This window comes from Populus euphratica, unplaced genomic scaffold, assembly GCF_000495115.2.
Source record: "Populus euphratica unplaced genomic scaffold, PopEup_1.0 scaffold31.1, whole genome shotgun sequence".
Classification (NCBI taxonomy): Eukaryota; Viridiplantae; Streptophyta; class Magnoliopsida; order Malpighiales; family Salicaceae; genus Populus; species Populus euphratica.
In genome coordinates, this window is record NW_011499850.1 from 1,825,550 (window position 1) to 1,939,148 (window position 113,599).

Below are 113,599 nucleotides of genomic sequence, written 5' to 3' on the forward strand. Positions count from 1 at the left end.
AAAAAAAAAAATTAATTTTTTTTTTTGCAAACAAACAAAACCTAAATGTATCACTAACTATGAGAAGTCAAAATTAAAAATGTGATCAAACTGGTTTGCTTGGCAGGATTTTGAATGAAACCTAGAAAACAGACCAACATGACGATCCAATGAACTTCAATTTGAAGACAATTGCCTCTTCTTTCCAAGGCTTTATAGAATTGATCATTGTGTTAATGTACTGTATAGACTTGGACCGAATCAATCCAACGACCGGAACAATCCAAGTTAAAAATAAAAATAAATGAGTAAAACGAATTAGCTAGTTAAAAACCCTCGTTATTCTATAATCTAAATAGACAAATCTGATCAATTTACTTGTTGATTTTTTTATAAAAAAAATATTTTACCAAACCACATCTTTTTTATCTATTTATTTTTAATAATTTAAACTATATTGACATTCTTAATTTGTGCTCCGGATCTTACTCCTACATATTCTAAATGGGATTTTATAATTTTGAATTTTAATAATAGAGTTGCACAAAAATTAGTCTCGGTCTGTCGAGCAATTTTCAATTAGATCCCTTAACTATAACGTTTTTCAATTGGATTTCTAAACTATAAAAGAAATTCCCCGATCATGTTCTTCCACGGTTATTTTATGTAATAAACGGTGACATTTTGAAGAAAATCCAATGCTTTCAATCTAAAATTGTGATGAGTTTAGATGGACGTATTTGCTTGAAAACAATCATTTATGCTAAACTTGAAAATAAAATACTTTGGATGCATCGAGCATCCACAAATTTCTCAAAGAGTCTTTTTGTTTATAAAAGCGAAAATTTCTCAAAGAGTCTTTTTGTTTATAAAAGCGAGTAGAAACATGGGATGTATCGAGCATCCACAGGATAAAATGCATGTGTGCTCGTGGATGGAAATCTTCTATCCTCGTATGAAATTTGGATGCCTACGTCTCTGATTAACATTTCTCCATTGTATTAAGAAAAGAAAGTGTTCTCTCTTAGAGTTACAAGATTGTTAGAAAGAATCTTTCATCAAAGTAATGACTGATCCCAAGTCCTAACCTTAATTAGTTGGATTCAAAAGAGTGGCAATAAGAAAAGGGGGAAATCCACTTGTGGAAAGGCCTACCTTTCCTTAAACAAGGAAGTCCTAAATTCACACGTACCAATTCAAGATACGGTGGGCTGAGACCTTAACAAGTCCTCAAAATCAATGTAAAACCATCGATTAATTCGGGGGTTTTCTTCTGTTTTGATTTGTAACTTTCGTCCGTAATATTCAACCCAGGTTTAGCATGGTGATCGACCCTTCTTTGACGGAGAAGCAAGACATTATGAAGCTTGTTGAAGGCATGTCTGGAAAGCTTAGGTTATGTGTTTATAGCAGGACACTTCCTCGATGATAATTAAAAGCCACAGGAAAGATTCTCGATGATGTGAAGGAACCATATCCTGATTCGGATACAGCTAGCAGCCATGTTGCTCGTTTCCTATCTGATTGGAGTTTGGAGGGCAAGCTAATTTCTGTCACGAATCAACCATCCAGTGAGTGAACTTGGGCGTGAAAACCTTGGGTAACTTCTGTGTCAAGAATCAGCTTATCATCAATGGTAAGTTACTGCTTGAGAACAGCTGTGCAGCAGATGTGTTTTCGGCAGGGCAAGAGATTATTGAGAAAATCCGCAAGAGGGTGAAGAATTCTGAATCACATAATCAAAAGTTTCTTCAAGCAGCCAGTGAAAACAGCCTGTCTCTCGACAAACAAGCTCAATGGATCACGACATGTGAGATGCCGGTTGCTGCTTCAGGGTTGAAAGAAGCATTTTCTTGCTTAAATATTTCTGATCCTGATGACAAAGAGGTTCCTTCCATGGAGACAGGAAGCGAGTTGACATTATATGCTCAGTATTGAAACCTCTCGTTGATGCAGCAAACTTCCCTGCTTCTTGAACTGACCCGACCCAAAAGGATATTGTTTCACGAAATCTGGAGGATGCATGTGCTGTATCATTCTATTACAAGTCATTAGGGATCCCTTCTATCATCTAACGACTGCTATCCCCAGGTCCTAAGCCTAATAGGACTAAAATGATAAGTAAAAAACAATTAGAAAAGGGAAAGACATCCTTAAAGTGGGCTATATATCCCTCAACTACTCTCTTTCCCAATTCAGGAGACGGTGGGCCGAGTCCGTGTTCCCATAGGTCACTAAAACTAGTTGTATTTAACAAAGCTAGACGTGGACCCGAAAGTCCAAATCATAAGAGCTAGGGGTTTGGGTTTCTTTCAAGCCCAAAATCTGTGTTTGCAAAATCTAGGGTTTCGCCGGAGCTTCTTGCATGATCAAAGATCAAATCTTTCTCTCTTTAAGAAGGGTAAAAACCCTAGCCCTTATCCTAATTTCTTTTACTTGTGTTTAGTTGTTGTGGTTTTTCGAATTTTACTCCTTTTTTGTTCTTGGTTCTCTGTCTTGTTTTCTAGCTTTTTGTTTGATTGTGTTAAATCAAGATTTTCTTGATTCTTGATTGATTACCCAGTCAAGAAGTTAATCGTTAATTTCTTTATTGGTTAATTACATTATCATTATTATGGGTCATTTTTTTATTATTGACTACACGCTAAATATGTCTCCTTTTCAATGATTAATCGATGGGTTTTTTCTATTTTGATCTGGGCTTGTCTTGAATTGTTATTATTTTTTAGTAAAGAGGAGGAGTTGTGTTCTTGGGCATGTTTTCCTTTCTGTCTCCTGCTTTGATCAGATTACTTTTTTTGAAACCATGCCAACAATGTTCTTGCTCCTTAGCCTGTTTATAAGGGGGTTGAAATACCCGTTTTTGACCCTGAGACCATGTGGTTCCCTTTAAACAAAAGTCTTTATATTGGACCCACCTTATTCCATATAGAGCCCATATAGTGTTGAAGGCAGTTAACATGATACTGGAAGCTAGTTTATTGGGCCATTGTCCTTCAGCTAACTTGCAGGTCTTCTTACAATCTGTTTTAGGCAAACAGGGAAGTCAGGCCCTTGTATTTATACAGGATTTATATGATGTAACAAGGAAGGCCTTGCTTCTGTTTGAGAGAGTTGGTTTGTCACATAAGGTACTGATGATGGTGAAAATTTACCATGGATTTGTTTCTGCACAATCAAGTGGTCTTCTCAGGGACAGACAAAAATTTCCTGTCGCATAAGGATCAACGGAACTTGAAGTTTGCATCTGCTGCCTGCACAATAATAGGAACCCAAGAATTCTGTAATGCAGGCAAGTACCTGCTGGACTTGTGTTAATTTATGCATGGTATTGCAATGACAAAACAATGATCCAGGCCCTCTCAAATGGCTTGAGCTAGTGTGTGCAAAACTTGGTATTACATTGACTGGTACAAGATAACGATGTTGTGTTTAGTTTGTTTGCTTTCGTTCATGTGTATCATTTGTTGTCTCCATCGCATGTTGAACATGTTCTATATCAATGGTTTTCATGAAATTCATTAGTGATTATTATCACTACAGGGAAGTCAGTTTTCAAAGCCGTCGTCAAATCCTGTACTGGATGTTCTGTCATTTCTTATTTGCTGCATAAAGTGGGAACTCATTTTTTGAGTTAAGATGGCACCCCTTGAAGAGAAGAACCAGCTCATTAGTACTCCAGAAAACCAGATGGCAACACTTGAAGAAAAGAATCAGTTGATTGCTCCTCCAGAATATCAGATGGTGACTCTTGAAGAGAAGAATCAGCTAGTTGCTGCTCTAGAATACCAGATGACAACCTTTGAAGAGAATAGTCGCTCCACGCCTGGTCCTGAAACACAGCCTAGCAAGCGGAGGAAAAGGAAGTCCATGGTTTGGGAGCACTTCACCATAGAAACTGTAAGCTCCGACTGTAGAAGGGCATCCTGTAAGCAGTGCAGGAAAAGCTTTGCTTACAGCATGGGTTCAAAAGTATCTGGTACCAGCCATCTAAAACGTCACATTGCCAAGGGAACTTGTCTAGCATTACTAAACAATCAGGGGAATCGACAAACACCAGGTACACCAACGATGAATGGAAATAGCAATTTGTCTGATCCACCAAGACGTCGTTACAGATCCCGAAACTCAGCCAGCATTTCATTTGATTTTGACCGTTTCAGCCAAAAAATTGCCAGAATGATGATCATGCATGATTACCCTCTTCACATGGTCGAACATCCTGGATTTGTAAATTTTGTCAAAAGTCTTGAACCGAGATTTGACATGGTGAGCTTTAATACAGTCCAAGGAGATTGTATCTCAGGTTACTTGAGGGAAAAGCAAAAGGTTATGAAGTTTATCGAGTGTTTGCCTGGACGTGTTTGCCTTACATTGAACGTGTGGACATCTAGCCAAAGCTTAAGTTATGTGTTTATAACAGGACACTTCATTGATGGTGACTGGAAGCCACAGAGGCGGATTCTCAATGTGGCGACGGAACCATACCCTAACTCGGATGCAGCTCTTAGCCATGCCGTTGCTAGTTGCCTATCTGATTGGAATTTGGAAGGCAAGCTATTTTCTATCACTTTCAATCATCCAGTGTGTGAATCTGGGCGTGAAAACCTCAGATCTCTACTCTGTATCAAAAATCCCCTTATCATCAACGGTCAGTTACTGTTTGGGAACTGCAGTGCTCATGCATTAAGCAGCTTTGCAAAAGACGTGCTGTGGGAAGGGCGAGAGATCATTAAGAAAGTCCGTTACAGTGTAAAGTATGTGAAGACCACAGAATCCCATGAGCAAAAGTTCCGTGAGCTCAAGCAACAGCTTCAGGTCCCCAGTGAAAAAGGCCTGTCTCTTGATAACCAAGCTCAATGGAACACGACATATCAGATGCTGGTTGCGGCTTCAGAGTTAAAGGAAGTGTTTTCTTGCTTGGATACTTTCGATCCTAATTACAAAGAGGCTCCATCCATGAAAGACTGGAAGCGAGTGGACATTATGTGCACATACTTAAAACCTCTTTTTGATGCAGCCAACTTCCTTGCCTCTAGAACAGGCGCAGCACAAAATACATTCTTTCACGAAGTCTGGAAGATGCATGATCTGTATCATTCTATTACAAGCCATGGGGATCCCTTTGTCATAAGTCTTGCTAAAATAATGCAAGAAAAGATGGACAAATATTTGAAGGAGTGCATCCTGGCTTTGGCAATTGTTGTAGTCATGGATCCTCGATTTAAGATGAAGTTGATTGAGTTCAGTTTTCTGAGATTCTACGGTGAAGAAGCTGGCAAACATGTAAAGATCATTGACGGTGGGCTCCACGAACTGTTTCTTGAATATGTGAGACTTCCTCACCCTCTTAATTCAGCTTATGCTGAAGATGGAAATTTTGAGAACAACACGAAGACAGAAGAAATTTCAGACAACGGGCTTGCAGATTGTGATGTGTATGTGAAGACTACTAGCCAAGATACGAAGTCGGAGCTGGAGCAGTATTTAGAAGATTCTTTGTCGCCTCGCCACCAAGAGATGGATGTGTTGAAATGGTGGGAAGAGAACAAGCTCAAATATCCAACTCTTTCAAAAATGGCTCGCGATATTTTGACCATCCAGGTATCTACTGCTGAACCTAACACTGTATTTGATACCGAGATCAAAGAACTGGATTCGTACCGGAGTTCTTTGAGACCTGAAACAGTGGAAGCCCTTGTGTGTGCTAAAGACTGGCTTCGGTACGGACCTGAAGCGTCCACAGAAGTTTCTAATGCGCTTGCGGAAGTAAAGGGTCTTGGATCTTAGTGTTTACATGTCTCTTAACAGTAGGATTTTTATTAGACTCGATTAGTCTTCTATTTCTTCATATCAGGCTAGATTCTGCCTCAACTGCAAAGAATATATAGATTGCTTTAACACAAGATGTCAAAAATCTATAATATCTTTTCTGATTTCACGAGTCCCTTTATTTTTGTTTGTTGTTGCTTTAATTGACTAGAAAATTTGGACAAGCTCATAGCACACTAGCAGCAGTGATCTATTATCAGCGCTAAACATATACAGGTGCTTGGGCTAGTTGTTGATGTCTAGCTAACCACACAACACCATTGAGAAGCTAATGCGATACCAAACCGGCAACAGCAGAAACAAAGGCTCTGAAGATGGTGAATTCGATAATTAGCTTCTAACATGATGGTGGGATGTACATCATACCATAGTTCATACTTGTATATCCCAAATCTTCGTTACTGATGCTTGATTTTTATTTTATTTTCACATTTTTCTTTGCTTTTTGGTTGAGGGAACTGAGCATATGTAGTTGGGCCTCAAATGAAATGGATCGCTTGACTTCACCCCGAACACAAATATCCACAGCTGATTCTATATTTTTTGTTTTCTGGTTTCTAGCAGTTGCTTAAGTTGGATTACCGAAACGAGGAAGTGGTAGTCGTTTGTTAATCATCGACATTTTCAATTATTCAGGCTGTATCTAATGATGTGGAGATAGATTTTTGCAAGAGCCAAGGTACATGAGCTTAGTCCAGAACAGAGTATTGATCAACCAAGTAGATGGCAGAGATCTTATTTAATCCTTCCCCCTTCAATTCCTTGCATGATTACATTAACTAGCAAACCACAAAGGGAACAAAGTAGAGGGGATCCATGGCACGCACGTACAATAAGTACACCAGTACCCAAACCAACACCAGTCCAGCCCGACTCTATTCTAACAAAAATTCTTCTATAACTCAATCTCAACTACATGAAGCTTGCCCTCCTCAGGCAAGCTATCCAAGCTAAGACTAACCAAACCAGAATCTGAATCATACACAAATTCGACCACATTTACGTCCACAATGCACTTCCTTGGCTTAGCAGATGAGTAGGCACCAAACTTGCCGCATCCTTTAACCTCCATGCTAACTTTCCCTACCAATTCATCACTATAGTTCTCCACCCTCTGTTCATTCACACAACTACTTTCACCCTTGTATCCATCATCAAGATTTGATAATTCAGCGCCACCTTTCACTTCATACTTCAGCCCCTCAATGGCTCCACCAGCATTGAACATGTTGATTAGCCCCAGGGGTGCAAAGGTGAACCCCGGTGCCAAGTCCTTGATGGGTGTGACTGTAAATATGTCATACTCAAGGACTTTGAGTGACATTGGCAATGCTGCATTGTATGGGAGGTTGATAAGTTCTCCAGTCCGATGACAATAAACAGCACAGTTACCATCCCAGTTGGGGTCCATGGCAGCTTCAGAGATGAGGTGCACATCACGACCCCTTATAGCGCCTGTCAGTACCTCGTTTTTGGTTTGGTGGAACGTGTTCTTTCTTTCAGTGTTGTTCCATGCTGCTCCTTGGCAATTGTAGACTCCTAGGACCCCTGTGAACTTGTTCATGTTCCATATTTTCAATAAGCTGCCATCAGAGAGATTTTGGTTAAGAAAAATGCCCAATAATTCAACATTCCAAGGATGCAAAATATAGCTAAAATTCAGATTTTGTTTTATCCATGTTGTGCTAGTTATCTTAGTTGATAAAATTATTTCGGAATAAAGATAAGGTTACCTAACACCGTCGCGGGCTGGGTCGCAGAACAAGCAGTCACGGGTGGGCCTGCCAGGCAAACAGGCTCGAAGAATTGACCCATCAGGAAGGACCAATTTCTTTAGTAGCTCAAAGTTGTGCTTCCCAGGTGCATCACTGTTCATAAAAAATGTACCACCACCCACCAATTACCAAATTATAGAACACAAGAACTTGATCATTAGTGACTTTCATATCTTAATTTTACATGGTAAAATTGAATGATGATGATGAAGGGCTATGATTTATTACCTAACATAGATGGGTCCACCACTAATAGCCCTAGCAGAAGCATGATATTCAGCAGCTGGATGAAGAGAATGGAACATGTCCCAATCAGGCTGCATGAACTCTCCCAAGAAAACACTGTTATACGCCACCGCTGCTATATGGATGGTGTGTGATACTGGATCACGCGGGTAGAAATCATCCGATGCTCTCACCACTGCCGTTTGTTTGGAGCTGCACCACAACATTTCAAAGCACCACATCACATCAGATTAAAGCCCCAAACTCAGAAACAGAACAAAAATGGTCGTTTTTAACAAATTACCAGTACAAAGCATCAGTATTATGGCTCATGCAAGCAATGCAGCCATTGTCAGGGAAGTTCCTTGCGATAGAAGCATCAAGGGCTTGATGGTATTGCCTGGTCAATTGAACCCTACCGCCCAAACCAGCACCAAGTGTCTCCAATATACATTGAACATCCACCTTAACCCCATCAATGCCAGCAGATGCCAGATAACCATGCAACTCGTTATAAAACTTGTACACATTTTTTGGATTCACCAGCCCTAATCCCTGCAACGCCAAGGCATCGTTTTTCCATGTAGGATCGTTCTCCACCACCCCCTTTGACACCATCGGATACTTCAGCGTTGAACCATACTCCTCCATCTCTTTAACTTCTGGGCGAACCCCGCCCCAATATCCAGTAATAGCATGCCACACATACACATATTTTAGCCCATGTTTTTCCTTTGCTACATTCACTATGCTCTTAATCCCCGCTGTTGGATCATCTTTCTTTTGGAACTTTGCATTTTCTTTAATCCCAGTCAACCTAAGCAACGGTTGCTGATTTTCTTTCTTCTCATCTTGATCATTGCTTTCCTCTTGTGGGTCACCACCGACCGATTGCCATCCATCATCAATGATCACAAACTTCGGTGGGGTACCACCAGAAGCCAGACTTTCTAGCCCGGCTTCCACCCCTTCTTGTGTAACTTCTTGATAGAAGGCATCCCAGGTACACCAACCAAAATAATCAACAATTCCAGGCAATTTTTTCTCATGCCGTTGACGGAAAGTCTTCAGATGCAACTTGACGGCTCTAACAGCCTCCGTTATAGTCCTAAACGGATCCGTCCCAGCATGGATGAACACGGAATGAGAAAACGATGTCCTTTTAGTCTCTGCATCACCGCTTTCCAAACAGAGTTCAAGCTCATCGTCAGCATTCCCTTGCAAACAGGCCCTGAATGATCCTTCAATCAACGGCAGGAAAACAGTGTATACAATCTGATTCTCTTCATCTCCACCGTCTGATTCAAGGTGGGAACCGTCTTTAGTTTCCACCAATAAAAACTGTGTCTCTAGAGGAATATCTCTCCCTCGAGCTCCCATCTTTTGAGCCATCCACCATAGCTTAAACCGGAAACAAGCCATGAACCGGACATCACGTAGAGCACCCAAAGAAACCACATGTCTACTATTTTCTTGATCGAAAACCACACCTAGAAACACTCCATCGACGGGACCTGAACTTGAACCGGATGTTGCCATAACATTGTCTGGTACACCAGTCAATATCGTCCGGTCTTTAACGACCAATTTGCTTTCCGAAATTCGAACCGCCGGTTTGATCGTCATTGCTTCCTTTTCCTCTTCCTTTCTTAGGGTTGATGGGATTTCGCTCCTCTACAATTATAAATACAAACAGTATTAATGCACAAAAAAAGCTTCACAAAAATCATCAAAATCAAAATCTGTATAGATAAAGGACAGCTAACTAGCTAGAAAGAAGATGAAGAACTTACATGAAATGCTAACAAAGAGATTGATTTATATTTCGAAGAATACCTGCAAACTCCAAGAGACGGGAAAGGGTGTCGGATTTTGTTCAAATTTTCTCAGAAACCCAAAAGAAAAATAAAAATAGCAACAAAAAGAACGGATGGTGAATACCAGAAAGAGAAGGCTTTTTGGTTTTTGCTTTAAAGAAGTTTGAAGAGAACACAGTAGAAGATGAAGGCAGGTGAAAACAAGGTCTGCTATTTATAGTGCAAGATCGTACATTAATATTTGACAACATTTTTTTTTTTCCCTACTCTCTACGATGATCCTTGTCGCTGTCAGTTTCCCGTCCCTGTAGGAAATACGGAATCCTTCTTTCATGAATTAAAAAAAAAGAAAGCTGCTTTTATTATTAATTACCACGTAGGATCCACGATGTACCAATCCATTAACTCGGTTTTGAGAACACAAATTATCATTCTTTCACATTATAGTTCACGGTTTTTCTATGGGTTTGCGGCTTATAAATTGCCAAATGTAAGTGTGTTAATGTTTTAGGTTTGAAAATGGATGTAGGAACACTCGTAAAAGATATTTAATCATTAGAATATTATATTAATTATAAATTATTTTTATTAAAATAATATTATTTTATTATATTTTTCAAAAATTATTTTTTAATTTAATTGAGCTAGAATAGATCAATAATAATCTAGTCAATTGAATTTTTGATTTTTTTTCCAAATTAAAACATGATAGAGATAAGTTTTAGATTATAAACTAAATTATTTTTCTATGCCACGTTGCTGCTATGTCAAATTAAATTTTTTAAAAAAATTATGTATTAATAATATGTTTTCTAATAAAAACAATCATAATTATACGAGTACTAATAAACTTAATCGATTTAATAAGTTTAAAAATAAATTAGATTATTGATAATAATTTATTTTGATTAAAAAAATTAAGATAATATATATTTTTAAAATATTAAAATAACAATATATTACATTGATTAAGATTTATTATTTTTTTAATCTGTTAAATTTATTATTTAAATCATGAATTTATTATAAATTTATAAAAAATAAATAAAATTTTTTTTATAAAAAATAAAATGAAACAGATAATGAATTCTAATATTTAATAAATTTAATATTAAAAAATAATTTAAAAAAATCCTCGAAATTTTTTTAAATCAAAATGAAAAAGGGCTTAGAAATTTTAGCGTCCATTGCTCTGAAATGGGAATTTTAGTGCACGTTGATAATAATAATTTATGATGCTGAGTGTTTTGACCTGTTTTGTATCGGGTATGGGTCGAGTTTTGTTTCTTTTTAGAGTGCTTATCTGTGTCCACGTACTCGGTTTTTGGCGTTTTGTTCTTCAAAGGAAGTTAAGTTGTGGCTACCACCGAGATCATACCACGTGGATGGGAGGAGTCCGAGATCATCAGACGGTTGGAACAAATTGCTTGTTTTAGTTAGCGTCCTAATAATCTCCAACTCAATTGCCACGTTAGTGTTAAAAAAAAAATGTCAATTTGACTAAGCATTTGACGGTTGTGTGTGCAGGTAGCATTTGACTAGTCGTTGATGCGTGTGAAGATTTGAGTACTTCCGATTTATTGAATTTTACCATGTGTGTAAATATAAGAATTATCAACTTATAATATTTATAAGGTTAGCGTGTTTTGTACTAGGATGTAAAATGTTTTTTAAAATATTTTTTAATTACAAATATTAAAATATTAATTTTAGATTTTTATTTTATTTTTATATTAAAATTATTAAAAAATATTTAAAAATCAATTTAATATTTTTAAAAACAAGCAAACAAAATTATAAAATTCACAATCATGTTATTAGCTGAGCAATAAATGGATGTGATTATTACGAGGAAATAAATAAAAAAGATAAAAAAAAAAATCAGTGAATGCCCAAATTTAGGAATAAATAACTCATTGAAAATTTAATTGATCTCCATTTCGTCATGAGAAAAACGTTTTTTATTACCAGCATGAAGAATAAGATTTTTTGGCCAAATCTTATTGAAATTACTTTTTTTTTTATTACTGTAAAATTTGTCGAATTTACGTTTTAAAAAGTAGCCATCCCCTGAAACGAGACCCGCCGAGAACCCATGATCAATCCCTTGATTACCCCCTCAGGAAAGGGACCCACGGTCTAGTTGGAACATGGGACCCAAACCGGTGTGCCGCGTCTGCTGCCAGATGGATAATCTAGCCAGTGGAATGTGTTCTTCGACATAAAAATTATCATGTCACACGCAGCAATTGTTTTGTGGGCAATTCTTGTCTTGAGACTTGCTAAATTGTTGTTGTGCAAATCAATTACTGGGATTCAATGATTCATGCATATAATTGGATAATATATTATATATCCACTGATGAGGTAGGATTTTACCTAGATATTTAGTTAATTTTTTTTATTTTAATAATATCATTCATCTATTATTGAAAAAGTGATTTGTGAATTATATTATAAAATAATATAAATTATATATTAAAATCTTATCTAATAATTTAAAATTTTAAATTGAGATGGTTATTTAATATGGTATCAAAGTTTTAATGACCAAGCAATCATGAGTTTAAATTTTATAATCTCTATCCAAGTAATCATGAGTTTAAATTTTATAATCTCTATTTATTTGATAAAAATTAAATATAATATAATATGTGTACGTGCAATATTCAAGTCCAAAGAATTTTCACTTTAAATATAAATCATATCTTGAAATTTTATTTAATAACTTAAGCTCTTTGGTTAAAATGATTATTTAACAAATTATACTCGATATTTGTAAAAAAAAATCTTCTCTTATATATTTAAGGAATATTCAATAACTAGATGAGTATTATTTTAGAGAAAAAAATAATTATAATTTGAAATAAAACCATGAAATAAATATATCATTTGTTTACAAAGAAAAAATAAACTTTTTTTAAAGGATATTATCTTTTTTTTTTAAACCTCAAACACTCTTTATTAAAGAAAAAAAAGTTAAAATATCAACAAAATATCTTTGATTTCTCATAATAAATATATTTGAATAGTTAAAATAGAATATATATAACGTGAAAGAGGCACAGACTCAACACTTGATTAAGATACAAAATAATAAATTATTACCCTCTCATTGATAGTTTTTTAAAATAGCAAATCCAAACAAAAACAATAAATGCCGTTACCTTAAATCAAAAGTTTCACTCACTGAAGCAATACATGTCAAGGACACCTTGGATCAATTATTGATTAATTAATTGATTAATGCTCGGGGTTAGATGTGTTAATCAACTCAAACAATCGAGAAATCTAGCTGATTAAGAGGTTGTCAGTGATCAGTGATTGAATTAAAGAGTTGATAGAAAAATTGAAATTAATCACATCACCACTACATCAATACCGTCTCGCAATTAGCATTGCCTGATAATCACCATGGAAATCAGCACTGAGCTGTTTATCCTCGTAATTATATACTAAATTGTGCATGGCGCGACAGCAAATCGGTTCAAGGTCGAAGTACTATTACATGCGTCAATGTTATTGCACCATTATCTGAGATGTAACAATTAGTCGTGGTAAGTACATGGAGTCCCACAAATTACAACACTGTCTCAACTTCGAGTTCAGAAGTAGATTGGAAATTCATCAATACTCAAATCTAAAACGAATAATATTTTTTTTAAAAGTCAATTCAAGTATTTAAGTTCAAGGTCTATCTATTTTTTATTTTATAAAAAATAAATAAATGATATTATTTAAAAAAATCAACAAATTTTGATTGAATTAATCATGTCACAAATCAATTTATTTATCTTTATAATGTTACAACAGGTTAACTTTTTTTTTTTTTTTTGTGTGTGTGTTGGAACCTGGTTTGATCTAGATTTATATCAATTTATTCCGTCAGCTCAGATTTTTCATATGACTGTGAATAACTTATTTGGTATTTTATAGAAAATTTTACTTTTAGTATGTAAAAACTATCTGGGATTTATTCCGGCAATAAATAAATGATAATTCCGGGTCGGATCTACTACATAAATGGCCTTAAAATATATTATCCCACGCATAGACTCATAGCCTCGTATTTTTTTTTTCTCTCAAGGAAAAAAAAATCTTTTAAAAACAGTAGACAAAACTTATAATCTATTTTTAAATCTTGTTTATTTTTATATTTTAAAAGTATTTTTAAAAATATTTAATTTTTTATTTTTTATTTTAAATTAATATTTTTATGTTTTCAAATTATTTTAGTATACTAATATTAAAAATAATTTTTAAAAAATAAAAACCATTACTTTAATATATTTTTAAATAAAAATATTTTAAAAAATAATTATAACCATATTTTTAAACAAATCCCGCCGCTAATTCCTAGCTGATATAATATACTGACATTATCAAAATCCTGAATACTAAGAATGCAAAATTGATATCAAAGTTATTAAATCAGTTTTTATCGAGTCCAAAACTGGTTCCAAACTCAAGTTATAGAATAGTTTAGATTGATTATGTTTAATTAAAATAATTTTATTTTTAACAAAATACACATCAGTTTATTTTAAAAAATTTAAACGCAGCTTGATCTATTTAGTTAATTAGATCAAAATTCATTTAAGTCCATCCTGATTTTGATGAAAATTCACGTGGTAGCTGCTACTTCCCCTTGTATAAAGTTACAGCATATGCGTCATTAACTTGTCTCACTCCATTACGAAACACGGTTGCTTTTTTAATTAAAAAAAGGGTTAAAAATGGAGATTTCTAATTTCTCCCGCTTTTTGTGGATACTTACGCCAAGACAAGATCCACGTCTTATCAAAAGCTTACCATGCTGTCTTCTTCCCAATTACTCGCTTCGCGCCATCGTTTTGCTGGCTTAACCTCACCCACTCCTTTATTTTTCCCCTCGACAACCATACCGTCACTGCCTTGCAGTCCAAATCATGTTGCTCGCGATACGAGAATCAATGTTCGTGTTATTTTATACTAGAAATATTATATGGTCCCGAGAGATAACAATGTAGAAGTTTTGAATCTTAATAACAAATAATTTGAACATATTTTTTTAATTTTTTTTTTGTAGACATCAATTAAATCTTACCTGATAAATTCTAAATAGTCATTAATGTTATCATTTTTTTAGAAAAAAACATGAATGATTAATTAATTAAAAAAATTTCTATAAAAAATTAAATTGTTCTCATTTTTGTTTTTAAAAGGCACCCTACATCATGGGTTTTCTTTGTATTCATTTTACTATTCAAAATATCATATAACATGGTTCCGAAATCAATACATGATAATCACGGGTTGTAAATTAATTTTCAATAATCAAAGGACTTAAGCGAAAATTAATAGACACGTATAGGGTTAGAAAAGTCACAGACAAAGATATCTTTCAGACACGAGCTCCATGATGCAAGGCATTAGTTACGAGAGTGGTTCCCACACAAGAAGTCGTACAGGAGACAAGATCTTGTCACTTTCGTCGACGGAATAATTCTACCCTCACGTGCTTGCAGCCGTAGGATGCGCTTGGCATATACTTGCAAGTAATCTAGCAGCGTATAAATTGACACCTGGTGTCTTTGATGTGACTTTCAGTAAAAGAAAGTAGTAGATTGTCGTGTTTGGTGTTTTGAGCCCGGAACAATTACTGGGTGCTTCGCGAAACTTGAACGGGCAATGGTGTGGACTTCTGATGAAGGGTGTGGATCAGTCTAGAAGTGTAAGGATGGTGATTTTGCAAATTCCGATCATTTTTGTCTTGGGAGGGGTGGCCTAGAAAGTTCTGGTATTTTTTTTGTTGTGTGATGATTGGTGGATGCGGGAATTGTCAATGCACAAACCTTTATTATCCATAAACTTGGACCCTTTTGGCAGAACCTCGGAAAATATCTTACCATCGCTCGCTGTTCTTGCAAGCGTGCAGGTAACCATGCAGTGTTTTAAAACTCAACCCGGCGAACCCGGGGTTGAAACCGGGCTGAATTAATAAAAAAATAAGATAAGTTATTTAGTAGATCTGACAAAACCCGATTAAAAATCTGATTATAAGAAAAAATAAGATGAATTATAATCCGGTGTGACCTGGTAATCTAGTAAATCCGACAAAACCCGATTAAAAATCTGATTATAACCTGTTAATTTTTATTTATTTTTTTTATTAAAATGATGCCTTTTTGAAATTTTTTTAAAATAGAAATTGACTTGGCCGACCCAGCTGACCCGGTCAAAACCTGAAATCCGGACCTTAGCCCGGGCCGGCCACTAGACTGAATTTAAAAATTATATAACTATGCCAATTAAACTTAACTCGTTTATTTGAATTGAATTTAAAATCTTGAAAAAATTGAGATTGAAACTTGATTCACGTCAAATCTCTAAGTTAAGCTAAATAAAATATTAATTTGATAAAATTTGTTTTATTTGACTAGGTTTTTAGTTATTCGATTATATTATCTGAAATGAAATAAATATGATAGAATTAACATTAAAAAAATAAAATGTAAAATATAATAGAATTAACATTAAAAAAATAAAATGTATTTTAATAAAAAAATCAATTGAATAATTTAATAAATTTGGTATTCTAAGCTTCTTTTTATGTTAATAACAGTATTGAATTAGATAACTATATAATAAATTTATATAAAAAAATAAAGTTATATCATCACAATTGTTATTTAATTTGTGGTTCCTCTTGTTCAAGTCAGAGCAGCAATTATACGTGCACGTATACAGGGTTAGACCTTGCAAACCTCAATTTACAAACAACACAGTAGAAAGTAGAAATGTGAAGTGTGAGCCTAAATCAACTAGCCTGATAATATCTAATACTAGCCATTTGAAATTATTTTTGTATTTTAAAAAAACTGCTAAAAAAATTGAAATTTTTTTAATTTTTTTCTTCAAATTAACTATTTTTTGATTTTTTTATTGTTTTAATGTATTAATATTAAAAATAAATTTTAATTAATAAAAAATATTATTTTAATATTTTTAAATAAAAAATATTTTTTAAAAATAATAATGATGTCAAACAAGGTTCATAAGCTCCCTTATCAGCCCAGGTGAATTCCTCGCCCATTACCAATGAAGCTGGATGTGCTAGTGATAAGACCTACAGCAGTTGGAGCAATGAAGCTGAATGACTAGTCCTGAGAGAGAGAGAGGATAGTCGAGCAAGAAAGAGAGCACTAAAAGAGTGGATTTCCTTATCAGGAAAAGAAAATAGAAAAAAGAAAAATCATAAAGTATTTCCCGGCCCATGGACAGAAATATCAAGCTAGCAAAACAGGCCCAATATTAAAATACCCGCCACGGTACCTGCGTATTCACTACGCTCCCAATTCTTGGCGCGAAAATTGCACCCATCTTCACAGGAGCTCAAAATATGTTGTTGTTTTTTTAATTTTAATTTTATTTTACCCCATTTCTCCCTTCACTATCCTATCAATCCTTCTTAACAATGTCAAGTTTCTGTAATCAAATAGAAGAAATAAAATCCCTAATTTGTTCTAACAAATCACTCGCTTACTCTACTCTTTCACACTTACAAGAACAATCAGTAAATGATCCTTCATTACTACAAACCCTAGCTGACAATTCTCAAGATTTAGTCTCTTTGATCACAGTTGACATCTCAATTGATGATGAAGAAGTGTAAGTGCTGAAAAGTTTAAAGCTTTACTTGAGAATTTACATGGGTCTTCGATTTAACGTGAGGGTTCGTTTTGTTTCCATTTATCAGTGCTGCACAGGCTTTAAAGTGTTCGGGATTCATGATTTACCATCCTTCTCTTGTTTCTACTATTCCAGGTTAGTGAATTTTGTAGTTTTGATTATTTAATCATGTCATTGAAGCGTTCTTTCTTAGTTTTTTTTTTGAATTGTAGTTGATGATGCTAATTTGGTTTTGGAGGCATTGGCTAATGTAATTATGAGCACAAAGATAAAGGTAAATGTGGAAAAAATGAGCAATGATGGTCTTTTTGGGGTAATCTGTTGTCTATATGTGATTTAACTTGCTTGCATTTTTTATTGCAGTCGGTTTGTAATTTAGGAGTTTGGTGTATATCTATGCAACAATTTGAAGCATCAATTCTAGTTGGCTGTTTCAATTCAGTGTTGCAGGCGGTTGTTCATGCTCTTGATAATCCGATTGGTTCTTTGTCTACGACATTTGAGGCCATGCAGGTAGAGTTACTTCTTAGGATGATAGGACCCTTTACTTGTTATCTTGGGCTTCACAGCTGAAAGCTTTCTTTAAACCTGAGGGCTTATAAGTTTGTTGTTTTGAGTTCAATGCGTTGTGAATATGACTAACGTTGTGTTTTGCGTTATCTCTTCTGGTCCTGATGGTGTAGGCTGTAATGAAGTTATCAGCTCAGTTAAGTGAGAGGATGAGAGAATCTTCACACATATGGGCTCCTCCAATATGTAGGAGACTTCTCAGCACTGATAAGAGAGAAAGGGATATTTCAGAAAGGTGTTTACTGAAGATTAGACCGACAATAATTCCTCCTCCCCCTGCTCTTTCCAAGGTTTAATTTGTGAATAATTTACTTTTTCTTCCTTGCTTTCCAGGGCCAACCTTTATTTACATGTAGTTTAGTAAATATTGTAGTGAACAATGCTTTCAAATATGATGATGAGACTCTTCATTATCTATTTCAATCTTTATTGCTTGTTTTGATTGCATGCCAGTCGTAATTTTTTATGCAATGAGTGGGCAAGCCTTGATGTAGACTTGAAAGCAAAAGACTTGTGGTACTTATACAATATAAGTGTAATGCTTCCATATTTCTTCAACAGGCACTTGCTGAAGATATGAAATTGAAATTGCTTACTGTAATGAAGGATCTTCTGAATCAGGGCTTGAAAATTCAAACGTTGCAAGCATGGGGATGGTTTATCCGCTTACAAGGATCTCATGCCATGAAGTGTAGGCATTTAACTAATGACATGCTGAAAGTTCCAGAGAAAACATTCTCGGATCACAATCCACAAGTCCAGATTGCTTCGCTGGTATTTTATATAGAATTGCTTATATTGGAATCAGGTTTTGCTGTTGTGGCTTCTAGTCACCTTTTATACTCATTTACCCAGTTGCATTTGGAAACATTGCGAGCATATGGATGGTTTTTCACATGGCTTGCTCCTTTATTCCTTCATAATTTCACCATACCAGCTGTTAATTTTTTCAAGGGGACCTTGGACCTGCTAGCAATAGCAGAAGGATTAAAGCTCATTCAGAGATCTGTTTATGGTTGAAAAAACTAGAAAAAGAACAGCAGTTTGATAACTTTGAGTTTTCACCAGACAATAATAATTTTCGTGATTCCAGTGACTGAAAACATCCTAAATTGCTAGTTACTTCGTGTTCACTGCACTGCATGCTGGTATTTGTTAATTTAGTTTTTAACAAAATGAAAAGAAGACATGCTTAGTGATAAAAGGTTCTTGTGCCTTGATTTTGCAGGTTGCCTGGGAAGGTCTTGTTGATGCTTTCATTCACCCTGCACTGTTAACTTCTGAGACTAATGAACCCATTAAGAATGGTATTCAACAAGTGCGAACTTCTGGTGGGAGTAGTTGTCAAATTCAAGCAAGTGGTTTTTCAAAAAGCATAAAGCTCATAATGACACCTCTAATTGGTATCATCTCGAGTAAATGTGATGTATCTGTTTACTCTTCATGCTTGAATACATGGTGTTATCTGCTGTATAAGCTTGATATTTCTGTCAACCATCCATGGGTGATAGAACTGGTGTTGGATCCCATTTCTGGAGCTGTTTTTCGGTTTGGGCCTGATGTTAAGACTTTCTGGTTGTGGAACCTGTGCCTAGATCTGCTTGACGATTTTATATTAGCAAAATGCAGGAACCTAGACCATGAAACCAGTAGCCAGGTAAGCCATCATTCAACATCCAGCAAATGGTCATGGAAACTGCAACCCATTAAATGGTTGCCCTGGACTATTGGTCAGCTGGATTTCCTTGTAAAGATGATGGATATTATCATCAGCCATGCATCAACTGCAACAATCGCCCCTGAAAATAGAAGATCAGCATGTGATGCTGCCTTAAGGATATTTAGATCTTTTTTAAAAGGGGTCCAAATGGATTTTAGAAGTTCCTCCACTAAATACAATGACATTATGTTGTGTTTGAACACATTATTAAGGTTCATAAAGAAGATATGTGAAGATGTAACTTCAGAAGGTGGCAGGAGTAGTGAATTGCATCATACTTCCCTCCAATTTCTAGAGGCTGTTGTTCAGGACTTAGAACCTTCTATATTGGGATCCCCTCTTTACAAGGTGTCTTTAAACTTCACATGCATAGAGAACCTGCAAATGGTTGACAACATTAGAAATGTAAAATATCTGGGTATCAGCTCTGTTGCTTACATGGATATGGTTTCGCCATTGGTTTATCTAAGTGTACTCTATATCTGTATGGTGATCCCATCAACTCCTGCCACTCGAGGGATGGAGCTACTTCTTCAGGGGCTTCGCGGATTTTTCAAAACCATACTTTTATTGTATGATCCTGTGGAAAATCTGTCTGTTGCTGTTGGTTTATTGTATAAACACATGGAGTTTAGGCATCTAGATATTTGGACAGCAATAGCAAAAGGTTTGGAAGATTTCTTCAATGGTCTAACTGTAAAGGATCTTTCACTTTTGAAAATGGACTCCAACAGGGATTTTCCTCATGCTGTATGCCACCTCTTATCCTACCCTTTTGTGGTTTGTTCCTGCTCTTGGCCAACCCAAAAGAAAGATAGTGGTTCCTTGAAAGAATCTCTTGTTTCACCAGAAAGAAAGCTTAAACTTCATCAAGTAGCTGAAGTGTGGAAAGCACTGTATGGAGCTCTTTGTGCTTCGAGGTTTAATAAGTTTTCTGAAACAAGCAGTTTAACTGAAGAGCTTTGTTCAATGTTAAATGGTTGTGTTGATCAAAACATCAGCATGCTTGACCATGATACTGAGCAATTTTTTCATCGTGATGATATTGACCTCACTTATTTATCTGGCACTGCTGTGACATGTGTCATGGAACAACAGATCCTGACTTTGGCAGCAAGTTCAGTTGGGAACAATTTGGAACATGCTCGTGACCCTAAGACATTTAGTGGCATAAAAAATAGCTTGGAATTTTCTTCCAGGTAAGTGAAAATACCATTTGCTAAATGTCTAATGAAATTCCTCATGTACATAGTAAGGTACAAGAGTTCATCTCTTTGAAAGTGAAGCACATGGAATTTTCTTAACCAAAATATTAATGTGGTCTGCATGAGACGTGATTTTATTTCTTTAATGTTCTTGTTTCACCAACCACAGTCCCTTATTTTTCATTTGGCATTGTACAGATTCTTGAAGCTGTCATGGTCAATTATGGAAGCAGATCCTTCCATTATTCTCTTTGTAACTTCAAGGTCTGTTTATACTTCTATTTTTCTCTCCTTGTGCTCACTTTTCCCTGTTATTTATAATGACTGCATATCTCATGTCTTTGAGAACTTCAGGGTCTTTTCTGTGCTAGTATGTTTTGTTAGATGCCTTCACACCAAGCCATCTATTCTTTTATTTATTGAGGTATGTATCTCTCTTTTTTAATTTACTGTGCATACCTTGTTTCTGAAATTTATGTGTCTGGAGATGGGGAAAATCTAACATCTTTTTCACAAATGCTTTAAACCAAGTATACAATGGCTTTTAGTTTGTCACCAGAGTACATAGCTGCTTTAACTGTAGCAGTTTGCATATACGTAATTAAAAATAAGCAGCATCCAGTTCTTTTCTTTTTGTTTCTCCAAGAACAAGCTCGTTAGGAAATATAAAAACTCTCACTTGTTTCAAAGAGAGAATAAACAAAGATAGACATTAGTCTTTTTGTAGTAAGAGAAAGAGTTGCTCTTGAAGTCCCCTTCCATCCTTAAACACTAGAAAGTGGAGGACCATTTTGACGACTTTGATTTGAAACATTTTCCATGGGTTGGTGATAAAGAATTTGATTTTTTTTCTCCTGACCTTCCATTGTTAGAATACCGTGGTCCTGTCTAGTACTTAGTGATCTGCTTATACTTTATTGCAGACAATAAGTTGTCCACTACTTCAGTGGTTGTCACATAGAGAAATACAGGAGGCAAGCACCAATGAACAACTTCACCACTTGTGGTCCGAAATCCTTAATTGCTTAAGGAGCTGCCAACCACCAATAGTCTTTGATTCCTCTCTCCTAAAACTTCAGGCACCACTTCTTGAAAAAACACTTGATCACCCAAAATCCACCATTTCAGAGCTTACCGTCACCTTTTGGAATTCAACATATGGTAAGCAGATCAAGTTAGATTACCCCGAGAGTTTACTTGACATCTTAGACAAGCTTTCAAGAAATAAAAGAATAAACCTCCAAACAAAAAGTCTGCCATTCCTGGTAAAATGCCATTCAATATCAGAAGTAACTGCTCAGAGATCCAGGGTGACTGCAACAAACAGCAGGAACTCTAAAAGAGTAGAGTTAGTGGAGGATACCGCTAATCAATTTGAGCCAGAAAATAGGCCGGGTTCAAGTTCAAAAAGAAAAAGGCCGGGACTAACCGAACACCAGAAGGAAGTGAGACGTGCACAGCAAGGAAGGGGAATGGATTGCGGTGGTCATGGTCCAGGGATCCGGACATACACTAGTGTTGATTTTTCACAAGGTAATGAAGATTCACAAGAGAGTCAGAAAATCCGGGATCCTGAATCTATCTTGGAGATGCTAAGAAGAACTGCTTAATTTGGATTTATATTGTTCTTGGTGTCTGGGACTTGGGAGCACCCATCAGATTGGAAGATGCATCCTGGAAGTTATTTAATAGTGAGTTAATATTGGCAGTGGCAGTGCCCTATGATAATGTTGCACTGTTGAATATTAGTGTCAGTGTATCTTGATTGTCTGTATAAATTATACAACAGAACTACAAGAAGTCTACCACCATAGCGACATAAAATGCCCAGTACTTTCTCTGTAGATGTTTCAGCAGCTTCCTTTCCAGTCAGATAGCCTTGCCATTGCCATTTACGCTGACAATCAAAAATGGTTCAGACCTAGCCCAACTATAGCTTTGTGGTTCAGAATACTTCAGATACTATTACCAAATCATTGCTCTCCATCCCTATTTGTGATCCATGTCCAGGAGATTATTTGTGGGACCTCAAAAGATAGAAAGCATGCCTATAACCAGCCAGGTCGGCTACTCGGGAGATTAAAATCTGTTTATTTTTGTATTTTAAAAATATTATTTTTTATTTTTTATTTATTTAAAATTAATATTTTTTGAATATACCAATATAAAAAATAATTTTTAAAAAATAAAAAAATATTATTTTAATATATTTTTTTAGTAAAAAACAATCCAACATGCTTCTAAATACTTGGAAAGCTAGTTTTAAAATATTTTAAAAAAAAATTAAAAAAAAAATTATTTTAAATAAAATAACTGTTCTAATATTTTAACCAGGATATATATATAATTAGGCCATCTAACACCTGTACTGATACATGCTATAAAAAAGATTAGCAGACATGGCAACCTTCTCTCAACATGTGCTGAAAAAAAGCCTTTTGCTTCTGACAATAGTTTCATAATAACAGGTAACTGAAAAAAAGCCTTTTGCTTCTTCTGACAATAGTTTCATAATAACAGGTACACACTAGAATAAAGTTGGAGGAGCATGCCCTGCCAAGATCATCACCCATTATTCTCCCTTCCCCGTGCATCCATCAAAAGTCCTTGGAAGCTGGAACCATCCCTCTAAAAGTAGTCCAATCCAACCCAAAAATAGCCCATACCATAAACCAAACCTGCCCCTGTGGCCATTTGGTACTGCGGGCCATAAATATTGTTGTTTTATATTGCAAAAAAACATAATTTTTTACTAATAGAATCCACCATAAACTGTGGTTATGCCACAGGTTTACCAAAATTACAAGAATCAGCAGCCACAGATTTACTAAAATCACGAGAATCAGCTTTTCGTGGAAAAATTCCATAAACAGTATAGCCATGCTTTTCTGTTTACACAAACAATAGAGCGTAATTTTATTATTTTGGTCAAATTAAGTTCGATTTAAAGTTAAAAATATATTAAGGTAAATAAAAAAATAAAAATTATTTTTAATTATATTTTATTTAAAAAATTAGTGTTAAATATTATTCAATTATACTATATAAATTAGATGGAGATCGCTTGATAACATAACATTTGCATAATTTGATCACAATTCTAATTTTGTTTCTGATTATATATTACGTGATGTTATTTTGCTCTTAAAAAAATTGTAAAAGCTATAATCCTTGTAGGATGTATTTCATATGATGAAATTATAGATAGTTTAATAGAATAATAATAAAATATTTTATATAAAGTATTATTTATTTCATAATGTAATAATAACAATTAAAATTATCATATTTAAATGAAAAACTATCAATATTAATATATATATATTAAAATTATTTTATAACCTCGATTTTAAAAGCATTTTTAACCAAACACACTAAACTATTTTTTGTTTAACCTCAATTTTAATCATAATTTTAACCAAGCATATATTTTTTCAAATCAACCTCAATTAAAAATAATTTTTATAAAATAATTTTTTTCAAATCATAATCATAATAGCTATCGTAATACCAAACACATTTTTAGTGTGAGAATGATTGGTTGAATTGTTTTTTGATTTTAAGTTTTTATGTGTTGATTGAATTTTTTAGGATAAATTGTATTTTAATCCTTATTAATATAACAATGTTTCATTTTAGCTCTTATAAAATTTGAGTTCTAGATAATAATTCAATAATGTAATTGTTTCTAAATAGATAAAAACACATAAATATATTTGTAAAATCTTGCCTAGCAAATTAGTTCGTGATACAAAACTTGATTAAGATCAAGTTTGTAGTTGAATAACATGATTGAATTACTCTGACAAAACTTAATTAACTTAATTGAGCTGTTAATAGCCCGATTAAGTAAGTTTAACTTTAATTAAAAAATTATATTATTTTAATAAAAATAATTATCCTAGATCAACCTAATGACCAAACATTTTTTTTAACCAATCCTTGATTTAGATTTGACATCCACGCTTCCAAGTATTGATTTGTATACAGTAAAATGTTCATGGCTTCCTCAAGCATGTTGGTGTATATCTTTATACATGTGTTTTTGTTTGGATTAAAAAAAAACAATGAACTTTTTCGCCTATCCTTATTTTTTTTTCTATATTTTCCCATAGGTCCTTTCCATGAAATTTTATATATAATATTATCATTCAAGAAATTATCAAGAGTGAGGGGAAAAAATGATGAACAAGAAAATTCAAAAAATGGTTTTTCTAGTTACTTGCTCATTTAACAACAGAGGTCAAATTGAGACTCTTTGAAAACTATGAGATAGATATTAAGAAGTTTTAAGCCATATGGATTAAATTGAACATTTTAGAATATACAGGGAGTGGAATGAAGTTTACCCTTTTCTTAAATTAGTGTTTGAACTTCGAAGTGCCTAGAAAGGAACGAGGTGACACTCCTGCATACCTAATTAAAATTCCTTTACTCAATAAAGTAACTAAAAAACCCAGCTTTTACCCAATCACATTCATCATCTCCTCTCTCCCTCTTCGCAAACTGTCCTTGTTTGCAAAATCCCCAAACCCCCAGGGCTCTTTCCGTACTTTCACAACTCCAAAAAACTAAAAAAAATTCAAGCTTTGTTTCATTTTTTTTTTTAAATCTCAATTTCCATAAAGTTAGGGTTTTTACATTTCCATACAGTTCTGTCATAATTATACATAGATTGATTAGATTCGATAGCAAGAGTTCTCAAAAAACCGGAAAAAAGAAGAAACAAATCGTGACCATTTGATTTTTTTGGATCTGATCATGGACGCACGAGATTCCACATCGAACCGAGACGTCTCATCGAGCCCCGGCGGCAGCGGCACCACCACCGGCGGTGGAGGAGGAGAAGACGATCCTATCCTTTCCGTCACCGCCGCTCTCGCCAAAGACGCGTGGTTTCACTTCAACTCTCGCCGGTTCAATGAGTGCCTCGAGGTTCTGTATCAGCTAAAGCAGAAAAAAGAAAACGATCCGAAGGTGATGATTGAGCAAATAACATTAACTCACTTAATTTCTTTTTTTGAATCTATTCATTTTCTTGGATTTTACTTGATCAGAGATTAGGTTATTTTCGAGTAAAATGCAGTGATGAACTGCTATTTTATTTATTTATTTAAATCACTTAATTTAGTTGTAGTTTTTTTTTTTTTAATTTTAACAGTTTTTTTTTAGATTAAGTTTGTTAATTAACAAAATTTTAACAGTTTTTTTAGATTAAGTTTGTTAATTAACATGAAAAACATAATTTTGCACTTGATTTTGTTAGTTCAAATTTAAGGACGATATCGGTCCGGGCATGTGAATGTTGAAGTTATGCAATGTGTTAGGGTATTCGGAATATGTAATTGATGTGGAAGTTTTCTTTACCTTTTCTTTTTTGTGTTTTTGAAAGTTTTTAATGTGCGGGTATTGTTTCATTAGGTACTACATAATATTGCAATTGCGGAGTATTGTCGAGATGGTTATCCAGATCCGAAGAAGTTGCTTGAAATACTTAATAGCATTGAGGTATGCTGTTTTTGCTATGTTTTTTGGAGTGTTATTAGTAATTTTTTTAACCTTGAATTTTAAATGTTAGATTTTGAGAGTAAGAGATCGGGAATGAAATTATTGATCTGTCTAGATGTTGCTGCGGTTTATACGTTTAGTTCATTGTCAAAGGAAGCTATGCACAATCATAGGAATTAGTTCCTTCCTTCACAGTTTTGTCACTGCATTTTTATACACCCAACCATCTTCATCCAAGTTTTGTCACCACATTTTTATACATCCAACCATCTTCATTCACGTGGTACTTATCTTCAGTGAATAACGCCAAGCTGGTTGTTCTCTTCTCAATCCTGCTGTCTGGTGCATGGTTGTCGTCCTCGTTTGTAATTTTTCCATCATAATGCTCACACCCAAAAGACTGGTCTGCATTGTGTGGTTTGCCCCTTGGTATAACATCACAATCATTGCATGAGGCCCCACATTCTCTTTCTCATGAGAGGCTTATTACTTTTGTTTCATTCACTTTGAAAGATAATCATATAGATTATTTTTTGTAAGATGGTATTATTAAAGAGTACCAAGTCCCAAGTGAAAGAAATTCTATATTCAAAATTACATCCTGCTCTTGCTTACACATTCTCTTTTCAAAATCACTCGCTATTGCTTTCTAAATGCTTACTAAAAGTTCTCCAATAAACATTTTTTTCTTCACAAGGCTTCCCCTGATTGGCCGGTGTATTCTTGTCCGATGTTGTAGTCCAGAACAACATTTCCAGTGACCGTCCTATGGGATTGCACAACATAATTAAATCTTACACACGATTGCATTTTGATGAATTCTCTACATGTAAGTCTTGTACACAGTTTCTTCAGAGACTTCATGCCAATCCTGTTGCTTGCATCCATCAATAGGATTTGCAGGGGAATTCTATCTTATTGATGTAATGATTATTTCTGACATTGCTATGGTGAACACTAACTGAATTGGCGTGTTATGACTATTTAAGAAGTCCCTATGTGGTTATGTCCTTTGGCGGATCATAAATGATGAGCCAATGTAGCGACAAAGTACATGATGGTCAAAATGTGGATGATAAAGATAATGCTGAATGGTGTAAATGGTTTTCTAGCAGGGGCCACACAAAAAATTTGTTGTTATAGTTTGTACATCTCGTTTCTGAGGTTGTAGTTGTATCTTTATTTTTTGATTTACTATCATGTAACAACTGAGTGGAGTATGGACATTCTGTAAGAAATTTGTTCACTATGTGAAAGGTTTGCTGCATCATGTTTTAGTTCCATTTTTGGGGTTTGAATTCTTTCATAGTGTGACATTTTCTCGTCTCATTTGTTGGTGTTGGTTTAGAGGAAAAGCGAAGAGCTTGCTCACGCCTCAGGAGAGCAGGTAGACACTGTTAGCAATCCTGGGAACAAAGTTGTGTCAGGGACTCAAGGAAGTGGTGCAACAGTGCACCAAGCATCTGCCACGAACAGCTTGTCTGTTGCTTACATGGATGAATTTGACCCAGCTGTAGCAAGGCTAAACATTGTAGGTTCTCTTGATATATTTGTAGTTGCTTTATGAATTGCTCTTGATTTTTGTTTGCAATCTTGAGTGACATGATAAATGTGGCCTCTTATAGGCAATCATTTGGTACCATCTTCATGAATATTCAAAGGCATTATCGGTTCTAGAACCTTTGTATCACAATATCGAACCTATAGAGGAGGTATGATTTGCTAATCAACAGTCATTTCTCTCCATCGTTGTTTTCTTGTGTTCTGACACTCTACCTTTTATGTGCAGAGAACTGCTCTTCATGTCTGCCTTTTGTTGCTAGATGTTGCACTTGCCTGCCAGGATGCATCTAAATCTGCTGTAAGTGCTGAGTAAATTAGTGTTTGAATATGTTTATTAACATGTTGCAATACCCATCAAAGCTGCTTTATAGATGACATTGTGATCCTCATATCATGTTTGTTGCTTCTATTTCTAAAACAACCTTGTTGATTGTATGTTGACAACAGAATGCTGCCACATGGTAGAGATTTTCAATTAAAGAACTGTATATTCCATAGTGACAATATGGACTAAATATTTTGAAAAAAGAAAGAAAGATATATAAGCAGTTCTTAAAAATGGAAAACATAGGAGTGCCATGCCGCTGGCTATGTGCTTGGAGAGAAGACCACAAATGTTCCTATAACAAAAAAACATAAAAGAAAACAAAAATCACAGAATTGTAGCTACTGAAATTTGACTGTAGAAATTCAAGTGAGAACAGATAATTAACTGAGAAAAACCATCTTTTTCTTGACTTGTTGCTTGACCTCTGTTGGAGAAGTTTCTCCTCTTCAAAGTTGTGTATATGCCTTTCAAATGAAACTCCTTGTTAAACACAATCACTTTCCATGTGCTTTTTCTGTGTTTTCTGAAGCCAAAGATTCCTTTTGATGCGAGCTTGAGCACATTGTCAGCATGACCGCATTTTGAAATGCTGTGTGTTTGGTTTCAAAAAATAAATTAGACACATGGACTGGTCCCGTGAACTAGGTTGTGACAATCTACAAGTGCAGGAGAATTAATTACTTTCCCTCTGGCTGCACTTTTTATTTATCCATTGGTGACAATTTCATTCTCTGCATTATGTACCTCCTTGAACTAAACTCGGGATCCTCAACAAGCAATTGACACTTACTGCTGGTCATCAAAATTCTCAGTGCAAGCTATATCTTGATTCTTTAAATTTGGCAGTTTGTACAAATTTTCCATATGATATCCTTTTCTTTAGTTTAAAAGAAACTTTGTCATATTACCATCTCAATTTTTCACCCTCAATTTGATGCATTTTGGACCAAACTTCTGAGCAGGCAACTTATGGTATTAGGAAACAAGTTTTTGGGCTCTTTTATTGGAGTTCCATCTGATATTTATGTTAAAAGAAACGCCAACAAGCAAAGTGACTACTACAAGATGGACCTATTTAGCCAATGTTGAGGTCAGGGGTTTAGAAGAGACACAATTGTCTCGGACTTCGATGTTCATTCAGTTTCTTTTCAATCAAAATCTAACCCTGCTTGTGTGTCTTCTTAACCCCTCACCTCAGACAGCAGACCTCAGCATTGGCTAAATAGGTCTTGCTCGTGATATGCTTCAAATAAAATCTGTTTCAATGGTTGGCCTATCTATAAGGAAGGGCTAAATCCCCTTTACCTTAAGCCTGCTCATCCTGGCGTGGTAGGAGCTGAATAATTGATTTAGCTTGTGCCCTCTTGAAAATCTGGCTTTGAGGCTTCTAGAGGAGGTTCAAAAGCCTATGATTTAGTAGAGAATGAGATCTTAATCGAACTGGTGAAAAGGATCATATAAAGATTGGATGAAGTAACCATAAATAAAGAAAAGGAGCCACCTGATGAAGGATGTCAATGAAAGGAATGAAGGATGATGACATGTTATAATCAATTTGGTTTTCATCAGTCATAATCGTGAATTGCAACTATTAGGTAAAGCATTCTTTGATTTTCTTTCATTGGTGACCGATTGAATATCATGATTAAGTGAAGCCCCTGGGCATGGGCTCAGGTGGTAGAAAGATTTGGGTTTTATCAATCAGAAACTGGAAGAGAAGGCTTGGGTTGGATTTCTCTTCCCAATTATCTCTGCTACTTTCTGGTGGCTGGATTTTCACACGAGATGATCTTAGATTTTCTAGCACTTGTGATTGGAAACCCTAAACCTTGAATTCTGTTGAAATTTGATAATTAAGTCTGTGTTAGGTAATTTCAATGAAGACTATTGAAGCCATGCATTACAGGTAGTCCAGAATGTAGCTGTTCTGCCTTCACAACAAAATGACCTTTGTTGTCTGTACTGCAATGTGTTGTTTGATTTACTGGAAGTGGAAAAAGAAAAAGCTCTTAAACTGGGCATTCTTTATTGACTTGTAACGTCTTCCCCATTTTCAGGATGTATTACTATATCTAGAAAAAGCGTTTGGCTTTGGTTCTGTGGGTCAAGGTGATAATGGGAGCGCAGCACAGCAACAATCGACAAATCTAGTTGCAAAATCTTTGTCTGTTCCTAGTAGTTCATCAGGGATGGATGCTAATTCAGATTTAGCTCCTAGTGAGAATGCTTTGGAAAATTCTTTATCAAGAACTCTATCAGACGAGACACTTGAGTATGAATCAATGTTCTCACTCGACATAAGTGGGCAAAACTTAGCAAGGCCTGTGGGTCTTTCATCTTCAAATGACCTTTCAAGGACCCCAATCGATAGGTCCTTTTCTCCTTCTGAAATGAAGCTTAAGTTGCACATTTACAAGGTTCAATTTCTACTACTCACCAGGAATTTGAAACAAGCAAAGCGGGAAGTCAAGCTTGCTATCAACATTGCACGTGTGAGGGACTCGCCCATGGCTCTCCTCTTGAAATCTCAGCTTGAATATGCTCGTGGTAACTACCGTAAGGCCATCAAGCTGTTAATGGCATCAAGTAATCGGGCAGAGATGGGGATTTCAAGCTTGTTCAACAACCTTGGGTGCATCTACTATCAGCTTGGGAAATACCATTCAGCATCGGTGCTCTTTTCCAAGGCACTGGCCAGTAGTTCATCTCTTTGGAAGGACAAGCCACGTAAGTTGTTAACTTTTTCACAGGATAAATCTCTCCTCATTGTATATAACTGTGGAGTGCAGCACTTGGCTTGTGGGAAACCCTTACTGGCTGCTCGCTGTTTCGAAAAAGCAAGTTTAGTTTTCTACAACCAGCCATTATTGTGGCTCCGGCTTGCTGAATGCTGCTTGATGGCTTTGGAGAAGGGACTTCTAAAAGCTGGTCGGGTTCCTTCAGACAAGTCAGATGTTACCGTTCATGTTTTCGGCAAGGGAAAATGGAGGCATCTTGCAATTGAAAATGGTATTTCAAGAAACGGATATGTGGATTCTGTTGAAAAGGAAGATTTGTTTTTGGGTAGTGATGGCCAACCAAAGCTCTCCATGTCCCTAGCTCGGCAGTGTCTCCGCAATGCTCTGCATTTGCTGGATTACTCGGAATTAAATCATTTGAAACCTGGTTTGCCTTCTAATATATCCTTGGATGAAAATGAACTGAGTGAAGAAGGATCTATGAAGAGTTCAAACCACAAGAATTTAACTGGCCTTGATTCCAGAGCATCTACTGTAGGCTTAGGTCAAGTTAATGCTAACGGGGATGCAAAAGAACAGAAGGGAGGGACAAGTCAGGAGATCATGCAGAACTCTATCTCTTTCCATGAAGATATTCGCAGGAGAGAAAATCAGATGATCAAGCAAGCGCTGCTCGCTAACTTAGCATATGTAGAGTTGGAATTGGAAAATCCTGAGAAGGCCTTGTCAAATGCAAGGTCGCTCTTGGAACTTCCAGTATGTTCGAGAATTTATATTTTTCTGGGTCATGTGTATGCAGCTGAGGCTCTCTGCTTGCTGAACAAGCCCAAGGAAGCTGCTGAGCATTTGTCAGTTTATTTGTCCGGAGGAAATAATGTGGAGTTGCCCTTCAGCCAGGATGACTATGAGCAATGGCGAGTGGAAAAAGCTTTTGATTACGACGAGTTAAATGGAGGATCAATCAGTGCAAAGAATTCCTCCCCTGATGAATCACAAGGTATCGTGTTCCTCAATCCTGAAGAGGCACGCGGAACCCTTTACGCAAATTTTGCAGCCATGTATGCAGCACAGGGTGATCTTGAGCGAGCCCAGCATTTCGCGACACAAGCCTTATCCCTCATACCTAATCGTCCAGAAGCTACTCTGACAGCAGTTTACGTTGATCTTATGCTCGGTAACTCACAGGCAGTGGTTGCCAAGTTAAAACAATGTAGTCGGCTCAGATTTCTCCCAAGTGATGTACAATTGAATAAGTGTTGATGGTTGTATCATTGGCTTTTCATTCTTGTATGGCCCACATCTCAGTTCTAGTTAGCAGGTAGATCAGCAATCCTTCAATAGGATCTGTAACATATATATAGCCCGATTCAGAGAATAAGTTTTTCAGTTCATTTTGCCTTAATTTTTGATACTTAGGGTTCACTAATTGGTGCGGCTGAGTGTTTTGGATAGAGTCGGATGCCCACGTTTGGAATTAATGTCGTGCTCATCCAGACCAAAAACAGAAGAAAAGGAATTGATTCATCGATTTCTTTCATGTTTCCTTGCTCCATGGGTGCTTTTCATTCTTGCAATGCAAAATGATTTCGTCTGCCATCTGTTTGTATCTTTGCTACAAAGTACAGTGGAAAATGAAAAGGTTTTATCATCTCTCAAGGCTACCATCTCAAGCGTCTTGCCACTACTGCAAGAATTTATAATTGCTTCTCCTTATCTCACTGCAACTCTCTTAACACCACTAACCGCCACTTCATCTCCTTCCTTTATTGTTCATGGATGTGTTATTATTAAAACAATTATTATTTCATCACTTCACCATCAAGATAGCATCAGAAGTTCTAAAACCATAACCGTCATTCATCATTAATCACCGTGTCCGCCGCTACCACTATGGAGAAATGTTTTCTTTCCTTGTACATTCAAATGCGATAGTTAACTTATTCTATAGAAATATATTTTCTTAGAAGAATAATTTTTGCAAAATAAAAGTAACCTTAATCTCTAATCAACTTCAACGTTTAAGGTGGTATGGTGTAGTTGGCGTTCAAGGAGGCTGTTGCCATCCATTCCCCTCAAGTTTGTTCTGTCCATTTGTGCCTCAAACATGTGGATTGCTTTCTTATCAGTATCATGTGGTTATATGCGAAATAAAGCATGCTTGAACCCTGGATCTTAGGTTTTGGAACAACACCACCAAACCACCAAGATCCAAAGAGCATATTGGATGTTCTAAACAGGTGTTCATCCAGAATAACCGAAATATTTCATACTAATTCAAAAAACATAACAAAATAGAATAATTTTCATCTCATTTTAAATCCCGGTTCGTTCCGGATGTTTCAGCTAAATTTTGGCCGGAATGTTTTGGTTTCATTTCACATGTTCCGTTTCGCTCTTAAAAAGCCATTGAATCAAATTGAATCTTATTCAATTTTATTAATTAAATCATCTAAGTATAAAAAGTTTTTTTTCTTTGCTATTTTTAATAACAATGATATTGATAATAATATTAAAAATTATTATTATTATTTTCATTAACAATAATATTAATTTTTTAAAATTAGATTTATCACTAATATATATGGTTTATATTCATGTTTTTTTTTTTTTCATATTTATACTTTGTAGGAATTTGAGCAAAATAAGGGATGATTTAGATTCCATTAGCCTTGATAACAATAACCTAACTTTTATATTTAAAATATTTGTATTAAAATATTTTATTTTCATAATATTTTGATATTTTATTTAAGTTAAATTACTTCAAGTTAAACATCTATTTAATCTTAACTATTTAGAAATTTTTAAATTTTTAAAATTATTTTTGTTTGGCATTGTGCTTGTACTACATAATTTATAATTAATTTATCTTAAATTTAAATTATGTTTGTTGAATACACACACAAACAATACAATCTCAAAATAACACATCAAAATATTCCAAAACTAAAACATTTTATTCTAATTAAAAAAATACCTATCAAAACAGAATTCACAACCTTAGTTGATATACAGCATACCCGCACAAAAAAGCACATATAGCAGCCAAATCTGTTTGTTCGAAAGACAGGATCCATGTTCCTTGCACGTTGGCCATTCGAAAGGCTGAAACCTGATCCAGGAACGAGCTTACATGTATATACTTGTAGGGATGAAGCTTTTTATTTACCACCCAACAAAAACAAACCATTGAACATAGTTATTAGACAAGGCACTAATCTAACCCAATTTAGAGCCTGAATAATCGTGTTATTGAGTTAATTTGTGGGTTATTGATTTATTTTTAGTTTAGTTTTTTATTTAAGTTCTTTGATTTTAACTCGTTCAGTTAATCCACTGAGTTAATCCAGTTGTAAATTAATTTGTTGGGCATCTACTAAATTCAGCAAGAACAATGTAAAAAACAGATTAAAATAAAATACAACACGAATTAGTCTCCAAATTATCAGAACACAGGGCCAACTGGTCAGGCAGATTGTCTAGGTTTAACAACAACCATGCCATAAACTTGTCTTGGTTGAAAATATTGTGGTGGATAGGTGGTTAAGCACGCAGATACAGAGTTCAGAAAAGAATCCAAATAATAATTTCAATATGCATGTGAACCTATCCTATCTTGATTTCATAGTATTGAACTCCTCCGATTCTAAGTCACAGACATAATTTCTAAGATAAATATTTACGGAATCTTATTGGAAGAAAGCCTGTCTCCCGACGTGGCCCATATTGTTTGCATAATTGAGCTGTGAGGCAGACGAGGCTGTCAAATAGGTTGACTTAGTTAAGAGAATTGTGATATAGTCTTGGAATTCAAAGAGAAAAAAGATTACTCCAATTGTGTTTGTTTAACTTAATAACAACAACGACAACAATAAAAGATAATAACCCTCCTATCATAAGCACGATTTTAGTTCAGTCTTGGAGGAATTGTTTATAATTAGGGTTTCATTCTATAAAAAATCTTCAATCTGAGTCTTTTCATCTAATTAAAATTAATATATTAATTTTTTACAAAAAAATAGTTGAGATATCTAAAAAAAAAACAATTCACGCAATTTGATTACATATATAGAATTAGATACACACGCACACACAAATATATAATTTGGTTATCTCTGTAAAGAAGAAAGACTAGATACACCAAGGAATCTCCTAGTTTCCGGATAGGAGCCCCCATCAACAGATGCCATACATTTATCTGGAGAAGAGAAGACAAAGTAAGTTCATGTGCATTGCTTAAGGTGGTCCCTGGGTAGCTAATAATGATCATATGTGAGAATTTTATACAATTTTCATGCCTACATGGAGATCTCAGAATAGCTAGGCAAGAGATAAGAAGAATTTCACTCTTATATCTACGGCATCTAAAACCAGTTCATAACAAAAAAAAAAAAAAACAGCTTGTTTGCGATTTGCTTTTCCCACAGGGTGATTCCTTGTCCTTGATGGACCCCTCATCAACGTAGCTAGTTTTTCATATAATAGGTTCGTGCCACACCAACTCTTTAGGATATTTGACTGATTATCTATCTGCTTTACATCATGTCATGTGGTATCAGATCAATGAGCTGACGGCAACTATACCAATGATTAATTAGCCTTAATCGTTTTTAATGCATGATTACTGTTCTGCGGCAGAAAAAACGAAGATAATCAGAACTAAAAAGACTTCTTTTTTTTTTGGGGGGTTTTAAAAAGAGAGAAATTCATTTCAAAACTATTTTAAAAACATATTAATTTATTTATATTCCTATTTTTATTTCTCTAACTAAACACACGATTTTATCTTTTGAAACACTAACCAAACATGATCTCATTTCTTTCTTTGTGGGGTTAGAAGGGAACCTTTTAACGGGTTTCCTCTCTCTTGATCGAGATTAATTATTATAACGCCGACATGATCAATAAGCATCCATGTCCTTTTGTAATCTCTATATTTAAATTTAATACTACTTTCATCTATATTCTAGAATTATCCTTCAATCATATATTCATAAGATATGTTGCTTTCAAGTCTATCAAAAACAGAAGAAGAAAAAGGGTAAAAGAAACCATTCATTCACGTTCAAGAGTATGTTTAGAAAGCAGTCTCCCATAATTACCTAAAGTTTAGTTGTGAGAGGAAATTGAATAGACTAGCCCATTGGAATTCTGAAAAACCAGCACCTTTCCCCTTCCCATCTCTATCTATTGGCAAAAGAAAGTATAACACTATCATCTTCTCCTTTGATTATCCCTCTCCCTATTAATGGCTTCTAACGCACGGTTGGATTTGAAGTAGTGGAGACTTTCAAGTTGAAATTCTTAAATTATTAATTAATTAAAATGGAAAAAATATTAATTGTTTAAAATACTAAGAATAAAGAAATTATATTGTGAATTCATATCTTTTAATATGAAAAATAAAATTCTTAAGCAATTTATTAATTATAAGTAAGTCGGATTACTGGAAAATTAATTATTTGGAATTTCCATGTGTCATGGAATATGTGCAATTAATAACTCGCATTGGCTACCTAAATGTACTAATGAAAGAGAAGAGATGCACAAAACAAATGGCTATCTAACAAATTGAGAACCCAATAAGATCTTAAATTGAGAGAGAAACATAGTTGATAGCTTCTTGTCTAATAGACAAACCATACATAAAGCATTAATCTTAAAGAAGGAAAAAAAATAAATGGTGTCCAATATTGACCAAGAGAGAAAGGAAGAGGGCTCGACATCCTCTCATGTCGAATCTTTCATCCATGGATGATCAGCTAGCTAGTCTGCACATACACACATATATAGATATATCATGAGCCAATTCTTGTCATTATTCACAACTTAGATATGTAAAAACATTATAAAGCAGAAGAATCCAGAAAAAAAGAAAAAAAAACTTTTTTTTTTTAATATTTAGGTGTCTCCACTAATTGAAATTGACCATCAAGTTACAGTCACGACAATATTACGAGGATACATGAGAGCCCATCTTGTTAATTCTTTGTTAATTTGATAATTAGCAACTAAGTTTATTCATCCGATTGATTTTTTGGGGCATGCAAATAATATGAAGATTGTTTGCACTTCGCAATGTAGAATGATGTTTTTCTTAATAATATTTTAAAAAATATTAGTTTTTTTATTAAGAGAAATTAAATATGATGTTTTGGTTTTAAATCTTCCAATTATCCTTGCGGTGCATGTTCTATGGATTACTTTTGCGACATGCATATAAACATTTAAAATGATATTGTTTTGAGATTTTTTTTTAAATTAAAATAATATTATTTTAAATTAAAAAATTAAAATTAAGTTTGATTAGGTTAAATCACTCGGGCTTAATCATGTCAACTTTTATTTGATTTGTATAAACTAAACCCAACTTAAGTCCTGGATTATTTCCCGGGATTAATATCCTGATTTCAAAATTAAGAAATTAAAATGCATTAACATGCAAACACTAGTAGCTAACTCAAGGTATTGAGTTTACCTATATATCAACTTAATCAAATTATAAAACAATTTAATCAGGATATATATGATTGAGTTTTTTAGGTACGTAAGGTGTGTTACGTACTTAGCTTGGATCTAGAGAGAGCAAGTATAACCAGGAGGCGGTGTCTTCCCACAAGTAACAAGGAGCTGAAGAGCAAGCGGGACGTAGATGTTGAGGTTAAGAGCTTTGATTTTGAGAGTGGTGCACAAGCAGACTGCAGCTTCAAGTTCAACAAGTCCTTTAAGAACTGGGCAGCACTGGTTCACAACTGGATCACCAAGGCCAACGTGCACTAACCCACCAAGAAGATCCACACAAGCACCAAGTTTTAGTGTATCGATAGGGCATGTGTCCTTGGATGAAGGAGGCGGTGGGCATGGCTTTCCCTTTGGTGGATTTGTAATCACTGGAGGAACTGTCACAGGAGGAACTGGCAGCACTGGAGGAATTGGCAGAGGAGGGAGTGTCACAGGAGGAACTGGCAGCACTGGAGGAATTGGCAGAGGAGGGAGTGTCACTGGTGGCTTAACAATCGGAGGAACTGGCAGTGGAGGGAGAGTGACAGGTGGTTTCACAATAGGATGAAGAGTGACTGGTGGCTTAACAGTAGGAGGGAGTGTAACTGAACCTTTAGTAGGCTTACGGTGTTTGTTCTTTGGTTTGCCACAAGAATGACATCCAAGAATTGAGGTGGCTGAAGAAATAAAGATCATGCAAATGAAGAGGAGAGCTGAAATTTTGGTAGAATCCATGTTTACTCTCTTAATTCGAGTTAGAAAGAAGAGAGAAACGCAATCAGAGTGGTAGAGTTTGTGAAGAGAAGTGTTGTTATATAGGATCGAATAGTGATGGATGCAAGAAAACAATAACCCTAGAAGCAGAATCACGTGAACATGGGGCTTATGGCTCGAAAGGCAGCTGCCAAATTTTGCTAGTTGGCAGCTACCTTACAAATGCATGGAACCATTATGAATTTATATTCCTGCTGTAATTACTGCTCACTTGTCTTTCACCTGTGTGATTGTGGTAGTCAATTCCACATGGGAATAGATGAAAGAAAATTACTTCCTATTCCTAGCTAGTAGCTACTTGTGGTGCTTTTTTAAAAATAAACTAATTGAAAATATATTAATTAAAATAGTTTCTTCCAGATTTTTTTTATTTTTGACATTAATATATTAAAAATATATTAAAAAAACCCTAAAAAACAAACACTCTACCTCCAATCAAGATTCTTAATTAAAAAAATTATTTTCAAAATAAAAAACTAACAAGATAGTGAACTAGATCATTACTTGGATCATGTTGCATGTTGGATTAAATTCTTTAATAAAAAAATACTCAAATTTTGTTAACATGTTTTCTAGCAAAAAAAAAAAAAAAACTAGATAGGAAATTGATTTGATGTGACTTGATTGATTTGATAAATTCAAAGACAACCTCAAAGGCCAATAAAAATGTAATTTGACAACATCTTTGTTTAAATATTAAAACAAAAATATATTAAATCAATTCAAATCAACTTGAGTTAACTTGTCAAATTCGGAACCCTGGTCATAAGATATTGATAACCTCATAGAAAGAAAATATTTTTTTAAAACTCAATTCTCAACCAGCCTAATATTAAATAATAAAATTGAAAACAAAATTCAACTAAAAAAATAAGTTGAGTCAACTCGGGTTAACTTATTAAATAGGAGTCATAAAACCAGGATAACCCTTTAGAAAGTAAATTAAAATAAATTATGAAACTCAATTTCCAATCAACTTAATATTAAATAGTAAAATTAAAAAAGGATACAAAAAACCACATAAATCAACTAACTAAACTCGTGACCCGGATCATGAGAATGCAATAACATCATAGAATACAAACTTAAACAAATTATAAAGTTTAATTTCAAATTAATTTAATATTGAATGATAAAATTAAAAATAATCAACTAAAAAAAGATAGAAAGAACCCAAGTCAACCAGCCTAATTCGCAATTCGAGTAATAAAATCATAATAACCTTATAGAAAAAAAAATATAAATCCCAATTTCTAGTCAATCTAATTTTAAAGGATTAGATTGAAGAAAAAAAGAACAGAAAATGACAAAAGTCAACCGCAGGTTAATCTACTAAACCCAGGTCAGAATATCAGAATAATTTTATAAAAAGTGAATCCAAAAAAATTACAAAGTTCGATTTTCAATCAATCAAATATTAAAGAATGAAATTTTAAAATAAATTAAAAAGAAGTCAACATGAGTACTAACTCGTAAAACTTATAACCTGAATTATGATATTAAAATAATTTTATAAAAATAAAATTAAAATAAATTATAAATCTCTAGACTCAGCAAACCCAATATTAGATGATGAAATTAAAAAAAATTAACTTTAAAATTAAAAACAATTCTAAATTTTTGTTAGTACGACCAAAGTAAAAGTAAAAAGGGATTTTAGTAAATGTTAATGATCAGATTTGGAGACAAATGCCTTTCCAATGACACAATGGCCATGTAAATCAGGCCTTCTAAGATTAATCATTGCATCACACTCAAGAATTTCTAATTCCATCCTCTGATTTTGAGGATCAAGAGCTATAATTTACCCTTAAAGTTTCGAGTGATAGGTAATTAATGAAATGGACCTAGGTCCTACCATGAAGCTTCATATATATATATATATATCAGAGGACCAAATTAGCTAATATACAAGATACAGTTGTGATCTTGATTGAGAAAATTCATCTCCCCAGCCCCAATTATCACTATAAATATTTTAAAAGATTAATCATCTTGCTCATTCCTTTAGCACACAATCCAAACGCTTTGATAGAGTTGCATACCCTCGATTATTTCTCAATTTTATTACCAGAACTGGAAAAGAGACCTATCAATCTAATGGATTTTGTAAGAAAATGACTACTCGTCATTCTGTGAAAAGAAAAGTACGTAGGTAGAAATTAACCATTGTAATGGCTTTCAAATGGGGGCTACTTACATGTGCTTGCAAAATCACCAGACCCTACATGACGCTGAAAGCATTACAAAAGCAACAAATTTCTTTCATGCTCTTAGGTTTTAATTTCCTTTTCTCTTTGTAACATTGAGTGAGGCGAGGGAGTACTGGTGGCATATGAAGACAGATTTTGATGCACTGAAGACATCTGTACGTAGTAGTCATATGCGAGTTTACTTCGAGGTGATTCCAGGCAATCACATGCTATAAATAAATGCGTATATTTATATTATATTAATTAGGCATCTGATTTATTGTAGCAAAGTTTTTGCACGTGCGAGGAGATTATATGGATTCAAATATTTTTTATAGAATAATAAACTTAAAAAAATACTCTATTATAAAAGAAATCACTTTCGCTTCTCCCTTGATAAAAAAAAAAGGGGGAGAAAATCACTTCTTCTTTTATCTCTCTTTCACACACACTTGTTACTCTTAAAAGCACTGTTTTCCTGTTAATTTTAGAGCATTAATTTCGGAGTGTGTGTGTGTGTGTGTGTTGAGAATAGGTTCTCCTACCCTTATACATATGATCAATTACTCAAAATACATTTTTTTATTCCTTAATTTTAGAATTTTAATATTGCATGCCGAATCTTTAAGCATGCGTGTGGATGTGTTTGATCATATAGATTATTTTTAGTCATTTTGGGTTTTCTTTTATTTTTTTTCCTTTTTGGGATACAATTATTAGCAAAAGAATTGTGTTTTTTTTTTAAGAAAAATAAAGAAAATCCTAAACCCAAGCTATAATTTTTTTTGGGTTTTTTCTAAAAAAAATAAATAACCATCAAGATTTTCAAGAACTAAAAACATGCAACAATTTAGTTGAGGTTCTGCAGAGTAATTTAGGTGAAGATCGAGTTTGATTTTGGGTTTCGGATAATTCAATTAAACACAAGAAAAAAAGATTAAAAAAATTGGAACTAATTAAATACATATTCTTACTTTAATTAGCATCACATTCATGCTAAATCGATGCTTCACTAAACTTTCCATTACATTCACGAGAAACATCTGGCTTTCCCCATGATCTCCTGGGCAATAGCTTGAAACTTAAATGGAAAGTCTACAGCTTCTTTTGTCCATTATATATCTGAAATCGATGTATATATGATGAAACCAATTATTGATTCAGTCCAAAATCCTACGGCAGCATATATTTCTATTTTTTTGACACAAATCAATCAAGATGCGTGCCCCAGAATGAATTGCTAGATAGACAGATGCATGAGAAAGCCACAGCAAGGCAAGCATGTCTTCCTCGGTTAAAATCAGTTTGGTCACAAACAGAAAGGAAAAGAGAGAACATTGACACACAAATTCAAGAGAGAGAGAGGGACATGGGGTGTCATATGAACTATTGCCTCCTGTATCCTTTTGTGAATGCTTGGCCATGGTTGTCTTTTGAGAGGCTGGAATCTTTTGTAATCTTGTGGATCCGTGACTCTACTTTACTCACTTTTATATGTGATTGGTCTTTTCTCTGCAATTTCTCTTGTTATTACCATATAATTGTACTTCTCTTTGAAGGGCTAAATTAAATTAATAATAAGAAATGGAGAGGGGAAAAGGAGAAAAAGAAGAAACCCTACTTGAAGCTGTTGCCAGTGATGTAAATACGGCACATATGATGCTTAATCTACTGTCTCAACTGTAGACGTCTATATATCTAAAGATGTTTTTAGTCATTAAGAGTCTGTTTAATATGATTTTTTTTAAATTGATTTGAGTTGTGTTTTTAAACTGTAATTCAAGGAAAAAAAATCATAAATATGTATAATTAAAAATAAATTTTAACTTGGATATAAAAACTATGTACTTCTCAATTTGACTAAAAACATTTTGGGGTTTTGACTTTCGTGTCCTAACCGCTTTCTTTTTTAAATTCTGATATTATTTTATTCTCTCCCTATTTTGCGTTCACTTATATTTGAACCACATATATATATATATATATATATATATATAATTCATATTTAATTTATTCATAATATTTCCAAATATTCTTACCAAACATAATCAACACTTCATTCCTTAATATTATTTGTACCCATAACGCTTTACTTTTACATTTTAGTTATTCCCTTAACATGTCTTCTATGAAATCCTAACAATGCATCAAATGCAATCTTATGTTTTAATTAAACACATATTTTTAGCAATTTATAACTTAAAGAATATTTTACACCCTTAACACTTCGTCTTGAAGTCTTGCTCCTCTTAATATATCTTCTTAAAATCAAATTTGACGTTGTAAGAGTAAAAAAATTAAAAGAGTTTTGATTAATCAAAATATTTATTAGTGGCTCCGGGGCCAAAATGAAGGACTGCTGGCCTGACCGGAGAAAAGAGGGGGAGGCAGGGAATTTTTCAAGATAAAATCTTTCACAGAACAGTGAACACATGCAGATATCACCTATGAAATCTTCTTAACCACACCAAATTTCTAGATTTCCAGTACAAAAATCAGACAAAGGAACCTATTTATTAGACATTGTCTTGTGTGATGTCTCTCCATGCAACGACTAACGATGGCTACAAAACCCAACCCAAAGGCTCAGATCTTCTCCTGGAAACGAATGGTTCGCAGTGTATAGACAGTTCTCTGTGCCTATATGAGATTTGTCTGGTTGCTGTGGTTTAAGTATTGTTCAGGATCATATGGAATATAAAGCCACGGCCATGGCTTGTTTGAGGTCAAGAAAAGAATCTAACCAGGATAAAAACAATCAATTCATGAACATATGAACCATTCGGTTGACGGTGGATAAGGGGATTTTATTTTTATCCTCATCCCTGACTTTTCTTTTATTTTTTAGAAGTAAAAGCCTAAATAGATGTTTGTCAAGTAAAATAAATACTTTTGTATGGTTAAATCCAGAGAATTTCTATAATCTCCTGACCAGGTTAACCTTAACTTGAGTTTCAAATTAAATTATATAAAAATTGTTATTATATGACCCGATAAATTTGATGGGTTAAAAAAACTCGAATAACTGATAAAAACTTAATTTGAATCTTTTTAACTTAATTATATGATAAAAATAGACTCTCGCAAAGCCAAACATCAACTTATTACTAGGAATTTGTTTTAGATAACAATAAACTCGTAAAAATTAAAATAAATTATCAAGTCTAATTTCTAATAATTATATTTTTTTGGAATAATTTTTAATTTAATAATATAATAAAAAATAGATACTAAAAAATTTGAGCATCAACTTAATGTTGATATATTTTTCTAAAATTGTGATAACTTCATAAAAAGTAAATCAAAATAAATCATGAAGATAAATTCATGATAAATAAAAAATTTAAATTTAAAACAAACCTAATATTAAAAAATATAAAAAAACACATTACTATTCTAATGAAAAATAATGTGCGGGGAGGCCTCCTTTTTCGGTATATGTTAATAAAAAAAGGTGATGAATTTTTATTATATTTTTTAATTAATTTGTACATATTTAATTAAAATAAAGATGATAGTATATTAGAATTATTTTGTATGTATTTAATTAAAAAAAATCTTCAATTAGTTAAAAAATAAGATAAAATTCAGTTTTATATCAAAACTATATAGTTTATAATTAAAACAAAAAAAAATTTCCTTGACTAGAGGCAGCAATTGAGCCTAACCTAATGACCAGCAAACACAATTTCTTAATCGAGATATCGATAGGAATACTTAATACAAGGTTTATTATTAACTTGTTCATCTATTTTAATTAAATGATATATTTTAAGTTGTGAATATTTACCTACATAAATACTTACAAACACACACATATTTATTATTAACTTGTAATATTTCTTGAAGCATGATTTTTTCTTTCATATATAAAACTTATTTATCAAATATATTTTGAATTAAGAAATCATTAGGCAATACTTTGGGCTTAATTGTCACATCCACCCATTAATGGGCCAGACCTCTTTCATGCCCACCAAACCCAGTCCAACCAAATTCAGCCCAACATCATGTCGTTTATTTAAAGCCTAAAATTCTCTCCATTTCATATTTCGACTCCACCCTGTCTCTTCATGCCACAAAAGGACCTGCGCAACTAAATTTATCCCATTGAAAACGCCAATAAAAATTCCAAATCCCATCTCCATTACCACCCTTTAGAACCTTGTAGCCATTAACACAAAAAAAAAAAAAAAAATCTCTCTTGCCCTTCTCTTTCGGGGTTGGGCAAGAGATCATAAGGAATAATATCACAATGGGAATATTGTATGGCATGGTGGCTAGAGGTCTTGTGGTCTTGGCAGAATTTAGCAGCGTTGCACAAACAAATGCAAACACCGTAGCAAGGCAGATTCTTGATAAAATCCCTCGCGGAAATGAAGATAGTAATTCGTCGTATTCTCATGATCGTTACATTTTTCACGTTAAAAAAACCGATGACCTTACCGTTCTTTGCATGGCTGATGATGCCACCGGACGTAAGTAAGCTTTGTCAGGATTTAATTGATTTAGATGAATGCCTTAATCAATCCATTCGTGTTTAATACATGTTAAGTTGCTGCGTTATTTTTGTATTAAACAGGTTCTTGCCGTGTAAAATTTGTAGATTTTTTTTTTGTCAATTGTAAGGTGTAATGATCACTTGAAATTTTGTGCAGGGAGAATCCCATTTGAATTTCTCGAGGATATTCATCAAAGATTTGTGAAGACTTACGGCCGTGCAATTCACACATCTGCTCCCTATGCCATGAATGAAGAGTTTTCCAGGATCATGAGCCAACAGATGGACCATTTTTCAAATGATCCGAATGCGGATCGATTGAACCGCTTACAGGGTGAAATGAGTCATGTAAGCCTGATTGCATTTCTCAGTCAATGGTTTTTGATCAATTTGAGAAATCATATGTATGTTGCCCTTAACACATTGCTGAGCTCGGGATGGGATATTATCTTCAGGTAAGGAGTGTCATGATCGACAATATTGACAAAGTGTTGCAGAGGGGAGATCGGCTGGCGCTGCTAGTTGAAAAAACTTCCACATTGCAAGGAAATACAATTCGCTTTCGGCGACAGACTCAGCGTTTCAGAAATACACAGTGGTGGAGAAATTTCAAGCTCAAGTAAGTTAATCAGCTAGATGAAAACATGAATGTTCTTGCATAATTGGACTTGCTCATGAAAATAGACTTTGTACTCGCTTCGGAAGCGCATTTGTTGACCATGTTGTGTTTAAGAAGGAATGGAATTTGCATAAGGACAACCTGGGTTTCACACTGGATTCAAGTTATCTGCAGATTACTAGTTCTCATGGTAGACAAATGGAGGACATGTTTTCTCTGTCTCGAGATTACAAAACTCTATGTCTTGTTTTATCATCTACGTAAATTCAAGATAACTCTGGTACATACCATCCATGTGGGATTAGAACAACGCCCTGCTTCCTTCAAAACGTTTCACGCTTTACCAAATTATGACAATGTCCTTGGTAACTAGACCTTACTGTGGCATTGGTCCACTTACAAACATCTGCTTCATTCATTTTTATCGAAGGTATAATATACATGTAAGCACTTTTGCCTGAATTATGTGCTATCGGAAGCATGAAAGAGCTGTGCTATTTTCATTTTGTCTTGCAGGGCTACATTGATACTATTTCTCTTGATTTTCATTTATACTGTACTCGCATTGCTTTGTCGTGGTCCTTCACTTCATTCCTGCTTGAAGTAAAAACGCACAAGATCAGCTGCTGCTGCTGCTGCTGGATGGTTTATTATTACATATTCATGGGTTTGTCCTACTTTTTTCACTTTGTAATTATTTTCAAATGAAATTCAGTGTTGTAATTTTCAAGCAATCCTCAGGAGATTCAAATCTCTTGTACATGTACAAAGGATTCATAAGAAATCCTGACACGTAAGTAAGCATGCATGTACTCTGTTCCAGCATTTTAACGCAGGGAGTTGAGCTGAAATGATCAATCATTGTAGCTCTTCTATCCATGGCTAATTATAATGGTTTTGCTAGACAACCAAGGAAATTCAATCTTTTTCTTGAATACAAATTCAAAATAATAACATGATGAAAAATCAACAAATGTGTCGATATTATTCATATCAAACTCATTTATAAACTTCATTTCAACTTATAATCACATTAATTAGATCAGGAGGATTCATCCGTATTTCTTAAACAATTTTTTTTGTCAAAGCCCATTTTTTCTTGCAACGGGCCGGCCTTGGAGAGGATGATCTGGGAACTAGTATTGGACCCAAGCACAAGGCCTTTATAAGTGTGTGTCTCTAGCGCCCAGCTCCTTGCACCTACCCTGCACCCTGCGTCCTAGGCACCACTTTTGAGCCCAGGCGGTTGGCTTGTGCTTGATGCTTGTGGGCTGGGGCAGCTCGCCTGAACCCAGGCATTAGGCATTTGCCAGTGCTCACGGGCCCAGTTATAAAATACATGCTTCGGCCTTACTTTATGGTCCAGACCCAACATTTATTTGCTTAATGATTTTTTATCGAGCCCAATGTTTTTTTTTTGCTGGGATTTTACTCAATGTGCACCTTTCTCTTATTAGCTACACATTTTTATCTCATTAATATTTATATAAAACATATTTATATTTTATTAATATATGTATAAAAAATATTTATTTTTTATTAATATTATATAAAAAAAATAATTCTTCAACTCTTCCATTCAAACAAAATAACAAGATTTATAAATTGTAAATATCCTTTAAACTATTTAGATGAAAAGTTTATAATTTTTTCATTCTTTATGTATTATTTACAGAGTTTTTTTATTTAAAATATTATAGTATTATCTTTTTATAAATATATTTATTTGAGCTTTTGAGAATTCTTTAATTTATTAAAAAGAATCGTTTACAAGTATTTGACATAAAGCTATAAAGCCACTTATTCATCCTAGCTAAGGAAAATGGATGAAATTACAAGAATTAAGTCTAATTATCCAACTAAAAAAACTTTGTTTTCAGGCTCTTTGGATTTTAGAATATCATTAATTATTTAATTTATTTCTGTAAATTTATATGTTGATTCATTTTTATTAAAAAAATAAAAAAATCAAATCAAACAATAATAAAAAATATTATGGTGCTGATGGAGTTATTAGTGTAGCATACTATTAATCACTTTCTAGGCTCAATTTGAATAAAGAAACATATAAAATAAAATAAAATAAAATTTATGATTCATTGAAAGTGATAAAAACATCTTTAATTATGACTTATCTCTCTTAATTGTTTGTATTTCTGTATTTATATTTTATAAGCGAGTTTAGGAAAATAACTAATAGAATGTTACTTCTTTAAGCACTATAAAACTACTCAACAATAATTTCAATCCAAATTCAGAACTTTCATGACTAAAAGAAAATCCAAAGCATCATTGAGCAGGCAAGAAATTATAGTTATAAGATTCAATTCGAGAGTTAAGCTTATACGTGTATTATCATCATATTAATCCAAGCTATATATTTAAAAAAAATTAAAAACAAAAAAATAGAAAAAAAAGACATAGTTCTTTCAAAGTGTTGGTTTAAAGACTGGACAGTTCTTTCAAAGTGTTGGTTTAAAGACTGGTATGAAGTAAATTATGGCCGGTCCATGCTCTAAATCAACAAGATACCGAATTGACCCGCGAGTCGGGCGAGCAGGTTTTATAACACTGGAAGAAACGCCATCGTCTAGCTGAGAGCCTAAAAGAGAGGAAATGTCCGCAACTCTAGCAGCATATCCCTTACGAAAGGCGACGTGTCGGTTCCATGGCAGAATATCTTGAATACACACATGACACGTTTTAGACTCCAGTTGGTTAGATTGAGCTGACCGCACCAGCACCAACGATCCTCCTCCTCCTCCGCCTCTTATCCACTGACTGACAAAGCCTAATAATTTAAAAATAATAAATAAAGCTCCCAACAGTAATCCTAAATTGTATGGCACTGTCTCAGACTACCGATTTCAATACTTGAGGAGGTAAACACTTCTAAACCATAATTTAGAAAGAAAAAAAAAGAAGAAGCAATTTCTACGTGCTTTTTTAATGTATAAGTATAAAATATTTTTTTTATTAATTAATTTATGTTTACACTTCTAAATTGTGATTTTTGTTTATATTAATTTTATTTTTTGATTTATTTAGGGATTTATGTTTGATCGGGCATTGATTGAGTTTGTTGTTTTGGATTAGGTTTTTGTAATGGCGAGATGTCAGAGTTTTCAAGGTTGTTAGGGATTTTTTTTTCTTTTTAAGTTAAGGGTTACTGAGGGTTGAGGTTGGGATAAGGTCTCCTTTTTGAAGGGTTTTTGAACACTTGTGTGAAGAAGAGAAAAATGTTGCAGCCTGTCGAATTTGAAGGGAATAATGATAATAATGTGACTGGCTTGTTGAGAAAGAGAAAGCTGGAGCGTGGCACAGGATGTATCGAAAACAATAGGCCATTTCAGCGTAATGTTCGATGTGCTGGTGGCGGCTCTTTGGCTGGTGGCTGCCAAGATAATTTTGGAGAAAGGAATCGGGTTCATGGGGATGGGGATGTGACAACTGGGAAGGAAACAGGAGTGGTTGTTGGAAAATCAGGACATTCTTTGGTGGATATGAGTCCTAAAACCGGTGATAGTTATGTTAATGTCGTGGTTGAAGGTCCTCGGAGAAATGGATCACCGGTTGATGAAATTAAGTCACGTGTTGGGAAGTTAGCTTCAATAGTTGCTGAGAAGCTCTGGGATGGATCCCTTCAGTTAAATTCCTCTGTAACTGTGTCCCTTGTTGCCTTCTTTCAAAGGTTTTCTTCACTACTTACTATAATTCTACTACGGATTGTTCAATTAGTTGGTCAGTTTTTTCCATGAAGATGAATTTTAATTTTTTTTTTTGCACGCACCATTTTGTATTTTGTAATGAATCGTGTCTGTGCATGTATTCTATGTGCCATCTTTGTTTGTTGTTTCCCAGTTGTAAGGATTACAATGCTTCACACCGCCAAAACCACTCGTCCCAAAACCCCTGACATAAAGGCATAGAGGTGATGAATGCCATTACCATGTGCTTTATACACATCACTACATTCTGCTATTTCATATCAGCTTTAGTAGCAATAATTGCAATCACATTTGGACATTCAATCTCCATAGTGATTTGTAACTCCATATTCCAAGCTTCCATGCAATGAAACAGAAAACTCGTGAGAAAAAAAAAGAAATTTCCACTGTGCTCTTGACTGCTCATTGATTTTACTACAGCTGTTCTTTAGCGAGGTGCTTTGTTTAGAAAAAAAATACACTCCTATGCCATTAGAAATATCCCTTCTATAGTCTTCAGAAGGGAAGGAAGAAACAGACAAGAGAGAGAGAGAGGGAGAGAGACACTGACCTTTAGCAATGTTTCCACTCTGAACCCTTTTTCTTTTTAACATACATTGACGCTGATTGTTTTTCCTCACTATCAATTCCTATCTAATCTTTACTGACCATTTCAAACTTCATACTGGCAGCTTGTTTTCTTCCCACTTTATAAACTTGGTATCAAAGTAAGACAGTGCTTTCATTATTTAGTACTTCTTTTCAACCTAATTTTGTGTAGAATCTTATCAGTTGCTTGGGCACTCACACTCTAAATATGTGAAGGACAGAATTGTGAAAAATCCTTGTTGTTCACCTCCACCATAATGATTTTCTTATGTAGTGGTGAGAAGATGCCTGATCTCAAGTGGTCTGAATTTCTAGAAGTCAAAGGCAAAGTTAGACTAGAGGCATTTGAAAAATATGTTCAAGATCTTCCTCGATCACGCAATCGAGGGTTGATGGTAAGATACCATTTTCTCTACATGTCATTATTGAATAGACAACTAGATTTTACAACTTTATTAACTATTCTGCTTATATAAGTGATGTTTTAAGTGAATATCTACATGGCATGATTACAAGTGGCCTTATAGAGGGTTTCATTTACCTAGTTGATTAAAGTCTTTTTAGTGCTTGCTATCTGTTATTTTGGAAGAATAATTGCACAAGTTGAGCCGTTTCATAATGGTGGGAAATAATTTCTAATGCCATAAGTTTTAGTCTTTATTTGAGTATCATCTTAGGTTGCTTTTTTCTTGATAATGTTATAGGAAGAAAAGAAAACCTGGAAATGCTGGAGATGATGCATTTGGTTGTGAAAATATTTAACAAGCAAAATGAAAAGTCTAAACAAGGAAAACCATAAAATAACTATATGAGCTGTGTTATACATAAAAAACAGAAAGAGAGTGAAGCTACGTAAGCTATGTGAACGGAGAAGAAAACATGAAAGAACCTTTTTCCTCTGCTTCTCAAAATAAGCTAGTCAGTTCATATCAAACTCCACCAGCATGCCTCTTTTCATATATTTATTTATTTTTTGTCTTCCAGCATGTTGCCTCTCTGATAAGATGTCCGGACCATTTCAAGTCCTTCAATTTTATTCTTGTCATGTAACTGATCCATGCATGACAATTATACTTTGAACACTCTTCCCTGTGCATTTTCCTTTATGCTTCTAGTTGAGTAATACCTTGAACTTGACTTGTAGGAACTTTGGTACTGCCTTGCAACACTTGAACTCAATTTTCTTTTTCATTTGCTAGTTCTCCTGGTTCTTTTCTTGCGAGGACTTCATGTCTGGTCCTATACACCACACTAGCCATGGTTTCTTTTCATTTTTTTGGAAAAAAGTAAAACAAGATCTTAAGTTTCACTTCTAAAAGTGTATGTCTTGCAAATTTATTAAATGTTGTGTCAGATACATGGGTTCATAATGACGAGTGAGGCAACCACATGTGTCAGGTACTTGTATGGAATAAGCCAAAACCAAGGTGTCAATGCTACATGAAACTCGAACTAGTTCTTATTCTAACAATTAATTTCATACTTCTTTCCCATGGTCTGTCCATCACCAACTAATTACCTTTTTCAATTGCACTACTACACAACTATCATCATCTCCCACCTAATCCTAAAAACTAACAGTGTTTAGACGCACTTCCTAACAGATGAAAGACTTTACTAGCTGTTCTGCTACAATTCAAATGTACTTTAAGGTTAAGAGACAGTGGAGGAATTCCTAGATACCTTCACTGACTCCAATAAGAGGAAGCACAAAGAAGTTATTAAGAAAGTAATCCTTTTTCCTAATATGTACAACCCTTAAAAAATCTTCACCACTAACTTTTTAGGCAAGTGCACTGCCAAACAGGCCCCCTTGTCCGGCAGATTGCATCCTTTAGCTGCTTAAATGTAAACTAGTTGGTAGAAACATGAGCAGTGTGACACATCTTTTCTTTAGTTCAATAAGTCATATTTTGGAGAGATTAAGAACCAAAAAATGAAAAAGAAAGAAAGGAAAAGATTTCTACAGGCATCGACTAAATGAAGGATGAACCTATTGCTACAACATTCAAATGTTTTATTCAAGGTGCAACAAGATACATAAACAATGATGACGTTGGTGTATCTCATGCTTTGGTTCGCCAACTGCATGGTTTCATGGAAATGATGGAAAGAGAGATGATAGGTACTCTACATTACAATGTCAAAATGCCACCAAACCTAACCATATTGTAAATGAAGAGAATTTATTAACCAAATACTGAATTTCTTATGGGTCTTGTGGATTCGTTGATTGTTCATTTCTAAGAAAAGACACCAAGAGGCCTGGACATATGTGCCTTATATATATATATATTCCTGTATATTTTGAAACAGATATTAGCTACTTAGTGGAGAGAGTGATTAGTGCAGTTAGAGAGCAGGGAGTTTATTGGGAGAAATATCATTGGTTACCCTTACTGGTGAGCATTTGAGAGTTAAGACTGTGAGGTCCTTATTGGTATAGCAACAGACATGTTGCATCGTGGTAAAGCTTGATGAAGACTTGAGTTTGGTTCAAATCGGAATACTTTAATAGCTCTACCAAAGTTTTATCTCCTTTTTTGGAAACTTTGGATGAAAACTCTGAAAAATCTTCCTTTGTTTTGGGTGAACTCGGACACATTAGAGACAATCTTATGTTTCTTGCTGTCCTAACATATTGTTGAATCAATTCATAACTATACATGCCATTCATTAGAGACATCTGTTATTTGTCGCTATCTATCGCTATATTATCTGCCTTTCTGATTGCATGACCATAACCATTTCCTACACAATCTTCTGCATGTCCTCTGGTTTTACTTGAGGCGTTATCTTACCTTGTTGTTCTAAGTTATATAATTGCTGAATACTAATTAGAATTATCTGAAGGTTCATGCTCTGCACCAAGAAGGCAGTGATGAAGGATTGAATTGATATTTTAGAACAAATTAATTTACAGAGATTAAATAATTCAGGACATTTTGACATTATTCTATGTTAGGCTATGCCTTTCTCTTGTTCCCTTGGCATTTAGATGGGACTGAGGTAAATTCTGGGTTTGAAAGTTGCCTAGTAAAAAACACTGCTCTTTTGCATGGGGAAAAAACACTTCTCTTGTAGCCCAAATGCAGAGTTTGCAACTACACAGTAAGCTTTGGGTGGCAACATGGATGCCCAGGGAAACACACCCACAAAGTGAAATGGGCAGATTTATGCAACGACTTGTTAAAACATCGTTGAGATTTGGCAACTTTGACCACCTGCTTCTGGGTAATGAGGAATCAACTATTTTATATGGATTAAGACAAAGAAAAGTTACTAATTCCAGGCTCACTTTGGAAAGTTACAGATGGCCTTCACGTATTTGAGAGTCAAAATCAATAATTGAAAATTGAAATTTATAAAATAGCAATTAAAATACTAAAATCTGAGTTAAAAGTCATAAAAGAAAACAAAAGGTCTGACAAGTAGCATGTAGGTAAAACGTAGCTCAGATCAATGTTGTCAAACTCCCTCGGAATTCTGATTCCATTGTTGGGAGCGAACAAAAATTAATGGAGTTTAAATAAAGAAATTGAAAATAGTAGCAATTTCCTTGATCCAAAAAAGAAACGAAAAACAAAATGAAAGAAAATAAGGGCATTCTTCAGAATTTCCAGGTAATATTCTTAAATCCCACCAAAATTGCTTTTCTAGATTCCAGATATTTTGTTTCTAAAGAAGCCTATAGAATATTTGGTGAAGGGTTGTCACACTGCAAAACCAACGGATGTAGAAACGATACCTAAAAGAAAGGCACCAAATCACTGATTGAACTTTTACCGGTTTCAAGTCAATGGCTAAAAGCTTGGCAATCATGACTTTTGGTCTAAAAATATCACACTAAACCCAAATACTACAATTTGAGCTAACTTTTCCTCATCTATACCTAGACACTATAAACTATTGAATATTAGAGTATCACATTTCATGTTAAATGTGGCCCAAATCTCTTGGGTCAAAACTGGTTTTGACTAAAATTGATTAGTAATATGGATTGTATCAAATATATTATATGCTATGTAAATATTAACAGTATCAGATTTGTCCCAAAAGAGGGGGGAATATAAAGAACTGTAAAATGATACTTATTAACATGGTACTACACGCCAAAAGCTTGTGCACTTATGATAACCAAAAAAACAAAGGAGGAAAATCCACATCAACTTGTTTATAAATGCGGGCATGTTACTACCAAATCCTGTAAGAAATACTAAAAGGTGTTGGGGATTCATTGTGAAAATTGCATCGTGATCCCTTCATAAGGCACTGTGGACTCACGGTTCAAGTGTTTATTTTTCTGTTCCTTTTCCTTTTCCTTTTTATTTAGCTCTTATTGGATCAAATTGTAGTCCAATTTAGGCTAATTTGTTAGGGAAGGGTGATATTGAAAGATAGGAGATCAAAGTGAAAACAAAAAACGAAGAAAATAGATGGTACTTTCAAACTTTGGGATGAAATACCTATTTTTCCCTTAAAAAAAACCAAGAAACCATTTTATTGGGGTAAATCAGTAATTTCACAATGGTTAATTTGTCATTCCATAATTTGAAGGGTTCAATTATTATTTTTTTAATGCACAATAAAAGGACTTATATATAATTGGATTCAAAAAAAATTTAAAGCTTGCATTTAAGAGTGTTTTTTGTACTTTTCATTTTTAATGAATAGTAAGATGATTTGCATGCCCTTGGAAGTGGATTTTTCATAGTTTATGTTTAGGGGCATTTCGGTATATACACTTGGGTTTTTTTTTTGTTGTAATTATCAGATTGGTTTAGGGGTAGTTATGTAATTTAATATATACAAATATTATTACAAAAAAGTTGTTCACGAGGGTATTGCATGCGTCAGCTCATTAAAGGCTATTCGGTGGTCATACATCGCCTTTGCAGTAGTGTTTGAATTGTCTTGGTGTCGCTTCCTTTAAAAGGTGACACGTGTGATCAAAGACTGTTTAGTTTGGTGTCAATAATCTTTTTTTTTTCTTTCTTATTCTCTCTCTCATCCTCAATTTTCATTCCTACACTTTCAAAGTTTCAAAAAAGCCTTTCAATTTTTATTCCTCTTGGATTTGATTCGTGTTTTTTTATTAATATTTGTTTTTTAAAATAATTTATAAAATTAATTTTTTTTTTCAATTTCTTCCCCTTTTAATTTTTTTATCTTTTGAATTTGGTTCTTTTTTTTATTGTTATTTTTTTTGTTTGAGATAATATTTAAAATTGATTTTTTTATATAATTTCATTTTACATTTTTTTCCTATCAAACTTGATCTTTATTTTAATATTGTTATATTTTTTACTTTAAAAATTTTTTTTTTAATTTTTTTTCAACCTTAAAAATTAAATTAGTATAAGCTTAAGATTTTATGAGTTACAAGTTTTAGAAATTAACTCATGTTTAGAAAATTTATTCAGATTATCTTAGTTTTTTTAAATTGATAATTTTTTTCCTGATTTTATTTTTTAGCATTAGAGTGGTTTTTATTTTTATTTTTATTTTTAGTTTTGACATTCAACATTAACATAGGGTTGTTTTATAATTAAACTTCATAGTTTTTCTCAATTTACTTTCATTAACGATGTTTTTTCTTACTTTTTATTGGTACAAATAATGTTTAATTGAATAAAACATTGATTTTAAGAAACAGAGTTATTAAATACGATTGAATACATGATCATGTTGCCAATTTAAATATCTTAATCTTAGTTATTTCTTGATCAAATATCGATTTAATTAATTGAATGTTTATATAAGCATTTGATTTATGATTGATATCGATTTAATTAATTGGATGTTTATATAAGCATTTGATTTATGATTGAAAAATTTTTTATATCCAAAAATAGATTGAAAAAACCTGTATATTAAATTTTTTTTATTGAAAAAAATTAGTTAACCCACGGTGAATCAAATGTCAAATAGTTAGTTTAAGCTATTGAATGTCCCTGAAATGCTAAACAAAAATTGAGGTGTTTTATAAAGATTATTATTCATGAAAAAAAAAAAAACTACTGATAAACCTGAACCTGATCATGAAGTTGTTGGTGTATGGATTAAATATGCTAATAACAACTGTCCAAATTTTTAGAGATTGTAAACTTCTGGATGATTTTGAAGAGTATTGGTTTAGTCTGGATATCTTGGGATGTTTAGGTTTGGGGACTGCTTTTGTTAGTTATGATGACTGGCCTTACACTGGATCCTTGTTGATGGGAACCCTACAGTACCACTGGATTGAAAATTCAAAGATCAAAAAGAAGAAATGAGGGAGTGTGGGGAGCATGGGGAATCTATGGGTCCGGGATAGCTTCCAGAAAATATAGATGCAGGTTGACTGATAGGTGTGAGAATGGCTTGCTGCCGTCATGAGACAGGAGCACGAAATGGCAAACATATAGAATTACTGCTAATCAATCCCCAGCACACAACCATGTATGATCTTAGTATGTATAAATGAGAATAGAAACTGAAAATTCAGATCATTTACAGTTGTACTTACAAGTTCAATACGTGTTCTAGTTCAGCAAGGAGAGTCTGAAGCCTCCACTCTGGACTTCTGAGAAACTGTAATGTGGTAGGACAACTGCTTATTTTGCAAACTGACTAGGCAGAGATGCAAAAAAATTTGTAGTCTGCTTCAGAGAAAAAAAAAAATCAAACAGCTTGTGCAATGAAAATCATGCTTGTTGACGTATAAAGTGATTTCAGACCTGATAAGTGTAAACTGAGTTTAAAATGCGCAATCCCCAGCCCATTTATAATTGTTGAAAGTAGCATGTATTTGTTTCAAATGAAAAAACTGACAACTGCATGCATTCATCTTCAGGTAATCTCACTTCGCTGTAAAGAAGGGTTGTCTAAATCTGGACTGGCAGGCATGAAGGAGGTTAGTGGGTCTAAAATAAAGAGAATATTAATGTTATGGTATAAAGTGTTTAATGCATTAGAAGAGTTTTTTATCAATTGGTCTTCTCATGCTCTCGTCCACACGTACAGGTTGCAAAAGGATACAAGAAGGGGAAGAGGGTTGGGTTTGTACAGGTCTCTCAGGGTATTGATCTGTATGTGTGTCCTCGCAGTGATAGCATAATCACAATACTTGCTAAACATGGGTTCTTCAAGGGAATGGCTGCTGTTGAAGATAACCAAGACTCATTGATTGGCTGTGTTGTATGGCGAAGAAATCAAGCATCTTCAAGTTCTGTTCTTGAGAAATCTGGGAGAAAGCACGGTTCCTTGTCTGAACAGCCTCTCAAGTCACCTTCAGACTCTTCAGTTGAAAGGGTAGATCATAAAGCTTTGTCTTGTTGCATCCAAGCTGGATCAAGAACAGATTGCACAACTCATGATAGTGATGAAAATAACAATGTTGAGCACAAGGATATTGAGACTAAACAAGTACAGACTGAACTGCCTATCACTTCTTCCACCATCAATAATCTCTTGCTGACACCTACGATTCTCAGCAATTCACCATCCATGTTGAACGGACTTCAAACTTCTTCAACTCATGACTCTGCCTCTTATTTGCCTGCTCTGGGAAAGTTATTGCAAGTTGGGCCACTTGTTATGAATAACTCAGAAGAGAAACCTAAAACATCAGAACTTCGTAAACATGATTCACTGTTGTCAACTGACATCGCAAAAAAGCCACTGCGTGCCCCATATGATGATGATCTTCCAGAATTTGATTTTGGAACTGCTTGTGGTATTTTACAAACTCCAACAAGCAAGCCGTTGCATGGGGTAATTGCTGACAACAAATTACCAACTGAAGAACTTAAGAAAATCCTCGAGTCATTGCCCCAAATAACACCAACTGTACAGTCAATGCTGGTTTCCAATCGAAGGGAATTAAGAGATTTCAATCCTCCCAGGCTTCCTTTGGATACCCTTTTGAAGATGCCCGCGCAGAGGAAAATTTGTGTAGATGGTATGAACGTTCTCCTGCCTAATTTAGAAGAAAAGCGGATGCCTGTTACCTCTACTTCAGCTCGCCCCTTGAAAAAACTTTTTGATGATGATGATGACATGCCTGAATGGAGCCCACCAGATGTTGAGCTTCTCAGGCAACATGTTTCTGATACAACCAGGCCATCAACAACTTCCACCTACTCTAAAGTACGAAACTTGATTTTTGAAAGACTTCCTCCTGGCTGTCCTAATAACCTGCTCTCTTCTTCACCAAAATCAGCCTATGCTCCGTTTACTCCCCAGGCAGGCATCAGTGCATTTCATCAGCTGATGAGTCATAATGGGAGACCGACACAGCCAAGTCTCTCCAGTCATACACTGCATGGTCCAAATTCATTGACAGTACTCAATCCTAACCCTCTTCCTCTTTCAAGACCACCTCGTGACCCATTTGATGCCAAGCTTCCAGTCCACCATGGTAGTTGGAATCACCGGAGGTCTTGATGGTTCATTAGTGTTGTGGACTAGGGAGTAAGTTAAAACACTGTACATATCCATCTTCAGATAGACAGAAACACTGAAGAAATGCTGCTTTGATAGACGTGTGAACCTGTATATAATCGGCAAGTGAGTATTCAGAGTTATTCGTGGAAAGTTCAGTTTTATCATCTACCAATCAAGTTGTTTTTGGTTCTTAAGATGTTAGCAAGCATTCCTCAAAATGAAGCAAGTCCTTGACATCTCAGGGATCCAGTTTAAGGTCACTCTTTGACCATCCTGAGCAATGCAGTTGTTCCAGCAGGCAATTGGTTATGCAGTAGGGTTTCTATTTAGTAACTTGTTGGGCCATAAAATATGCTGCAAAATGCCCCCAACTCATGCATGCTACAGGTGGCTTCAAATTAATTACTTGGTAGTAAAGAGATTTCCTATTAGCATTTATGATATAATTTCGCCGTGTTGCCAAATATGAAATGAAAAACATGATTGAGCTGATTTAAGTAGCCAAAAACCCCAGGATTTATTCAAGCTTCATAAATAGTGCCCGAACAATGTTCAAATCGTCAAATTGGTGTGATATAGCAGGAAAAACTTTAAAAATAATCCCTACAACAATACCAAACATGCTCTCCGTATTCATGTCTGGGGAGAGAGAGAGAGAGTCTTTGTTATATGATCTCACTGTCTTAACATTCACCACCATCACTGGTCACTGCTGTGACTGTGACCCAAAAAAGAGTTGTGTTTTGTGTAGTCAACTGCTGTCGAGCTTTGAACCTCGCAAAGTTAATTGCATGCATGATTATTTGAGGAAATGCACGAGGAAGTTGATTTCAATGCTTTGATTACTCTTTTGCTGATCCGAACTGGAGATCTTCCACAACCCAGAATTTATATCCCACCAGAAATTCCATTCATTCCGTGCAACCTAATACGATAAGATTGATTACAAGTTGATCTCTTGTCATTAACACGATATTAATCACAATCAGAAGTCTTAGGTTTATGCATGCACTTCTCTCATATTAGAGATTATGCACACAAATCCTAAATGGTTTGAATCAAATAACGCAACAAATGTTCAATAAGATGGTTGAGAAAATCCACTCAAGTTATGACCTAGAAAATTCCAGTTCTTCACTCAGGCATATAGAATAGCATAATAATACATTAGAATAAGACGCACTTATAATTACTTGAATATCAATTAAGAACAAAGACATTTATGTAACAGGTTGGACTCCATAAGTATAGACACCAGAGGGAGGAAGAAAAAATGACGAAACTTATGTAACAGGTGGAATTCTGCGAGTGCAGAAACCACAGGTAAGAGGAAAAATGTAGAAACTTTACAATAAATCAGCTATCAAACAGGCTAATCATATTCATCAACTTTATGCCAGTCACTATACTCAGCATCCGAATCTTTATCACGAGAAAATGACTGCCTTGCCTTAGGTGGACCACCCTGAGTGTCAGAACCTTCATTCAGTTGGATCCAATCACTGGATCCACTGGGTGAAGGAGCCCTAATGCTCCGTGCCTTCCTAGAAGCTGATAATCTTATTGAAAAATCACTATCATCATCCTCTAGATCACTGAATGACACATCCTGTTCATCTTCAAGCTTTTTCTGGTTATCCATTGAAGTGCTATTGTCAATTTTCTCTTTTGAAAACTGTCTAGAATTCTGTTCATTAATTTTTAAGCCTTCAGTAGCGTCCGCAATCTCAGTGATCTCATCTTGAGATGTTGTGATCTCTCCTAGTGTACCACTCTTCAAATACTTGGAGCTTTCCACCTTAACATTCCTCTTGTTTTGCAGCTTCTGTAAAAGTAAATTTCTTGTTTCAACAATCTGCAACAAGCCGACAGTTGATGTGAGATTACATGGTAAGAAGAATGAAATACAAATGTCACTGCAAACAAAGGTCTGCTGCATCCTGCTCTAAACTGCGATCATTACTGGGATAATAAAGTTTTAGTATATCAAGTGACAAAAAGGTAAGAAATGAGTCTCAAGTTTCATGCAGGACATGTTATCACATGAAAAAACCAAGCAATAGTCCGTTAATTCCCAATTAAGAGATATTTGAAGATTCCGTCTCCAAAATTTCCTTTGAAAAATCAATAAAAACTGAATCAACAGTCCTTATCACTTGAAACATATAACTACCACTGCACAATAGGTCACTTAGGATTAACAAGATCATTTTTCCAATATCTCAGATGTCTTAAACCTCAGAACTTCAAACCAAATTCAGATGAAACACTTTGCTCTACTGTCAAATTATATTACATCAATTTCATCGAAAAGTGCAGCGATGGTTTGCTGATTTGTTTTCGAGAAGGGAAAAATTAAGTGTACATATATTACTAAAATTTGAAGACCTTACACTTTTGTATTCCCAGGGGTGAGTTTTGATGTATAAAAGAGCATGATTACCAGTTAGTCACAGCCACGTTTCATTCTGCATATTCGCAGAACTGTTAAAAAATAACCATCCCTTTCCCACCCCTCATCCAAGATGAGAACTAAAAAGCATGCAAGTGCCATCATCCTCACATCTTTCAGTTCCGGTTTTCAATGTCAAGATTGAAGAGGATAATAATTCCTCAAGCACCTAGATGAGTAGATTGAATGCTACAATTTTGAATGCAACTTTACTAGAACATAAAAGAAAATCCAAGTAAGAAAAGACAGCTCACAGCAAGTTATAACAGATTATGATCCCATCAAATGACAAAACTGAGTCACCTTCTCAAAACTTTTTAACAGCAAGGAGATCAATTTTTTACACACAAAATATCAGAAACCAATTAACCTCCAAAGTAATGGCATGTAAATTGCAGCTATGCAAAATGTTTTACTAACTGGTATATTATTTGCTTAAGCTTGCTAGATGCCTACCACTAGAAGATCAACCAAAGCCTCCCCTTCCCTGAGACATGTCACATTGCCAGTAAATTTAAGGGATGAGATTAATAATGCAACAAAAAATAGCAGTGTATACTACCCCTTCGACCTCTGCTCAACAACAAGTACAGAAGTAACAGACACCAATTCTGGTTTCACCAGCACTGTGGCTCGAAATAATTGCACTTCAAAATGGTGCACAATGTGTTATCTACTAATACAATATCTACCTATGCTCACCAGAAGCTTTAACATACACTCAGACCATGCTCGGTTGAGAAAAACCATAAAGCAGCAAAACTAGTATCACAAAGAACCCTTTGGCTAGAACAAAAATAATAACAAAACCCTCATTATAATTTCACTACTATTGCAACTAAATTGACCTGAAAAATACACTTTTTTTATTGTTTCAAGGACTTAATGCCACAGGAAAAACGAACTTGTACATAAAATGAACAAAACATATATCATATCAACATAGAAATGTTACCTGGGGAGTCGATAGAACCTCAAAATCATGTTCATTCAATCTTGGAATCAACAATATAAAATAAACCATCCAAAATCGGCCATCCCCCATTTCACTCCGAAGATTATTTCTAAGTTGTGCCAAACTAGGAACAAAATGTTCAATATTCAACACATGTTCTCTTTGAGCATCAGTCATTATAAAATCTGCAAGATACAAAAAATCCTAATTCATCTTCACCCAAAATTAAAGTATCCTTCACATATAATAAACGATTTTCGCAATTCAAAATCCTGCAATTCGTATAAAATCTATAATAAATGCATCAAATTTTACGCAAATTCAAAAGGGCAAGATTCCTATAAAATATTAAAATCTATAATAAATACATCATTTTTTTTTCCTTTCATGTACAATTTTGTTTACTTCGTAATTAAAAAATAATAACAAATATTCACTACTGTTTTTTTATAAAAAAAACAAGGAAATAAATTACCGTTTTGGAGTGGTAAAGGAAAATCAATCCAGCATTCAGGTCTCAAAGAAATCTCCTTAACAAATCCAATCACTTCCTCATTAATCCCCGCCACGTCGTCACCGTCACTGTTCTTACTGTTAATATCTTTAAATTGCAAGAAATTGGAAGTGAATTTAGAGAGACCAGATTTTAAACTGTCACCGATTTCAGCGAGATCGTTGCGAATCCCAAGGAGAGCTTGTGATGATTGAGAAGAAGAATCGAACGGTTGTGGTTTCGCTGCTTGGGTATTGGACGGCGGTGGAGGTGGAGGCGGAGCAAGGAAGTTAGCAACGCCACGTAATTGACGGCCGATAGAATCACTGATGACCAACAAGTCGTCTTGAACTGACGGAGAAGGAGGGTGCGGTGGTGGTGAATCCGGATCGTTGGATTGCAGCGAATTGAAAAGCCAAGACATGATCTTTTTGTTTTTGTTTTTGTTTTTTGTTTTTTTTTTTTAATGTTGTTAGAGACAGAGCATTTGAGTTGAAGGGTGAAGCTGTCTTGATGAGTTGGTGGTTCTTTCTAGTAGTTTTGCTTTCGCTATCTGATTTCGTGATTAGTATTCATTGGGTAATGATTACAAGATTTTTACCTGGAGTTAAGAGTTGTGGAATTAATTAATCACTAATCTTAATTAAATTGGACTTAACTGACTCATTTTTCAATCTATCATGGCTCTTTTTATTAATTATTTTTTGACTCTTTGAAATCGTGTGGTTTAGAATTGATTGGACGGTGGATTAACTTGTTATTTAATAATAATAATTAATTCATTTAAAAAAACACTCATAACATATCATTTTAATTGTAATGCATTTTCTTATAAAAAAATTATTAATATAAATTAATCCAAATAAATATATAAAATCTATAATTATACCTGACACCAAATCATATAATAACTACGATTAGAAGAAAGATTATAAAAATTTATTGTCATTTTTAATGAATAATTTTAAGTATGGATGGTTGATTTAAGATTTAGAAAGTAAAAAAACTTAATTTTAAGGTAAAGAAGCATCATATTATAAGAATCTTAAATTTCTTCTGTAAATTGGAAATATTTGTTATGATGTTTAAATAATATATATTGTGAGATTAAAATAATTGGACATCGAAAGCAATTTCATCTTGAAGTGTACATAAGAAGTAGAAGCTTTTTTAAAAAATAACTGCAGAAAAAAATTTAGACATATAGCATTAGGGGAAAACTAATAACAATCGCTATAAAAACTGAATGGGGTCATGAATTAGTTTAAATTAATCGAGATTAATCTAAAATAATATTGTTTAAAATAAAAATTAAATTTCACCTGAATTTTACTAGATTAACTTATTAAGTTAATTAATTTTGATTGGATCAATTCTCAATATATTTCAACATAAAATTTAAGCGGACAAAATCTTGGATTAATAGATCAATGAATTAAATTGTCGGGTTAGATTTAATAATATGCATCTTTTATAGAAAGCTGGTGGAACTTAATTCAAAAATTCTAATTGAATGATTTTTTTTTTACTATTCAATTTTTCCATATCTTTTTACCTTAAATATTGAAAAAAAAAACACAAAAACAAATTGATCAGAAGTCGAGATAACTAATCCAACTTACTGTTTACATATCCCTTAATGACTTCAACAAGTCTGTTTGTCTACAGATCTCTTAATCACATATCCCATGAATACAAGACTCGCAATTTGCAACCTCTCAATGGATAGGTCAGTTTTCTCCTAAGAGATTGTTGGCTCGCTAGAAGAATCCACCACCACACATGAATTGATAAATTGAATTTTCAGCTTTTCTCTTGTATTCATTCATGGGCAGCAATTATTCGACCGGGCAAACAAAAAGAACAGGCTGTTTTTTTAGGCCCATGTAGGGATGTGCCATTTCAGCCTTTATTGCACCATACCATGCCAACATCACTGCCATTTTCATTTCATTTTCAAACATAAATTGAGCCACCTTGCTCACAGAGACAGTTTAGGCCCATGTATGGATGTGCCATTTCAGTCTTTATTGCACCATACCATGCCAACATCACTGCCATTTTCATTTCATTTTCAAACATAAATTGAGCCACCTTGCTCACAGAGCCAGAGGGACGACGAAATTACTCATGGACCGACTCTTGCCAGCAAAGTTCCGTCTTCTATCAACCAACCATGACACAATAATTTCAGACATTATCTATGACCATTGAAGTACTTAAACCAACCTTAGTTTTTACATGTAAGGACTTTGAATCTCTTTTTCACCTGGTACCTCACCTGACAAATATGGATAAGTTCCTTCGTTGATGTAATAATACATACATAAAGACTAGGGAAAGCTTTGGATTTGTCAACACAGCAAGATAGACTCCAAAGTTCTACGGCTTGACAAGTTCAAAATTGCAGAGAAGAAACTGTGGGACAGATAAGAGATGACTGAGAACAGTCGAGTATTATTACAAGAGCCAATGAAATCCGTGACAAATCAAACCTAGTTTTTTCTTTTCTTTTTACATAAATGTGGTAATAATCACAGAGATTACATTTCATTCCTATCATCTATAACAAGGTATGAAATACCCGCTTAAGCATCAACGGCAACGAAGCAGGTTGAAAAGGCTGTAGTAGTCTGGAAAACATTATTACTAACCTTCACCGCAAATAACCACTACTCAACAGCCCTTTGTCTCACAAGTTATTAAAGAAGAATCTCATTCTGACTGACTACTGCACAACATATGGTACACAACTATCGAGTCTTCAAGCATTCCAAATCTAAAAAGCGAAAACGTACTGATCTCCCTTGTTTTATTCTTTTGCGTGTTTCCATAAAAAGAATGTTCTGTGTAAATCGTCTAAATTCAGCCCGAATATGGATTGTATGCTTGAACAGGCGGCATACCTGAGCCATAGGGGTGGACACTGCTTCCATAAGTGTTTCCAAAATGATTTGAAGGTTGCTGTTGTTGCTGGCCCATCATCATCATCATCATCATCTGCTGCTGCTGCTGCTGCTGCAACATGAAAGCTTGCTGTTGGCTGGCCATTTGGGACATTTGCACTGAATGTGGTGCAGCAACTGTGTTGGATGCAAAGAAAGGATCATGTACGGCTGTTTGCATCATGGGATTAGCCACAGGGACTGGCTCCCAGGGATTGTAGCTCACAGGCTGATTGCTCCTTCTAATTGCATCATCATAGAGGCTGTCTAATGTAAGTTTATCAAGCCCTCCAGCCTTCGGTATCAACACAAGTAATAAAAGTCAGCATATAACCAGAAAACTACCACATATCATGCACATATGAACAATCCAGTTTATAGAAGTTGACAAATTGGTATTATTTAGTGAGACATCAACTGCATACAGGAAACAAATGGTAGAATTGTTACCAGTTTGCTAGCAGCAGTGGTACTTTCATTTGAACTAGGAGCCGTGACAAGCGCCAGCTCCCAGCCTGTAGTTCCATTTGCATGTGTTGGGACAGGGGCACTTTGTTGTTCAGCTGCAATAATAGAAAACAGTAAAACTTACTCTGATTCACAATTGCCAGCAAACTACTGCAAAGAGACTTGATCCAATAATTCCTACCACCATGGTCTTCATTCTAAGTTTTAATGGTCTGAGGATTTGGTTGGAGGGTTTGCCTTCCATAATGTCAAATTTCATGTGTCTCAGAACAGAAGCTATACATGTTGATTTAGCTTTTAAAATGAGTTCTGAAAACTTTTGAGCCATAATCCAACAGAAAGTAAGATTCGACCATCATAAAAAACCTACCAACTGGAACAATTGCAAGAGCCAGGGCATTCTTCTCATCTAGCTCTGAAGCAACTGGAACAGGATCATCCAACCCCTAGACAAAAAGGAAGGAAAAGGCAGCTCATAAGGGAACCGAAAAAATGTTCAGAATCTTCTCAGCAAGAAATGCTACATCCAAATTAAATGAAACAAAGGCTATGAACTTACCAACAAATCAGGTGGTTGAGCAACAGGCTCTTCCACCTTTACTGGTTCAGGTGGAGGTGGTGAAGGTGGCTGTTCCTCCTTTACTTCTGGTTCCTTCTTGTACTCTATGGCTAAGATTTCCTTAGGGGCAGCAATTTTATTATCAACGAACTGCAAAGTTGAAGATTACATTGTCAATAATAATTATTGCAAGATCAAGACAAAAACATAGCATAAAACACTAATGAAAGGTGTACAAGTATTAGATATTACTAATTAGAAGGGAAAAATAAGAAATTTACAAACCATTACAGAGAGTGGAAACATTAAAAATCTAACACATTCAATTCAGAAACATATGCATTATTTTTTTACGCCTGATTCATGTGAATATAGATTTGATAGAGTTTTATAGCATGCCTTGGCATGTGGGATTCTTCAGTAACATCGCATGCATGGCAAATTATAATAGTGGTAGATAATCCTTCAGGGAAATTCACTCCATTGTCAGTTAACCAATTGATAGCAATTTCTTTCCCACAGCAATAAGCTAATTCTCGACATAAATGATAAATGGTGTCCTTTCACTGCCATGTTCTTCCCTCCAACACAAATCCATTACGCAGAGAGCATTTCTGTACCTGATCCTTCAGAGCTGTTGTCACCCTTGGAGCATCTCGCACATACTCTTCCATGGTTTGTAGGAATGATAAAGGAGGCTTCATTATCAAAAAAAAAAAAAAAAGAATTAATCAACATAGATAACAGAGAAAAATCCAGAAAAACATATGTTCCCAAAAGACGCCACAAACATGAATGCAGACCTGCTCGATCTTTATAAACTTTTCTCCACGCCCAATATACATGCTTTTACATATCTCGTAAAATTCTGAAAGTCTCTCTGCCTGAAATACGCTGAAAGTTAAGAGTACACCTATGGAATACATATATAACAGCTACCCTAAGAGATTGTTAAACTGTCATTTGCACAGCATTCAGATGATATTACCTGCTGACAAGCCCTTCTATAAATTTCCAGAGCCTTTGCAGCATCAGGGCGCTGCATCTCGAAAAACTGTCATCCGTAAATGGTATTGTGAGTACCTAATTTTCTGAATAGCCTAGCTTCTGATGTGAAGAACAAAAAATGATTGGACAAAAAAATATGGCCACTTACCTTGTCAACCAAATTGGCAGTAGCATCATTTATAGCTTGATAAACTCTAATGCTCTCAGAAGCCACCTATTATCGTGGATGACAAAAAGCATAATCAAGAACGTGTAAATACCCCCTGCATACCAAATCAGCTATGCAAAGAATATGCATGATTTATAAAAGTCCACTCACCAATTGGAGTGCCAACTGAATGACAAAGTTATTGGCTGCTGCCCCTTGTGGCTGCACAAAAAGGTACAAAATTGTTTGCCCATGTTAAAAAAAAAAAAGCACTCATGAATAACTGTATCCTAAATCAAGAAACAATTATATCTGTGCATTGAGTTGAGAAGATCACTTACCTGACAACCAAGAATGCGGAAAAGAAGCTGTTGCAAAGCTGGCAGTTGCTCCAGTATTTCAACTGTGTCCAGATCTTTGGTCCGCTGTATAAAAGATTTATCAATGAATTTCTCTTGAGAACATCTAGCACAAATGTCAATGCTTAGGTTTTGTAAAACCAAAAAAATAATTATACCTAAATAAAAGAAAAAATCAAATTTATATATGTGATTGCTTAGATGTGGTAAAGTCCACATAATAGTATTTAGTGTAATGAAATGGTTGAAATAATGAACTGTAACAAGGATTTCAATTAAAAAATCCTGAGTAAATTGAGAGCCAGGATGGGTCACGGTAAAAAGACAAGTTCTCACAGGTCGATCCATCTCAACATCATACTTCAACAAGCGAAAGCATTCCAACCTCTCCTCCAAAAATAAGGCATAGGTGCGAACCCAGGCAGAATAATCCCATGCTGTTCAACACATAACAATAATCATCATAAACAAAGTTTTAACCAGAATAATCACTTCACCAAGAAGAAAAAAGATACCATTTGGACTGGAATCATCTTTGAAATGGGCCATGTTAAGCATATGGCTTCGGCTTCTTCCATAATTAATGATCTCCTCGTGGAACGTCTGGTCCACTTCTCTCAAAGCCCGATGAATAACGATTAAAGTTTTCAAGGCAACCTAAAAACTAGCAGAAAGTCAAACAAATTGCAGGAGAAAAAAATGCTAGCAGCAAGTCAAACAAATTGCAGGAGAAAAAAATGGACAGATAAGAAATACACATATGCATGCATCAATAATATGGACATCAAATCACTCAACGCATCAACTTCGGAAAGTACCATGGATGAGTTATCCATGAATCATGATAACTGCTTTCCATGAAATGAAACACGGGATTCATAAATATAGGAAAATGAACTACAGCCACCTTGACATGACGTGCTTAACTTTCACTAGTGTAAACTTCATTTATATTTTTCTGTTTCAGATCTAAATGGCTGTAAAGGCAGGTACGGGAAATTTCAGTCAATCCTGTCCATAAGTTTAACTTGCTTATGAAGAAACTTTCACTCATTTGTTCAAAGTGACAAATTATTTTTTGCTGCTTCCTTCATTTTGAAAATGGCAAAGCAGAAGACTACGAAAACATGGTGCTGCAATATAATGTTCAAAGTGACAAATTATTTTTTGCTGCTTCCTTCATTTTGAAAATGGCAAAGCAGAAGACTACGAAAACATGGTGCTGCAATATAATGTTCAAAGTGACAAATTATTTTTTGCTGCTTCCTTCATTTTGAAAATGGCAAAGCAGAAGACTACGAAAACATGGTGCTGCAATATAAACTATTTCATAAACATAAATGCACTGACCAACAAAGACTACAGAGATGTATATTATTCCGTCAGGTTGAAGTTCATATGTTCATCAGATTTTCTAAGGTATGAACTATAAAGCTACATGATACATCAAGTGTCTTTAGTCATGTCCTCAATAAGGTGATACATCCCAGAGGGTTAGTGTTCCTAAGCAGCATTTTATGCATTACTGTCACCTAATTGAATTCCAGTGCAAACAGAATTCCGGCAAGGCATGAATTTAGATTGACAGAATAGTAAAATCACTTCAAGCCTCTGTATTCAGAGCTATCTAGTCACATAAGATTTCAAGTGATGCTGATGCACATACCGCCCAGTTATGTGTCCTCGATAAACGCCGCGCAAGAGCATGGATGCAATATGCAACATCAGCCCGAGGTCTAGTAGCTGAAACGGCAGCAAAAATAGCTGCATAGAGAAACAAATAGAGAGCACATAAGCTCCACATCCATCAATAGAAGAGAAGGAGAGTCTTGGATCTACCTCTAATGTGTCTTTCCTTTGCAGGTCGTTCGTAGTGATTTGTGGCCTTAACTATAGCAATATCCAATTCCTGAAAAACCAAACCATCCAACCAAAATGATCAATGCTTTAACACAAAACCCAACTTCAAACAACCACAACAACAACAACAACTTCAACATTGTTTTAAACTAGTAAAATACCTTGTAATCACTATTGACTTTGGCCAATGAAACAGTGGTAGTGTCCTTGAGGGCACCAAGTGCTCTCCTCAAACTGTTCTGGGTTCCACCTCCTGACATTCTCTCTCCCTCTCAATTACAGAATTCTACAAACAAACCCATCGAGTCAACTCTATTCACACTAACTCTCTAATTCAATAAGCATTAATTTACATAAATGAATCTGATCATAATTTCAGACCCTCAATTGACTTTCATAAGCTTACAATTAAATGAATTTAGTTAGATCCAGATATATAAAAGATAAAGCTTCCATCAGTGACAACATAATATCAGCAACATTAACTAATTATCAAAACAAAAAAATCTAAATCAACACCACCATCAAAACCCCACATAATCAAAAACACAAAAGAGAAAGAAAGAAAGAACAAGAAATAATCATGAAAACTAAAAAGCTATGAAATTCACCAAATTCAATGACAAGAACCAAAAATAGATCAAGAAACCAAAGCCAGATGTACAAGAAAACATTAAAGACAATATCTACTAACACCAACAACATCCATGCTTAGCTAAAGAAGAAAACGAAGACACCATTTGACTCATCATCACCCAAAGATCTAACCAAACCAAGAAAAAATCAAAGAAAAGCAACGTTTGCGAAATTCAAGAATACATACTATAACATCATCAAAATTCAAAACAACCCAAAGGGATTACAAGAACAAAAGAGCTAGTAACAATCCCCTACCTGAACCTGAATATCAGAGAGAGAGAGAGATGAGGGGGCAAAGAAGAAGAAGTGAAAAAGATGAGGAAGAAAAGTCTTCCTATCTCCGTTCGACAGAGAACTATGAAAGTTTTTAGCTGTGATGGTGTATGTCTATACGAGCTCCTCGAGTTTTGTTGGGTCGTCGGCGTCTTTAATATTATTTTTATTTTTAATATTATTATTATATGCTATTTTACACAATTATAAATAATACTGTCTCCATCTGTTCGTAGGGTAGGTTAGTTTCTGTGTTTATCTCTGTGTCAGTAATACGGCTTTGTAAGAAGATGGACTGCCACTGTGGCACTGTCTGTCCCCCTTGCTAAAAATAGCCTCTGCCTGTGCAAATCAGGTGGTAAAAATCCTGCCTTTTTTCTGTCTATTTTTAAGAATTTATTATTTTCTTGAAGATATAATGCATTTATTAATTACCAAGTGAGGATTTTGTGAATGATAAATTGTTTTATGAAAAAAAAACCAATTACAACGTTGAGATTTTTTTATATAAAAAAATATTGTATAATATTAAGAGATGGATTAAGTGGCATTAATTATCTGGGCTTTGCTAGATTCTAGCTGATTAATTTCTTAGTTAAATTATAAACTGTTCATTAAATTGTTTAAGTATCACAAAGTAAGAAGGCAAAAGAGTCGGATTATGTCACTGATAATTGTTTTTCAATGATTTTGTGATAGATTTTATGCATTGAATGAGAGGATTTATTGCTAAAATTAATGTTAATTTTTGGGGGAAAAGATTTTAGAAATAAATATTTTAGTAAAATTGATATTACTTAATAAATTTATAAAATCAATATTGGATAGATATGCAACTATTCAAGAGTCAGCGTTTGTGATAGAAATACAAGTGCCCGACGGATTTGGTATATAAAAAAAGGTCTTTTCAATTCATTTAAGATTCGGTGAATTTTAATATTCCTCCCTATATATTTTATAATGTAAGAAAATATCAAATATTTATTACACCACGGATTAGGTTATATATATATATATATATATATATATATATATATTAGAATAGAATAGATTAGATTTTGAATTATGTATGATAATATACAAGTCTTATTCATTCTCAATATATTAAGTTAATTATTAAAAAAAATTATTCATTTAAATTATCATCACTAAATGATAGTAACAAATAAACCCAAACATGAAAGATTAATTGTTCAACTGGTTTTTGCTCATAATTGCATTAAAATAATTTTTTTAATTTTTAAAAAATTATTCTTAACATCAGCATATTAAAATAATCTAAAAATAAAAAAAATTAATTTAAAATAAAAAATAAAAAATATTTTTTTTCTAAAAAACTTTTAAAATATAAAGATAAACAATCAGATAATCATGTTGCCTCTAATAATAAACATTTGTTCCATCTACATGTGAGAGTAAAATAACCAAAAATTGAACTTCTGAATCTAGCAATAGTAACGCTAGCCTAAGCCAACACATGGGTCCTTAATTAAATAAGGAAAAGAAAAGGAAAAAAAAAAAAAACAACTTCCTTGCAATCTATACAAGAAGAGAGACAAGAGAGGTAATAGAAGTTGATCATTTCTTAAAATGTAAGCCATCAATGTACTCTACCACAAATTAAAATAATGTAGTATGTGTGAGAATTCAAACCTATAATATTGATGCTTATATCTTAGCATGTAGCTTTAGGATTACTCCATGGCGAGAATTTCTTGTCCAAGAACTAGAACAGCAAGAGGTGAAAGGGAAAGTTGGGTTAAAAACAAGAGAGGTTTATGATTATAATAGTGTTGGCCAGCTAAAGGTTAAAGGCATCATATTTGAATTTTCCCTAACATCTTGACACTACCATCTCAAAAATAAGAATCATGATGCATGAGAGAACCAAATTAAGTTTTGTTTTCTTTAAATTAAATCTCATTTTCAGTTTGTTATTTTTTTATAATTTAAATTTTATTTGAATTTGGAATCCAAGCTTGCTTATATATTTTTTTTCTTTGTTTCTACATCGACGTGATTATTTGAGGATTAATTTCTTACTTTTTTTGCTTTAATTTAAGATTTAAATTCTAAATTAAATTAAATATACGTTTGGTATTACGGTGTTGTGCGCTTTTCATAAGTGTTTTGTACTTAAAAATATATTAAGATATTTTTTATATTTTATTTTTATTTTTATTTTTGATATTATCACATTAAAATCATCTCAAAACATCAATTTAATTTTTTTTAAGTGCAATGCATTCTTAAATTGCACCAAAAAATAAAAGTCATCACCACACGCTAAAACACTCAAGCCCTGGCGTGGAAGATTCATTTACTACACTTGATCAAGTTCTACTCTACCAAATTAAAAATAAATGAGTGATAAACAAACTGAAAAATAATTATTTTCATTCATAGGAAATATATTCTAATTAAAAAAAGGTATTCTATTAAAAAGCACATCAAATATCTCATAAGAACTTGTATTATGCTATCTAAAATGTGTATGAAATCATATTATAGATGCCATGTCTAACATATAAAACACAAAGTAATAGACTAATAGGTAATACAGCTTGGACGACGTGGTAGGTAAAGCTGTTAGAAAATCACCGTCGCAGTTGGTGCCACTAGGAACACAGCTGTATGAGCAGCCAGCATTGCTGCAGTGATTCTAATGTGGCTGCCACCCTTGTCGCACAAGGACGGTGAGCCTTCAATCAAATAGAAATGGAAGTGAGAGAAAAAAAGGGGGTAAAAAAACATAAAGAGTTTACACACAGAACAGATCTACCCATGATTTGAATTATTCACTGGGACATGACAGGACAGCTTTTGTCCGGTTAATTTCTGCTTTCACTTTTGGTGTCTGCACCCACTTTCATGCTTGGCGGTCCATCCTAGTTGGCCTTCTTGTTTTAAAGAACACAAATTGATATAATATTCTTATAATAATTTGGGTTTTTTCTAAGATAAGATTTTATTTCATACATTTTCTTATAAGTTAATTTAATTTTTTTTATTTAAATAAATTTTATAATGAATATATATATATATATATTTCAAAAGAAATTCAAATTTCATTTACAATCCGTATTTTAGATCATTTTTAAATTATTTAAGCAGATTCATGGAGACTGAGATTCTTAAAGCCATCCATTTATTTTTAAATTAATATATTCATGAACTATTTTTTTCTGACAATTTGATGTTAAACCCGGATCCAAAACCATAGAATAAAGACAAATTTATTTTACCTCTCGACGTAAAGATTTGATAAAAAAGAAAAAAGAAATCTATCCAGGTAAAGAATTTATTTGAAAGTGACGTTGATAGTGGTCTCCACTTTCTGGCACACCTTAAATTATGCTGAAAAGAATTGTAGCCGTTTGATCACTATTCGGACTTCCAAGATTTGATATTGGCAGGGCTCTCTATTTGGTGCGTAACAGCGTTTCAGAATGTGAAGCCAATACTGTTTTTAAAAAATTTATTTATTTATTATTAAAAATTATTTTTTAATATAATTTGAATCATTTTAATCCGTTAATTTTAAAAATATTTTTTTTAAAATAAAAATTATCATTTTAATACATTTCAACATAAAAACCACTTTAAAAAAACAACTCCAGAACCAACAGGCTAACCTTAAAAGCACACTCTCTACCTCGGCCTGCTACATTCAAAATAATTTAATAAATCTTTCTAAACGCTAAGTTTAAGATCCGAACTCATAGAGGGAGATGGTTGGCTTACAAGACTACTACTAGATTTTAGTTTACTAAAATGGTTTTTCGGCTGAAAAAGGTCAGTCCAATGTCGTAAACTTGGGGGGCCTCCCATGTTGCAATAGCAATCTGCTTGCCGATACAAGATTAGAGAACAGTCGACGATGCTACTTCCTTCCTCTTTGGAGATAATGCTATAAAAATAATGGAGAAAATTGATAGGGAAACAAACTACGAATGTTACAATTGCTTTACCACCTCACTACATTGCCTAGTGTTTCAAAATTGATGGTCCTTGAAACAAACCGTCAAGATCTCTTGACAACAACAGTGGCAAAACATGGGTGGTGGATGAACTCGAAAGAAACCTTGAGGGACGGGTCAAGAGCTCCAACTCGGGAAATCACATTTACGGCGACGCTATTGTGCTCTGCAACCTGCTCCAATATGCAAAGTTCAGCTAATCTGTCCGGGTCATTAAGAAAACTATTCTTGACCTCCTTTGCAATCTTCTGAGCATCCTTGAAGTAATTATACATAACCAAACTCTATAGATAGAAAGATAAATCAGTTCAGGTTTATATAAGAAAGGATTATGCCGGCAATAGCTAGAGCAATCATAGACTGCTTACGGAGAAGCGGGCATGGGAAGTGGATTCCTTGAATGACGGGTATGAAATGAGATCAGGGATACAAGCTTTTTGTAGAAGTTCAAAATGCTGTATAAACCTCTGGAAAAAATAAATAAATTTGGTGTGAGAAGAAATAACATATCACCAAGCCATCTTATGGTAGATCAGGGATACACTTTTCTGTGATGGCTAAGCTAATTATTTTTTGCTCCTCCAAATGACTGAATAAAAAATAGTGCAAAAGATCTAGATGGCATCATTTATATTGGCAACACAGTTTATGCTTCGCGTTATTTGAGGGATGAATAACCATCATTTCCTCTTTCTATTATATTGCATTCTATCATGCTCTACAAAACATCGCCTAAATACCATATACATAAAATATACACTTTACCTCATGTTCAGAATTAAAGGGGCTGGGAGATTGTAAGACCATCAGTTCATTCCTCAGAGCAGCGAGTAGCTAGACAGACAGAACAGGTAATTTAGATCCTTTGAGATGAAAATGGTGTGAAGTAAAAACATTGTATATGAAGAAATGGAAGCATATGATCTCAGATTCACTGGGGTTCAAACTACCTAGAAGCAAGGGGGTATGAGATGGAAAGATGACCAATTCTATACAGTGACGCCAAGCCTGGTAGTTCTCAAGAATGGATGCATAAACCTCCCCCCCCCCCCCCCACAAAGAATTACTATGTCCAATTATTCGAAAGAATTGACTTCAGGTTGTACTAAGAGATTTTTTTGATTGTCTGTGAATTGAATGAAGTTATATATTTTGCAATTTATTAATTCTTTATGGCATTTTAGCTTTTTGTGCAATGGACAAACAATATGAGGCAGAGCAAGCATTAGGAAAAAGGCACATGTACCAGTGCGAGCCCTTCAGCAAGACATATTTGGCATTGAAGAAACAAGATTGCTGGTGGGATCCGAGCTTCTCTTGCCAGATCTTTTGGAGAATCCTTTCTTTTCTTTCCCTTTTGTTTAGCTGATTGACAGATGAACATGAATAAAACAAGTTGGTGCTGTATGCTAGGGAGATTTACCAGTGCAGAAACAATTGCATGCGGAATATAAGAAATATTTTATTATCCTGGCACTAATGGTCTGTCCCATATGTCAAAACACTTAAATTGGCCCAGGAGGCCATTTTTGTTCAATCAATGGTCTGAAAATGCTAGATGAGACTGCGAATAACCCATATGTCAAATTCCTGTTAAGCAACAGTTCATTTGCAGGCTCATCTAGTCAACTGTTATTTTGTTTTTCCCTTGTCAAGTGCTATAATTATTAGACTGAAACCTCTAGCTGGCAATCTAGCAGAGTTGTTTAGTGCAATTTTATGCCTCCAATTCAACATGATTCACAAACTCTTTTGCTCCCAAGTCCTAACCTCTATCCTTGAAAACAAACAAAACAAGTGAGAAGTAGAGGTACACCTACCACTGCCATCACTCACTGTCATCTTCAGATGTGTTTTCTCTGCAAGCCTGATCAAGACAACATATAAATACCAATATACCATGCAATATTCGCTGGGAGAATAGAGCTCTAATTCGAAACCAAGAACTAGAAATCGGTGGGCAATCCAATAAGTTTGCTCCTCCACCCAGATGAGGATGTGTTTTAATATTCCTGCTGATGCATTCTGCAAAACCAAATATATGTTAACAACTCTATAAAATAAGTATCCCAGTTTATGACAATGGCGAACGGAAACTGAAATACATAACAGAACTGGTAGAATGTGGAGATAAAAGATTTGCTGATACACATTTATATCTAGTCCAATAATGGAAAAAACTAAAATCTAAATTCTCTCTTTTGCTCTCATTTGAATCAAATGGAAAAGGAATTAATCATGCAAGTATCATCAAGTTTGGACAAATGAAGTCCCAGAAAAAAGCTCCTTCCTCTCAACAGGCAACATCCATGCAAAACCTTGTATTGAAAATTATTGTAGATGACAACTTCATTCATTTAATCAAGTTATAATAACCATGGTTAAACAATAAGAAATTTCTGCACTACCTTCAGACAGTGTCCAATTACAGTTGCAGCTTCCTCGTACTATATTCAGAATCTCCAACACAACAACTTCATACATATTAGTTTTCTCACAATGGCTACGTTAATTATCCATTCTATAAAACTTAATGTTCTATTCACAATGGCAGAAGATGATTTTGGTCTTTCTGTTTTTATCTTTAAGAGAGAGAGAGAGAGAGAGAACAGTAAAGCACCTAAGGCAATTCCATTTTCTAATAAGTATTATTTTAAGGGACCCAAACGATGAATACACATATACTGAACATATCCCTTAAGGCAATACACTTGGTTACATAGTCAACTGACAATTTAAATGACTATGTTTGTATGTATATATTGGAATTATTTATATGATAAGAAGCTGATTTCCTTTCATACGCTAACCATTTTTTGGTTACAACAATGAGTCAAATACTCAAGGGAGCAGCATACCTCGCCATTTGCAATGCTTGAGCCTTCCCCAAACTCCTTTCTGAATGCAAGCTCTAGCTGTTAACCAACAGATGTAGAGAGCATAAGCATAAACACCACCTGATCTCTGCCAAAAAAAACTCTGAAAGCAGATACTTGAACCATATGATCTACATTTGGTTTTGAAGAATAAATAAAAATCAACAAACTGCAAGAAACTCATCAAGTTTAAATAGCTAGATACTTCAACAAAATGAGGTGGTTTTGACTGAAGGTTAGAGGCTGGAGAGGACCAGACAACACTGCAGTAGCAAAACTAGCACTTAAAGCATTGTAACCAGCTAACCATAAGCATCAACTAGCCCAAAATGAAAAATAAGTAAACAAAATTCTAAACAGAAAATACTAACACGAGACATGCCACAATTTCATAATTTATGTAGACAGGCCGATTGTATGATAGATTGTACAATTTTGATTAGGTTAAGCACCATTACTCATTTCCACAATAATAGTTAGGTTCAAGGCAAGTCAAACTCAATTATCATCTATTCAATAAATATACTAGAATGCATTGTGGTTAAAATAAACAAAGCATTTGAAAGGAGCTTTGCTTAAGGGACAAACAAATAGCCCAAGAAAACAATACAGAAAGGAAGATCACGAACCTGTACATAGATAGCACGCCAATCTTGTAAAATCTTTCCAAGTTTACGCCTCTGCCATGCAGCATTTGTGCAAAGAATCTTGAGCATGTTGATCACTATCTGCATAACATGTGATAATGCAAAATTATTAGATGATACTACGGCATTGACTGCCATCAATTTTCATGATATTTCAATTTATTTTGCCCACATCCTAAATAGGATACATGATAGTGGATGACTTTTCAAATTTACCTCTTAGTTATTATGATTAATAACATGCCATTTTCAAGGATCATTTTTACAATGGAAAGGCAATTTCAAAAATATATAACGGGGAATGGAATGAACAATGTTTCTTTAACTAGTGAAGAACATCATAAGGTGGCCACTTGGGGAATGGAGATATAGTAATGAACAATGTTTCTTTCACTAGTGAAGAACATCATAAGGTGGCCACTTATGTGATTGAAGGAATGTAATAACAGATAACAATTGTCTTCACCTGTCCTAACTGCACAACATATTCATTCTTCTGAATATCATGGCGCATAATGACCTCAGGCAACCGTGCAGCTCTAATAATCACAGCTAAGATAGGATACCGCCCATAGAGTTTTCCATCTTGAACCAACAGAAGCTGTAACAAGTTTCAGGGTCAGAATATAATGATAAGGAATTACCAAAAGAATCTTGTACAAAGCGAGGAACAAGGTGAACTGAGAAGATAAAATAGAATGGGAAGATGAAGTAGTACCAAAGATTAGAATGCCAAACACTAAGCATAACTCAAGGAACAAACAATACTGCATTCCCTAACAGACTTCAGAGATACAAAATGGTTACACATCTACATTAAGCAACAAAATGGCAACACATACATATTCCTCTTCTTTTTTGTTTCTTTCAGTTAAAAAAAAATAATCAGGGCTGTTAATACTCTGACAAAAAGTGAAGTGAAGTGCATAATTCTCTAGAATATGATGAGAACCTGTGTCAATAAAAAAGGTTAAGGAATCAAAAATAAGGAAGCAGCCCAGTAACATCAATCTAATCATATCAAAGATATTGTGGATGAAGTCCAAATAACCTGGAGATGCACTCTTGCAACCAAATCAGGTTGTGCTTTTTGAAATTGAGCCACAAAGCGCAAAAGAACATCCAAAGAAGGGTCCAACAGGTATGAACATATGATATCTAGATGATGAAGAAGGTTTTCAAAATACTCGATGGCCTGGAAGAACAGATAGACAAAGAATATCAACAAATAAAAAATGGAGAAACAAAACAATCCTAACCATTAAGTTCTAACCTTTTTCCAACTAAGAATTTTAATTGAACGTGGTGGAGTTGGGGCTGAAATTCTGCTGTTTAAACTAGCATCAAACCCAATAGCTTGATGGCCAGAAGCAGTTGTTCTATCTTCTGTACCATCTTCACAAGTTCCATAGGCATTAGACATTAGGAATTCTTCTGATTTAAGAATTATTCCCAGCTCTGAAATGCAGGAAGCTATATGTTTTCTTGCCAACTCTAGACCTCTTCCTTGAGGTCGCCTCATGCAGGTTAAAACATGGCAAAAGTGCTGAAAGCAGAGGAAAAAATGGTAAAAATATGTTGACCACAAAAAATAAGTGCGGTGCAAAGGACCAGGTAAAAAAAGATGAAGTTGACTCATGGGCAACAATATTTTCTGAATGTGAGCAAAGGATAGAGAAGACATAAAGAAGAGGCATGCTTGGAAAACAAAGATATCAGGAACCAGAATTTGAGTTATTTGCATAATAGCCAGGAGAAATAAGAAAAAGTAGATAATTGGTGAGCAGAAAGGAAACGAATATCCAATTATAAATCATATCACTAATTCCTCAATATTGAAGGAAGGAAAAGAAAACCCTAATATTGCAGAAAATATTGAACTCTTCCAAAAGTGACAGTCAAAATGATAGCTTCATCATTTGTTTTTAACAGCTTGAAATCTTTTAACCAGAAATCAAAGTGTTTTAAATCCTTGACACCTTGATAAATTCTGATATTCAGCATCTCCAGAATCTTCTATCTGACCACAAGCCAAACAAGTCTTTTAACTGAATTTGTGTATCTCGATTATAAAAGAAATAAATTCAATCCAATGAACATTCACACAATGCGCAAAGATTCTGAAAGAAAAGAAAATTATGCATAGATAGGATCCATATCACCATGACACTTATTTTAGAGCAAACACAGGATAAGACCTTACGAAAGCTTAAGCGGCATAACAAACCATGACGCTTATTTTAGAGCAAACACAGGATAAGACCTTACGAAAGCGTATGCGGCATAACAATGCTTTGCAGTAGCCTTCTTCGAGATCAAAATTATTTTGTAGAGGCTCTATATCTGCATCAACAAAATCACCACATTAATTAAAAGAGATACATTGATATTTCATGCCAAGCACTAAAAGGTAGTGATGGAAACATGAATGGTAATGAAACACAACCTTTTTTTTTTCATGTAACCAGTGAACTTAAAATGAAAATCAATTAGCATCAGAGATTAGAAAGCATACACTTCTAAATCTTAATAAATTGAACAAGTTGGAGTTTGCAATTCATCTCTTAAAAACACTAATTCTGCAGGGAAAAATAATCATTTACCAGTAAATACAAGAAACAGTGGGCTGCTAATGAGGATATGGAGTCCCATAAAGTAGCAATAAAAAAAAAAACCCACTGTGATGCAATTGGTGTGAAAGTCCCAAGTTTACATATAAAGTGATTGGACAAGTAAAAAAGATCAAGATTTTCAAAATCTAATCCCAAAATAATTCAAAGGTCATGCCCCCTCTATCTTGACTGCCTCTGTTCATAGTGAACGTGTTATTAGAATAATACCCTCTAACAGTTTTCTTTTGGAGGGTGGAGCTTTGCAAGCTCGCAGCTGGCGAGAAATATTCTCTTCGACAGCATTTAACAACGACAAGCACTTTTCATCTCCTTCCACATTCAGAGGAAGGCCATAAGCCATTGTAAACAGATCCTCTTCCTGCCAAAGAACCAATTTGTAAATCATGCTTTTATAAAAATATAAGCAAGAAAAAATAATAAAATATAATAATAAAAATTCAAGCATGCGACGTCTTTTTCCATTTCAATGAACACAAAGTTTAATATTAAGATAGCAATAATGTACAATAAAGAAGAAACAAAGGAATCATTGAAGACTAATTATACAAAAATAAACAGAGTTAAAGGAGCTGTTAAAATACTTTACTTCATGTGTGCGTGCATCTGAGACAATTGAATTCACTGCCTTGCACGTTGCACGGATGACTTTGCAATAAGAATCCAATAGGGCATGTGATAATGTCCTCTCTGGTCTCAGAAGGTAGGCGCATGAAAAAACAGTCTGTGCCAACGAGTGACCCTTGTGCCATGTTGCCTGCCATGAAAGACAATTGTTTAATAACATTATTTTATTTATGAAAAGCATTTCATTTAGGATTAACAACCCCCCCCCCCCCCCCCCCGAGCCTTCCAACCCACCTCTTTTACCAAAGCCCAGGACCAGGGCCACTTAACCTATATTTACTCATATTTGCACATTAGGCATATGTAATCATTAATGCATGCAAATTTCAGTGCGCACAGATGAGTGTGTGTTTATAAAGCAGTTTATTTTTTTCAAAGATTTTTCTTAATGAGAAATGGATATAGAGAAATGCTGATAAACTCAATCCACAGCAAAAAGGGAACACATTGCAATTATATTAAGTATACAAGCCGGAGAAATTATAATACAAAAGGAACTTCCACATTCAACAGTGACGAGACACTCTTGATCCCTCAAACTTGATGCATCACTAAGGAAAGTAAACCACAACACTATGATACCTCACACGCTAAGAGTTGGTCGATGATGTCAATGATGCACTGAACATCAACAGTTTTATCAAGGCTAATAGGTACAGGAGCCAAACCGTCTTCTATCGCTTCGTCAACAGAAGCATACTTGTTGATGATTCCAGAATCCATCTTCGGGTCCATAATCTAACAAAATCAATTAATACAAAAATTAAACCACGAAAATAAATCACTAATCAAATAAATAATATCATATTAAAATGAAAATGTAAGAAATTACCTCTAGAGCAGACATTGCGGCATATAGGTTGAAATTCTCGCCATGAATTAGCTCACCGTCGCGTAATTCTGTTACAGGACATTATATTAAAAACAGAATTAATATCAATCATTTAAAAGAAAAAACGACTAGCATTGTACATTTTGTGTTAATTAATTAAGCATTTAAGAAAAATCAAATTTTAATATATAAGAGCAGTAATCTAAATCTAATGATTGATAAAAAAAAATACAGCGCAAATTAAAAAAATAATAATGATAATGATAATAAAAAGAAATAACCTTGATAAAAAAAATACAGCGCAAATTGAAAAAAAAATAATGATAATGATAATGATAATAAAAAGAAATAACTAGTTCACACTTACAAATTTCAGGAACTCAAATACAAATTTCAGGAACTGAAAAATAAATAAATAAAGAGTTTTAGGAAGTTAAAAAAATAGAAGCTAAATCGGAGACCTTTACAAACGGTTTCAAGGAGAGGCGACGCGTCGGCCCAAACAGTGTTTTCAGTTGCATGAATTGATGAGGAGGTGGAGGTGGAGTGATTCGGTGCATGACGCTCCATCGATGCTTGTTCTGTGCTTTTCCAGTCCATTGATGAATGTTTAAGCTCTCCTTCAAGTTTGAGAGAGAATCTTTTAGTTTGATGCTTCGATTCGAAGACCGAGATACTTAAAGAGGGACTGTGCGCGTGGAAAGGAAGGGTTTAGGGCTCTTGTTTGGGTTCGGAACATAGTTATATAACCCGACATTGCTCATGGATCAACTCAGTGACCCATTAATTCAGCATCAGTTTGGACCCAATTCTGTTTAGAAACAGATTCTTTAATTAAGAAGATTTTTTTTTTTAGTTTATTTAAATTGAGTATACATGATAATTTGTGGATTGACAGACTGACCAATTATCTAGGTTTTGAAGATGGTATTTAGTATCATGTTTTTAATATTATTTATAAAAAAATTAATTTTTTTAATTTACTAATATCAAAAATAAATTAAAAATAAATATTATTACAATATCCAAAAAGCTCGAAACTTGAGATCTATAACCCGATTAGGTTGGATTAAAATTAAACTAAACAAAACATTAATTTAACAAATCTCAATTCATATGGTTTTGCTTTTAGTAATTCAGCGGACCAATCAAAATCTGACTAGATTAACCACCGAAAAGAAAAAAAAAAGTTAGCTAGAAAACAATATCCTTTTCCAAGTCAAGTCTCCAAATTAAATCTGAGTAGACAAAAATTACATGAAAACGTCTCTTTTTTCTGCCTTCGTCGTGTTGGAAAACTAGGAACAATCGAACATCAATTTACCTCGATCAATTCAGCAGAATACAATTTATAATTTACAAGTCCCAATTCTTTTTCTCTTTGTGCAGTAAAATAGAATCAAACAATGACCAAATATAATGCAAATAATCACAAAATCAACATCAAGATTTTAACGTGGAAAACCCGTTTAGGGTCTTTTTGTTTCTACGTTTCAAAAGTATTTTTAAAAAATTTAATTTTTTTTTATTTTTTTATTAATTTCAAATTAATATATTTTTAGTATTTTCAAATTATTTTGATATGTACTGTCAAAATCTCAGCCCGATCCAACGGTGAATAAGCTGGAAATCAAAGAAAGAGCACAAGTTGCTCTGCTGTTTTTTTTTTTTTTTTCTTTTTTGATTTTTTCTTTTTATTTTCAAATCTAAAACTACATTACCCGAACATTAAATTTTAAAGAGCTCGGCTGACTCTCTTCTCACTAAATATATATAATGATCCCACCACGGACCACACACAACACTTCGTGGCTTTGGCTTGACTGCCGTTACAAGCGTGGATGCATGCATATGCATGCGTGTTCATCTAAAGCACTAAATTCGAAATTGTCTGGGTTAGTAGCGTAATTCTAGGGTGGTTTTACCTTTAACTGCATTTCCACGTGTTTCATGCAAGACAGAGTTTTTCATAAACCTCACCCGTCACATTTGAGGCCAATTAGTGAAGAATTAAAAGGTGCTCTAGAACATGTCGGAAAACATCTGAACATGAAGAAATACTTAGAACAAGCAAGAGGCAAGGAGGAAATCTTCGCATTCATCCTGATGTAGTATGATCAATGAAAATCCTCCACGTGGAAGGTAATGTGGGGGGTTTAAGACCATTTCCGTGCGAAGCTCAAGTTGTGGCAAATATCAAATTAATTGCACAGTCATTATCATCAAACTCGATTAATATCCTAATCACAGCCGGTTTTGATGTGAATGGAAATCTCGGATAAAATTATAAATAAAGTATTTTAAAATGATTAAGAAATATTTTATTATTATTATTTATGTACGTGTGGCAAGTGGAGTCTTGGACAATTTTCATTTCGTTCTTGAAGCTTTTTGTTAAGTAAGCAATTTTTATTTTATAAAACATAATTAACAAATATATCTTATTTATTATTGAGGTTTTTTATTAAGTGAGGGGCCTTGGGTCATTACTCGGTAGCTATTAACTTAAGTCAGCTCTAATTCTAATATGTTCCTCGTTGGGATATTGGTGTTCACTTTTAGAGACATCAAAGTTGTTTTTGATTTAACCTATTTTGTTTTTAATAAAATATGTTGAAATTAAAAACACAAATAGATATTAAGAGTGTATATATCATTTTAATATATTTTTAATTAAAAATATTAAAAAAAAAATTAAACTATATTAACAAGTACACTAAAAATAAAAGAATCGAACATGAATATAATATATGAAGAGAACGTGTCTTAAGTTTGATGAGATTTTAATCAGATTATTTAACATATTTTTTTTTGAGGATTTGAATTTGATGAGATTTTCAATCACATCATTTAACATATAATTTTTTAGAATTTATCTATTTACTTTTCTTTTCTTTTTATTTCCTTACCTGTGAATTTATCCTAATTATTTGCCAATAGTTTTTGGATTAAAGAATTAATACTTTTTTTTTAATTTTATTGTTCAATAATAAATTTTATGATTGTTTTATACAAGTTATTTTCATTAATTACCTTTTCATCTTTTATTGTCACAGTTAATCATTTGATTGAACAATAAAAATTATTTCAAAAAATAAAGTTGTTAAATATAATTGAATATAAAGCTTATGTTGGGAGTTCAAATATCTTAATTTTATTTATCTCTTGGTAAAATATCAATTTAATTAATTACATACGTGTACAAACATTTTCAATTTATGATTGAAAATATTTTATATCAAAAAATGTGTTGGAAAAACTTGTACCTTTAATTTTATTTTGTTAGAAAAAAATTATCCAACCCATAACAAAACATGAGTCACATAGCTAGTACAAAACCCTAACTTGTGTGACCAAAATATTGTACACCCACCACTTTTCTCTTTTTCACATTAAATTATAGACTCACATTCTTAGCCTTTTTTAGTTTGATCCTCATATTTTTTTTGTGATTGCATTATTTTTTATCTGAATTAAAGGATAATTGAATCAAATTATTGACCAAGAACATAATTGAAATATGGGGGACCAAAATGGAGAAGTCACCCCAATTGGGTGATGGTTTAAAATTTCTTATAAAAAGTTCACTTTAGTCCTCAAGATTCACATATCATACCTATTTGGTCCCTCTATATTTTTTTCAATTCAATTTTGTTTTACTATTATTATTATCATCATCTAGTCCCTAGTTTAATAAAGAAGAGAAAGAGATTGTTGTAATTAAATGGTAAAAAAAAACCAATATTATTACTAATTTTAACTACTAAAATAGTTTATCTTGACAGCAAATAGAAAATGGTTCTGTTTAATAAGAGGATTAATTATCTATAATATATTTTTCAAAAAATATTGAAAGAAATAACATGTTTTTTACCTAGGTTATATTTTTCAAAACACATAAAAAATACATTTTATAACCAAATAATTCCTTAGATACCATTTTAATAACTGTATTGAATAAGAGTTTCATCCTAAAATTAAAAAGAAATAAAAAAACAGTAAAGGGCCATGAAAATAGCCCAGACAAGCCTGGGCCTACAAAGACAGCCCTTGATGATCCTCGATGACAAGTACTGCTTCGTTTGACAGTATATTTGCCCTTGATGATTCTCTAACGGACCTCCGAGGTCAATGGGAATGCTCATAGGGCCGTATGTATCATCTAGTCAACAGATACCATCGCTGGTGGCATATTTTCATTTTGGATTTACCGCCGGCGAATTTAATGGGAGCTCCATCAGTGTGTTTCCAAGAAATCCCTTATCAAATACCGAGCGTGAGCTTGCCGTGGTTGGACGGAGAGGAGAGTTCAGGTTGGCTACAGGGTTTGCTCAGTTGAAGACTTACTTTCTACATGCACCTAACGGTGACGCCATTGTTTATTATAATGTAACTTTGTTTCACCATCAAGTTAAAGTCAGAATTAATTTGACTCTGAAAAATCTAGCGGAGGCATGCCGATTATGCCTGGTAATTATTTAATAAATAATTTAGAAATGCCAATCCTTTTATAATATATTTTATTTTCATTATTTGGTATATATCCTCCTATTTTATAAGAAAAAACAATTATATAAAAAAAATAAGATAATGGTAGAACCCATCTATAATAATTGATAACTTGGTAATTTAATTCTCTATGTTGATATTTCATCATATTTGTCAAATTTAGACTTTGTTTCAGAAAGATCAAATTCAAACTCTAATTAATTTTAAAATAAAAGGGCATATGGTCAGAGCAATTTAATGCTCTTGACCAATTCATGTATATATTTTATTATTGATTAAAAATTATTATAAGCACTTAAAATATTACCATATAAAATAGCCCAGACAAGCCTGGGCCTAGACAGACAGCCCTCGATGATCCTACCAACATTTCCTTATCAGATGAGATCTGGGTGCCAGAAATTCCACCTCTGCTTCCTGCCCTCCTCATCATTCCCTTTTATATTCTTCACATTCTTCGCAAGAACGTAAGCTTAGTCTTGGAGTTTGAGATCGGGAATCTCGAGTCTCAGAGAGTACTTTATGGGCTAACGTTTCTTTTCCTCGAAAAATCAAGAAAGACTACAGTACTTGAAGCTGCCATTACTGTGGGTGACTGATCTGCCAAGTAGTTTAAGATTTGTTTTTGGTGGGATTTTGTGCTTCTTGAGACGAGAGAAGAAATTGTGTAATTGATAGATTTTTGAGGGACTAATCTAATATCTATGTGTTTGTATTATATTTATATACGAGGGTATATTTGTTTTTTTTATTTAAATTTAGAAATTATGTTGATCTGTAATTTAAATTATAATTTAAAAAAATGGAGCAAAGTGAAAAAATTACCTTGATTTTCCCTTTTGTTTTTTTTTTAAACTTACAATTTTTAATTATTAAAAATATTTAATTTATTATTAATAAATATTTTTTTCTTTTAAAAATTGACGCACCTGATTTTATCTTAGCTAATTTGCTGTAATTTTTTCATCTCAAAACAATTTTAACTTCATCTTATCTCAAAAAAACATTTATTCCTTTTCACTTATAAAGTTTGTATAAAAATAAAGCTTTATATTTTAAAGTGTGTATGGTAATAGAGCACTGATTTTTGTATTTGTAACGTTTATATAAGAATAGAGTTTGATTTATTTTTTAAATTCAAAATTTAAAATAACTTAAATTATTTTTTTAAGAGATTCAAAAATACCATATGCTATTTTTTAAATAAATTAACTGTGTTAATTTTTTTCTATCATGCTACTTAAAAAAAAAAACTCTAATAATGAAACAAGGAAGTTTCCCATGCCCAATCATGGCAAGAAACCAAGAAATGCATGATCCAACATTGCTGCTTCTTTCCAATGAGAACGGAATAAATTTTTGCATCAGGCAACTAGTTTTTTTCAACTTTATTATAAAGGAACACACTTCTTAGTCTAAAGAAGTGGTAGCTCTTTAAGGAATGATTACCTTTATGTAATGCTTTTTAAATTTTTAAATTTTTAAATTAATATTTTTTATATTTTTTATTGTCTGATGATATTAAAAATAAATTTAAAAAAGATAAAATTTTATTATAATACTAAGAAACAATACTTTTAAAATTAACCATTATTACAATATCAAACTTTAACTCATTGCTTTAGACAAAATAAAATATTTGATGAGCAAGGAAAAACTCTATCTAAATACATAAAAACGTAAGCTTTGAGAATCAATCGACCATGTGAAGACAAGTGAAACAGCTTAGAATTTGTCATGTGATATATATTGAAATCAAGAGTTGATATATAATGAAATTACACGAACTTGGAAATGAAAGTGATTTCTACGATTAACCCAATTAATTTATAATAATAACTCTTGCAATTATCCAAAAAAATTGGATGAACATATGTCATTGTTTGAACTTTTACAATAATTATAGAGATATATTTATGAAAAAATAATAATAAAATAAACGAAAGCACGTTAATTAGATATAAGATACAGTCTACTTATCCCTTTCTTGAATACTCAATATATATTCAATTAACACTAATATTTAATTCAATTAAATTCGGAACTATTCATGCTGAAGTAGGTGATTTTTATTGATAAAAAGTAATATCTTGATCATTTCTCGTGTTTTATATGTTATTATCTTTATTTATTAGTATGTGTAACCAAGTAGAGGGATTTAATTTGGCTAGGGAGATTAGTAACAAACAATCAGCCAAGCTCTAAGAAAAAAAAAGTAGGAAGAATTATCAGAAGTCTTCGAATTAAGCTCTAAGCACAGTACAAATAAAATTTTAATTATATAAAATGACGTTGCATCTCCTTCGTAGAAGGAAAGGATGCAATAATATGTATAATTGTAGAAGGCTTTGACTTGGGCACTCGGATCTTGCGCCAACTTACCGCAATACGAGTGCCCAAGTCAAAGCCTTAATACATAATTATAGAAGGCTTTAACTTGGGCACTCTCATCTTGCGGTATAATATATATTGTGCATACTAAGCGCAAGATCCGAGCGCCCAAGTCACCGCAAGATTCGAGTGCTTATATATTGTGCCAACTTACCTCAAGATCCGAGTGCCCAAGTCAAGCCTTCTACAGTTATATATTTTTAAAATTAAGTTTTTTATATGTATTATTTATTTGATTATCTTGGAGATACTTTAAAATTGTTTATTTATTTTTACCAAATAAATTTTTAATTTCATGTCTTTATAGCAATGCCCATATAATAAATATTAATTTAAAATGAAGTATTAAAAATATATATAACTGGATTCTGTAAATATGAGTAATAAAAAATGACAATAAAGTAAGAAATATAATGACAGTATCTGAACTCTAAAGTCTAACCCGCATCCCTAGCACAGGAAAGAAATAAAATAAATTAAAAATTACAGTAAAGACCATGTGGCTAACATTGTCAAACGAGATAACTCGGAGACTTGATTTGATATATTTTTTAAATGATATTATTTTAATTATTTTAAAATATATTTTAAATTAACCAGATTAATTTATCTAACCTATAACTTGACGCTTCAACCAAATCATGGGCGAAACCAGATCTTCATTGTTTACACTCATAGAAATACCTAAAATTGAACTCTTACCTGTGCCCATTATTTTATATATATATATATATATATATATATATATATTAAGTAACTGTTTTATATTCAAATTGGACCCCGAAAGCAATGGGTAGAGGGCAATTCAGAAAGGGGCATTTAAGAGCTGTTTCCTTATATCACATCAAGAAAACAGCATTTAATTTTTCATACTAGTTTGCATCACTGTTTACTTTGTTTGATCCATCACCTTACGTGGCTTGTCATTTCACTGATTTGTGGGTGGGGCCTCGGGAGATCTTGACGTCCTGTCATTATTATCATTAATAATTAACAATTAATAAACAAAAAAACTAAACGACAAGGAGATTTTACTTTATCGTTTATTGTAAAGTACTGTTCACTTACGTCATATTTTTCTCCATTTTTCTGTCTGTTTTTTCTTCTCATTTACATTTTATTTTTTAATTTTAATTTTATCACTAAACATTAAAAATATAAGATTGAACTTTGTATTCTTTTATAATTTATTTTTAGTAAGATTATTTTAATTTTATAAATAAAATAAAAAATTATTAGATTAACTTGGTTAATTTAATTTTTTATTGATTTATTTTGCTTAATTTAATTTTTTAATATTAAATTAATTAAGAATTAATTTTTTTTCTATAAAATAATTTTTATTGGATTATAAATTTCACAGATTTACTTAAATTAACTCAAATCATTTTATAATTAATTTTTTAATTTTAATCATATCTTTTAATATTAAGTTTATTTGAGAGTTTGATAAATTAAATCAATTTTTTTTTAAGTTGTATTTTTTAACCTCATGTTTGTTAAAAATTAAGTTTTATATTAAATCATTTTAAAAAATTAAAATTATATAAATTTAATATATTTTTTTAAATAAAATATATTCTTCAAACCTAAGTACACGCAAATAGTTGGTGGTTGATGAGTTAAAAAAAGATGTTGCAACAAGAATTACAGCTTCAAAATTTTATAGTTAGTGATGGAAAGGAGGATTAGACTTTTCATGGACAGTATGAACACGAGAAAAAAAAACCCAAACTTTAATAGTGGGTCAAATCGGCTCTTTGACAAAATTCCGATTCAAATTAAACCCTATACGATCAATATTTATTTTACTTCTCACTTTCATCTCTTTGATGTTTTTTTCTAGGTCGAAAATTGACAGTTAACTAAAAAAATGGTAATCCTCATATTATGTGTAAAAATTGTGATGAGAAATAAATTCATCAATGGTAAGATTGGAATATGTATTTTTAAATAACAAATATTAGAGTAATTTAAATAGATAAATTATAATTTTTTTTTTAAAAAATCCAAATCCTTCCCTCTTCTCTTACAAGGCATTCTTTGTAGAAGATCAAACACCTACATGGCAATCATTTATATAACTAGTCAAAATTATATTAGAAGGATTAATTTGAATTAAAATTGTGAAAATATTCGTATCAGCAAAAGTTAAGGTTTTTTTTCCAATTTAGCAAATCAATACATGCAAAAATATATATTTTTTTTAAATTATTTTTTTAAAATAGCCTAGCCTATGAAAATATATGAAGGTTTTCACACAAAAATTAACTCTTCTATTTTTTTTTTAAAAAAACCGGAGTATCCCCTTACGGTTTTTTAAGAACTTGAACGCGGGAATTGGGATTTTTTAGCTGTAATATTTTTTTTTATGTTAGTTTTCCATTTTTTTTAAACTGTGATAATTTTCAAAAACACCAAAATTTAAGAGTAACTGAAAAACAAATGGTCGGGCAATCATCTGTGATTTTTGGCGAGGCAGATGGCAGGTCTGAGATGTCCTTTTTTGCTTTCCTGACACGACAACAGACAGAAAGACCAATCTACCCCCTCTTTTTCACGTGATACCCCTCCTATAGTTATTCTTTGGAATGTAGTCTGACAACGACGGTAGCTTAGGTGTCCAGCTGTTTTTTCTTTTTCTTCTTCTCAGTTGATGAGTGTTTTTTAAATTAGTTTTTACATCCGATATTAATTGTTTCTCGTATAACTTTAAAAATATATATTTGTATATTGATCTAGTGTATTAAAAAAATTAATTATTTTTTAAAATATTATTTTGAGTGTTTAAATAACTATTCTCAATTCCATTAAATACATAAATAAATTTGTTATGCTATACTTTCTTGTATTCAGAATACTAGATTATTTGGAAATATAGTGTAAATTATAATTTTAAAAGTTTTAAAATTTTTTATTTAAAATAAATTTTTATATATTTTTAGATAGTTTTAATATGTTGATATCATAAATAATTTTTAATTTTTTTTTATATATTTTTAAACAAAAAGCACATGGAATTATCACAATTCCGCACAAATTATAAGATGTCACCAAACACATAAATAGAAAAAAAAATTCTTGAAGAGATTACAATTATATGAACTTAAAAATTATTAATTTAATTTCATTTAATATAAGTAGAGTCTTTGTGAAATGGGAAAGAACAATTGAAAGATGCTCATGTAACATTTTTCGCTCTAATTTATTAACTCACACAACAATCAAAATACATGCCTACTCTCACTATGACAAAAGAAATTCATGCCCTGTGTGAAGGAGAATGACCTCAAACAAAAAGTTAATTTTTTTACCAAATTAGAAAAGGGTGTGAGACAAGATGTACAAGAGGGTTTTGAATCTTCTGATCAAATTGATGAATCCTTCTTGACATTAAGCCTCCTTAACCATACTGAATGGAGTATCATATGAAACATATCATATGGCTGAGCAGGTCGATTCAGAATGAAATGTCTTTGAATTCGCATCACTCTTTTTTGCATTGTAAGATACCGTCGATATGAAATTCCTTTCAAAATCGTCTTAATTTCAGGTATCTTTTCCGGTGGAATGTCTACGGAGAATTTGCTCCAGTCAAGGACATCACTAAATGGTAATGAATAGTTATCAGAAATAGTCACGGGAACACATCCTAATTGAATTGCTGTCACCACTCTAGGACTTGCTACTTCATGGCCACTTGGGCACAAACAAAACTTGCTTTGACCCATCAATTCAAAGTAAAGATCAATGTTCTTTTTGTTCCTCTGAGTAAGGTACTCATGGACTTGAACCTCATCATCCTTTTCTTTCCAGTGTGTTAGTAAGACCTTCCTTATGTGACCATGAGCTCCGCCGGCAAAGAACGCAAGGATTGAACGCTTACTTGGGGGTTTAGTGTATTCCCGAGGCGGCCCGAGCTTGCCAACAGGAAGAAAGATTTCTGGTATCGAAACATCTCTTTGGGGTTGGAACCCCTCTGACATATTAGCATTGCAAAGGACCCTAACGAAGTACCTGAAGAGTTCAGGATTGGCTCTTGACACATCTGGGGCCTGTGATGAAAATTTTAAATACATGATTTTTAGTTTACATGTAGCATCCACTTCACTTTAAAATTTAGAATAGTTTGATAAGATGCATATGATTTTCACAGATCGTCCAACCGAGAGGATGTTATTGTGGTTAAAGATTTGGAATTTTTATTAGGAGGTTTTCCATTTAAAATTAATTTTTTTATTGTTTTAACTTACTAATGTTAAAAATAAATTTTAAAAATATTATTTTAATATATTTTTTAATAAAAAATACTTTAAAAAATAACAATAATCACATTCTTAAATACTTTTTTAATAATTCAAGGTCAAGATGTAATACTTTAAGTTATAATTATAAAACCGATCAATTTTAATTTGAGTTAGTCAAATATAATTTTACTTAGTTTAAACCAATTCATTCAATTTTAAAAATCCACCAAACACATATGCTTTAAGAAAACTGCAAGATGAAAAAATGAGGAGGAAGAGTGTCATACCCAATCGTGGCAAGAAACAGAGAAATGATCAGCTCCTTGAGTTCTATTCCAGTAAGTGTACTTATCAGCTACAACACGAACATAATCAGTGACCAAACGCTGGAGTTGATCACGAGCGAAGGTGATGCGAGGCCTGTAGACATAGTGGATGATATAGGCCACGCTTATGGGGAGAAAAAATGCATGTGCCTCATCAGGATGGCGAGCAATGAAGGGGCTTTTGCCACTCTCAATTTCATCAAGAAACTGCCCTTCAATGCTGTAGATGTCATTCACCGGTGCACCGTGGACGACGGGCAGCTCCCCTTCCTTGTAGACCCATACCTTGAATCTCTTCTCCATCTCTGTGTAACTCCTGAAGAAAACTTAGCCAGTAATTCTTAAATATTGGTTGTCACTCTCTCTAAACAATTAATTATAATTTAAAAAATTAATTACATATTACTATTTTTATCCTTAATTTTTCTTTCTTTTCTGTCTCGATGTAACCAAACGTTATAAATATATAATTTTAGTACGTATTAACTACGTTAACCTTTGTCTTCTGCCTGATTTATTTTTATATTTTTATCCTTAATCTTTCTATAGTTTCCTTCTCGATGTAACCAAGCGTTATAAATATATAATTTTAGGTCTCGATTTCTTGAACGTATTAGTTCCGTTAACTTCTTTTGTCTGCTGTCTGCTTACAAGCATTTAATCATGCTAGGCCAGCAGAAAAGCAACGTTGGTGTCGCGTTTTGATTTTTATACTAAATTCTTTTTTCTTTTAAATCAATCACATCGAAGCTTTCTTACAAAAATCTCTCAATTATTCTCGTACAATTACTTGGAGATAAGGCACAGATTATCATGGTTAAAAAACGTCCCAATCGCTGAGCAATTATTTGTATCCTAAAGCTCTTTAACTAAAAAATATTATCTAATAATTAATGAAAAACTCCTCGAGGCTAATTAACCAGAAAATTAGTTTGAAGCTTGCTTATTCTACTCCAAAGCACAAAGTTTTGCACCTTAATTATCCACCCCTACCGTTTGATTATATATAAATTGAAACAGATCTACTAGACATTATTATGGGCCATTACGGGATTAAGTTATGATTTCGTAACCTAGAGGGACCAAGTTGTTATATCACTAAGAATATAGGGACCGAGTCATTATTCACTTAAACCTTACCGACCCCGCCTGTACTATTATCGTCCACGATGAAATGAATCTGGCCTTCTAAACCCCACAGCATCGTCTCTGTCGTCCCACTATCTCCGTGTACTATACATTAATATGGGCCAAATCCTCGCATGGCCTGTGCATATGAAAATGTGTCGAGTGCACGTTTAATTTGTGGCATGGCCATAGAATCACGGTGGTCGTCTGATGTCATTACGAGCAACATGACAAGGTGTTGTCTACGTGGAACATATCTTTATCTCCTCTTTTACCTTCCCTTCCCTTATCCTCTCCCTCCCTCACAACCCGACCCGAATCCATTCGATTGCTAATGCAGGATTGCATTCCTTTAGCAAAAGTAGAATCGATTAAAGGGCATACATTATTATATAGTGTGCCACGTGACAAGGAATAATACTAGGTACTATGTATGGCGCGTTAGGAAATGTTGTTGAAATTACATTATTTTTTTATTGAGAAATATATTAAAATATTTTTTATTTTTAAAATTAATTTTCAATATTAATATATTAAAATAATCTAGAAATATATATACAAAATTTAATTTTTTTAAAAAATCATTTTTCGAAATCACGGTTTCGATTGCACTCAACTCAAGCGCACAATGCTCCAAGAAAGAGGTACACTGGTGACAGCACAAACCTTTTGCACTTTCCATAAATTGATTTCAGAACCAAGTTTAAAAATAATATAATCAGTGACTAAATTAAACTTAATACGGTGAACAAGGGGGAAAATATCATCACTGTTACCAATGAATTCTATAAAGTAGAAAAAGATGACGCTGTTCACTTTTGGATTCTACAAGTGGAAAAACTAATTTATGCAGCGGAGTAAATTTCAGAAATGGAAACAGCTTTGCTTATATCACTCAGCCTCGCCGACAATCTAGTAGGATCATTAGAATTTATTTATTTTTAATAAAATGACATTGTTTTGTTTTTTTTGTTTTTGTTTTTAAATACGAGATTAGATTAATCTGGGTTAATACGGATGTTATAACTGCAGTTTTTGAAGGTTTCAATTGGCTAATTGCTGCAAAGCAAGAATTTAGAGGTTACTTTCGAATTCGAAATCCTACCTTTGTCAATCAATTTATAGCTAATATCACGAAAAGAAAAGGGTATTGAAACTTAACTGGTGAAAAGCATATTGATTTCTGTACATGGATCCTCTAGGAATGTAACTTCCCTCCTTGTAAGATGAAGAGTTCTGTGACCGAATTGCTCTGTAAATAGCTGCTCTTGATCTAGCTAAACCTTCTTCAATTCTCTCAAAATCTGTCCTTTTCTGCCCCAACAGTAGAGTCACACGAACAAGAACAAGATTAATAACATGCAAAACAAATCAAGAAACAAAAATGCTTAAAAACAAGGCATATTTGATACAGTGAAAAATCATTAATTGGGCTCACCTTTTCATGTCTTGTAATTACTGGAATGCTGGGGCGGCTAGAAACGGCAGAACTGTTGCGTACTGGCAATGGAAGTGGTGACGGTTGAGGTGACGGTGAAGGTGATGTTGGAAGCCTTTCAGAGATCTTTTCCTGTCCATAACACCACCAAAGAACAAACCAAGAAATCAATCTATTTTGTCAAGAAAGGAGAAAAGGGAAAACTTTTCAGTGCTGTCTATGCATGTGTGTTTGCTAAGACCATCAAACAAGCTTTACTTTGTCCTTCCGAGCACTGATTTCTTCATCTCCAATAGTGGTTGTCGGTGAAGGAAAAGATTGAAACCTCTCAAAAGTATGGTTGGATTTTGATTCTTCGATACTATGATTAGGTGAGTGCAGAGAAGACGAAGGAGTAGAGATTCTGATAGTTTGGTTCCAGGGAGAGAAGCATAGGAAAAACAAGGTGGAAACAAGAGCTGATAGTAGTAGAAAACTTATGGTGGAGCTACAAGAAGTTGCCATCAGACTTCTCTTTCAGTGTTTTGCAGGGTTTAGTTTCTTTTACTGGTATGGACACAGGAGGAGATCAAGCATGGAGGTGTCTTCATAAGCTTCACCTGAAAAGGATGGAAGACTAGCAAGCAGTATATAAGAAGATGGAGCTAGCGTGGTCATCTTGAGTGTAGAAAATGTACTTTTCACGTGGGAGAGTAATTGTGAGGAATTTGATTGCAGCCATAAATAAAATATCTCTCTCTCTCTCTCTTTTAATAAAAGGAATAAAATAAAATATATTTTGGTCATTGTAGGATCATCATATACTTATTTGGTTTGAATTCTCAACAATACCCTTATGATTTCTTAAATATTCAAAATCTACCCTGATTATTAAATAATTACTAATGAAACGACCCAATGACTTGCCCATTTTTTAATTTAATTTTCTGAGATGTTGTCACTTGTGTAAAATGTGAGAGGAAAAGACGAGGGAAAATTAGGAGTTATTATTTTCAGTTTGTTTTGAATTTTATAAAAAAAAGTAACTAAATTGGAAAAAAAATTTTTGAAAAAAAAACTTGAAACCGAACCGAAACTGGGTCAAATTGACTGGTTTCGGTTCGGTTTTTTAGGAGAAAACCGGTTCAAATCGATTTGGCTTAATTTTTTTTTTGGTTTCGGTTCGGTTCAGTTTTTCGGTTTTTTGGTTATAAAACCAAAACCGAATCGAACTGGCTGGTTTTTTCAAAATTTTAATCGGTTTAATTAGTTTTTTTTTTGTTCGGTTTTTTTTAAAAAAAAATTTCGGTTTTCTTAATTTAATTGATTTTTTAATTTTTTTGTTCACTCCTAGAAAAAATTAAAAAAATGAGGTTTTCTGCCCTTTTCAACTAGTGGTAATAATATAAAAATTATAAATAACTCCAAGGGTAATAAGAAGAACATCAATGGAATAGAGATGTGAATTATGAATTCTACCTAAAATGCTTCAAACTCAAGGATGACCATAATTATGGGAGGACAATAACATGTCAATTTTTACATTCTTAAAAATAAATTAAAGAAATATAAAAAAATATTTTACGGTCTGGGGCATATTCTTCTTTTAAAAACAAGAAGCCGTTTTCATTAAAGAATTTAGAGTAGTAAAACACAAGTGCTCGAGCTTTATTTGCAAGGAGGAGATTTTCAAAAAAAAAAATCTCGACATATTATGTTATTTAGGTTGCTTATTTTATCCACTAATATTAAACCTAGCCCTTGACAAGTCAACCTCCCAATTAAATTAATCTATTAAAAAATCTAGTTAATTTTTTTAAATATTAACTTAATTTTATGTATGAGTAAAAAGATTGAGTTTCAAATTATATTTAATAACTATGATTTTATTGTATGTAAGATTTTATTAATATTTGTAACATATTAGATTAATATAAAAGGTGTATTTTTTAAAATTATTTACGAAAAAAAACTTGGTTTTACTTGATCTATAAACTATCACAACAATACTTAAATTAAAAAAAAAAACACTTTAGATAAAAAATTAAAAATATACATCCATGGTGACCGTATAACACCTATCGACAAAGACATGGCTGGTGCGAGCCACCAACCACTGGACGCCAGCCGGCAGGAAGAACCATCGGATAACTGACTGAGCCCAGTTACCAAATCTGTACTTCTATAAGCACTAGAAACGTGGCTTGAGCGAAACGTGGCATGTTGTGAGCGACTAGAAATGATGACGTGCCCATTTGTCCAGATCAGTCGATCAAACTGATCCCTCATGATCAGTAGTCAATAGAGTAATCCAATGCTGATCTCATCTTTCCCAGCATTTTCTTCATTTTTTTTAAAAATCTTTTTCTTCCATGTTTCTCTATAACATTTTTAAATAGAAAAAAAATACTAGAATATGTATAGGCAATAAGGATTGAACAAATTTTTACAATTGCATTAATTAACAAACTATATGATAGTTGATTGGTATTATCAAGTAGAATATAATATAAATGAATAATAAAACAAGATTTTTAAAGCAAAAATAGTCCAATTGATGAATGGATAGATATTAAGAAACGACAAGTGGAAAGGCCACGTACTTACTGACAAATGTTCATAGTGGGACACACTCATCCCCAACAACCCATCCTGCATAAATTGTAAAAAACAAAAAAAGCACAATAGAAGAAATAAATATTAATATATTATTTGATTTGATAATTTTATTAAAAAAGAGTTTCATTGAAAAATAATAAGGATTCAATAAATATTTTTAAACAATATGTAGATCGATAAAATATTAGAAATGATGTTTTAGAGTGTGTTTAGTAATATAATAGTTATTATATAGTTGTGATTTGAAAAAAAATATTTTATAAAAAATATTTTTAGTTATGATTAGTGTCGAAAAATATATGTTTGGTTAAAACTGTGGTAAAAATTAAAGTTGAACAAAAAATAATTTAATATGTTTCGTTAAAAATATTTTTAAAATTGAGGTTATAAAATAATTTTATATATTAATATTGATAGTTTTTAATTTAAATATTATAAATTTAACTATTGCTATTATATCGTGAAATAAAAAATATTTTATATTGTTTCATTAAACTATCTACAATTACATCATGTATGAAATACACAGATAAGACTATAGTTTTTCATTAATTTTTTAAAATCGCAACAACATCAGGTAAAGTATAAATAAGAACAAAATTGATATTGTGATCAAATTTTGCAAATGTTAGGTTATTAAGTGATCTCTGTCTAATTTATATAGTGTTATTAAATAATATTTAATAATAGTTTTTCAAATAAAATATAATTAAAAATAAAAAAAAATATTTTTTATTTTGCTGGGTTGGATTCAATTTAATATATTTTTAGCTTTGAATCGGACCAATCCAACCTAAATAGTGAAAAATGCATAAATGCTCAATTATTCATGAGTTTTCTTACCACAGGAAGCAACAATTTTTTTTTATATATATAAACTTGTGACATACTCATAATTAAATATCGGCTTTACTAGTAAAAAATTATTTTTGAAACATTATCAAATATTTATTTTGATGTAGATGCTTTAAACGTAAAAAAAAATATATATAAATAAATAGATTATAAATTCTGTTGTTATTATATTTTATTAATAATAAATATTTAATATGCATGTTAAACTAGAATTTATTAGATGAGCTTTGAATCGATTTAGGTAAAAATAATTTACGTAAACCTATACTAATAAATTATGATTCAGAGTTTTTGGTTAAGAATATTTCTAATCGATTTATGTCCTCCGTGGGTAAATTAAGCTCTTGGATGTCAAGTAATCAGGTGTGTGGCGGCAGCCTGACAATGAGCCTCCTTGACCACCCCTAGTGAAGTGGCATATATGAAGCATATTATATATGGCTGAGCATGTATGTTCAATTCGAAATGTCTTTTGCATACCTCTCCCTTGCATTACGAGACAGTAGGATACCTTTTGAATGGAAACCTTTTCAAAAATATTGTTTTTATTTCAAGCCGGGTCAAACATTTTAACTAAAATGATAGGTTTTTTTTTTTCCCTGACAAGATTGAGTTTAGAACAAATCACTTAAAAGCCAACGATGTTAAACGATTTTAAAAACTCAATTCAAACTAGTTTAATCAAATTTATTTTTTATCTAAATTAATTAGAAATTTGATTTATACAATTCAGCTCTAATTCTTAGATTTTTTAAAATTAATTTACTAAATTAAACTAGGCTACTTTTATTAAATATATCTAAAACAAGAATAATATGGTAACAAAAATAACTAGAAGAGAAGGGAATGATGGTGGAAGCCCTAATGAATTGGAACTTAGGTTGTGTTTATTTTTTAAAAAATAGTTTTTAAAAAATTATTTTTAAAATTTTTTTATGTTTATTTGTTATTAGAAAAATTGATAAATAAAAAATATTTTTTAATAAAAAAAATTTAACTTAGTTTGCAGGACAGTGTTTTTATGAAAAATTCAGGCAAAAAATACTTTTTGAAAATTGTACAAAATTTAGAAATATCATATTATTTGATTATTATATTAAATTTGATCCTTAAATTTTTTATTGCTATATATATATTATTTTAAATATTTATTTTTCAATTTCATCTCTAAAAATTTGATTTTTATGTTAACTTTGATCCTAATTTTTATAATTGTTATTTGATTTTTTCTTATTATTTTTTTATTGAAATTTTTTATCTATCAAATTTCATCCTTATTCTTTTGATTGTTACTTATTTTAGTTGAAATAATTTATGAAATGTTAATTATTATTATTTTAATTTCTTCATCTTTTATTTTTTTAAATTGATCTCTATTATTTTGATTATTATTTATTTTATTTGTGATAATTTATAAAATTATATATTGTTTTAATTTCAATCTTATTTAGCCTTTTAATTTGTAATATTTGTTCCTCATTATTTTAATAAACTTGAAAAAAATAAAATATTAACAAGTTATTTTCAGGCTTATTTTTTATGACATAATCAAACATTGAAATTTATTTTTCAATTTATTTTCCATTACACCATGAAATATCAGAAAATAATTCACTTTCTAAGAATTTATTTTCTCAAAATTTACTTAAAAAAAACTATTTTCCAGTGGTCTTAGTAAACATTTGGCTCTACTACAACTACTGCTTTTTTTTTTCAAACTTAGTGATATAATATTTGGTTATAAGTTGTGGTTGTATTTTTATGCGTGAGACCCACAAAAAATAAGGTAAAACCGTAGGTTTAGCTGAAGCAATTTTTTCATGCTTTTTCCCGCTGCTGCTTTGCATAATGGAGAGTAAACTCTCCACTGTTCACTCAATTGAGTGAACAGTTGAGAGTGAAACCCCACTATTCACTCAATTAAATGAACAGTAGAGTTATTTTTTATTGTTTCATTATACAATCAAATATCAAAAAATAATTTACTTTTTAAAAATTTATTTTCTTATAATTTACTTAAAAAAAAACTACTTTCCAGTAAATAATTAGAGTTTTAGACTTACAATAGTCTAAATAAATATATTTATGATGATCTAAAAGATAAATAATCTTTAAAAATTATACATAAATCTAGAAGATATCAAGAAAAACTTAAAGAAAGAAGACTTCAAAAAAACTCACTAGTTTAGAGACAATCTGAGATGTACGAAGGGGTTAAAATCTTTAGAAATCATATTATCGATATGGCACCTTGACATTGAGCCTCCTTAACCATACCGAGTGAAGTAGCATATGAAGTAGATCATATGGCCGAGCCGGTCGATTCAATTCGAAATGTCTTTGCACTTGTTTCACTCTCATTTGCATTATCAGATACCTTTGCGAAGAAATCTTTTTCAAGATTGTTTTGATTTCAGGTATCTTTTCGGATGGAATATGCACTGAAAACTTGCTCCAATCGAGAACATCACTAAACGGTAACGTATAGTTATCTGAAATAGTCACAGGTACACAACCTAATTGAATTGCCGCCACCACTCTTGGACTTGCTACTTCATACCCACTTGGACAGAGACAAAACTTGCTTTTACCCATTAATTCGAAGTAATCTGTTCCCTTTCTATCAAGGTATTCATGGACTTGAATCTCATCATCTTTATCTTTCCAGTTCTCCAATAACACCTTCCTGATATATCCATGAGCCCCTCCCGCGAAAAAAGCAAAAATTGAACGCTTGCTTGGGGGCAGGCCTTTATGGGGCGGTCCAAGCTTGCCTTTAGGAATGTTGATTTCAGGTATTGAAACATCTCTTTGAGGCTCGAATCTTTCTGATGTATTGGCATTGCAAAGGACCCTTATAAAGTTCCTGTACAGATCAGGATTGGCTCCAGAAATATCCGGTGCCTGAGATTTCAAATAAAAGACCATTAATTGACGACATTCTTAGATTAGGGTTACAAATATAAGACAGCAGAGATAAAAAGAGATTTCTGATACCCAGTCATGGCAAGAAACCAAGAAATGATCAGCTCCTTTACTTCTATTCCAGTAATGGTACTTGTCGGCTACAACACTAACATAATCTTGGACCAAACGTTGCAGTTGATCGCGAGAATACGTGACAAGAGGCTTGTAGACATAGCTGATGATATAGGCCACGCTTATGGGTAGGAGAAACATGTGTGCCTCATCGGGGTGACTCGCAGCAAAGGGGCTCTTTCCATGCTCCATCTCATCAAGAAACTGACCTTCAACGCCGTAGATGTTGTTCAAGGGTCCACCATGGACAAGAGGCCGCTCTCCTTCCTTGTAAACCCATATCTTGAATCTCTTCTCCATCTCTGTATGGCTCCTGAATAAACATTATCCAGTGATGTCAATAAATGTGTTTGTCTATGCAAGTCAATGTATAATATAAAATATTATTTAATCAAGATTATTAATTTATCGATTGCTTTATGGTTTTGCATAGCCATCTCTTTTCACCTTGCAAGAGGCAACACTTCCACAGTTCAAGCCTTGTAAATTGCTAAGTATCATAGCATATCATAAACGTCTTATGGATAACGACTGGCTATGAGGATCACATTCAAACCCAGCCCCTGCTCCAGGTTACAATTAATTTGTAAGAATATTTTCAAAGTTAATATCATAAACGTCTTGTGGATAACGACTGGCTATGAGGACCACATTCAAACCCGACCCCTACTCCAGGTTACAATTAATTTGTAAGGATATTTTCAAAGTTAATTTCTACAAGTTGAGATGTAATTTTAGAAAATTTTCAAAGAGGAACAGGACCATCCCTAGCTCGTCCTCTAAATTAATCTCTACCTACTCCCACAAAACTTAACGTCCAAGGTAGGGTAACAGGCACAACATATCAATTCAAAACCTATAATGAATAGACATTGTTACAGTTACAAAATTATAGCATTACAAGAACGTCGTCATAAATAACCAAATTTGAGGAATATTATACAAGGTAATACACTAGTGGATTCACCACTCAATGTTTTAAAGGAAATTTATTTAATTACTCCAATCAACATTAGTGTCAGCACACAACCTAATGGCACAAAAAATCTCTCACGCCATTATTTCTTCCTTCATCTTTAATTTGATCTCAAGGTAGCTGCTCTCAACGTACGTGGAATTTTACATGATGGAGTCCATAAAATATTGAAATATGAAAGGAAAAAAGAAAAGAAAAAAGAGGGTAAAATGGAATCCATATAACGGGTGAGGGATTTCGTGTTATGCATATCACATTCATTCATGTTAAACGAGTAGAAATCTTGGAGGGTTATCACAATTACAATTTGAAAGCAAGAAAAAAAGGGTAATGCTAAGGGCAATGTGTGTAGGGTAGATTGATAGCAAAACTTAACTGATGAAAAGCGTAAGGATTTCTGTATATGACCCCTTTGGGAATGTAAGTTCCTTCCTTGTATGATGTGTAGTTTCTCATCCGTGCCGCGTCGAGAATAGCTGCTCTTGCTCTAGCCAAGCCATCTTCAATCTTCTCTCTGCCTCTCTTTATCTGCCCACAAAATATTGAGAACTTGTTTATCAATAACCAAAAACATAAATCAATGAACAGCACTACATATATATATATAATCTCAAAATATTCGTTAATCAGTTCATGACTTGTAGTGGTGCTAAAACAAATCATGAAAAAAATAAGAAAAAACAAAGTATATTGGATAATAAAAATCGCCAAAGAGACTAACCTGCGTTGGCAACTGGTGTGGCTGTGAAGGAGAGGGTTGAGAGCTTTCAAAAACAAGCTCGCTAGCTTTAGTATAGACAGTATTTGATGTAGAAAACGAAGAAAAATATCCCACAGTATTGGTACTATTCTGGTTCAAGGGAGAACTAAAGTAGACAATAAGCAAAGCGAGAACAACAACCGGCAGTAGCATAAAACCAATGTTAGAGCCATTACATATAGTTTCCATGGCGGTTTAAATTTTTTTCTTCTCTTCTAACATAAACACACAGGGAGAGGGAGGAGAATCGTGGTGTCTACAGAAGTATTCCCAACGAAGAGTTAATAAGAATATATACGCACAGAAGTAAATTACCGAGAAGAAAGCAAAGCTAGAGTGACGGTTTGTGACAATCAATCATTACAGCCCCATAGAATCGGCGGCAAGCTGGTGCTAGAAAGGTTTTTTTTTCTTTTTTTTTCTTTCCTATCTGGGAGTCGGTTAATTGTATCTTTAGACACAAGATTGAACGTGGTGATAGTGTTGAAAAGTGGAAAGTTGGACTTCCATATTTGACTTGGGAGTAAATCATGCAAGAAATTGATGGAGGAAATTTCGAATTCGAAATTTAACACCTTAAAAATTTGTTCGATACAACTACGAAAAGAAGAAAAGGCATGCCAAGCATTCAGCTCCTTTTATTTTGAAAATGAATTATATATAAATCTTCCTTTGATTGTGAGTAATCCATGATCTAGCTTCTTTAGGCCAGTGCACGTCTCTACATTGACAAGGGACGTATACTCTCTGAGAAATTTAATAACTTGCAGTGGTTAAAGAATTTAAACTTAAAAACTTAAGGAATTGAGCATCTTGGTTTATAAATGCTAACATAGAAGCTGTCAATAAAAGAAAATCAGACCTTTTCTTTCCTTACTGACTTGTTCAGGGCCTTTCATTTTGATTTGTGAGAATATTGTCCAGTACGATGAAATTTTTTACGCGCAACAATTATATCAGGATTTTATTGATCAAACTGATAAATAAAAGCGTGCTAAGAAGTTGTTCAAATGGGTACAATCTGACTTAAAATAGGAATAACAGAAAATCTAACTGTTGAATAGCTTCAAATTTTTCAAAGAGATTTCAGGACGGTTTAATTTCATGAACACGGGAACAAAAAAAACCTGTTATGTCTCGTTAATTTCATGTAATTAATCTTGATACTTTGGTTGGTATTCATGAACGTGGATCTCATTATCCTTTTCCTTCCACTGTTTAAGCAAGATTTTGCTTATGTCTCCGTGCGCCCCACCTGCAAAAAAGACCAAGATCTTGCGTTCATCACGGGATAAGCCATGGCAGATTGGACTGAGTTTTAATGGGGGGCAGATTTTTGTGTAGCTTAGGATCATCTCTTGAGATTTGTGGTTCCTGAAATTAAATTAAAAATGCATAAATATTCCAAATGTACAATCACCACTAATTTAATAATTGTTTATATTAAAATGCATTTTGTTCGGGATCTTAAGTTACATGTAGTTGATTTTCAAGGACAGAAGATTCTTACCAGTCTTTCACGGCGCTAGGTGGTGATCGGCAAGTAGATGGACTCAACAATGGAAGCCACACTAAGTGGTAAAAAAAATGCATGGGCCTCATCAGAATTACGGGCCAAATGGGCGCTTCCCATTATCCATTTCATAGATAAACTGGCCCACTATGGAATAGATGTGTTTCATAGGCCCACTGTGGACCATGGGCTTCCTACCCATATCTTGAATCTTTTTACCGTCTCTAATGCAAACAAAAACCTTGTTGATCCTATGTGTGAATCAGAAATTGCGGGTCTTAATTACCTTGGTGAAATACTTTCAGGGACTGAAATGATTGTGCATTTATCTAGCATTTAATATGAATTGGACTAGGGAAATTGGCGTCTCACCATGTTGGGTTAACCTAGATACTTTTGGAAAAAAAATATAATGGTGAATATATATATAAACAGATTGTCCACACATTGTATTTTCCAAATTCTTTATGATATGATATAAAGTAATTTCCAGAAAAAGATAATACTACATGAGAGGAAAACTAAAAAAAAAAAACAATACAACCAGTCATCATAATACATGAAATGGCTAAAAAAATAAAGAAAAAGGAATTGCTTTGAAAACTCTTTGACACGACTAAAAGGTTGATGTCTTCTCCCAAGTGTAGGAGTGTCGAAGTAATAAATAACCCGGCAAGACCGGGGTCGAACCACAGGGAGGTTAATTGTACAAATTATAGACAACAATTATAAGCAACAATAATAGCAATAATAACAAAAACAATAACAACAACAATAACAACTATAATAATAATAATAGTAGTAGTAGTAGTAGTAGTAGTAGTAGTAGTAATAATAATAATAATAATAATAATAATAATAATAATAATAATAAAGAAAGAGAAATTAATTTTTTATAAACATATATGAAAACTAATGATTTAATTAGTTTAATATAACGACTTTCCTTCATCCATCATATTTCAGCATCACTGAATGTTGTTTCTTTGACATCAAATAGACCTATTAAAATGTTGATAGAGAGGCCTTGTCATGTGCCAGGAGTGATACTTGTGATCTCAGGCAATGTTTTTATTTCCAATCTGACCGAGGAGAGAAATTTTGTTTTCCAACAAACGAAGCAACTTTAACATAAAGTGCTTAATATGTGAGTATATCATGTAAGCTTAATTACTGAAATTCTTTTAGGACAACTTTGCCTTTAGATCAATTGCAACTTCAAAAATATTGGGTACCTCAAAAAAAAAAAAACCAAGACAATCCATATTCCTTGATGAATTCAGTATAAGAAGATAATGTAAATTTTTGTTTTTAACAATAATATTTGTATTGTAGATTTGAATTGATCATACATAAAAATCCAATAATAATATCATATATAAGGTATGAAAATGATGAAAATTATTTTGAGGGCTAAATAAAATGCCACCAAATCTAACTGAAAATACTTGCTTGGATTAACCAATGAAGAAATTTAAGTATTATGTCATACAGAAGCTAAAAAGAAAAACAAAACAAAATGAAAATTAATACAACACCACTTAAGCAAGCCTTTAAACTTGGTTAAATCTTAAAACTAGAATACACAACAATGCACCAAGTCTTAGTACCATCAAGGCTATGAAAATCCAAACTTGGATAAAATGGAAAGATTTTTCACTAGAAAATAATAAGCAATAATTGATGCTCACCTCAATAAAGTGAAACCAAGTTTGTCACCAATATGGATTTATATACAAAACTGCACATATCATTAATAGCACCATTATGTATGCAACCCCAAAACTTACATATAAAACCTTCATATCCATGAAGCCACCATTATCTTTCATTGTTCGTTGAAGTTGGTGTTAGTAATGGTGGCATAGCTGCACCACATATTTTGGGTAGCGATTTTCCACAAAAAAAAAGGTTGTCTTTATAGTAGCCCTTCTTAAAACTAGCAAATTCTGCAACTCTTGTAGGGGTTTTGTCAGACAGATTATTATACACCACACTGAAGAATTTTAGAGAAAATAGCTCAGTAAGTCGATGTGGGATTTCTTCATGTAGTTTGTTGTAGGAAAGATTCAAGCTCTCTATTTCCGTTAAATTTGAAAATGTTGAGGGAATTATTCTATTCAACCTATTGTGTGAAAGGTTTAATAGTTTGATCTTGCCAAGATTTTCAATTTCATGAGGAATCTCTCCTGTGAAATTGTTGCATGACAAATGAATTCTTGTGAAGCAATGCAGAATGCTACCTTTATAAGGAAGGAGATACATTATTTGCTATAAACTCAAAAGTTTGTTGTGATAAGGACAAAGAATCTTTGTAATTCTTTTATGTTGGAAAAAGGATGAGTAGATATCATCCAATTAAGGATGTTACCAATAATATAATTGTGAGATAGATCAATCAAGGTTAACTAGTCCAACTTGCATAATTAAATTAGAATCTCACCTTTAAGATTGTTATAACTCAAGAGTAGAAATCTCAAGTTAGATAGTCTGTCAATCCATTTTGGAATTCTACCAGTTAAATCATTATGGGAAAGATCTAATGTCATTATCTCAAAAGCGTCGTAAAATACCATTGAAATTGGTCCTTACAACTTATTTCTAGATAACTAAACATACCTCAATTTTGAAGAAGTGCTGAATCTAGGTAGTAAAGGACTAGAGAAATTATTCTCTGATAGGTCTAAAAATTCAAGAGATGATATATTCCCTAACCATCTAAGGAATTGCGCTTGCAAATCATTGTTCAAAAGTGTTCTTCCATTCCAAACATTGTTGGACAAGTCTAACATATGCAGTGAGCTCATGTTACCCAACGAGAAAGGAATGTTTCCATTAAAATCAATATCAAACATCCATAAAACTTTTAACCTTGGAAAATAAGCTCCTATTTTTTATGTGACTTGGCCTTGGAGGTAATTCATGGATATTATTAGGAATAATAAAATCACATGAGAATTCTTTGGCAATAAAAATAAAACTGAAAAAAAAATATTTTTTATAAAAAGATATTGTAAGTATGTGTTGTTCTCAATCAACTAATTTGAAAACTCTCTCTTTAATCCAAGTATTGTAAGACCTAAAGATTTTAGGTTCATCTGATGGTAAAGAAATATGAAAAATGCTCCAGCACTTTGTCCACGACTACTTAAAGAGAAGGACTTTAATTGGAACTTTGGGCTCAAATTATGATCATCTTCTTTTGCGTGTATTTCATTACTTGAACCATCAAAATACTTGAGTTTTGAACGGTTGTATAATGGGTTCAATGACATAGGGATCTTCATGTGATTGTATAAGAGATGTAGTAGGTGCAAAGAAGTCAAATTTGCTAGACACGGAAGTAAGACACCACTAAGATCATTATAACTCATTAATAGCCTTTAAAGATGATTTAAGTCAAATAGGCCTGATCACATTATAATTTAGAAAAAATTAAAACTCTGATTATCTAATGGAAAATATATAACTTAGAAACAAAAAAAGTAATCAACCTTACCGATGGTTTGAAAGATGTTATTGTCTAAAGTATTGTAACTCAAATCCAAATATTCCAAGTTCTTAAGATCAAGGAAGCCTACTATAATTAATTAAATAAGAGATTATATTAGCATAGAAGCAATTAAAATTATAAAGAAAATGAAAGAGTTAGAAAGAAGCAACCTATTGAATGAATAAAAAAGAATTTAATTGAGTTGATTTTTAAATTTAAAATTTAATTCTCTTTTATTGGTCAATTTGCTATAGTAAGCAAATTGCTAATAAGTTGCTAGTTTTGGTGGTGGGCAGTTGGACAACATGTTGTTCTGGTTGATTATTTGTTGGATAATGTATGTTTTTTATGTATTTTTTATTTTTTATTTTTTAATTTAATTAACTCATAATAAGTTTCTAATTTTTTAAAAAAAATTAGATTAATATTAAACAAAGTCTCCCATGATTTCTTTGTTTAACTCTCATAAGAGGCTATTAAATACAATAATTCGCTACTTATTAATTATGGCTAAAGAAAAACAAAAAAATGGAAAGGGATGTGTAGAAATTGTAGAGTCTAATTAAAAGAAGGAATTTTGATATGTCAGACAACAAAGCAAAATGCTATTGTTAATTTATTCTCCTCTCAAAAATAGCACTTTCTATATACAAAGTTATCTTTTCATTAAAGAATTATTGTTTTTTAACTTATATTTCTATTTATATTACATTGAAATAGTGTTGAGAGAGGGCCAAAATTGAATTGAAACATTATTTATATTAAATGAATGGTATACTTTTAGAATAATAAATATTTTAGTTGAGTTAATTTGTAAATTTAATATTTAATTGATGTTATGAATTTAAATTTTAATCTATTTGAGAATTCTCCCAGATATGTTTAATAATTTGCAAAAATATAAAAGAGAAATTCTATTTAGATAACGATCCGGATACAACTCTTTGGACTCAAATTTTGCAAAATTAGCAAATTAAATTTTTTAATTAAACTCAAACATATAAACATCACTATATGTAATATATAACTTACTTGATATTTTTCCTCTAAAATCTTTGGAGCTCAGATCAAGTGTCGTGATCTTGAAAATGCTCTTAATGATTGCAGTAATTGGAAGCTACTTTCATAGGTTGTGATATTATAAATTACCTCTTAAGGCTACTAATTTGTTAATATTGTTAATATTGTTGCTGCTCAACTCCAAGCTGCCCTAACATTCTTGATATTTATAAAAATAATAGTTAATTAATTCATTATAAAACATAAATTGTGTTTTTTTTTAAACTGAATTTAATAGAGAAAAAATAAGTATATAAAAAAACTAACCTTTCAAATCTATTAACCCCTTAAGTCTATTATACCTAAGTATAATGATTTAAGAGATGAAAATCCCTTCACATGTGATAAAATACTGTTATCAAAGTGATTCCATGTCAATTTAAGGTGCTCCAAATTGCTCAATCTATGCTATTCATAACCACCTATATAAAAAATAAAAAACTAAGATTTCATGTAAAGAATAAAAAATGATATTATTAGAGTAATTTAATTATGATTGATGATGAAGAGACATGTCATTGTTAGAGTGACTTTATATAAAGAGATTGAGGTGGTGAAAGAGTGAAAATAAAAGGAGTAATTGTTACAGTGACGGTCTGGTATCATGATTATAATAATAAAGGTGATATTTGTAATGTAATAATAAGCATGATGGTGGTGGTGGTATGATTATATTAATAATGTAAGGAATTAAGAATCTGTTTTGTTTGTTAAGATTATTCACTAAACACAATAATTCATTCAAATATGATTTCTATTTTCTTCGATGAATTAATGTAGAGAAGCACACAATGATACTAATTAAACAACACCTTATTTGATTAATTTAAAAAGACTAATCTAAATATTTTGTGATACGAGCAAATCTTTGTTCTTAACCCAACCAGCTATGCGATTAGCTGGCAAAGAGAGAGCGTTGAGTTCTTGAAAAGGAAGAAACAAGGAGTCATTTAAGTACCAATCTCCCAGTTCCCAGTTTCTTATGCTGTCAAGAGCGAGTACGGTGACTCGACCTATACTGTTGCTGCACGCAATACTTAATTTCCCAAGAGCAACAGTGGGCGTCGCCTTTTATCCAAGAGGGTAGGGATGTGCCATTGGGATGGTTAAGAGCATTTTTGAGGTGCAACGGAGCGATTCTCTCTTCCTCCAAGCAATCAAGAGGCAGCCATCCTTGCAGGGAAACCACCGTCACTAAAACCATCAACATCTGAAGGACAACCCCAACTTAATATCAAAATATAAATGCCGATCAATTGTTGTAGAGGATAGGGAGGAGGCTCAAGCTTTTATAGAGGACTCTACGGACCCATGCAGTGGTAAAAACTGCATCATGGCAAACGGTCTCCCATAATCCTCGTGGAGATTATAATGTTGATGATTCAATGTTTTGATTGATCTCCATCTTTTGGCTTTATACCTTATGGCCGCAAATTATTGCTTCTTTTCTGGCATTGATTCCCCAACCCTTTACGTAAAATCCACATTGAAGGCTTCCACCGTTCATTTATTTAATTATCTGAACTCATATATATATAATGATTTGACGGTGCTTGTAGTGGGTGTATGCCTACATTCTTAGTTTTCTAAACAGGCCTTTAGCTTTATTGCCTAGCATTAACCTTTCATTCATTCTTTTTTTTCCCAAAAGGCCTACCTTCCAAGAAGGAATACAAGTTTTCTGTTATTTACTTTTAAGCTTTTTTTTTAGATTAACATGAGTGTTCGGGCTAGTTTGCATGTATTGTGACTAATCTCACAGATCCTGAAGTTAATGACTATATAAGTACTTTTAAGCTTTCTTTTTTCTATGTAATATTAGTTTTTAAAAGAATTAGGTAGAAATTAACACGGTAAAATCTTTGTATATTATACAATTGGATTTATTTTGATGTTTCTCACACGAGTATTATATATTCAATTCTTTAATAGTTAGAAAATACAAAGAGTTAGTGACACTTACATGGTATTTGTATCTTATTTTTTCTAATTAAAAACATGTATTGAATTAAATTTTTTAACTTGAATACTTGTTTTTATGAATTTTTATCGATCAATATATATATATATAAAGGATTATTTTAGTATTACAATCTCTATGTTAATTATTGTATATTATTCAACATGTATAAATAAAAAATATTGTTTAACTAATAAGTTAAACCTTCTATTTCTTTTTAACTTGGAGTTAGAATCTTAACACATTAAAACTCCTTTCTCTAATAGACTCTGTTTTCACTTACTTCTCCCCCCACCAAACTAGTGTTACATCATCTTCGACCGGCCATACACAGGTTGCTGTCAATGGCTCCTTTCCACATCAACAAACCATCTCTCTTGCAAAGCAAAACAATGATTCCTCTTCTCATGTTTTTGTCATTTCTCTACATATTATAGGGACCTCAACTCCAGTCATAGTTGCTCTGTCTAATATTTAGTAAGTTATTTTGTTGAAATTTACAAACAACAATTATCTATATTGATGAATGTAAATAAAACTATATCTTTTTTATTATTTTTTATAATTATTTTTTTAAATCACTACCATAAAAATTATCATAATATTAAACACACTTTTTATTAGCATTTCATGTAAAATTAATTGTGAGGCGTGCATTAGGTACTGGGATTCACTAAGGTGAAAAATAGACTATTTTTTTTTTAAAAGCAGTGCAACCTTATTTTTGTAAATGCAAATGAATGTTTCAACTAATTTATCTGATGAAGTTATGAGTTCGAATTCCCAAGAATGTGTGCTCAAATTCATATTTAGGAATTATATTCATATAAAAATCCGACTTCAAAAGATTATGACACTATATTTCTTTTTATGTGATGATATTTTGTTCTCTTTAACAAGTCGTTCGGTGTGGTGATCTATTTTCTGGCATATCAACATATTGTAAGACACTCAATTTGTTTATATTGTAAAATCCATCATGAGATTATGGCAATATTTTCTGTCTGTTTTTTTTTTTAATTATTAAAAGGTTTGTTAAGTTTTAAGCTACGTACACTATGAGAGATAACTTTTTCTCAAAAAAAGTGATTTTTTATTTGATATTTTTTTGAAAGTTGGTTTTTTTTATATAAAAAAATTATGATTATTTTATGATGCAGGTAAATTTGTGTCTGTTTGAAAATATAGATGCTTAACTCATCCTCTCAAACTAAAAACATCATTTAAGAATATGAATTACAATATATATATATATATATATATATATATATATATATATATGTGTGTTTGTGTAT

General features: G+C 33.1%; 12 protein-coding genes and 2 long non-coding RNA genes across 18 annotated transcripts in view; 6 read left to right on the top strand and 8 right to left on the bottom strand.

Moving 5' to 3' along the window:
* Positions 1–2,469: 2,469 nt before the first annotated feature.
* LOC105121045 (zinc finger BED domain-containing protein DAYSLEEPER-like) lies at positions 2,470–5,880 on the top strand. Its single transcript, XM_011019528.1, has one exon. The coding sequence runs from the start codon at positions 3,619–3,621 to the stop codon at positions 5,767–5,769; it is 2,151 nt and encodes a 716-aa protein (XP_011017830.1). The 5' UTR covers positions 2,470–3,618; the 3' UTR covers positions 5,770–5,880.
* Positions 5,881–6,518: 638 nt separating this feature from the next.
* Positions 6,519–9,881, bottom strand: LOC105121046 (probable galactinol--sucrose galactosyltransferase 6). 3 transcript variants are annotated; one of them, XM_011019529.1, is made up of 6 exons: positions 9,753–9,881; positions 9,605–9,654; positions 8,116–9,485; positions 7,815–8,024; positions 7,545–7,679; positions 6,519–7,394 (listed from the first exon to the last, which is right to left on the bottom strand). In XM_011019529.1, the coding sequence occupies exons 1-6, from the start codon at positions 9,877–9,879 to the stop codon at positions 6,707–6,709; spliced, it is 2,580 nt and encodes an 859-aa protein (XP_011017831.1). In that variant the 5' UTR covers positions 9,880–9,881; the 3' UTR covers positions 6,519–6,706. The 3 variants fall into 3 exon arrangements, with proteins under 3 accessions (XP_011017831.1, XP_011017832.1, XP_011017833.1); XM_011019530.1 differs by having other exon boundaries at positions 9,605–9,647; positions 9,753–9,778; XM_011019531.1 differs by having other exon boundaries at positions 9,648–9,796.
* Positions 9,882–16,640: 6,759 nt separating this feature from the next.
* On the top strand, positions 16,641–22,640 carry LOC105121049 (uncharacterized). Of its 2 annotated transcripts, XM_011019534.1 has the most exons (10): positions 16,641–17,278; positions 17,367–17,434; positions 17,512–17,573; positions 17,663–17,812; positions 17,983–18,159; positions 18,431–18,643; positions 19,098–20,788; positions 20,993–21,058; positions 21,149–21,218; positions 21,718–22,640. In XM_011019534.1, exons 1-10 carry the CDS (start codon positions 17,085–17,087, stop codon positions 22,402–22,404), a joined length of 3,378 nt encoding a protein of 1,125 aa, XP_011017836.1. In that variant the 5' UTR covers positions 16,641–17,084; the 3' UTR covers positions 22,405–22,640. The 2 variants fall into 2 exon arrangements, with proteins under 2 accessions (XP_011017836.1, XP_011017837.1); XM_011019535.1 differs by lacking the exon at positions 18,431–18,643.
* Positions 22,641–25,325: 2,685 nt separating this feature from the next.
* On the top strand, positions 25,326–32,469 carry LOC105121048 (CCR4-NOT transcription complex subunit 10-like). Its single transcript, XM_011019533.1, has 6 exons — positions 25,326–25,771; positions 26,216–26,302; positions 27,651–27,833; positions 27,928–28,014; positions 28,092–28,163; positions 30,251–32,469. Exons 1-6 carry the CDS (start codon positions 25,556–25,558, stop codon positions 32,189–32,191), a joined length of 2,586 nt encoding a protein of 861 aa, XP_011017835.1. The 5' UTR covers positions 25,326–25,555; the 3' UTR covers positions 32,192–32,469.
* Positions 32,470–36,487: 4,018 nt separating this feature from the next.
* Positions 36,488–38,240, bottom strand: LOC105121047 (36.4 kDa proline-rich protein-like). The gene is made up of 2 exons (XM_011019532.1): positions 37,497–38,240; positions 36,488–36,702 (listed from the first exon to the last, which is right to left on the bottom strand). The coding sequence occupies exon 1, from the start codon at positions 38,165–38,167 to the stop codon at positions 37,508–37,510; it is 660 nt and encodes a 219-aa protein (XP_011017834.1). The 5' UTR covers positions 38,168–38,240; the 3' UTR covers positions 36,488–36,702; positions 37,497–37,507.
* A 6,036-nt stretch (positions 38,241–44,276) lies between these two features.
* On the top strand, positions 44,277–46,139 carry LOC105121050 (vesicle-associated membrane protein 711-like). The gene is made up of 4 exons (XM_011019536.1): positions 44,277–44,876; positions 45,057–45,247; positions 45,355–45,518; positions 46,035–46,139. Exons 1-4 carry the CDS (start codon positions 44,654–44,656, stop codon positions 46,123–46,125), a joined length of 669 nt encoding a protein of 222 aa, XP_011017838.1. The 5' UTR covers positions 44,277–44,653; the 3' UTR covers positions 46,126–46,139.
* A 1,984-nt stretch (positions 46,140–48,123) lies between these two features.
* On the top strand, positions 48,124–58,455 carry LOC105121051 (uncharacterized). The gene is made up of 5 exons (XM_011019537.1): positions 48,124–48,400; positions 48,615–49,209; positions 50,109–50,229; positions 56,670–56,729; positions 56,840–58,455. The coding sequence occupies exons 2-5, from the start codon at positions 48,758–48,760 to the stop codon at positions 58,259–58,261; spliced, it is 2,055 nt and encodes a 684-aa protein (XP_011017839.1). The 5' UTR covers positions 48,124–48,400; positions 48,615–48,757; the 3' UTR covers positions 58,262–58,455.
* An 896-nt stretch (positions 58,456–59,351) lies between these two features.
* Positions 59,352–62,740, bottom strand: LOC105121052 (uncharacterized). The gene is made up of 3 exons (XM_011019538.1): positions 62,144–62,740; positions 61,669–61,853; positions 59,352–60,116 (listed from the first exon to the last, which is right to left on the bottom strand). The coding sequence occupies exons 1-3, from the start codon at positions 62,583–62,585 to the stop codon at positions 59,634–59,636; spliced, it is 1,110 nt and encodes a 369-aa protein (XP_011017840.1). The 5' UTR covers positions 62,586–62,740; the 3' UTR covers positions 59,352–59,633.
* Positions 62,741–64,565: 1,825 nt separating this feature from the next.
* On the bottom strand, positions 64,566–70,586 carry LOC105121054 (putative clathrin assembly protein At5g35200). Its single transcript, XM_011019539.1, has 16 exons — positions 70,403–70,586; positions 69,670–69,794; positions 69,488–69,557; positions 69,315–69,412; positions 68,164–68,305; positions 67,985–68,085; positions 67,631–67,714; positions 67,461–67,511; positions 67,290–67,355; positions 67,122–67,187; positions 66,937–67,017; positions 66,754–66,831; positions 66,134–66,283; positions 65,945–66,020; positions 65,557–65,669; positions 64,566–65,401 (listed from the first exon to the last, which is right to left on the bottom strand). Exons 2-16 carry the CDS (start codon positions 69,766–69,768, stop codon positions 65,027–65,029), a joined length of 1,650 nt encoding a protein of 549 aa, XP_011017841.1. The 5' UTR covers positions 69,769–69,794; positions 70,403–70,586; the 3' UTR covers positions 64,566–65,026.
* On the bottom strand, positions 68,347–69,306 carry LOC105121053 (uncharacterized). The gene is made up of 3 exons (XR_841472.1): positions 68,961–69,306; positions 68,794–68,870; positions 68,347–68,704 (listed from the first exon to the last, which is right to left on the bottom strand). It is a non-coding gene; the product is annotated as an uncharacterized LOC105121053 (long non-coding RNA).
* Positions 70,587–74,096: 3,510 nt separating the features above from the next.
* LOC105121056 (N-alpha-acetyltransferase 35, NatC auxiliary subunit-like) lies at positions 74,097–82,726 on the bottom strand. 2 transcript variants are annotated; one of them, XM_011019541.1, is made up of 17 exons: positions 82,474–82,726; positions 82,013–82,080; positions 81,763–81,918; positions 81,143–81,310; positions 80,764–80,914; positions 80,187–80,266; positions 79,197–79,469; positions 78,975–79,118; positions 78,390–78,524; positions 77,906–78,004; positions 77,259–77,315; positions 76,221–76,425; positions 75,647–75,765; positions 75,166–75,234; positions 74,769–74,867; positions 74,443–74,684; positions 74,097–74,265 (listed from the first exon to the last, which is right to left on the bottom strand). In XM_011019541.1, the coding sequence occupies exons 1-16, from the start codon at positions 82,610–82,612 to the stop codon at positions 74,445–74,447; spliced, it is 2,202 nt and encodes a 733-aa protein (XP_011017843.1). In that variant the 5' UTR covers positions 82,613–82,726; the 3' UTR covers positions 74,097–74,265; positions 74,443–74,444. The 2 variants fall into 2 exon arrangements, with proteins under 2 accessions (XP_011017843.1, XP_011017842.1); XM_011019540.1 differs by having other exon boundaries at positions 74,097–74,684.
* Positions 82,727–92,071: 9,345 nt separating this feature from the next.
* Positions 92,072–96,760, bottom strand: LOC105121057 (probable glycosyltransferase At5g20260). Its single transcript, XM_011019542.1, has 5 exons — positions 96,310–96,760; positions 96,052–96,183; positions 95,776–95,927; positions 93,447–93,801; positions 92,072–92,967 (listed from the first exon to the last, which is right to left on the bottom strand). The coding sequence occupies exons 1-5, from the start codon at positions 96,553–96,555 to the stop codon at positions 92,281–92,283; spliced, it is 1,572 nt and encodes a 523-aa protein (XP_011017844.1). The 5' UTR covers positions 96,556–96,760; the 3' UTR covers positions 92,072–92,280.
* A 4,977-nt stretch (positions 96,761–101,737) lies between these two features.
* Positions 101,738–104,863, bottom strand: LOC105121061 (probable glycosyltransferase At5g20260). Its single transcript, XM_011019547.1, has 4 exons — positions 104,241–104,863; positions 103,896–104,047; positions 102,502–102,856; positions 101,738–102,408 (listed from the first exon to the last, which is right to left on the bottom strand). Exons 1-4 carry the CDS (start codon positions 104,466–104,468, stop codon positions 101,740–101,742), a joined length of 1,404 nt encoding a protein of 467 aa, XP_011017849.1. The 5' UTR covers positions 104,469–104,863; the 3' UTR covers positions 101,738–101,739.
* A 3,288-nt stretch (positions 104,864–108,151) lies between these two features.
* Positions 108,152–113,599, top strand: part of LOC105121060 (uncharacterized) — a 17,512-nt gene continuing 12,064 nt past the window's right edge. The window contains exon 1 of the long non-coding RNA XR_841473.1: positions 108,152–108,353. This is a non-coding gene — a long non-coding RNA (uncharacterized LOC105121060). The remainder of the gene's footprint in view (positions 108,354–113,599) is intronic.

What these genes read in the sequence shown, in the direction of transcription:
- LOC105121057 (XM_011019542.1), bottom strand. Translation starts at nt 96,555, where the DNA reads ATGGCAACTTCTTGTAGCTCCACCATAAGTTTTCTACTACTATCAGCT. An exon ending in TAATTACAAGACATGAAAAG is followed by an intron (nt 95,928 to 96,051) that starts GTGAGCCCAATT and finishes CTGTTGGGGCAG; the next exon opens with AAAAGGACAGATTTTGAGAG. An exon ending in CTGTTTCTTGCCACGATTGG is followed by an intron (nt 92,968 to 93,446) that starts GTATGACACTCT and finishes TTTTCATCACAG; the next exon opens with GCCCCAGATGTGTCAAGAGC.
- LOC105121051 (XM_011019537.1), top strand. Translation starts at nt 48,758, where the DNA reads ATGTTGCAGCCTGTCGAATTTGAAGGGAATAATGATAATAATGTGACT. An exon ending in CTTGTTGCCTTCTTTCAAAG is followed by an intron (nt 49,210 to 50,108) that starts GTTTTCTTCACT and finishes TTTCTTATGTAG; the next exon opens with TGGTGAGAAGATGCCTGATC. An exon ending in GACTGGCAGGCATGAAGGAG is followed by an intron (nt 56,730 to 56,839) that starts GTTAGTGGGTCT and finishes CCACACGTACAG; the next exon opens with GTTGCAAAAGGATACAAGAA.
- LOC105121052 (XM_011019538.1), bottom strand. Translation starts at nt 62,585, where the DNA reads ATGTCTTGGCTTTTCAATTCGCTGCAATCCAACGATCCGGATTCACCA. An exon ending in TCCTTTACCACTCCAAAACG is followed by an intron (nt 61,854 to 62,143) that starts GTAATTTATTTC and finishes TGTATCTTGCAG; the next exon opens with ATTTTATAATGACTGATGCT. An exon ending in AGGTTCTATCGACTCCCCAG is followed by an intron (nt 60,117 to 61,668) that starts GTAACATTTCTA and finishes GGCTTGTTGCAG; the next exon opens with ATTGTTGAAACAAGAAATTT.
- LOC105121054 (XM_011019539.1), bottom strand. Translation starts at nt 69,768, where the DNA reads ATGTCAGGAGGTGGAACCCAGAACAGTTTGAGGAGAGCACTTGGTGCC. An exon ending in CTGCCAATTTGGTTGACAAG is followed by an intron (nt 67,188 to 67,289) that starts GTAAGTGGCCAT and finishes TACGGATGACAG; the next exon opens with TTTTTCGAGATGCAGCGCCC. An exon ending in CTCAACCACCTGATTTGTTG is followed by an intron (nt 66,021 to 66,133) that starts GTAAGTTCATAG and finishes CTTTTTGTCTAG; the next exon opens with GGGTTGGATGATCCTGTTCC.
- LOC105121047 (XM_011019532.1), bottom strand. Translation starts at nt 38,167, where the DNA reads ATGGATTCTACCAAAATTTCAGCTCTCCTCTTCATTTGCATGATCTTT.
- LOC105121045 (XM_011019528.1), top strand. Translation starts at nt 3,619, where the DNA reads ATGGCACCCCTTGAAGAGAAGAACCAGCTCATTAGTACTCCAGAAAAC.
- LOC105121056 (XM_011019541.1), bottom strand. Translation starts at nt 82,612, where the DNA reads ATGGACTGGAAAAGCACAGAACAAGCATCGATGGAGCGTCATGCACCG. An exon ending in GCCGCATACGCTTTCGTAAG is followed by an intron (nt 79,470 to 80,186) that starts GTCTTATCCTGT and finishes CTCTGCTTTCAG; the next exon opens with CACTTTTGCCATGTTTTAAC. An exon ending in GACAGTGAGTGATGGCAGTG is followed by an intron (nt 75,766 to 76,220) that starts GTAGGTGTACCT and finishes TCTGTCAATCAG; the next exon opens with CTAAACAAAAGGGAAAGAAA.
- LOC105121048 (XM_011019533.1), top strand. Translation starts at nt 25,556, where the DNA reads ATGGACGCACGAGATTCCACATCGAACCGAGACGTCTCATCGAGCCCC. An exon ending in AAAAAGAAAACGATCCGAAG is followed by an intron (nt 25,772 to 26,215) that starts GTGATGATTGAG and finishes TTGTTTCATTAG; the next exon opens with GTACTACATAATATTGCAAT. An exon ending in CTGTAGCAAGGCTAAACATT is followed by an intron (nt 27,834 to 27,927) that starts GTAGGTTCTCTT and finishes GGCCTCTTATAG; the next exon opens with GCAATCATTTGGTACCATCT.
- LOC105121046 (XM_011019529.1), bottom strand. Translation starts at nt 9,879, where the DNA reads ATGTTGTCAAATATTAATGTACGATCTTGCACTATAAATAGCAGACCT. An exon ending in CAAAAAGCCTTCTCTTTCTG is followed by an intron (nt 9,655 to 9,752) that starts GTATTCACCATC and finishes CGTCTCTTGGAG; the next exon opens with TTTGCAGGTATTCTTCGAAA. An exon ending in AATACTGATGCTTTGTACTG is followed by an intron (nt 8,025 to 8,115) that starts GTAATTTGTTAA and finishes GTTGTGGTGCAG; the next exon opens with CTCCAAACAAACGGCAGTGG.
- LOC105121049 (XM_011019534.1), top strand. Translation starts at nt 17,085, where the DNA reads ATGTCAAGTTTCTGTAATCAAATAGAAGAAATAAAATCCCTAATTTGT. An exon ending in TTATGAGCACAAAGATAAAG is followed by an intron (nt 17,574 to 17,662) that starts GTAAATGTGGAA and finishes TTTTTATTGCAG; the next exon opens with TCGGTTTGTAATTTAGGAGT. An exon ending in ATTCTCTTTGTAACTTCAAG is followed by an intron (nt 21,059 to 21,148) that starts GTCTGTTTATAC and finishes TGAGAACTTCAG; the next exon opens with GGTCTTTTCTGTGCTAGTAT.
- LOC105121061 (XM_011019547.1), bottom strand. Translation starts at nt 104,468, where the DNA reads ATGGAAACTATATGTAATGGCTCTAACATTGGTTTTATGCTACTGCCG. An exon ending in CACACCAGTTGCCAACGCAG is followed by an intron (nt 104,048 to 104,240) that starts GTTAGTCTCTTT and finishes TTTTGTGGGCAG; the next exon opens with ATAAAGAGAGGCAGAGAGAA. An exon ending in AATCCTTACGCTTTTCATCA is followed by an intron (nt 102,857 to 103,895) that starts GTTAAGTTTTGC and finishes ATGTTTATTCAG; the next exon opens with GAGCCATACAGAGATGGAGA.
- LOC105121050 (XM_011019536.1), top strand. Translation starts at nt 44,654, where the DNA reads ATGGGAATATTGTATGGCATGGTGGCTAGAGGTCTTGTGGTCTTGGCA. An exon ending in GGCTGATGATGCCACCGGAC is followed by an intron (nt 44,877 to 45,056) that starts GTAAGTAAGCTT and finishes AATTTTGTGCAG; the next exon opens with GGAGAATCCCATTTGAATTT. An exon ending in TACAGGGTGAAATGAGTCAT is followed by an intron (nt 45,248 to 45,354) that starts GTAAGCCTGATT and finishes TATTATCTTCAG; the next exon opens with GTAAGGAGTGTCATGATCGA.